This window comes from Gymnogyps californianus, chromosome 7 (assembly GCF_018139145.2).
Source record: "Gymnogyps californianus isolate 813 chromosome 7, ASM1813914v2, whole genome shotgun sequence".
In the NCBI taxonomy this organism is placed as follows: Eukaryota; Metazoa; Chordata; class Aves; order Accipitriformes; family Cathartidae; genus Gymnogyps; species Gymnogyps californianus.
The window spans coordinates 17195261-17339439 of record NC_059477.1 but is presented as its reverse complement, the minus strand read 5'-3'; the positions used below and the strand labels follow the sequence as shown (position 1 = coordinate 17339439).

At 41.0% G+C, this 144179-nt stretch overlaps 1 protein-coding gene across 1 annotated transcript; it reads left to right on the top strand.

Moving 5' to 3' along the window:
* The first annotated feature begins 40868 nt into the window (after positions 1-40868).
* UBE2E3 (ubiquitin conjugating enzyme E2 E3) lies at positions 40869-100805 on the top strand. Its single transcript, XM_050900252.1, has 6 exons — positions 40869-41028; positions 42242-42444; positions 44611-44661; positions 95102-95234; positions 97066-97213; positions 98293-100805. The coding sequence occupies exons 2-6, from the start codon at positions 42251-42253 to the stop codon at positions 98388-98390; spliced, it is 624 nt and encodes a 207-aa protein (XP_050756209.1). The 5' UTR covers positions 40869-41028; positions 42242-42250; the 3' UTR covers positions 98391-100805.
* Positions 100806-144179: the final 43374 nt, after the last annotated feature.

Sequence of the window (144179 nt, the reverse complement as noted above, 5' to 3'; positions counted from 1 at the left end):
TGAGGCACTGTGGTAGAAATAATAATACTTATACGATGGCACAGAGATCTATAGGTTCTAAAAAAATTAAGAATACCAGATGTTACTGTTCTTTCCAGTTGCCATGCAACCACAGCTACCCTGCTATGCTTCACCTTCCTAATCTCCTTAACAGCTAACTCTAAAACAAGTACAATTAACTCCCCAATGAAGAAGACAGGACATCACCCAGTGCTGTGGTTACAGAAGTACTTTGACTGTTGGTATACAAACACTAAACTGATACAGCACCAGCACACCGCGTGGCACAGAGCTGCAGTTTTGTAAGACTAACACGGGTCGTTGTTGCAAACTATGATCTTTCCTGTAGTGCAGGTTTTTACAACAACTCCTAACAGATATTTCTTACGCTGCTTAGGAGACAGTCCTTGCCAGTCCTCTGGTGATCCAGGCAGCCTCTTACCCTAGAAACCCAGATAGAAAGGAGTGTGCTGTCCTTCAGCTAAGCAGCATGTAGAGGCATCAGGACATGTAGAGTATTAACAGTTTACTCACTATGCCCACTGATGCCGTCTGACAATAACTATATGAATAATGATCATATTTTCTCTTTTATGAGCAACGTCTCGGGTCATCTGCTTTGTTGTGGTTTTTAAACAAATAGCTTCTGGACCATACATATAAAAACATGATCGTTATAGCTGTGCTAAATCAGATCACTTCCATTATCAAGAAAATGGATGGTGAACAGTGGCTTTTGCCTCTAACAAATACTTGTATATAATTGTATATTTACAGAAAGTAATAAACACTCAAAAATCCCTTTTATTCTGAAGTGGGTCTCATTTACACCAGGGACAGACCCATGCTACTAACATTTCTACACAGCTTCCCGACCACAGCACAGAGCTGGTGAGCAGCCATAGAAATGATTGGAATTAGCACTGAATATGAAGGTGTTCCCAGATTTTCTGATTCAGCAATGAAGATTTTATTGTAATGACTATAGATTGTACAAGTGACATGCCAGTTTTGTGCAATGCCTTATTTCACAATATGGAAAAAAAATACATGGAAGAGGAAAAAATCTGTTCCATTTAATTTCCTGTGAATTCAAGCTCTGGGGAGCGGCATGTATTTGCATATACGCTGTGTAGGAACAATAACAATGACATTTAGTATTTCGATCATTATGGCTTTCTGATATTTTTACAGGTGTTCTTAAATGATAAATACTTCAGTTAAGCACACGATATATATGCTCTCAAGCATTTACAAACGGTGATAATTCTCCATTCATCTGCTGTAGAAAATACTGCATTGGAAAGGGTGGGCAGACACACTGGGCTGTGAAATAGGGTGGCATTAAAACCTTTCTTTTTCAGACCTCCTGTGACTGCCCTGCTCCCTCTCAAAACTTCTCATGGGTGCATTGCTATTCCTGCCTTCAGCCCCCTGCCAGGAGTCACCACATCCCTCCAACGTAATCAAATTTCCCAGGCTGAGTTGTCCGCTTTTGATATAGTGACCTGGAAAATGCAGTCAAAACCAGGAAAGAGTTAAACAGCTAGGTGTGCCAGGGTCACGTCTTCAGGAGAAGAAAATTATATGTTGGCTATAGCACCAAGAGCAGACCCATGCCTGGGACCCTGCTTCCAAAGCTCTCCTCCAAAGATTTCAGATGCGTGGTTTGGAAATGCAGCACTGTGGCCAGCTGTTCCGGTGGATGAAGATGAGAGTGGGACTGACTGGTTACTCTCAAAAGATACCAATAAGTGGATGGTTAAGTACCCATTCACCTGTCAGTTTGGGGCTTTTAAGGAGGAGGCTGATAGGAAGCAAGTTAGCCTGGGCGTGGGGTGTTAAAAGAATTTTAGCAGTCTGACAGGGAGCAGCGCTTGATCTATGCTGTGTGTAAGTCAAATAGATCTTACCCTTGGCTTCATGGCACAAGTATGTACTTGTCCAAATTATGCTTTCATGAGTTCATCAGGTTTTTAGGATTTGCCAGTCTTCATGCACTGTTACTCAAAGAAAAGTTCACAGAAAAAATCACATGCTGTCTGCATAAAAAGGTTTGTGTAGCCATGCTCTAAAGCCAACTCACGTTTCAAAGTCAGAAATGATCTTGTTAGGCTATAACTTGTCATAGCAGCAAGCACTGGTGCCATGATTTCCCATTTACTGTTTCTCAGGCACATGGAAATGCACAAAAGAATTTTTCAGTGTCATACAAACTAATACACAAATCAGTTAAAATGAGATTTTAACGTTCTGATTATATACTTAGATTATTAATTGCTAGTCCAGCCCTCCTTATATTTTGCCCTTTTCTCATTATCTTGTTTTTGTAGTAGATGATAAGGGAGAAAGACAGACAAACCTGAATGGTATTGTAGCTAGAGGGGCATTTAAAACATTGCTCTGCACCTGGGAAACAGGTTTAATTACTGCCGCTGTCAAAAATGTTTTAATGTAAACAGATTTCCTGATGGATCACATTTCCTTACTGTGAACTATCAGCCCCCAAACACAATCCACTTTATGGTAGGGCTTAAAATGCAGGTATCATAAATTAGAGCAATGAAGCTTTTATGATTAAAGATGCTTCATCTGCTTTTAATGCCTCAAATTATAGAAACTATAACAAGCCTTCACATTAAAATTTAAATAGGATTAAGAGTCTGAAACTCTCCATAAAGTAGGTATCATAGGCCTGATCCATTCTGAGATGGTGTAGAGCTTCGCAGAGACACAGGAGGGAGGCAGCTCCTACTTCCTTCCTTTTGGGCAGCCTGGAATTGGTCTAGCTGTTGGCATCTATTAAAAAGGGACTGAGAGTGCCCTAACCTGTATACCGGAGACAGTCTTTGATGTACCAAGGGAATAATGTGATTGCCTCAGCCGTGCCTTCTCTGTCGTATAATGCTGCTCCCTCTGGAGACCTTCCTAAAAGGCACCACAGAGCCAGAAAGCATGCTGTCTGCCTGCGCTTACTGCACTATTCCTCAGGGGTACTCTGGGTCATTTAAAATAGGCAACGTACCTTCTGTATATCTATTCCAAAAGAGGATTCACCATAAAAATACCTGCACATGAATTGAGAGATGATTCTGATTACTCTCTTGTATTTGATTTATGTAATCATCTTATCCTATTCACATTACTCCTGGTAATAACTTCTGAGAGCATGTTTCATATTAAGCAGTGTTTGTCAAAAGCAGATTTAAAATCTGTAATTAAAACATTTGCTTCCACAACATATTTATATTCTGCTAATCCATTCAAGATACAGAAACATGGATCTTACTTGACCAGGCACCAATACGTAAGGAAGCTCAGCTTTCAGATGTGCATATTACCTCAGAATTTAAAAAAAAAAGAAAAAAGAAAAAAGTAAAATAAATGAAATTATTTCACGTAGGTGGTACATGAAAGAGGAACCTCAATTCATCTTATAAATTATTCATGACGAATTATTCACTTGACTCATACAGAGATAAAGAAGGTGCTTTTTTATACTATAAAATCTACTTAGACTTAAAACCTGTATTAATATGAAGTAATGGGTGATTATAGTTGGAGATGTACTTTTAAATCATCTTTGTGAAATCTGAGTTTGACTGAAGACACTTACTAAGTATGCACTCTATTCGTTGATACGAGTAGTCACATGGAAAGTGTGCAAGGGAAATGCAGAATTCAAGAAAAACCAAAGGACACCCAACTTTGTAGATCACAAGTTCCCTCATTCTTTTGGGGGGTGAAGCAAATAAGACAAGTCCAAAATACTCTAAGGACATTCCTCAAGATTTCTGATTTGTGTTGTGGGACCACAGCCTTCTCTGCACGTATCACAGCAGACTTTTCAAACTGTTTGTATTTTTTCTAATACTTACAAGTTCAGACTCATAAGATCCTTTTGCTAAATTATGGAAAGTCAAAGCCCTGATCCTCCCAGCCTTTAACCACGTTAACAACAGTAACATTCCCACTGATTTATTGCTGTAGTTCAGATGAGTGAAATTACATGTACATCTGCATGTTAGCAGCCTTAGAAACACAGGAAGGAAACTGTTAGTTAATCAAGGCCAGTCTTCCAACACTGAAACACTACTGTAAATAAATGCCCTACAGAAACAGAGTTCCATATTTGAAACAGTCCTTTTATTAGTGGAAAGCTCTTCCAGAATCTCACTACTATAAGAGTTAGGAACATTTTCCCCTAATTTCTGCTCTACATTCATTCATGTTTGTACCATTTTGTCCTGCTTCAGCATGTTAGGATTAGGACCTAACTTGAAGATGCTCCAAGTTTGATTAATACCTCACTTTCTTATCTGAGATCCAACGTAACACATCTCACACCTGACTAAACACCACTGTATCACATGAAAAGTCATCTTCAATAACTAACATTCTTTGTTGATCAAACATAACTGTGCTAAATGAGAGAAACTGAAGTATTCTGCAGATCCAGAAACCTGTTCACACGTAACAGCATGGACTACAGAGCTGTAATAACTGCATGTTACTTCTATACTATACACACTAACTAGTTTCCATGGTGATCTCATATTTCAGAGCAAATATTAACACCAGGCAAACTGGATAGCTGGTGAAGATGTCTAGATGGTGGTATGGTATTGGACATTACAACCATTCTTTGGCGATGACAGCAGTAAACCCCTCCAGACTTACAAGATCAGTATTTGGTCTTTCCCAGGAAGCTCCTGGCCCACCATCTCAGCAGTCGGAAATCAATGTCATACTTTAACTTCCCTCTCTCCAGTGAACACGGATGTCGATGTAATATTGCCGGGCATGTTACGGGCTCCACTTGGTCCAGTTTACTAGAACACCTATAGCTAGTCCTGGCAGCTAACTTCTGATTACACCACACCATGCACAATATTACCCATGGTCTGGTGTCAGACCTTTGTGCTAGCAGATTCCACATTTCCTTCAGAAATAGAAGCTTTAAGTCCAAATTTTTTATGAACGAAGGGGAAAAGAAAAGCAAGTGCAGTTTACCATTTAAAATCAAAGCTGTATATGCAATAAACTTAAAAAAATGGTGGTTAAATTGAGATGCCAGAGTTATCTAAAATCAGTCAGTGACATTCAAATTCGTATGTTTTTTTCTGTATATTTGTTAAGATGGCTGGTTTATTTGTTTTAAGCAGGGTCTTTTGCGTTGTTGCTCCTTTTAACTGGTGAGATTAAGGCCACTATGAACTTTAGCCATTTAAAGTCAGGCTTCATTCCAATAGTAAGATTGTCACTAAAAAGAAGATTGATAAATTGATGCAAAATAAACCTGATATGCACAAAGTTGTGCCTGGACTCCCTCAATAGGATGGCAGATATTTCATTCAGTTCCCTGGATTTTGTTTGCTGATTTACAGTGATACAGATTTTTTTCTGAAAATACTTTTTTACTTCAACTTATGAATAACTGCAAGATATAAAAGTATCTTTTGTATAATTCATTAATATTAATAGGTTTGAATTTCATTCAGAGAATTTAGAGCACTGGTTATTTTCATGAAAACAGTATAAAACAGTAAGATAATAATCATTAAGTTATGATGCTATTGTATTAATTTATTACATCACCCAATACTAGTAGAGACATAGTTCAAAATCAGAAACTCACCAAAGAGTTTCTATTTTGAGCCCTAACCAGATGACCACCTGTCTTTAAACAATACTTTTGCTTAAAAGTATGGTTTTGGATATAGACACGGTAATTAGAATTTTTAATTATAATGCAGATTCTTAGCATCATTTATCTCACCTCACCTGTTGCTTTCTGTCAAGAAATCCCCCTCTTCTTCCCTCTCAGATATATTTCTATGAATTGTATAAGTCTTTTGTGTTTTGCTTTTACCTTTAAACTTTTAATCCCAAGTATTCAATGCATTTGCAAAGGATTCTTCCTTCAATAGGCACATATTAGAGACAGGCCTAGGCTGCAAAGTTTGCATCTGTACCTTCATTTTCTCTACAGATATTAGGAAAATAATCAATAATCTGTGTGATTTTGGACAAAATTTAATGCCGAGTAAGAAGACAATTGAAATCACATTTTTTCCTTCCGGGAAGAGATTTCCTGAAAGTTTCCACTCTGGAAGATCCAAAATGCAGCTGAGATCCACAGCTGACCATCTCTCCGTCCAAACGCGGCAATGCAGCGAGTGGGAAGTTCTGTGTTTCTGCTCCTTCCCTGCAGCTAAGCAGCCACCCTGCTCCTTCTAAAAGCAATCAAAAGGGATTTGGACATTGCTAGCAGACAGGCATAGACCTGTCATCACAAAATTAAAACACAGAAAATAAATGTAAAACAATCTGAGAAAGTCTAGCCTTGAAAAATAAGCTTTTATCCTTCAGTTAATTAATTCTGGGGAAAATTTTTGATCAAATCTCATTTTTAACCTTGCTGTCAGGTGGTGAATCTGCCTGTTTTTCTGAAGCGGGTGTTGGCTGATAGCAATATCTTATCTTAGGTCATACATCTCCAAAGACTTCTATTTTTTAAAAGAAGGCTTACATTAGGAAGGGACAGGAGGTCTTTTGAAATTACTTTACAATGCATACATATATTTAAGTTGATTTGCAAGATTTTGCAAGGCATGTGTGTGCCCAGCAATATGTGCCTCTTATAAAAGGTGTTTTGATTTATCACTGAAGCAAACATTTGAATATCCTTTTCAGAAATATAAAAAACTGCTATAAAGCTTTTTCTAGAACAAATTATTTAATGAATACCAAGCAAAGTCATTCTTTTTGTGCTCTTAAACCAAAACTTCTATTTTTTTGGGGGGGAAATATTGGTTAGCAAGCACTTATTACTTAAGAGAAGGATAATTACTTTTGCTGCTGTGAGAGGGACTGGATACTTATATCTGGAAATAGCTATTGCAACTACTTTCTAAAATGCTTCATAATTACACAGCAGCACTGCACACTGCAGAGTTGTTTCCATGCTAAACATCAGTTTGGACATGCTCAAATTTTACAGGAATGAAAATGAGTACGCATTTCTCTCTAGAGGACTGTGTTGTGGGAACATTCGTGTTACAAATCTGACACATAAATTCATATACTCTGGGTGCCTTCTGGAAACTGACCCTGCATCCTAGGTTTGAAATTTATTTTGTATTAATTACAGCTTTGTGATTACATACAGAATAGCAGGCTATCTGGTACTTAAATTTTAGTGAAGAAAAATCTCCTGGGAATGTGAAACACTGGCTTTGGCTGTTCCTTTACCAGGAGGCAGAAATGCAACAAAACACATGCAAGTTAATCTGCATTTGAGCTCTGTCAGATGTTGGACTGAGTGTTAAGTGTCCATGATGCTTACCCAATTACTATTTTGTGTAAGGGAAGAATAGAACAAGAGTGCAAAAATCCAAAGTTAGCAACTTTTTACAGCTAAAAAGGAGTCTTTGGAAGACCTTCCTACCAATTTTATAGGGAAAATACAGACAACTAAAACAATGTGTGGATCAGTTAGGCCTTTGTGTTATTGCTAAGTGAGAACATTTTCTTCATGGTTCTATAGCCTCTTGTTGAGAACAGAAGCTTTACAAAGGGGTTTCATATTGACAGTTACTTTTGCAGGAAGCAAACCTGGTCAACTCCCACCTTATCAAAGAAAATTTCAGTCCTGGACACAGAAACTATATTAAAGAGTTAAGATCCATCTCCTGTGAGCTAGCTGCAGGTCATCTGCAAATGTCCCCTGAGACGCTGTGCACCTTGGATCATGCTACAGGGGACCAGAAGCTTTAATTCATGTTTTATAATATTGTCAGGGTACCTGTCTTTTCAATCCTTCTCTGTACTCTCTTCCTCTATGAAGCCCCAAGAGTCAAATTTTTCCAATATGTGGGTCAGGGTGGACACAGAACCAGTGCAGAAATGATGGCTGACCACAGTAACTAGATGTGGACCATACTCATGGAGTGAACACAGGCTGAGGACTTCAAGGACTCACAGCCTGTTAGCCGCTGGTCCCTACCATTACTACAACACCCCAGTGCCTTGAAGCCACTAGCTGGCACAGACTCCTCTGGCTGTGACTGCTCAGTAATAGAAACTTAGAGCACCATATACGAATTCCAGAATAGATGTTTTTATAACCTAACTTGGTACAGAAGCCAGATTTCTTGTATTTTTAGTGAGTGCCGAATATGACCCTTTCTATGGTCCTTGCTGTCAAACAGCAGTATGGTTAAAACATCATTTCAAAACCCAGTTATCCATCCCCATCATATTTGTTGCATTACTACCACCTACCTACCCTTCCAGTTAAGCTTAGAAAGTCATTTGCAGAATAAACCTCATAAAAAAATGCCATAAGTTGTATTCTAATAAAAGATTAAAACTTATTTGTTGTTGTAAATAAAATACAGCATCTGAAAGGATATTTCTCTGAGTGACTGCTGAAAATCCATTATCTGTAATGTGTGCAGCAGAAATTTCACATTCATGCTTGTCATACAATTAGGGGCCTGAGAAGAATCTATTCGGTTCAGTAACCTATTATCCATGCCATTTGATTAGATGCAGCCAACGCTTTTTTATTTGGATAAAACTCAGCTTAAAACATTTTTAAGTTTTCTTTACCCTTTTAAGGAAAATATGAAAGATACATTGTACCACAGTTGTTTATCATCCTAAAATGGTATAGTATGAATCATACAAGCTGAATTGCAAAGAAAAAATCTGTTCACTATACTTGAAGGGAATCAGTACTTATGAATTAGAGCTGTGAAATAATGGAACTTGCAAAGTACTTTAACACCTGAAAGGTAAACACTAAGGGCCACAGTTTTGAGACACGGCAGCACCTGAAGATACAGAAAGGCACTTTGTGGAATTTCAAAAGTCCCCAGACATGCATTCAACCCACATTTCTGCCAGTATGAATGTCATGCCGGACACATCTGTCTGCATCTTTAAGTTTTGGTCCCCCTGTTCCTTTGTTTCTGACATAATACATCCGCATAGAAACAGTCAGTATAGAAAACAGGGCAACTTCTTACACCCTCTTACTCCGCAGCTTCTGCAGCCTTTCTTCGTGAAGTCAGTGGTCTGCCTGGATCTGAGCAGGCTCAGCCACGGGCTGCTCTGAAGGAGCAGAGGGCCAGCTGTGTAAAGCACTCTCGGTTTGGCAGCGCTATTTGCTCAGTTGTGTACAGCAGCAGCTCGTCCTCTGACAGCCAGCGGCTCTGCAGGTTTTGTTGACTGTGGCTGCAGGGAAAAAAATCCCCCCAAACAGGGACTGTTTTGGCTGCAGCCAATGTTATCAATGAAGTTGCCTTCACTGCTGATTGCTTTCCATTGCGTAAGATAAGACCATTCACAGTTAAAAGCTGTTTCTTCAGCTGTCTTTGGGGGCCAGAATTATGGAGGCACTTATGCACCCACTAAAATCAAATGAGAATTATGTCTAAAATTTTTTCACAGTCAGGCTATTAATGACTCCAGTGCTCACAAGAAGTATTTTATATTTAGTGCTTTATGGCAGTATATAACAATAAGATAAGATTTGCACCACTCCACTTAGACTCAGTTTTTTAAGGCACAGTCTCCAAACCATACAACCCATAGGTAGATTTGTCAGCGGCTGGGAGCGTACTCAAGGAGAGATTAATAGGGGAAGAGAGAAAAACAGGTTGCAAAGGGATTTAAGGGAGGAGAATCTCAACAGGGATACAGAACCATAGACACTCTTTTAAAATTTCCTTTTAAAATGTTAATAAAGGATATTAAGTACAGAAGTGCTCTAGGGAAACAAGGCAGATGATACAAATATTAAGAACAAAGTAGCAGCTAACCTTCAGGTTTTGGATTAACACGTGTTACAATTCAACAAAGCCTGTAAAAGCCCATCAACTCCAATTTCTATTCCTTGCCTTTCTCCAGGTCCACATAGCATAGGACAATTTAATACTCAGGCTAAGAGGCTTAAGTATTGGCTTTTACACAATGGTACAGCTTTTCTGTCATCAGGGCTACAGCTATGACTATTGCTACTACTGATGAAGAAATACAAGTTCAGGTTTTGCTGAGCGCTTTGAAGTACTTAGGCAGACAATGCAGACAATTAAACAAAAAAAAAATCATCAGTTTCTCCCAGGGAATGTAACAGAAAAATCTAACGAAATTCAGGAAAGGGCAACGTTTTATAAACAGATTAAATAAGATGTGGTGGATATGACAGAAGAATGGACTGATAAAGCAGAAAGTCAGAAATGAGAACTATAGGATATCTTTGTTCAGTTAAAAAACAATTTCTGATGGGAACATAGGCAGTATTGGAATGGAATTATTCTTAATTTTCCCCAAAGAAAAGAATAAACATTTCTAATGAAAAGTAAGTTCAGGCAAGAAAATAGCAAAATTAATTGTCTTTACTGATGGTATTTAATGCTTTTTGTAACCAAATTTCAAAGCACTGTTTAGAGGGAGTTCATCGCTATCATCTTCATTTTATGGACATGGAAATTGAGACGCATGATCAGAACAAGTAGATTACAAAAAAATGTATCCAAGAAATTGCCAACACTGAAGAACAGATTGTGGAACCAGCAGGCAAATGGATATAAAGAAGAGAGATGGTGCACATGTAAGCCATACTAAGCAGGCCACGTGGTTGCTATTCATCTATTATCCTCCATACATATAATGAACTCTCTTAGAGCAAAAAGTTAGCCATACAAATCTGTATCTTTTTCTCTTATTGCACGTAATTATTTTCCTTTATTTGATAAACCAGATTTAAATCACTGCTGCATTGTCAGATCATGATTCTCTGGCCTATTTTATCAAATGCATTGGCTAAATCTGTGTCAGGCGACAATTTTGCCTGCTTGGATTTAATGTAACTGTCAGACATATAGGCTATTTCACCAGTGCATTCATAAGTATGTAACACCATTTCAAATTCCCAAATAGCTGTCAAGTGCACAAAAGAGATATTTTCAGTTCAGCAAACTTGCTACCATCACTTCTGCTTTTTGTTTATTATGCAAACCCAACAGCATTCAGTATTTTTGTACAGTTGATAATTGCTAATTATGGAAGGAAAAGTTATCTGATTGTCAACCATGGAATCAAATGAATTGAAAATATTCCATCAAGCATTTAACGAAAGTGTAGGAAAAAGACCAACTAAAAATAACAATGAACATGTTCTTTGCATTGAAAGATCATTGGCAGAAGTAAATTGCACAAATTTCAGATCCTTATTGCTTAATCATCTCACATTTCATTAGCTGCAGCTGCCAATTGTCTTGTGCAATGTGAATTGCTTTTCATAACAAAAAAAAAGAAAAAAAAGAAAAAATGTTTCTTAGGCTGGAAATAGGTTTCACTAAGATGCAGTGTTGGAATGCAAATATTCATTTCTGAATTAATTCATGAGAGAGGGCTTGGCCAACCTGAGCTAATCACACCCCTGGGGTCCTCTAATCCTCTAAAGCTGATTATCTCATGATTGTCACACCCACTGGGAGTTCCCTTTGTCATCAGCAAATTCAAACTGTAGTTTAAAAAAAAAATACTTGTTTTGATGCTAAGGTTGGGAAGTGAATAGCAGCTCCAGCTCTAATCCTTTGGCTGGCTGACAGGAGGAAATGCACTCTAATATGTCTCATTGCTCCCTCAGAATTATTAGGATTCAGAGAGAACCAACAGCTAGCAAGTCAGGTGGCAAGATTATATACTGATAAGACAGCTTTGTCCCTCCAAACTTAAAGCAGATGCCAGTAATAAATACATGCAATTCTCTTTTTTTCTATTGTTTGTTTAGTGTGCCTGTTTTGATGGCAAATTGGCATCAAGTCATGAAGAAATTTGTGCAACGTAAATTGCAAATATGTTGTGCAACACATGTTTCATGATGTCCTCTTCAAAATCTGTCTTCTACCAAGACTGTAGAAGCTGCAGGAGGAGCAGGCAAGTTCACAGCATGCATGTGAAACAACTGGTAGTGAACAGGTGACAGCCGTCTCCAGCAGGTACTTCTTAATGCTATTTACTAGATTATATCAATAAAGAACTAAAGTTAAAGTTTAAAGCCCACTGCTGGGGCTATTATACATGCAAGTCCTGCAAAACATAGTTTGCACATTCAGCCACATTGTGTAGAAATTCTCCATGTGAGATAATTTTAATTTATTGAATATGAGTTTTGTGTGCTATGAAACTTGCGTTGTACAAACACTATAAAATTTGAATTTGTGTCAAGCTGGAAAATTTTGTGGGAAAGCTTGCACTGAGGGTATGCTTTGAATTATTCATCACAGTTGTTGTTGAATTTGCATTGTTTGTAACCAGCATTTCCAAGCTGCTGGAATTTGTTTGATACGTTAGCTGTCTAACCATTGTATTTAAGTGTACCGTAGTGTCTTTCCACTTCCTAATCCAAACACTACTTGTCTGTCATCTGAACTGTTTAAATTTCTAATAATGACTCTGTATTTGTGGGATTTTTTTTTGGCTCTTTTTTTTTGTTTTGTTTTAAATAAAAAAAATAATTGCAGGTGGGCAGATGTGTGTGTGCACGTGCAGGCATGGGATGTGCAAGAATGTAAAATCTATTAACTTTTGCAGCTGGTAGATGAGAAAATTGCTGATACTTGTGTGATGTTCTTAGAAATACTAGTATGACATACTCTCATGTCATTTATTTTGAATCCATCCATACATTTAAGGTTTCACTCAGCTGTGGAGTGTCCAATCTATATTACAATATGCAGCTTGTCCTGCTCAGTGGAATTCATACTAATCCTCTGAAGTTTGTATTATGATATTTAACACTCCTTCTGCATGAAAGCTTTTAAGATGCAATATAATGCGTATTTTGTGAAAACGTGTAACGTGATGTAGAATGTACATAACCTGGCTCATAACGTTCCAGTAACATAAAGAAGTGTGAGATCTGCTGTAAAAGTTTAATCATGTGTGGTTTGCAATTAATTTTGCATGAAACATGAAACTTATGCTACTAAATTTGTGTTCTTTCTTGAATGGGCTGAGAAATTTTTATCAGGCAAGTCAAAATGTATTACACTTTGCATATTGAAAATCTGTTCCCTGTTTATTGTGAAGTTGGTACTGCATGCATGCTGCTATTCATGTGAATATTTGCACTTCCCTCAGGTGTGCTGTGGGGACTGTATTAAATGCTCCAAATTATATATGCATGCTGAGAAATCACGTAATGAGAAATTTGTGCTGAGTTTACCATGAGCGTACCACTTACCTCTCCCACAAGATATTCACAACATGTGTATTCTATGAAATTCTCGTTGTAAACAGGAGATCAGATTTTACCAAAGCAAAAGAAGGTAGCGCTGTAGCAAAATCATGTGCTCAGTACACAAACACGTAGACACACACACAGTAAGATCTTGAAGATATTACAGACTTTTCCAGAACTCTAACTACTAACAATAGTAGCAAGATTTTTCGTCAAATCTTCATATGATTCTGCATGAAATTACATACGGAAATGTAGTTTCACATAAAAGATTTTAGATACATTTCTGTGAGAAACTTTTTACGGGCTTGACAATCATAATGAAAGATTTATAAATCAAGCTCATTCTGGAAATTTGTACTATGTGCATGCATGGTAAAAATTATAACCTCAAACCCAGTGCTGCCAATCCTCAACATCCATAAGTCTTAATATACATGGTATTTTCATACAGCCCCAGCTCCCTATAGCAAACACTGATGGAAAACTTTAAACTTTAATTTAAACGACTTACTCATGTTAAAATTACAAAGCAAGAATTGAAAATGCAAGGCTTTATGCACATGGACCAAATAAAAATCAGCCACCACTACAGAAAACTAATTTCTTTAAATAGCTTGACAATGACAGTAAAGCTTCTACACTGGAAATGATGGAGAAATCTGAAATACTAAAGCCATTGAGTTAAAAGTCATATATCTCAAGCAAGTTATTCGCCTATTCAAAATAATGATTTTAAGAGGCTGCTTTCCCCATCGAATTTATAGGGTAAGTTAAGTTAAAAAGTTGAAAAATCTAAACTTCTACGATCATGTAAGAAACCGATATCAGAGTGTATGAATAATCAGAATTAGAAATAATGTACATTTTACTTTAAGTACCAGTTTGCTGGTTTTATTTTTTAAAAGTTACACATCGGAAGCAAACTATTTTTTATCATATCAGTTAATACACTGTGAAATTCCCATGGGGAACGATAACATCTAAACTAGTGTCACAAAAGAGCAAAAACAATTGAGCTGAAAGAACTGAATTTACAATTCTATTGGTGAACCCAAGTCTTACTGTGTACTTGCCAGTGTTGTAAGTCTTCAGCTTTTATTGCAAAAATCATTATTTTCCTGATTGCTTTAGAATCTAAATCTTCAAACTGTTTTGATCATTAAAGCTTGTAAATCACTTAGGAACTTTTCAAAATGTTATGATGCAAGCTTAATTTTCTGGAGTATAGATGTGTGTGTGTGTGCGCGCGCGCGCATGCATGTGTGTGAACATATCTTCCTCAATGTGTCACCAACAAAATGAACTGTTTGTCTTATGAAGTACGACTGAGCTTTTTCCAATGTAACTATAGAGTAGAAAAGAAAAACGCTCTCACTTCTTTTGAAAGCTCTGCATAAACCAATAATTTAGCACAGGGGGAGGAAAGAATTTTGATAGATACAACAGATTTGGGCAAAACACTTTTTTTGTACAGATCTTTTGGAAAAACTTTGCTCAGCATCACTGTAGCGCTCAGTGTCACCTGTTTTGTATCCAAAATAACTGACCAGGAATCATCTCCAACCGTTCATGGGTGAGCACGAAGAGATGGATATGATGTTCAGCCACGACATGTCACATTTCCTCACAACATGCCTCATGTAGGGAAAAGTCTTCTGACGAAACTGAAACACGTCAAAACTGTAGCAGGCTGTGTGAGTCAAATGGAAATCAGGTTGTAAAAATGTCTTCTAAACCTGGGAATGCACTAGTCACATTTACTTATATTTATTGTGGTAAAACAGAGGCCTTACCAAAAATCAGGCTCACTCTGTGTAAGGAACATGCTTTTTGACACCAAAAGAGAGGGAGAGCTTGATAGCTTATATTGCATATTCTATAGACAGTTACGTGGACCCTATTGGCTTCTATAATATTTTGAAAATGCATTCACAATAATATTCTATTTCCACGCTAGTAATGTCAGTGGGAGTCCTGGTAGTACACTATTTAGGCACATTGAGAAAATAATAGGATTTACAATAGCTGGCAATTTGTTTTCTACTGCCACAATGTCTGCTTTTGTTACAGTCTTTGTAGCTGTTAGAAATTTCTTTCTGGCTATTCTGTTCATCTTTTCCACAGAAAAATTTCTTCAGTGTGAATCGCTTCAGTATGAATTGGAGTTTTTTTGCTGCCATAAGTTTTCATTATTAGACTTAATATAAATAGTGCAAATGTTTTTCCAGGAATAGTCATTCACATTTTTAATGTTTACTAGTTCTGCTTGTAGGTCTGATGGATGGTCTTACCAGCAGTACTAGCATACTATTTCAGAAGGCAGGGAATATTGCCAAATACTGGTAGCAAGTTGTTGGGTTTTTTTAAATCTAAAAAAAATTAGATTTAAAAATCAGATATTTTTCTTTACTTTTTTGGTTAACACTATCTGCACTAGAATGTTTGTTCTGTGAAGTATGCTTATTCAGTCAGGGAAAGTGATCGTGCAAGGAACTTTGAGGCTCATCAAAACTAACCAACAGAAGTCCATATCAAGCACTGGCAATCACAGGTCAGTTGGTTGCACCATTTGCAGAATTGAATTAAAAAAATACAGAATGATACGATACCAATGATGAACATATTAAAGACAATTAACAAAACCTGACCTGTCAAAGACCTAGCAAATGTTGTCATCCAGTAAAATTGTTCACTCAAATTCAGTATGACACCCCTGAGAAGGACAGCCTGGAGGTCTGGTTTGTCAGTCCAGTGTTTGTTGCATAGTTGTATGTTGTATGCTGCAAAGAAGTGTATTTCCCTGCTGTTCTCAGGTTTGCACATCATCACATAACTATTCATGTTTACTCTAAATGTTAAACTTGCTTTCGATACTCCAAACTCCACTGTAAATACCATCAGATCTGGGAAAATAATATGCTATGTGATACTGTAAGAATCCGTAATAGAAAACCTGTGAATTTGCTGCACAGATGAAAAAGTCCACTTTCAATTATGAAAAGAGATACAGACAAATACTTTAAAGCTGTTATGAACTATGTGTTGCACATTGAGTTAACTTAGATTACACTGGGAGTAGGAAAATTACAACATAATAAACCGCCAAGATAAAAATAATTTCCTTACTTCAGACTTCTGATAGTTAGACAGTAATGTCCCAGCGCAGTGTAAATAACTCATTCATATATAGCTATATGCTTATAAATTTTTATAATATGTTAGTTAGAAATTGGTTATTTTTTAAAAACTTGCCAAGAATAGCATTGCCTAATATTGGCTGTGTACCTGTGATCTAGTTCTTCCACTTGCCACACACTGTCTGCTGCATTGCCTCAGATATGTAAATACAGGAAAATAAGAAGAATGTGACCTATTAAGCTGCAACTTTGCTACTTTAACTTATCCAGTAACCATCTGGCAGATACCAAATGGTGAAGGTCATCTTTTCTTCCTTAACTACTTCAACTATTGGAGGGAGCCTAGCCTCCAGGTCTTCCTTCACCTGTTGCCAGACCATTTTGGGGATCTTTGTCTTTTACATGCGTGTTAAAAGATGGAGGGAGGGGAAGGAAGAAATGGTATTTGTTTGTCACATCTTAAATGGAGAACTATAGTCCTAAACTTCTTTTTCAAAGTCCAAATCCCATAGCGAATTGAGTGTTGCTCTGGTCACCTACCACACAAGTATAATAGTAATTAACTTTTCATTGCTAACCACTTTCTTCAGGTTAGTCAGTCAGAGCTGTGTTCCTACCTAAGTACCCAGCAGAACTTAATCCAATGCTTGGATCCACAGACCTAGTCTCAAACTCAGACCTAGTCTCAAACTCAGACCTATCAAACTCCATCTACTGACCAAAAGACACTTGCAGCTAGTGCCTGACTCCTAAAGGTGTGTTTCATTCTGTGGCCTCATCATTTGACTCACCAGCCAATTTTTCCAGCTGGGTAGGGGTGAGTCCAGAAGAAGCCAAACAACTAAGTGTATGGCTAGATTCAGGGACATTCTAGTTAGATGAATTTTAGAAGTCACCTAACTGAGCTAGCACCACGGGACAGCATTTGGTCCCAAGGCTGGGGTCCAGACAGTGGTCCCAAGGGCACAGTCTCAGTAGTACTCTCTGTGGACTACGGTTAATGCACTTAAATATTCTGTCTTTCTATACTCAAATCAGAAGATACAAACACATTTAGTAAAAGATGATTATTAGCGGTTAATTTGCTGTAATTTTTTCTGCCAAATTACCAATTAATGTAGCTGGAAAGAAATATTTTACAGATCTATAATCAAGCCCAGAAAGAAATTGGAGCTTCAGTTGGAGCCTCTATTAATGTATTAAATTATCCTGATATATCTTCAGCTGATTATATCAAGCACTCTTCCAGAATTTGAGAAAGTAGTAATAAATTAAATGATAAATGACTATTGATTATTTCTAATTTATTACCATCCTCTAGATTTTTATATGGATATTGCCAACTGATGCTGAGACACGGTGAACACAGGCAGTGGTTTCAAACAAATACTTAACTTCTGCATAATAACTGTGTATCAGGGTTGCATTTTTTCTGTATGCTCTATTGCTAGGTAATAGGTGCTCTTTTGCTAGGTAATGATGCACTATGGCTATTCCTTTTAGGCATATATGTATGCTTATGTACATAATAGCAAGTTCCCTTCAGATGCAGAAAGACTGCTACCTGAAATGTTTTTGTTCTTCTGTTAAGGATGTTCAGTGGGAGGTACAGAGGAGGAGGAGTTCAAACTCACAGCTTTTCATGTCTCATGGCCACACCATGCCCCTTTTGAGCACCAGACCCTATGCAGCTATTGCCAGAGGAACCCTTTTAATTTTTTAAGACAATTAATGCTTAAATTAAAATTTTAAAAAAGGGACCGTTTTTCACCTTCTCTTCCCTCCTCTTTGCCTTCTGACACCCACAGAACAAGTGAGTGTAAGAGGCAGCAAGTATGTTCTTTCCCTTAGGTGAGAAGCACTTGCTTCAAAGGGTATGTAGTTTCTAGGTTTGCCTGTTTAATTTAAAAAAAAAGAAAATCACCACATAGAATAAAGATAGTGTTTGTTCAACATGCATGTTAAACAGAGCATGCCCGGGTACAGCATTATAAGCACCACGAAACAATTGCAAGGACTGTGTTTGTCAGCGTTTAAAGATCTGGAAGTCAGAAACACCATTACCAACACTTTTTGTAAAGCGGGATTGCAAAAAAGTCCTGAAAACACTACTATTGGCATACAAGTCATGGTGGTAACATTATCCTACACAAAGAAATATTGTTCTAATTAGCAATTTTCTAGGTGCCAAGTACTTTTGGTTTCAAAGGCATTTTGTTTATCTATGCAAAACTGCTATCGACAGTAGGTTTTCTTTAATACAAAAAAATTACTAGGATAGATAATAGCTTCTATGTTACCTAAAAAGTAATATTCATATTGGTACAGTAATTCTAATAAATATATCATTTCTTATTAATTTGTGGCATAATAAATTCAGTCATTTTACAGCATATAAGAGTATTTTATCGGCCATTACAAAATTCCATTTCCTTCCAGATAGCTCCCTGCAGTTTTGTCTCTCAATTACAGAAATATCCTTGAGTGCGTTTTTAGAGAGTCACAGGCCAAACTACATAAAAAGACAGCTGCAGACCAGCTGAAAACTGACTTTTGAAAGTGGCCAGCTACCTGATTCAGTTTTCCTTAGCAAATCTGTGCTGGAAATGCAATCACAAATTTAGATCCCACAGGTTGGTGGAAAAATATCTTTACATCTTCCTTGTCCCAGGCTGTCCACATAATCAACTTTTAATAGGGAGGCAGAAGCAGATGCAGAACATTACCCTCCCTTGAGAGAGATCTATGTGGGTCCAGGTGGCCACGTGGCATCAGAACACTTTTGTGCTGCAGCGGAGAGCAACTACAGTTGTCACACCAGCAGCAAACAGATACAGGGCCCTCCTACACAGACTTTACGCTATTCCGCTGTCCTTGGCACAGTCCAAGCACACAGTTTTGGCTGCATTAGGTCCTTGCATATAATCAGCTGGAGGACAGAGATGTGTGATGACTGGAAATGAAAATGCAGAGGATTCTGAAATAACAGTGAATGAGTTAATTGTATTAAAGGATAGGAATTACATATACTGTGAGTGAAGAACATGTAGGATGCAGCTGGATAGAGCAGTCATTCAGTTAAAATGGAAACAGTTTATGAAGGTTGAGCTCTAAAATAAAATCCATTTTGCTGTCATTACAGGAAGCTGGAATGTTAAATCTGACAAAAAGGCTAAGCAACATCAACTGAAATTTGGTTTCATGTATATCAGGTCAAATTACACGTTGCAAATAAGATTGACTATAAGTTTAGTGTTCATGAATCATTTGTGAACAGATTTGCTTTATTTGTAGGCATACACCAAATTGCTTCTATGTAAGCATGCCACAATCTTCTGTATTGTTTGCGAATTGCTCATATTGACTATTCATAGCATGTAATTGATCATTTAGCTCACAAGCCAAAATTTCCATTCTTGAAGGATGACTTAGAATGTCCAAATAAAATAGAGATGAAATAACAAAGACGAATACACTTTTGATATGTATGTCCGGATGAATACTTGTATCTTCTGAAAATTGTGACATTTTAGTAAATATTCAGAAACTGTGTAAATATGAAGACTGGACAAAAAAGTAAAAGTGAATACACTACGTGTTCATTGATTAAGTCAATAATTAAGGAGTGTGTTTTAGCTCTAATCCTAAGAATTTCATAGAAAAATCATGTAGAAGTATTAAAATTTCCCCAAAGGAAGGAAAAAATAGTGTTAACTGTAATGAGTAGCCTTTGGATTAAAAAATAACTGAAATATTACTTAATTTCATGGAGAAAACAGCATAATAAAAAAGCTTCATGAAAAAAATTAAAATACACAAGGCTGCAGAATACAACTCTGAAAAACTTAGGCAACTCAAGAGAAAATTAACTTCACTGCAAGCTAAAATAATTTAGGCTCCATAGCCTAAGTGACGTACTTCATAGAAATGAAGATATAACCAGTGTCTTTTATGAAAAAGGCCAGCCTACTACAGAGAAACTACAGAGATTAGAGAAAGAGGTTGCAGAAAAACAACTGAACAATGATCTAAGAAAACATGAAAACAATTCCCTGAGCACAAGGAACTTTATCTGAACCAGAATCTACTGATAATCCAGGAATGTTTATTTTGGAGAAAGCTTTTAAGGCAAATCTAAAGAGTAAGTGTCAAAAATCACCATAAAAGTAGTTTAGTTTTTGCCAAACAGAAATCCTTCCTTCTTCCCCCTGTCAGTCCTCAGTCACAAAGATACATCACCTTAATGATCTTAATCATCAATCAATCTTAATCATCACCCATGATGATTATTTGGAATCTTAACTTGAAAGCCATGAAAATTAAACCAATTCTACATTCTACATACCAGCACTGCTTTTTTTGTAATGTGTGATCATCACCTTCAGAAACTATGTGAGAATGTTCTGGCCAGAAGGGGAAAAAAATTAAGCTAAATGACAAACTGTTAAACAAAAACATTGAGAAAAGTAGTGGAGCGGTTTTACTATAAAATTAAAAGAATGGCAATGTTTAAGAAGTCTGATCAGTCAGAAGGACATTCCTGAAAAGGTGTCCTATTCTACAGAAGAGATTTAACTATCTTCTGGTTAATGTGTAAAACTTGCAAGACAAAATTAAAGACATTTATCTTATTCAGTACTTGTTAACTTTTTTAATAGTAAGTAGACTCAATGGGCCTATCATCAACACTATATTCTGACTGCCTGTTTTCAGTACAGAAAGAAAAAAATGTTTTTCCCTTTACCAAAGAGCTTTATGAATTTGGGTAAATCAGTCATGACATCAACAGTTCTTGTCATTTTTTCCTACCTTTTCTTGTTTGCTTTACTCTCTTACAGGTGAAACACTGAGTATGAAACAGTGGAAGTAATGAAAATCTTGAAAAAGTAGCCTGACTTACAAAATACTATATTCTAATCAAAATATTATATTCTAATCTCCACAACAGCAAAAAACAAGATTGCAATAGATCCTATGAATAAAAGCCTTGTGGATGATGGAGTTAACTCTTTCTAAGGGCTCAGGACAAACTGTTTTTCTGGTCACAGTGGCCTTTTTCATTCCTAAAGGACATGACCTCAAAGCAATGGTAGACATTCAAAAGGTTTTTGTGAAGAGCATGAAAAATGTATTAACTTCTCATGCAGTGTGACACCTTACCTGCTGTTATTCATTATTATATTCAGTAACAGGAATAGGAGATGCTACAGAAAAACCCCCCGAATAGATCCTTCAGCTGAAATTAGTGGAATACTGTTGTGTTCGATGGTTTGGTTCAATTCAATTCCAGAGGTTTATATAGCCGCTAACACACTGGGAGGGATAAGAATCAAAAGAAATAAAAAATGGCACACGGCATAGAGGTAACAGATCATTTTGCAATTGACATTCTAACAGGGGGATGACATAGCCAGGCACCATTTAAAGCAACAAAACTATTTAGGGAACACTGCACAGAAGAGGATGTACAGAGCTGGGTATGTAGCTGGTGCATGTAAATAGGAACTGAAGATAGAACCAGGCTTTTCTGTGATCTACAAAACTTAGATAACCATTTTACTTAGATAAAGCAAAACAGTTAGATAAAACCAGGATGCTCCATTGTCCTGGTTTCGGCTGGGACAGGGTTAACTTTCTTCTTAGTAGCTGGTACAGTGCTGTGTTTTGGATTTAGTGTGAGAATGATGTTGATAACACACTGATGTTTTAGTTGTTGCTAAGTAGTGCTTATCTTAAGCCAAGGACTTTTCAGTTTCCCATGCTCTGCCAGCAAGCAGGTGTGCAAGAAGCTGGGAGGGAGCACAGCCAGGGCAGCTGACCTGAACTAGCCAAAGGGATATTCCATACCATGGAACGTCATGCCCAGTATATAAACAGGGGGGAGCTGGCCGGGAGGGGTGGATCGCGGCTCGGGAACTAACTGGGCATCGGTCAGCGGTTGGTGAGCAATTGCATTGTGCATCACTGGGTTTTTTTCCTTCCCCCCCTTCCTTTTTTTGTTATATTCCTTTTCATTACTATTATTATTATTATATATTTCATTATTACCATTGTTAGTATTATATTTTACTTTAGTTATTAAACTGTTCTTATCTCAACCCACGAGTTTTACTTTTTTTTTTTTCCTTTCCTCCTCCTCACCGCACTGGGAGGGGGAGGGGGAAGCGGCTGCGTGGTGCTGAGTTGCTGGCTGGGGTTAAACCACGACATCCATCCTGGCTTAAAGCAGCCCAAAACAAAGGGGCTAATGTCTTCAGATTCTTAAGCTTGTTACCAGCGCTGACATTAAAAAATTATTGCACAAGTTTGCACAGATTTTTTAAGGCATATTTAGGTAGTTTTCTGTTAATAAGGCACTATTATAACATTGCTATAGCAACCCTGGAGTTATGGTTGAGAAGACATTTTCTAAGCTTTTCTGCCCAGGTGCTTCTAACTTTTAAAGCTTTTGAAAATGCTTTAAAATGCTTACTAGTTCAGCTTAAATATTTCAAGTCTGTTGTTAACTTAATAGCAAACACTTTAGAAAAGTTTTTTGGAGAGGAAATGTAACGCTTGACAAATCAGCGTGTATAAATATTACACTTCTTGCATTAAGAGGCACGTTCCGAAGATGAGGCAGTATTCAATGAAACGGAAATGAAAGGCAAAAGATGTTGATATGATGAGTAAGACTGTAAGTTTATACAAAACTAAGTCAGTAAATTAAAAATCATGATATCCTCAACACCTGTAATGCTGCCCTGAGCAGAGAGATTAACATACTAAGCAGTGCACGCACTAAATGATTAAAGTAAGCAGCATACACAGCAATACAAAGCACTATGTAAGGACAAGTTAAGGTTATTTTGGGAAACAATTTCTCCACTTGTGTGTAAAAAACCTTATGCTAACATAGGACCAGATTTACTCTTTGGCAGAAATGCAGCAAAGATGAGAAGAAAGCCCATAAGCCTGTCATTGGGAAGTTTTCCCTTAAACAGGTTGTTTCCTCTCAAAAGTAACAACAGTTTTCACCTACAGACCTATATGCAGGGCCAATGGATCAGCTCTGTAGCTCTTCTTGGCCACCAAGTGAAGCAGGTCTACGCTGGCTCTCTGCCATTCAAGACCTAGACTGCTCCTGGAGGAAGCCAGACCTGTGCGGAGATTTCTTCTATTCCTCCAACTATGAAAGGACCCTCTAGGTAAGGTGGAGTACTCTAGGAAGCCCACTATTTTTCTTTTCTGTAAATGTTGCCTGAAGACTGTGAAACAAATCGGACATTCTCACAGCTGATGTGTTCATTTCTGGTTAAAAGAGAAAAAATCAAGTTTTCTCACAGAAGGCAAATGCTTCAATTTTTTCATTTTTTGAGCCAATGCTGAATCATGCTGTTCTGGTCACAATGAGACAATCATGACGGGAATCACAGGAATATATCTCCCTACTCCAGAACGGGATTAAGCTATTTCTGATGGATACTTTCCTCTAACACCTTCTCAGAAATCCTCAGTGATTCCACAATCTCACAAGACAACCTGCCCTATTGTTGTATCACACTTAGGGCTAGGACGTTTTTCTTGATGTCTAACATAAATTCAACATAATTGCAGGAAGAGAGATTTATCTCTTGAAGATAAAGTACTACGTTCAGCAGGAGATGATGTGTGAATGATGATGTGGTGACTTGTGAAGCTACATCATCACTCCTCAATGTGCTATTCTTACAGGACAGGCGGTTTATATTTTCACTAGAGATCATTTAGTTGAAAAAGACACATTCACCTGGGGGAAAGAAAAAAGTCCAAATTTTAATGAAATCTAATTTGCTACTACTATTTTTTTTCAGTTTTACACAGGATACAATATACAAAATTGTACACAACACAATACAAATATACAATCTTGTGAAGGGTTTTTTCATGGAATGTTTTCTGTTTGCATATCATATAAATTAGATCTTGAAGGAAAAATTGCAACAGTTTTTATTTTCGCATTTAAAAACTTTTTTCTGTATGTGCTAGACAGCCTACAGAAAAAGTCCCTTATAAGTAGCAGATACGTATTAATAGACATTAAAAACCAGAATAACTTCAAATGCCTCTTCGAAAAATTCACATGGCCCAAGTTCCTTGATTCCTGCAGAACACACCTAGCAAAGACACTGCTTTCATAGCATTTGTTGACAGAAAATGATGATTTCCTATTTTAGGTAAGTTAGAGATTTTACATTTCCTAAGGTTAAAGGTTCCTAATCATAGCTGTTTCTGGCATAATCAGAGAAGAAATATATATGGAAAAGACACCAGCTGAAAGATTATGTTTCTTCCCTGCTAAGTGAGTAGTTCATCAAAACGTCTGACTTTTTTTTCTTCAGGAAGAGATGACCACATTTAATTGGTGAAATGCTTTTTGTACAGCTCTTACTTGCTGTATTTTATACCTTTGGATACTGATTAAACATGACAAACAATGGATGAGAAATGTAGAGAAGAATATACAGGCCAGCACTGCTCAGTTGTGGACCAGAAAAGATTTCAAACGTAGGGGACAGAAGGGGACTCAGACTAAAGTAAGTTTTTACATCAGAAACAGTGAGTTCAATTTGCACCTCAGTCCTCAAAGAAAAGAGTAATGTAGGTTTGGCTGGGATAGAGAGGATGTGATCAAAGACATCATTGTAGGATGAATGTAGGACGCAGTGATCACAGCCTCATTTTTAGTAAGGGTATTGAAGTTGCTGTTGTTGAAGGTCTAAATTCATTCATTGTCTCAGTAGTCCAAAGGGATGATAACAGCATGCAACACTGTGAATATAGTTAAGAAAAATAAAGAAACTGGAACATCCCAGAAACAGAGCTACATTTCTGCATCGAGGCAATCTGGCAATTTAGTGACGCCAAAAGCTGACAACGCAGGAGAGACAGCTGACACACACTGCCGCAGAGAACCCTCGGCAGTACAACAGCCCCTGGCAGGGAACTTGTATCCAGATCCAGACCTGCTGCAGTGTAATTGCAACTCCATGGAAATCAACCCTTTAAACTGTGTAAACTGTGTCTGAATTGCATCTTTTGGGTTTTATACCGGTTTCAAATGAGCCTTCTCATTTTTTCCCACGATAACAACAGTTGGTCTAAGTGCTATCAACAGCATGGGAAGATGACAGGTAGTAACAGCCACTTTGGGATTCTTAACATTTCTTCTGTGTTGCTCATGGAGGTGCTGAATTGGTGACAGCATCATCGTTACTTTTGTTTCCTGGCTAAAATGAAAAGTGCTAGGGATTCAGCTCTCACTGTAGTCTACCAGGAGCTCCATAAAACAGTAATATGCTGTGGGTTAATTTTCCACATGGAACATTTCACACAGCTCTTTCCATAGAAAAGGAATCCTCAAACGAAAAGCAATCTATTGACTGAAGATGGGGGCTGACAAGGTGGTGGGTGTGTATTAACAAGCTGATTGTATTTGTCAACATCTATATTAACCACTTAGTTAACACTGAATCAGAATACATTGTGTTTTCCCCCTCTTAGGATCTAGTCAGGCCTTTTTCCCTGCAAACCTGTCCATGAAATTCTATGGTGTTCAAGAAGTTTTGCAAAGTCAGAGAATAGTTAGCAATTAAATTTGATAACTAGTCAGTTATTGTGAAGAAGGTTATATAGAAATATGTTTTCCGTCAAAAGTGCTCATTTATCACTTATATGACACCTAGGGGACATAAGTATGCTGAAGCATGAAAACGGTGCACTGGAGTTAAAACATTTTTGTTTCTTCCTTTTCTTCACACCTTCAAGTAAGATATATGATGTTGCTATTGAAAACTTATTCATACTTGAAACCAAGTGAGGTCTGAAACATGTTTAACATATTCTAGGTGAGGGAAAAGATAATAAGTAAATAAGGAAAGCCATTTATTTACCAAACCCCTGCAGCTACTGTATTACTTATCCCAGTGCAAAATGTTACCAAATGAGAATTGCGACATTCCACACAGGTGTAAATGATTAATTACACACAGGACACAGAGCGTACAGCAGACTGCACAGGATGCAAAAATTTTCCCATTTTTACTCAGATTCATTTTTAACTGTCACTAAATCCACCTAAGTACAATTTCTAATTTTTTTCATATCCTTGGTTTTAGTTTCGTGTGTGTGTGTGTGTGAAAACATCTCTCTGTACTCATTAGTCTTACATAATTCAGGATAAAATAGGGTGAGTTACACAGGTGCATCAAGATTCCTCCAGGAATAATTGCATAAAATTCTCTTGACAAAAACTAGATTTTTTTACATGTTTTCTGATGTTGTCTGATTACATATTTCTGGCCATGAGTGATTCCCTGCCATTTTTGTAGGACCTGGGCTCTCTCACTGCAAGATGAGTCCATTCTACTGTAGACCACAGTCACTTCTCATCATTATACACTGCACAGCTACTTTACTGTAATTCATCTCTTTTCAAATGATTTAGCTATTTTCTGCTTTGATTTCAACTGGGATACTATTACTTATCTTTGCTCATTATTTCTTACAACATGTTTCACACTTGTAAGTTCTGTATTTCTGAGAAACTCCTGTATTAAGAATTCCACAGTACCAAGTTAAGACTGAAATATTCCAAGCATGTGTTAAGGAAGCTTCAACTTACTACTGTCAAAAGGCAGTGCAACTGAAAGCATGTGTTTTCTTTAATCTTCCTAAAATATATTTAACATACAGAAATGTTTAAAAACTATGGGAACCATTTTTCTAACTATAACCATTGCTTACTATTCCAATACAATATAGCGGTCAAAAAACCAGAGATGATCCCTATCCCAAATATTTATGATCTAAACAATACACAGACAGTAGATTAAGAAACAAGTGTCAGAAAATAGTAGTTCTGTGAATATCAGAATCCATGAGGCCTTCTTTCTGTTGGAGTTGTACATTGTGACTGATTGGTTTTGTTACTGAATAATATTAACGATATACCATAAGTTCACTTGTTACTGGACAGCAAAGAATACACACAGGAGAGAAATAATTTGCAGGCTGCAACTGTGGGAAAAGCCAAAATCAGAGTTTGCATCTGGAGAGTCCACAGAGGAGAGAAACTCAGACTGAAGCTCTAACAATATAATCTCCCATAATGTAATACCTAATACAATGAGAGTCCCACAGTCCTCTGCACGGATTTTCTACTGTCTAGTAAGAATGAGCTCAAACTGCATTCTTTCTTTTCAGAGGAACACGAAATAAACTCCTTTTCTTCTGTGTGGCCATCTTCTTCGATAAAGACACTTTAAATCCCTCTACTCCTCTTTCAGGTTTTGTCAAAGGCTTAATACTTTATTCACAGTAAAGGGTAAATATATGCATTCATACAGTATAATCACAGAAATTTTGTTTCCTCAAGAAACCAGGCCTAAAACCGGATGAAGGAAGCACTAACATGGAGCAGTTGTTTTATTACGGTGAGAGGTGACAAGGTTGGACAAGCAGGCATTCAAATGGGAAGAGCTGATCTAGAATGAAAGGTCAAGTGAGGCAGTGAGGTGGGTGGCCAACCTGCCAAATGAGAACTTAAGGGGATGAAAACAGACAAACGCAAGGAGAGAGAAAGATGAGAGAGAAAATTAGAGAAGAGGGGGAGGAATAAATGGAGAACAGGAAAATGGATGAGAATATGGAGAGTAAAAACTGGCTTGTTGGGGAGAAAAGATTGACACTGCTAAACAACTAGTCCCTCTGGAGGACATTGTCTCAAATTATTTGCAAGCACAAATTCATTCATCTTCATGCAAATTATGCAGGGAAAAAGAGGAGGGCATCTCAGAGGAGATGTTATCCACTCAGTCCTTCCACTTCCCTGAGGACAGCAACTGCTCAGCACTTCCAAGGCAAGGAAGTGAAAACTAGCTTTCTATAACAGCTGCATGATGTAGACTGCCAAAAAGTCAAAGTAGTTCACTGCTCCTTCAAGAGTCTAAAAGTTCACAGCTCCTGTGATCCACTGGAAGCTTGTTGGGGGCTGTAACAAACAGTTTGAAAAACTTCCCTGTGGAGAATATCAGTTGTGGGAGCACAGAGGAATGATGCAAGCAATGCAACCTGCAAAAGGAAAAAAATCTATATATTTCAGGTGACATAAGAGATGGCAGTGATCAGAGGCTCTGGCTGTCATTGATACTCTCCAAGATGGAGCAGAGGGAGCAAAAAAAGAATGTTGCATACTGCAACTGCAAGAATGAGAAGCTGTTCAGCACAGATATTGAATGATGTTTGAAAATAAACTTCAGTAAAAGAAGGCTCATGCTCCAGGATTGCATTGGGAAAGAGGTCATGGTGAGACAAGTTACAGAGCTCTGTGACAGCTAATGAGTAACTAATAATGAGTAATTGTATGTAGCCACTGACACTATAATTGGTTTGGAAATGTTATAAAAATGGGAATAATTTCAAAGATTAAAATTAACCTGATCTGAGGATGAAAAGGTCTTTGGTTTTATTTAGTAATTTATTGTGGGTTTAATGTTAATTTAAAACCCAGAAATGCAACTGGATGATTTCAATCCTTTCCTGACATTGGCTTAATGAGGGCCAGACCATCTCATCAGCTCTGGTACTCTCCTTGCTAATAGGAGCGCTGTGGTGGGTAGTGCTGAAGATGATGTAAAAGGCAATCCCCTCCGTAACTGCCCACGCCCACCATGCTCTTCAAAACCATAACACTGGCACAAATCACGTCCTGCATAACTGTGGAAAGGCAGACATCAAGAGAGGAGCACAAGGGCTACAGTTTTGTTTGCATCACCTACCCCTACAGAGGTGAGATCTCTCCACTTCTCTATTGCACCTTCTCCAGAAGAAGAAATGCCATAGTTTGACCTTCCCTATGACAGCAGCTGCTGAACAGACCTCTTTTTTGGTGGTAAGAAAAGTACACAGTATGGAGGGAAGAGGCAAGGTTGGCATCTTATTTTCAGCTCTTGTAAGGAAATTATCTCTTGCCTTCAAAAGAAAATGTCAATTTTATTTCCAGAGAACAGTCCCAGGAGGAGCCCAAGCAGTCTCTGAGGCTTGGCTGTGCTTGATGGGAACGGGGAGGGGGAGGACAAGCACCATAGCAGACAGGAGAGCACATTAGCAGCACTCCTCTGCTTTAAAATTAGACATGTGTTTCACAACAACCCTTCCTTCTTCTCATTTTTAAAGTTGATTATTTTCCAAGAAACGCTGAACTGACAGTACCTGTTTTTTAAATGAATTTGGCTAGAATATAGAGAGATGGAAAAGACAGCCCAGAAGGCACAGGTTATTCTGTATTTCCAACTGGTGGTCTCAACATAAGCACCGATTAATGCTTCCAAGGACCCTGAAATGTAAGAACAATTCTCATTTTACAGATGAGGAAACTCAGACACAGAACAGTTCTCTGGCTGCTGGGGTCAGAGTGCAGCAATGCTATCTATCTCATCTGTCAATCTCTGCTGCCCTTTCCCACAGTATATGATCTTCTCTCAAGAATTAATAACCAATATTACAACAGGCCACAAGTCCAAATTCGCTCTTTCCTTTCCCTAGACAGGGTTTATCTAACTTATTTCCTCTTCTCACTCTCTATTCTGACCTTTTCTGCTTTCCTCTTTTCTTCATTGCTGCTTTAAGGTGTGTACATGGTGGGGATAGTAGGGCTAAAATAACATGTTATACTTTACCCTGAAGGCTGTGAAAGTTGTGATCATTCTTATCTGTTTCAGCAAGGGGTTTGAAAGTCTTCAATGTCTTCTACTGTCATGAGACTTATCCTTGAGGTTAGGAGAAATGCTGTTCCTAAAGTAGATGTCAGGAGAGAACATTGTCTGAAAATAAGCTGCTCTAGGTAGTGACTTGGAAAACAAAGCTTTTAAATTTAATAATGATATTCTGAAACTGACCCAAATTCTGTGGAGGGCCAGCCTACAGAGGGAAGCAAACCTCTTAGATTCCAGGCAGCAGGGTAACTATTAGTGAACAGGTACACCTGAACACAGAATAGAAATCTCCCCTTTCTACTGCTTGGCGGAAAAAGACTATTTATTTGTTAGTTGGAAGTTCTGTTGTATGTGGAAATGTCAGGAAAAGCGGTCTAACTTGAGCACAGTGCTGAACAAAATACAAGTTTGCTTCTTCAGATAAGATCTTGACAATCTCATAGCTCCTTTGCCAGGTGCTGAAGCATCCTGCAGCAAAGGTGGACAGGCATCACCCATAACCACAAGTAGGCACATTGCACATTTCTAGGGAGTGCCTTTTCCCAGAAACCTGCCAGCGTCTTTGCAGGATATTAAGTCCTGTGCCTGCTGCATGATTACTGCCTGCCAAAGAAGGTTGACCTGTTCTGGTAAGTACGCTCATGTCTCCTTACAGTACAGTCCTTCCACAGTTCACTGCATTCAGCCCAGTGTGAGAAATTAATCCACAGCCTCAAGATACTATAGAGAGCTGAATTCCAGACTGTGGAAACCTCAGTGACAGAGTTTAACTGCAAGTTTATCTGCAAGTATTACATGACCTGCAAACTATGTCACAAATTGCATTTGCTTTATTCCTGTTATATCTGACAACACTGTTTAGAAAATGGAGGAAGAGACTGGAAGAACAGTGAAATATTTTTATAAGTGGTGTTCACCTGCAGGAAGCCCCATATTCTCAGAAAAAAATGGATGATTTTTTCTTTAGTGGATGCTTTAAAGTACCTGAGCTGAAAGATTTTCAGTTTGAGGGCAGACACACCAGGGTAGGTGAGCAACTTTATTTTTCAGGCCACACCTATGTTGGTAATTGAGTTTGTGACGTGACCAACATATGCCAAGGTGGCCACCTGAATGACAATCATGTGACTGATTGGATAGACGATTTGGGAATGTCTGAGTACAGTCTGTGTGAATACCGAAGTGTCTTAGGAAATGAGCTTCACCAGCATGTAAAACCTACAAGAACCAATCTTGGGAACCCTCTCTTGTGGGGAGATCTGAGAGCTGGCTTGAAGGTAGATACGTTAAAATGATACTACTAGCATTTTAGCATTTGTGGCTGTATGGTATAGCATACCTTCTCTCCTTGCTGTTTTGAACAGCCCAGTGGACTGACTTTGGCTAGCTGGCACCATCTGATCTGGTTTTGTTAATGAAGGTCAGGGTGGAGCTGTAGATCAGCTCTGAGGTCGAAATTCAACAGTTCTGCATCTTGCACTCAACAGCATGAGTTTTCTGTTAATAAAGTACAAAAAGAAACAGATATAATCAATTCACCTATAATTATTCAAGAGCATGGTGCATTTATTCACCTCTGTAAGGTTTTTTTTGCATCAATGTGTGGTAAAGGACAATGTTAATGGAGATCTACATATCTGAATACTGTAGAGTGGGAGATAGGTGCTTTCTCCCACTCGTTTCTCATTTTCCTTTTTTTTCTGGGAGCAGAACCACAGCTTATCACCTGTTAGCCCTGAGCCTCAGCACAAAACCTCTTCCTATTCTGCTGGACATTACTTGTATGAACTGTGCTTTTTGATAGTTCAGAATGACCCCATCAATAGCATATTAACTGCTAAGAAAAAATGCAAAGAAAAGTTGATTTGCACTTTTAAAACTCTTTTTTCATGTACACGTCTACTTGTTGGGTAGGATTCTGTGAAAGATAAATTTGGGAACGTAAAGACTGACTTCACTGCTTCTTTGGTACAAGAAACCAATGAAAAATAATGTATCATTAGAAAGATTTTTGTTTGCTTCAGGATTTCACACATTCTGAGTCACTTATCCATGTCACGAAAGTTTAATAGCTATTAATTTGATAAAATTAATCTTAATGTCACTGTATTTCTTCATTGAAAGAGGTATCAAACAAGTGTTTCAGCCAGAATTATATGAGCACCATACTATTTCAAAGTTAAGTTTGAGAAAGATAATTAAATAGGAAAAATGTACTCCGGAGACTTAAAATGCACATTGCAAAATGTCCATTATTAAATGGATATGCTTTAACCAATTCTGACTAACGGAACCATTTTGGTTCTACATCTCCTTTATCCTTGGTTTGATGCTGAGACAGGAAAGTACCACACCAATATGTCGGATATCTATACCGGATATTAGAAGATCTCATATGTAAACTATTGATGGGAGTTACCAGCCTTTTTTAAACAATCTGGCCACCTGCTTATGTGCTGGCATTTAAACACTTAACTTTAAATACCCGTGTCCAAGTTCAACACTAAATTACATTAATTTGATTCCATTGACCAAGACGTTCCCTATCTTAAAATTTCCACTAGTAGGATTAATACACTCTACTAGCAAGAACATTACTATTTAAAATCATGATCAGCCTGACAGCCAAGGCCAAAAGTTCATTCTCACACATAGCTGAAACAGGGACAAAAATAAGCAGACCTCAGGAATTATGATCTCCATTTAGCTAATTAATTAAAACAACGTAAGGTAACTTAGGAATAAGAATACACCTGAGAGATTTCTTCATGGCTTTCAAGATCATGGATACAGTACAAAGTAAAGTAATCTTTTGATGTTATATGCCAGCTTCATTGGCATACTTTTTTCTGCTGTTTTGAAGTTAGCACCTTGTTCTTATTTGTTCTGGCATAGTACAGTCTCCTCTATTTTTATTTAACCAAAAAGCACTCTTAAAAACATAGTACGTTAATATTCACATTAAATATTAGTGAGAACAGAGTAAAGCAGTAGTAAAAGATAACTGTTAGAAATTCGAGTATGAACAGGCAATGCTATAGTTAGACCGATCCAAACAGAGCTGGTGTGAATTAAGCTTACATTTCCCAGTCTTCCTCACCAGTGTTGCGCAGAACACAGGAGCACCATTTCAGCTTAACTCCGGTTGGAAACACTAAAACACTTTAAACTTAGGATTTGACTGACATTTTCATTGTGCTAATTATATTTCAAACTTCCACCTCAAGCTCCTGCCCCTCCACACTGTGCCATCCTCATGAATAGCATATTCAGTGATATACAAGTGCAGTCATACAACCCTCCTACCTGAAGAGATAGAGTAGGTTAATTTACATATTTATTAAACATTGTAAGTAGAAGCACGCACTGCAGTGCCACGTCGCATTGTGAAGGAGGGCTCCAGTAGCAGCTGGGATTACTGCACTGGAAAACACACAACAGTCAGTCTGTTGACATACGTGTGACTAAAGGTAGGGAAATGACACAATGGGTATTTAAGACAAAAGCAACTTGAGAAATAACTGCACTCTCTGCAGGGGCATGGAGAACATCCTTGATCTCTCATTCTCTGCTGGGAGTGCAGTAGAGACAGCACACGTGGCTGGCCAGGAAGGACACTCATCCATCAGCTGCTACCCAGCCAGCCTAGCAGTAATGAGGGACTCCAGAGGGAGCCTGGTTCAGTTCTCACTTGGAAGGAGGATGTTGCTCAAAACTGTAAAATGGAAATGCTCATTATAAAAAGAATCAAAAGCTGAAAGAAGAGTTTATTGTTGAAACCATGGGACAAGACTAAAATCAGACTGGTCTCACACCTGCTAATCATAACTTCTTTCCTGTGCAAAGATTTCTCACTGGTGATACTAAAAGAGCTACTTGAAGAGAGTCACATCTTGACATCACACAGATGGGGGTGATAAAAATGACTGTAACACTAAAAGCAGCTCATTTCTAAGTCTGCACCACTTCACCACTCAAATATTTCAGAGGAACCTTTCAACATGCTCAATGATAAACATAAACTCCCCACCTACCCTGCAGGATTCAATCCATTCTTGCCCTTGAGTTTTTCTAGTGTATCTCCAGGGCCTGACTTTCCATCCCAGATGGCTTTAGCTACAATTATTTAAGATAGCACCACCCAGGCTCTCCGCTTGGATGTGACTGCTCCAGCAGGGGAGGTAACAGAGCAAATATGTGGAAGCTCTTCAGCCAGGGTTGTCCTCCCCTCTCAGCCCTCACCACCACCGTGGAGATCCATTCCTGACACACATTTGCTCCTGCTGCGACTGCTATGGGAACAACTCCCACTGACCAGGGCACAAGAGAGACTGCTGCAAGAGGGAGTTGTAACACCTACTCCTATTGCAGAGGCTGCCCAGCACGCTCAGGAGTCCAGGCTGTGGAAGATCAGCCCTGCCCAGTTATTTGCAGCGGTGATTTATCATGATCGGGCCCTGACCTGTCTTTCCTGTCCCTTTGTGGGAGATTAGGGCTCCTACAGCAGGAAGGGAGTGGATAAATGCAGACAGTAATGTTCCTAGTCAAAAAGCAAGATGCCACAAAGCTACTCCACAGGAGTCTTTGGTAATCCTGATCTTTATACGCTAAAAAAGGTATTGCTTCTTTATTGTAGAACAGGCGATCAGCCAAGCTGGCCTTTTATCCAGTGCAGACATGATAATGGGAAATATGTATGGGCCTTACCCTATAATTAGGGTGCATTCAGAAGTGTCACAGGCTTTCCAGGCAGGCAAATGTAAAGCACCGTGACTCATCACTAAAGGGTGCGACTGCTCTCAGGGATTTGTAAGATTTTCTTTAAATGCTGATTGGTTCCTTCCTCTTGGATGGGATGTCAGAAACCAGAATTTGAAGAGCCTGTCGGGGGTCATGTGTCAAACTGCTGATAAGCCAGATAAAGCTGTTTGTGCCAATTGTCGCCAGCCCTAAAGGTGATGAAGGAAATCTTTTACCCACCTAACCCCAGGGAAATAGGTTAGCCAGACTGAAGCAATAAGGAGCTGTCCAGGATCTTTTTTTTTTTTAATAACACCCTCAGGATGGACCAATTTCGTCATGTAAATTTTAATTATTTTTTTTTTTTAAACATCAATCAGTTTATGAATAATGCCTGCCCCATGTGTATGTTTCCTTCTGACCTCAACTCGGTCAAGTGAGTTTGACTTTGTAATTATCTTGCTGCCTTCTGGCTGGCATGAATGAGGATATTAGCTCTATTACTATCAGCCTATTAACTTTCTGCTTTCACTCAAACTTTGGTCTTTTGGAGCCAAAGGTTTTATGGAGCCAAAGGTTTCCAATATAAGCAGTCTGTAGATAGCACTAAGATATATGGCTTGTGCATATACTTATAGATAATTTAATCTGAAATGGTTTAGGGGTAGAATATCTCTATTTGTAACAGGGAAACGAGAAGTTTACTAGGCCTTCAACATTATTCACTACAACAGCTACTACTTTCATAGCAGAATATCACACACTGAGAATGACAGCATTATTTTACTATGGCCCATGTGCAGAAAAGGGGCAGATTCTCACACTGAAAGTTTTCCGAGAATGCTGGTCTGCCACGGTTGTATCTGCAGAGCCAAGTTCTCCCTAACTTATGATTTACACACTACACTGTCGAATATACACCACAAAATGGTTTTATGGAATTTCTGAAGTTGCTTATAGACCTATCGTTCTCACACTTTGCTACAGGTAAAAGTCTGCCAGTATTTGCATTTTACTCTACTCTAGTCAAACATTCATGATACCGTACTAAAAATTAAGCCTGTGTTAAAGCAAGCTGCAACTACCCACATATATACATCAAGGACATTTTTTCAATTAAAATTTCAAGGAAAAAAAATTCTCTTCATGACTTTGCTTGCAGATGAATACTCACTGAAATAATGCTTATTTATAGAGGGAAATACCCTTACGAAGTACAGATTACTTTGTCCAGTAGACAGACCAATCCCACCAGAATTCTCTCTATTTAATTTTTCTCACTTTTCTTACAGCTTTCCAAGTAAAATGAAAATTATAGAGGTTAAAAGCTGGCTAATACAAGCTGCTTTCAACAAAAGAAGTATGGATTTTTTTAAAGCACTAATACTCATTTGACATGCACAGACACTGGATTCATATGAATGACTACAGGAACTCCAAAGGGGCCATTATGGTTTTTTCTTGCATCAATAATCCACACACAAGGAAAGAATTTACACAATAAAACACAAGCACTCCATGGGAACACTGAAATAAAAACATTTCTACATGACTTTGTGCTTCAAAAACATGGATTTACCTGTTATGTTTTTTAAGTGCTTAACGCTAATCTGCCCATTAAAAACTAGTACTCAACTGACCATTTAGTCTTTTAGTGTGTAAAAAACAACTGTCAAATACAATGTATACCATAGAGCAGAACTTACTATCTACTTCATAGGATTACGATGAAGATTAATTAATACCTGTAGTGCTTTAACATGTTAAGTATTTCTCTACAGATTTAGATACAGCAGTGTTCAACACTATAAAGAACCCTGGCTAACTAGCTAACTCCTGTGTTAAAATACAGTTATGTGCTTTATTCAAGCACATAAGGATCCAGAGAAAGTAAAGATATCCTGAAAACTCCTCTAAGCATCCCGAGTTCCAGGCCTCGTGACAGTGCGCATTAGAGCAGTCTCAGGACTATTGCTGAGCCACAACAGCCTCCAAAAAGTTATTCTTCAAACAAGAACAACTGAAGCACAGTAGTGTTCTGGCTCTTGCCTTCATCCCTTCCCCGCACCCCCTTCCCCATCCTTCCTCCACCATATTCCCATGCCAGGATTTATAAGGTGGCAATACAAAGCCAACAGATGGGCTAAACACAAGCTGACAAAGGGACTGGGAGGTGGTTTCCTAACAGTTGGTTCCTGCCCACTGCCACACTTACTTTACTTCTCGGTTTGAGGACAAAAAAATTGCCTCTGCTTTTCTTGTAAATTCTGGAGGATACAAATTAATTGAAACATAGTAGGAACATTGTTCTTTAGGGGCTTATTTTTCATTCACAAACCCAAATGAACCTATAGCATCACAATGTAAACATAATCTTATTTATGGTAGTGATTTTAAGTTCAAGGCACAACAGGATGAGCTGCAATTACTGACTCTGTAGCAGGCTTCCTGCACTCAGTTCTGTAAGTCACTGCATCTCTTCCTGGCCCAAGGTTTTTGCCTAATCTACTTTCCTATCTCTCTCTGTTAAAATTGTCAGTTATCTTGGGAAAAGACACGCTGGATATTTGTACAGGATCTACCTTACAAGGAGCACTGGTTGCTACTATGACACTAATTACTAATAAAAACACAATCTAAATTTTACCCCATCTACTTTAAAAAAAAAAATTTTGTTCATTTCCTGGTTCTGCAGTTCGTGCCCATCTAGCTGTGGCGTTGTAGTAGAGCTCCAACAGGTGCTTTAACAACACAGTCTGGTATGGGAACACACATGGAACAGAAAGATGCATTGCTAGGTGGAGATATGTTTACTGTCAGGAAACAATGATTTTGTGATAAAGAAGATGGAGTATACGACTGTAAACATTAAGCAGTATTTTCAATTGAGCTGCTCTTAATCACGAAAAATGTATGCTGGCCTTATTTTACCATCTGTACACCCTTAAAATAGTAGGGGCAAGGAGATCAAGCAATGATTTTTCCATCCCTCATAGTTTTCTTGTGAGAAGCGGAAAACGCCTTTCACCCTAGTTCTGGTGCCACGCATTGAGTTGTTGGCTATCACAGAATTTCATGTCAGATGGAGGAGACTGAACTGTGAATTCCTAAACCTAGAAAAGTATTTTCAGATGTCTGTGCAGCCCAAAGCAGCTGTTAAACCCCCGCATGCTGACAGTAACTTCATACCTGTGCTTTGACAGAACAGGGATGGAGACATACCCAAAAAGACACCGGGCTTCTGAAAAAACATCAATCACCTTTGGGAGCAGGGCTTGTAAAAAACCAAAACCAAACAAAACACAAACAACAAAGGCAACTGATTGGGGAAAAAATGCAGGCCTCACCCACTCCTGAGTGCCCAGGACTGTTCAGACAAGTCTGAATGGTCCTTAGGAAGGCTCCGCACTTCACAGTATCAGCTGCACTTCCACAGTTCAAGTACCCAATAAACTGGCAGAGAAAAAGGATTCATGATGGGTACATCAGTTAAAATTACACTGATGTCAAATCACAAGGGATATGAAAAGCCAGAGAGATCATGATATGTAGCTTTGTAACAATGGCTATTAAAATTGGCATTTCTCCCTCTCCTTCAAACTGTACCATACCTCTCAGCACAGTACTTCTTCTATGGCTGACAACATAACAAACATACCCAAGGAAAATACAACCTCGTAAGAAGAAAGTGTCATCCTTTGAGACCTGATGTCAAATGAATGAATATTCATTCAAATAAACATCTGTTATATCCACACGTTGCTGTAGTATATCTGTTTCAATAAGGTACAAAAGGCTGGGAAAAAATAAAATCTAGGCTGGCTTTTCAATTAGTCTCTGTTAAATGGGCTTTCTTTATTTTCACTTTGTATCCTGAAAGCCACAGAAGCCACAGAACGTGTAGTAGCTGACGCAGCGTGCAACCCTTGACCAATCTACTTACTTTCATTTTGTAGATGCACACTCTTCTAGTACTTTTTTTTGGACGCCTGTGTTAATTTTCACCTGAAATAAAATAAAAATTTAAACACTTAATCCTGACTTTCAAAGCTCCAGCAAGCCTCATCTTGAGCATCATCAACAGAATGGGGGGCGGGGGGGGGAAGAAAAAAAAAAAGGCTCTCAGTGCTGACTGATAGATTTTTGATATTGCCATGCTTCCCTTTTACTAATTATGCCCAGATTGCTCATCATGCCAGATACTGTTTATGCTAGGAATTTTCTACAGCGTACCTCAGGGGCAAATTGCCTGTAGTGGTGATCTGGGAATTCTCTATAGCCTATTTTAACAAACAAACCTCCAGTATTCCTCCACATCACATCATTCAACTCTCTCACCAAATCTGCAGCATTCTTTTCAACGGAGCTAACTTCAGCTACCCAGAGAAGGGTATTCCCTGACACACCGATTGTTTATTCCCTCCAGAGCACAATATAGGCTCTCTGACCCCTTGATCCTGCACAAGGTAAGAAAACACAGTAGTTTTAAGTCCTTAGGCTGTTGATAATGAAAGCCCTTGAGGCAAAAGCCATCGAGGTGAAAGCCCTTGTCCTGGACAGCAACGTTAGCCTGAGATTTCATGTAAATTGCACAAACATTTACAGTAGTTGTTAATTCCTTCTCTGCTGAAGCCAGTTATCCACAACCTCATCTACTTTTCACAGATCGAATACATCTTCTTTTACAAGTGGATTTTATTGCCAGTATGATCAGGATCTAAGTTTGGAATATCTACATTATTTCAATTGGTGGATTGCTTTTACCACACGGCGTACTCCAGGCACACGGCATGAAAACCTGGTCAACTACACACCAGAACAGCGCATTCATAACGAGCCAGAAAATAAACTAAATCTCCATCCTATACTATCTTCCTGTGACACCTACTGCAACAGCTATCGATTATCACCTTTGCTCTTTAAAACATTCAGAATTTGGCACGCTGGCTGCTCACAGAACAACTCCTAATTCTGTTTTTAATCCTGAATACTCCTGTTAGGAGTGGTGAGGCTGCAGGGTGGCACTCTTACTGCAGCAGGGGTGCAACAGCAGGTTTACGACGCAGGCTCTCCTGGCACGTTGGGTCTCCTCAGCCCCGTGCAGGGCTTGGCTGGCGGGACAGCCAGGGCCGCCACTCCAGTGCTTGGGCTCCCGCAGAGACATGACGCCAGACGCCAGAGTTTCTCCGGTTCCCATGTGTGAAGATGTGCCAAGAGCGGAGATTTTTTGGAGGGCAATACGTGCGGGAGGTAATGGTGGGGGGAGAAACCACCAACAGTCCCGCTCCTGTGTCAGCGGCCAGCGTCTCTCCCTACCCCGACACCGGGCGCGAGGCGAGGCGTGAGGTGCGAGGCCGGGGCGGCTGAGGAGGCCGGGGGTTGCAGAGGCCCCACGGCCCCCACCGAGGTGCAGCCGTCGGTGGGCACCGGCCTGGCGAAGCCCGCGGTGGCGCCCCGCAGGCGCCGGCGGGCTGGAAGCAGGAGCCCGTCGGGACCCGGGCTGAGCCGGCGGCCGCGGCGGAGGCAGGCCGCGAGCCGGGCCGGGCCGGGCCGGGCCGGGCCGGGCCGGGCCGGGCCGGGCCGGGCCAAGCGGCCGTCGAGGGCCACCCCCCCCCCCGCGCGCCGCCGCTTTGTCCTTGCCCGGCCCGGAGCACGCGCGCCCTCGGCCGCGGCGGGAGAGCGCCTGCGCGCGCTCGGCCCGGAGGGGGGCGCGCTCCGGCGGCCGCCGGGCGGGAGCGAGCGCCCCCTCTCCCCTCCCCCCGCTCGCCGGGAGCTCCGCCGGCGGCGCGGCGGCGGCCGCAGGCGCGGCGGCGGGCGGGGGCGGGAGGCCCGGGGCGGCCGGCGCCCCCTCCCCCGCCCCCGCCCCCGCCGGCGCGCGCCCGCCGCCCCCCGCCCCGGCCCCCCGGCCCGCCGCGGGAGCCCGCGCCGCAGAGCGGGGCCCGCCAGCGCCACCCGCCGGCCGCGGGGCCGCACCGCGCCTCCCCCCGTCCCCCCCTGCTCCGGCTCTCAATGTTCCACACTGCCCGGCCACAGAGCCGCCGCCGCCGCCGTATAGCCCCCCGGCCGCCTCCGTCCCCTCCTCGGGCGCCGCGGGCCCGGCCCGGCCCCCCGCCATCCCGCCCCTCCGACCCAGCAGCGGGACAGGACGCCGGCGAAGGTAAGGGAGAGGCGGGCGAGGCGGCTGCCGCGGCGGCTGGGCGAGCGCGGTGGGGGGAGGCGGGGAGGAGGCGGGGGGGCTGGTAGAGGAGCTTTGTTCTTGTTTTCGGCGCTCGCTGCCTGGCGGCGGCCGGGGGCGCGGAGCCGGCCTGAGTTCACGCCTCACTTGGTGCACACGCACGGTGCGGTGCGGGGCCGGGCGAGCCGCCGCCGCCCGCCGCGCCGAGCCGCGCCGCGCCGAGCCGCGCCGCGCCGGGCTCTCCCCACAAAGCGCGGCCGGGCGGGCGGGCGGCCGCCTCCAGCCCTGCCGCAGCTCCCCGCCGCGCTCCTCCTCGGCCCCCCCCGGCCGCCGGGGCAGCCCCCTCCTCCCCCCCTCCCCGATCGGCGGAAAAATGTCGGTCTGCCTGGTGGAGCTGCGCGGGGAGCGGCGGCGGGGAGAGCTGTGCAGAAGGTGCAGTTTGAATTATGCTTCTTCCCCCTCCGGCAGCTCTGTGGTGGCCAAATGCAGTTCTCGCTGCTGGCCATGTAAATAACCGGGGCTGCTGCTGCCCGAGTTGCTTTAAATGCATCTTGGGGTTTTTCCCTTTCAAAAAAAAAAAAAACAACAAACCACCACCACCACCAAAAAAACCTCTCGTACCCCCGCCCCCCTCCCCCCCCCCCCCCCCCCCAGCCCAGCCCTTTAAATGCACAGAGCAAGTGTACATTTCCATCTGAAATCAACCCAAGTGTTATTGGCAATATATTTTCTCGGAGAGAGGGGGAGAGGGGGGATCTGGCGTTTGGACCCAATAAAATGCTCTGCTCCAGTGTAAATATTTACAGGGTATTAGTGACTTTTTAAAAAAACATTTTCAGTGAGGTCTGTTATTTACAATGTGTCATAAGTTATTAATGTTCATTGCCTAAGTACCCTACTAAATCTGTCTCATGCCTTAGAACAAAGTCGACAATCGGCATATTGTTTAAAGTATGAAAAAAATGCGAGTGGGCTTAAAAATTGGAAATATCTGTATTTTCAGAAGTGTAAATATTGCTTTGTAGCTGTCAAACTGCAGCCCTTGGGGACGAGACAAAGAGGTATATTTTGGTTAATTTCTCAGTGAAACGGATTTGTCACCGATTCAAGTGTTCTCTGGAACTTGGGGAATGGCAAGAGAGAGTCCTGCCTGTTGTGTTAACTCTGCCTCATTTCTTCTCCTTCCCCAAAAAAGTTCCCCACGATGTCCAGCGATAGGCAGAGGTCAGACGATGAAAGTCCAAGTACCAGCAGCGGTAGTTCAGATGCCGATCAGAGGGATCCACCTGCACCTGAACCCGAAGAGCAAGAAGAACGAAAACCCTCTGCCACCCAGCAGAAGAAGAACACCAAACTATCCAGCAAAACTACTGCTAAGCTATCTACTAGTGCTAAAAGGTAAAGGGGACAGTAAAACATTCCCTAGTATTTTTGCACAGTATTTTGAGTCACGGTACTTGCATTGCACTTTTCAAGGCAGAGGGGTTCTTCTTGTAAAGCTATGTGGAAAAGAGTGAAGTACCAACTTTTGTAGTACAGGGGCCTGCCAGGCAGTATCTTCATTAATCCAAGTCTTATTGGGGTAATAATTACACAGACTTGTCATACGTCTTTTGAAGTGTTGTTTGAGAACTTGGTAACTTACAGGCTGGCTGGGGGAGCACCTAAATACGTTTCGTATTTGCAAAAATGCGCGCGAGAGCGTCAGCTTCGGCTATCTTTTTCAGAGTTAGGTTTCCATGCCTGATTGGTATAGGGTGGAGTCCTCCTGGTGTATTTTATTATGGTCTGTAGACTGATGACAAGCAATGCTCTTTTTAATTAAAGAAGACACAAAACCCCAACGGCTTCTCTGGGCCTTATGACTAGCTTTTAATGTCAGTGCACGGGAGAGGCTTACACAGCTTGAAGTAATGGGTTCATTCTGCAGTTCTTTCAGGAGAAACTTAGGTGAGTTTTCTCCCTTAGGACCTGCAGATTCAAACCATGGGATTCTACAGGTAGCCTCTACCTTTAAATATCAAAATCTTCAGAAACCTTGTTTAGTTATATCTGTTGCATTTTTATTTGCATATAAAGTTACTGGCAGTCCAGCTCTCAAGACATGGACTCTGATAATTTTCTGTAAGTTCAGCTGTGTGAAATAAGCAAACTCTAAATCCCTTGATTCCAGCGGTCTTTGGAGATGAAACATAACTTTCCAGTCCTTTCCCTGGGGTTGCTTTTCTTTACAAACATTTACAAATACCCTATAGCAAGAAGAGCTGTAGAGTAGCCATAGTAGCTTCAAGTTTTGCTTATTCAGCGTGAATGCTGTAGTTCTAACTTCTAGGAACACTTTAGTAATTTTGTATTGGACTTAAATTCAGTAAATACTTTTTGAAATGTGTTAAAATTGCTGCAGAGTATGACTGGGTGGCGTTGATGACTTTTGAGCTTGTTAAAGAAACCCTTTGAAATAGGACTGGCTAAAGAAAGAAAAGTTCTGGAACTACTATGTAGGCTTTGTAATTTGTTATTACTTATCTTTTTTGAAAAGCCTGAGATGCAGGCTTTCGAGACTGAGTTTTCCCCTCTTGCCTTTATTTCACTTCATTGTTGCAAGTTTAATTCTGTACATCTCAAATAGTTCAGTAGTCTGACTGAACTTATTGGTACTAATGCAGGGGCGTGCAGAGCAGCTTCTGTTAGCTCATATTTTAACACTTACTATTCACGTGAAATTCACAGTCTTGCTTGTATGGGTCCTCTTCTGAAGGGAAGTCTTATTTGATATTTTTAAGAGGAATTTACCATGCGTGTTTTGAAATTACACCTCTTATGTACCTGAATAAACTATTAAATTGACAAAAAGTTTTTGGTATTCCTCTTCTGGATCTTAACACCTTGGGAATGGTTGTAATAGAGTAAACCTAAGCACAGATTATTTCAAGTTATTATATCACTTTTTATCATGTGAATACAGCTACTGTATAAGGTTGGGGAAGGAAAGGCAGCAGAAGGTGTGGAGAGAAGCAAAGTTGATCCAGAGAGATTATTCCAGTAACAGAGACAGCCTGGCAGATCTGCAAATCCACTTTTTAAACACCCTGCAAAGTAGTAGGTAAAATGTTGTGAAAAGAGCGTGTCTGCTGCCAGCGCGGTTCACTTCTTCAGCCTCAGCCACAGGTCTGTAGCGCTGGTTTAAAGTCATTGTCAAATCTGCCTGTGCAGCCCCCCCTCTGCCTCATTTGCATATTAGCTTGAAAAGAAAATCTCTCTGGTAAAAAGTGCTCGGATGTGAAAAAGAGTTACTTTTCTGAATACTTGTGGGAAATTTCTACCCAACTCAGTTGTAAGTGTTCTATTTACATACAGTGTGGAGCAGGAAAAAAGCTGCAAAGTTTCTCAGCTGTGGGATTTGGGTTATGCCTCTGAGAACAAAGAGGAAGCAGCCATGTTAGCATTACTGAAGGCAAAGCCAATCTTGCATTTAACTGCATGGTGGTAGAGGGCAGTGTAATTCCCTGATTTATTCTATAGACTATCTCAAATGCTTTGTGTCTGTTCTCATTTCACCAACAGAATCCAGAAGGAGCTAGCTGAAATAACCCTTGATCCTCCTCCTAACTGCAGGTATGTAGCGGCTTCTTAAATTGTGAACGGTGATAGGAGATTAATGTACTCAGGCTAACAAATGGGAAACTTAGTGTTTACGACCGGTGACTGTTAGACAAAAATTGCATACAGCAGATTGAACAAGCATAGGGAATGTTTGATATTCAGGTTTGCTATTTTGTCTGCATGTTGGAGGCATAGTCATTAGTGATTGATGTACGTGGTAAAGTGTGTTTAGTTTGTTTTTCGTAGCTGGTCACTGCCTTTGTGAAACATTAATTATATGAACTTCAGAATACACTGAAGCTTTGAACTTAATGTCTGCATGTAGTTTGAACTGGCTTTTTGAGTGCCAGGTTTATAGAGTTATCACTTCATTCTGAAGTAAACGTAAAGAACCATATGTGATTTTTATATGCTTTCTCTTAGTATGTTGCTTAACAGTTAGATAAACTGATTTAAACTGTCCTTTAAATTTATGTGTCTGTTGGTCAAAGTTGTAGTCTCTTGACAGAGAATATTTTTAAGGAAGTTCCCAACTCGGGAGGTACTTTGTTAGGTTTTAGAAAATGAAATTGTAAGCTTGGAAGATTGAGTGATTTAGTCTTAGCTAAAGTGACGGTAACTGGAGCACTTGATCTGTAGGAAAGTTAAATAGTAGCATAGCCAGCTAATTTCTTTAAATCTTTTGCATGTTTTACTTTTGTTTAAAGGATGCATAAAAATTCTCATTAGCTGTGAGCATCCAGTGTTCAGATTTGCAGTAAAGCTATGTTTGAATAATGTTGCTTTCATTTGATGCATCTCAGTAAGATTTCCGACTGCAAGGTATCTTCAGATTAATAGCTCATGTGTAACAGCGAGCCATTTAAAAAATGCTGGAAGTGCTTTCTGATTTTATGTTGGAATTGTTTCGCTTTTTGAATAGTTGGAAAGGTTTGGTGCAGGTCTTGCAAATTCAGTAAAATGTGAGTTGTTCTATCTGACTAGTCTGTGAGAGCAGGGACTAACCAGAACTGTGTTTTGTTGAATTTGTGGTAAAGGTGTCTTACCCTGAGGACTGTGCTGTAGATTGCCTATGGCAGTCTGATGTATTTGCATGCAGAGTCAGTGGCTCTCCCTCTTCAATAGAGGCAAGCTCTGTCGAGAGAGCAAATGTCTGTTGGGTTTGGGGTTTTGGGGGGGGGGGTTGTTTTGTTTTGTTTTTAAATAACTGTTTTAAATAACTTTTAATAAATTACTGGGATCTAGTTCTGTATTGGTCATGCACTTCATACTTGGACCCTCAAAGGGGGCGTGGTAGGAGAGAAAGTATGTAAATGAAATAGAACACCAACACTTTGCCTTATAGTTGCTAAAAAGATAATTGTAGCAGTTTCGGGTACAGGAAGTTACAGCTTGGCTTTTAGAAAGAGAAGCCTCCCCCCTCACACTCTCCCATACCATCTGATATTTAGCTCCTTGGGAAAGCATGTTCCTCTTGTATTAGCACAAGAGTATTGCAGAGAGTTTTTCTTGTGAGCTGGTACTACCAGATGCCCAGGAATGCTGTTGAGAATGATGAAAACCCCCCAGTGTGTCTAAAATTATTCAAGTTTCTCTCCTACATAGCGTAGGGGAAATGATTATTTTTTTGCCAGCAAGGAAGCCAGTGCTTCTGTTCTCATAAGTATTTTTTAAGAGGAATTTAACCCTTTTACTCAATAGCAACTGTATGATGAGTGCATTTTTACCTTTTGCAAAATAAAAAAATATTTACAAGAGATATTGGCTTCTGTAACAGAAATTCTGGGTTTTCAGGATGAACAGTTTGAACAGAGTTTCAGTGCCCGAAGGATTACCGTTACATTGGAATTGACTTGTTAGAAGGAGCCTTTATGGTATCAGGAGGTAAATGCAGCTGTGTGTTATGTGCAGAGCAGTTGAAGCTTGTAACGTGCTTTCTTATAGGGTGTAGCAGCACAGATTAGGCAACAGACTGACACAGCAGGCATATGACACCTCTTCATTGCTCATCATGCAACAAGCAGCAGAATGCTACTTGTTACAGTTCTTGTAAAAGAAAAAGAATTTGTAAAAAAACATTTAAAAGCCTGTGTAATTTGGGCATATTCACATGTGCTTTAAAAATAAAAACCCTTGTGTCATAAGTTCTTCGAAAGAGATTTCTTCATGCAAAGTTGTTTCTCCTCCAGTTCTAGAGCACACCCTTATCATTTGCAGTCCACATGTTGCAGACTTCACAAGAACACAACTTCCAGCCGATGGTCTTGGACGTTGATAGTCCTTCTGGTTACTCAGTTACATAAGTGATAAAAAATTAGCAATTTTTTAAATATGGTAATGGCACATATGAAACGTTAAATGTTACTTTAATAGGATACAGTACAAATACTGAAGAGTATGTTGAACTCTCCCATATCGTGTTAAACACTGATGGATGCTGCCACTTCTCACCTGCCAGTGTAACTGCACATGGAGTCGCTCCATTGGAGTGATCTGAGGCTGATTTAGCTACTTTAAAATGACACTGACTGGTTGCACTGTGATTCTCATGCAAAAGAGGTGTAGGTTTCCTCAGCAGTTAAATTTCCCACAGTCACATCTACTGCTATAACATCTGTTTTATAAAAATGCAGAGCCCCAAGAGAGCACCGTTCCTGGGTGTGCTGAGCAGGTCTGGGCTGCGCATTAACTTCTATTTTAGGCACTGGGTTAGCAGAATGACAGGCACAGTAAAAATGTCTAAATAGCAGTTTTTTGCTTGCTTGTCTCAACAGTAGGGATTGATTTCTGATTCTGTTAATTGGACAATGAACTGTTAGAAAAATCGTGTTGTCATGCATCACGTTGTCATGTTTGTGAACAGTGAATACGAACTGCATCTTGGGGGTACCAAGTATAAAACTTAATAACTTTATGCTGACCGTTTTAATCTTTAACATACAGTATTACTCTAAATTCTTGTGATTTTGGTGTGATTTCCAAGAAAGATAGAACATTGAAAGCAATAAAATTAGATTTGGTCTTAAGACACTAAAGATGTTGGAGGGAAATTAAGTACTGCTTTCTCCTCATGTTTTCTCCTGTCCAACAGAAGAGCCTGAAATGAGTCAGTTACTGTCCCACATACACTGTAGCACTAGGACAGATAGGTAAACCGAGGACACAGGTATCTGATCCTGTTTTTTCGTGCTTTTGCTGGCTTAACTCAAAGCTGTGCTACTTGGTGCAGTGCGCTGTATTTAATTTCTTTTGTGCTTTTAATAGCATAAAGCAAAGCTAAAAAGGTCTTGGCCCTATTGCTCCTAGGCAGCTCAATTTCAAACCATGGCCAAGCGCTTATACATACTTCAAGGTATGGAAGTGTGCCAAACCCCACCGTTATACATTCTCAGGAAAATGCTGCAGAGATCTTGCACGTAATGCATGGTAAATCTGGGCTGCAGAGATGCTCTTAAATAGGTTTGACATATCTGGAATAACTATTTTCAGTTCATGGCATAAAACTGTTTAGATCAGAGGTCACCGCTCTGTAGTTAAGGTTATATCTGAGGCTGCTGTTTGGACCTGCTGAACTTGGAGGCTGCAGCTCAGGTGGAGCAGGGCACAGCCGGCTCCGACGCTCATTTTACTTCCTGGATTTTAGGGCTGGCACGAGCGAGGCCGCTCCCAGGGGTACCGTGATTTATAGCAGCTTCCTTTAGCTGTTCCTGGCTGCCCTGCTGATCCACAATAGCAAAAATATGTACCCCCTGTCTTCTTTCCTCACTCCTCATTTCCATCCCAAAATTAATCATTGTTCATCTTCATGGGAAAGTTTTTGAAGTTCAACCCAGTATTAAGTAAATTTAGTAACACCCATGCCAGCTTAGTTTGTAGTTTACAACCCATTTTACAACAAATCCAGTTTCGTATAAACTTTGTAGGAAATGAAAGCAAACACCAAAATCAGTGTACCCACTCAGAGCTTAATTCATGTGGTTTAAAAACAGGTGAGTTAAGGTAGTGCATCTTTCCCATGCAAGTGGGAGAATTTAAGCATTTTGTAGTCTGTTCTGTCAGTTCACTTTAATCTCTTCTCTTTGTTAAATTAAAGATCAGACATCTGAAAGCAAGTGGTTAAAAACAAAAAAAAAAGAAGAAAGGCCAGACAAAATGCGTGCCTTAGAGCACTGGTCAGAGAGACAACTTTCCTCCTTCGTAGCTGCTGGGAAATGGGAATTCTTACCAAGGGAGAGCTGCTTGGATCATCGCAAAGGCTCCCTGCTCTGTCTCATCCTCCAGCTAGTGAGTGCCTGACCTGATCGGTCTGTTGAAAAGATTTTCCTTAATAGGGATTACTATCTCGATTACTATTTATTTTCAGGCCTTGTATGCTAATATATACTAATGTGATTTCTTGAGCAATACTACAAAAGGTAGCAGTTGAAGATTTTGCTGTTTGTAGCCTCTCTTAGGCTTGCAAGTAGGTTGATAATTTATGAGTAGTTCATTTTAATATTACTTATTTTAAAATAACATTCCAAAGTATGTGTAGTGAGCACAATGGGAGCAAGACATGTAGGGGTTTTGTTTTAATAGAGGATTCTTCTGCTTCCTAAGGACTGCATTTGTCCCTTTCATTACTGCCACATCTTGGGCTAATTCTACACTGCAGAGTGTTGCCAACCCAACCCCACGGTCTGGAGTTTGACACAAAGAAAAATGCCTGCAAACCCCTGGCAGACGAATGCTATTACTGGTTTAGTTATGGACCCATGAATCCAGATGTTTGTAACTGTCTCACTGTGGTTATTACCCCATCAGTGGGGAAGCATTGCAGTATGTATTTAAAGCAATATTGTGAAGGTACTCTTCAGACCAGCAATTTAAGCTCTTTCAATTGAGCTGTCTGAAACAATGAGGAGCAATGAACAATTGTGCTGGTGGTGCAGGCTCTTCCACATGCAGAGGTAGCGCTGGATTTGAGCTAACACAGCCTTATGTTAGCGAGGAAGGTGCCGCAGCTAAGCTGGTAGAAGCCTTCCTTTTGTTAACATACTCTATCTACAGTAAGGTTATAGGCAAATGTTTACTCTGCAAACAGTTGTGCCTGTTGAAGATGTTACTGCACAGCTGTGGTTTGCTCCAGTTCTGCCATGGAGGTGACTACTCCAGTCAGTAAGTGAAGCAGGTTCATGTGATTACTCCATAGTGCTCCCCAGGGAGGGGGAAAAAAAAAAAAGAAAAAAAAATTCATCCAAGTTTGCTTAAACGGTTTAAATAGGTGATTCAAACGAACTCTGCTGGATTTTTCCTCCCTCCCTTCAGAGTAGGCATTGTTCACACAAAGCATTTTGTCAGACACACCAGGATATGAATAAGTCAATCCATTCCTTTGTCTCTCAAATGTAGTAAGTTTCCATCTCTCCTTTGTCAAAGCCAGGTGTTAGTTCTGTTGCTTTTTTGAAATCAGTAGGAGGAAGAATATTCTGAATGCAGTCAAATATCAGGCCCTTATACAGTAGCACAAACGTGCGCCCAAGTCTTCACGTGTACTTTTTTTTTTTTACAGTCAAGCTGTTGACTTTTCAGATCAATGGCAGTCCCCCAGTTTTGTGTTTATTCTGCTAATTTCTTGGGCAAACGTCTTCATATTGCTAAATATTGAGTCTCACTGAGAAAAAAAGATGTCAGTTTTGCTTGTTTTCACCTCTGCAGTGAAAACCCCAACTGTGAACACTAAATAGTTCCCTATAGAAGGAGAAGTTGATTAAGGTATGTAAGAGACAGTATATTAGGAATATGTGCAAAAATGCCTGTGCTGAAGCTGAATAAGCAAAATTTAAAAAACATCACCCAAACTCTACTTGATAATGTATCTTCTGATAGTTACATTATACTTTTTATTGTCTCTCCCTGCCCAGCACTTTCTCACCACCGAGTGCAATAAATGCGTGCTACAAGAAAAGAAAGCTGAAGTTTGCAGAATGGTTCTGAGAACACAAACCCACACGATTATTTCTAACACTTCCTTCCCTATACAGAAGGTTGCAGTTGCAGTTACAAAAATACAATGAAGCGTTCACAACTCCTGTAAGAATATGTTTGAAGTAGCTCTCAAGTGAATATTGAAATACTACTTTTTAGTATTGTCCAGCTCTGAACGTAGTCCTGTGGTTCCTTCTAACTCAATTCCTTCATTGTTAGTTGCTGAACGTAAATCAGTGGCTCACAGTGATTTAAAGATATGTTTATCTAGTGATAGCCTCGATTTATCTAGAATTATTTCTGCTAAGCATTTTCTTCCATTTTCTTTCTTCCCTCCCTCTTTCTTATCAGAAGAGTATAGTCTAGGTCAGAGCAGGAAGGAGTGGTATAATTTAGCACAGCAATCACAAGTCTGGTATTTTTGTATTTCTGTCCATTTGTAGTAACAGCCTGATTCTGCCATCTTTACGTGTGCAGAGTGGCTTTTACCTTATTTGCCAGTAGTCAGTGAAACTGCTTAAGGAGTAGGGATGAAACAAATTTAGAAAGGCATTTCAGTAAAATATTTAAGTGTTAAGTAGAGCTAGAGTGCACTGTTATTTAACATGCTTTTATTAAAAAAAAAGCAATAGTGGAAGATTGTGTAACTCCTGAATGTTTTGAATTGTGAGAATATTTAAATCACTTTCTTTTCAGTTGAGAGTAGATGACAGATCCACTAACTGAAAATGTCTCAAGGTTTTTTTTTTTTCCCCCTGTGCTAGTATCGACCTCTTGCAAGCTGTAAACCAAGGTTTTTTACCAACCCCCACACAGTGAATTTCTCATGCAAGTAATCTCAGTGGCATAATTAAGACAGGGTTATGCAACACAAATCAACATATCTACTCACGGGAGTAAGTTTTCATGCCTGCAGATTTGCAGGTTAGGCACTTGTGTAAGCAGTGTCCACAGTGCTGTCGTACACGCTCTTAAATGTCTGTGTGTTGGTCAAAAGGTCGTATAAATCTTTCACCAGTTGTCATTAGCATTACTGTCAAAATGAAAAAAAAAAAATCATGGCTGTCTATCTACTCTAGAGTTGTAGAAATGGTTCAAACACTTTTCACTCAGCTACTGGAGTTAGAGAACTGACCCTCATTATGTCAAAGTTTTATCTGGAAACAATAGAAGAGCCTGAGCCAGACCAGGTTTTTAAACAATTCTTTAAGCATTGCTGTGCAAAAATTTGGAAAAAACGCAAAGTAATGTGTCCTTAGACTTAAGGACAAATCTGCTTTTCAAATATCCATTTGTGTAACTGTACAAAGGCCCTTCAGGCTCTGTGATAAAACTGATTAAAATACGCCATGTATATATATATATATTTCTTTTTACACTCGAACTGGTGTTGCTCACCACTGCCAGCCTGTCATATTTAGTTTGTGATAAACAGTATGTATGGCAAGGTCCTAGCACACTGAATGCTTCCATCAGACTGATTTGTCTGTGTGTATCAGTTACTCTTCTTTGATTTGATCTTTACTTTTACAGACTTGGGACACCTAATTTTAATTTAAATTAACGAAGTGCAAATATAAGAGAATCAGCTAAGCTACATTAAACACTTTATTTAAAATGAGTTGACTATTTCATATAAAACTGATGTGTGGAGACTTCCTGGAGCTGGTGTAACTAGAATTTGCATAGATGTGGAACATTTTCAAAACAGGTAATACAAACATCATGAAAAATACTTTGAGCATGTTTTCTGAGTTCAGAGCTAAGTAGGCAGGAGCAAGGATATCCAGCTGCCACTAGGATAGGAGCATGCATACCATTAAGCTAGCCAGGAACTATGCTGTAACTTTTAATTGATGCCTTACTTTGAGCCAGTAACTGCTCGTGATAAACGAGTCCTAGCCTGCTTGCATTAATTTGGATTAATTTTCCCTGTGCAGAGGGTGCACTATACTGTTATCTAGTTCAGAACTGTGGCTGAAGCAGTTGTTAATTTTATAGCACTTACTGTAAAACAGACTGGCCAGATCTTTTAGGAACTCAGATACAAATTTAGTTGACAGTGTTGAAACTACTGTTGTAAGCATCACTTTCAGAAACAAATGAGGGGAGAGATTGCCTTGATGAAACACCACAGTGACCTGTAGTTACCAGTGGGTCACTTTTAGGTTGGAAGAATTTGTAGAGAGGGTCTGTAGAGGACCATCCTGCAGTCATTAGTAATTGATGTTTTCATTATTGACATGGATACTGAACTAGACCATATAAATATTGCATTTGCAGGTAACAGCGGGGAGGAAGGGATTGTTGGCACAATGGAGGACAGGACTAGAATGCAAAGTGACGTGGGCAAATATAGGAAGTGACCTTAAAAATAGCATGTAATTTAATAATGAGAACTGCAAGGCACAGCACTTCAGTAGGCATAATCAGCTGCACAAATCCATGGGGGGAAAAAAGACTGGATGAGGAGCAGTTCTTCAGAAAAGGTGTAGCCACTCTGAGGATCATGTGCTTTCCAGGAATCAACGATACGAGGCCACAGCAAGAGAAGTAAATAGAACAGCCGTCACAATAGGGGGATGTATTTAAAAAAAGAAGTGTTGGAGACATGGTATATAAAGCCAACCCATTCAGTTCAGCGCTAGTAAAGGCCGGCTGGAGTATCTTATTCAGTTTTGAGCCCAACACTGCAAAGTGACATGGGCTAGCTGGAAAGAATACAGATTAGAGGAAAGAAAGAAAGAAAGAGAGAAAGAATAATCTTCGCATATAGAAGAAAGTTGCTGAAAGGAAATAAGGCAATTGTTGCTAGTCCTGTCTGGTGGTTGTGGAGAGCAACTTAAATTACCATAACGAAGACCTAATTTAGACATGAGGAGTACCTAGCTATACGGTATGCGTAAGGAGGTGGTGGATCTGCATCACCAGAGGTTTTTAAGAACAAAGTTTAGACAAATGACTGGCAGGAGCAGTTTAGATACAGCTGATTCTATCTTTAAGCAGGAAATGGACTAAGTGACCTCTTGAGGACCAGTTTGACCAAGCTATCTGTGATACGGGATTTAAACGACAATGTTAAAGGAAAGCTCATCAGGAACTGATTTTCCCTTCATTTACAAACTGTATTTTAATCAGGGTTTTGTAGTATAATCATCCTGGAAGGTACACAGGTTCTATGATTTCAAGCAACAACAGTAACAGCAATTATTAAAAAAGTCACTCGAGGTGCACAGGTTTTGTCCTGTTGTCAATTAAAAAAAGCAAATGTCTAGTAATTTTTCTGCTGATTTACTATTCTCCCTGCTGTCCCCCTGCCATTTTGGCTTTGTTTTCATTTTGGGTCCAATCCTACTTCCCTTGCAGAAAGCTGTCACGTTCTGCTAACTAGGAATAAGCTAGGCACATGTCATCAATTCTCCAGAGGTATATCACCTTTGTGAGAAACTAACAGCACTGGTTGTGCAGTAAGTCTTGATTTTTGATACTTCGTGTGCACTGTGCTTGGATTCTCTGCTTTTGTTCCACAGGCATGTAAGTACCTCTAACACTGAGATAAACAAAACCAAGGGACATTTTTCCCTGCTTCGTAGAGGCAGTTTGCAGTAGATATGCAAGCCCTAATGCATCTGTGCACAACACCCCAAATGTATCCAAGCACATCAGAAAACAGTTGTATAGCATACTGCCTCTGACCATGGATCCTATCTCTAAGCACCCTCTGGAGTCAGGGCTCAGAAGATTGCAGTGAAAATGTAAGCAGCCTGGCAGGTTTCCAGCTGATGAGTTAATGCTGCTATAAACTTCAGTAGTTCCTCTCTGAGGCATGCAGAAGGGTGCAGGCACTGGGAAGGTAGCCAACGAAGGCAAAGAGCAGACGGCAAAGCTAAAGGCCAGCCTCAAGGATTCACAACGCGATTGTCTTTGAGGTGGGTTCCTCCCTTGCCAGAAACCCTTCATGTAGCCTCAGTGGCAGGGCTGGAAATCAGTAAGCAAATTAAAGTACGCATTCACTGCGAAGCCAGCCTGACTTGTGGATACTTGATTAGCATCGCCTGAGCAAAGGTAGCTATGCCCAGCACACAAGCCACCCCATGACTGGATTAGCAGTACAGGGTGCTGCAGAAAGCTGGGGGTTCTCAGTCATGTCAGGTCAGTTCATTGAGCTTGAAGCTGCAGTGAGGCGGTTTAGGTTTGAACTCAGGTTATCACTTCATTCTGAAGCCTAGACATGGAAGTCACCAAAATGTTGAAGACACAGTAAATCAGTAGAGCATCAGCAGGTCAGATTCCATGGGACAAATGGAAAACAAACGGCAAGAGAAACATTGGTGTTTTCCTTTCTGTAAGGGAAGGTTAGCAGCAGAAAGCTATTTTTGTTTGCAGTTTAAGTAGAGCATTTAGACTGTAAATGCTTTGAGCAGAGCGAGTTTGGGGGGGGCGGAAGCGAGCATTACAATAGATTAGTAGCTATGTGATAGGAGATATGTTCAGCTGATGGTGATTCTTGCTGTGAAGCCGCAGCTATTGTAGCAGACAATGGACAGCCAGATTCCTCCCTTCACACTGGCACCTTTTCTAACAAACAAAGGACTTGTCTACTGTACAGTCACCACCTGGGGTACGGTCATACTTGAACTAGCTTTTGTCCTTCCCCGTGGTATCTTAACATCAGAAAACTCATCCAGGCTGGAAGATCCACGGGACAAGTGAAGTGGTGCAGGGGTGGTTAGTTGACATGGAGCTCTGTGTTATCATTGTACATCGGTGCTCCTCCTAACTTGTTCATAGATACCTAGGGCATATCTGTATCTACTTCATTAATATCGATGGCAGAAGTTGTAGTGGGACATTACAGCTGTAATGGGACATTACAGATTTAGCGACACCTCCCTCTACAGACACCTTAGGGACCCAGTGAACCAAACCCATTATGCCAAAGCCCAGTTTTGTGTTTAGAGTTTTGGACTTCAGCATCTTGGGGAAAGAAAAATGAGATTTGGTTTAATTTCTAGCCTATAAAGCAAAAGTAAAGAGAGGTCTTAAGAGACTAAAATCAACTTGTAATGAACGCTGTAACTAATGCTATTCCCATGGAAGCAAATTTAAGTGGTCTAAGTTAAACAGCACAACCTACTGCATATTAAGCACAGTCTGAGTGATTAAACAAACTTCTTATGCAAAAGGTAGAAATACTATACAACCTAAAATTCTACAAACGTGATTAAACAGTAATCAAATCTGAGAGAGTGATCTTCAGATGATAAACTAGTTGAAGCACAGTCTATGGCTGCAAAAGTGTTTGCTTGTCTGGAGTAGATATTTTGTGTGATACCCATACAAATTTTATACAGCCAAGTGGTGCCTAGCTCCACATTCTCCTTCCTCCACAGAGTGCTGGGATTGCTGGGGTAGCGTGAAGAGTTGCAATAGCAACCTGGCTACCTCGTTTTTTGAGTTTGGTTTGCTTTTTTTTTTCTTTTTAAAGTAACTGAAAGCCAGAATTACAGCTGGTGTACTTTACTTACAGCAGAGCAAACACACCATAACTTAGTTTTTTAAAAAGAAACAAATTACTAAAGTAAAAGGGACATCACTAAAACAGAGCAGTAAGAGAGCAGTGATTTGTTTGATAATACACAGTACCACACCTTAAATAGATCAATAAGTGGAGAAATCAATTACTTTCTAGATTCTCTGAGAACAAATATGGTGAAAGCATTTTTCTTTCAAGTGTTTTGGTTGGCTATTTATTTTTCATGGTAATACCACAGACTAGCATTATTTTAAGTCTTTATTTTTTGTTAAGCCTGCTTGAGGTTTTTGTCTTAGGAACAGAAGAAACAAAATAATTTCTTATCAGTTAGAAGGCAAGCTAACAGTAGCGGTTGTCGATACTAAAACAACTATCATAGGCTGAGCACTGTGTGGCTCTCCTACATATAAAGGGCATTCTGGGCAAAGTTCCCATACAATGACAAGTGTGCCTTACTAGAAATTAGTGAAGGTGGGGTCAGGGATGAAAGAAATAGAGATGTGAGCTGTACTAATCAGATAAATGTTTTGTTATCACTTTATTTTCTTTCTGTACAGAAAGCAAGCTCTGTAAGAATATGCCTTCAGTTAGACTCTGGTAATTCTGATCTGGGCAGAAGGAACTGGGAACTGTTAATTCCTGTGAATTGCACTTGTTTGTCTTTTGTGTGATTTTTCTATGCTTTACATACAATGTCTAAATAAAGCTAGAAATAATTATTTGCTGAAGGTCTAATAAACTTAATTTGGCCTGGCATTGTGCGATGGTGATCCTTACTGTTCTCTGTAGTGTTTTAATGGAGGTGAAAAGGAGGAGCTGGTTCTGCAAGTTGATGCCAAGTTACAGAAGCACCTGTGAGACATTTTGAGCGTTTTCTGTGGAACCATGAGTTTATAGCACTGAAGCTGTAGTCACCAAATATGTAAAGCTGTTTTCAGTAGTAGATTCTTTAAAAAGATATTAGAAAGTTGAGGGGAAAAAAACTCGAAGTTTGTTTTTTTCTTTTTTAACAGTTAAAAGAGTTGCTTCTTTAGGCACTTTCCATTAGACAGTTGTTGGCTGGAGAGATGGAAGAGGCTTCTTCTGCTTTAGCTAACCTTCTTCACCTTTAGCCTTCTATCCCTTCAGACACAACCAGTGAGAAATCACATTACTGTTGGCTTGTTAATACAGTTATCAGGTGTTTTCAGATTCTCCTTAAAGTTTCTTTCTATCCCTTTCCTAAGGGGAATTGGTGGTTGCAACAAACTATCTCGTTTGGGTTGTGGAGGTTTTCTGGCTTTGTTACAGGTGGTGAGTGCGGAGAGGCCCTGCAGTGAAGCAGTTACATGCTGACATTTTAACTCTCACAGTAAGATTTTATTAGAAAATTTTGAATTCCCTGGGTCCTTATCCCGTTTAAGCATGGGGAGGAGTTCTGTAGTCTGAGGCAGACGAAGCTTTGCTAGCCTAGAAATCATAAGCCAAAATTAATCTGTCCTCGCAAATACCTAAGCTGTATGTAACACTGGAAAAATAAATCTTTGAACTTGGGACCCAGCTTTCTGGATTTCTTGGCTGCTCAGTTCGCATGGCTGTGGGCACGTCGCATTGTTGAGTTCCCTGGTACGGTGCTGCCAAGTGAAATATCCTGAGTCCTAGCAGGGTGGTAGGGTTATGTGCCGGCAGGTTGTTCCCCTCTAACGGGTACCTGTGCCTTCTGCAGGCTGCTTAAGTACAGGATTGTGCCATTCAGTGAATCCTCACCCTGCTGGATGCTATTTAGGCTGTTTGCATCACCTCTGAATTGCTCTGTGTGCCACTCTGTGTTGTTAGCTGAGGAGCAGGCGGTGCTTAATACTTGTGCTGTAAATGGCTACTTTTCACTCAGGCAGGACTGTAAGAGAGGTTTTGGTAACTCTCTGCTTTGTTTTCTGACAAATGCAAATTTGGTGTGCTTAATTTTTCTTTACTCCTGTATTCAGATTCTGACTTTTGAAGAGTAAATGTAAATAAAATCTCTTATCTGGATTGTCAGACTCAGCTGTGCATACACTCTCTTTTTGTTTTTAAACATGGGAGTAAGGAGAGAGGAATGGCAGTGAGCATACCTCTTCCTACACCTGAGATAAGCTGGATACCTCCCCTCTAAAATCCTCCATCCAGGCTGCGCAACTTTCCAGTAAAGATGACACGCATCCACCAATGTGATAGCAGCTAGTTTCAGGAGGTGGGAAGATAAGAGTGCTGTTTGAAAAATACTGCTGCACCAATAGAAATACCACTTTGGTTTTCCGCTTCTTGAAAGTGCCTGAAGAAGAACAGGTAGTTACAAGAGACTGTATTGCTCCAGGTCTTAGTCCAAATCCATTTATGCCCAGAAGCATTCCAGGTTTGTTAACTTTGAAGGAGCCATTGACTTTTGAAGCCTGAAGGAAAAAAAAAAAAAGGCAACACTAAAATGTGCAGTGAGCGGTCCATGCAGTGCACTGAATGTTATTTCTGAAAGTAATTCTGTTGATCTTTTTCTGAAGTCGGTCGCTGTTCACAAAACTGAGGGGTCAGTTCTGGTTAGTTTTGCAGTAGATGTCATTAGCAATGAATGCTTGACGAGCAGTGTCTGTGAGATGCTGTACTGCAACTGCTTGTGCTTTCCATATTCAACATCTCTGTTCGCTACAAAGTCAGCTGGCAGAGTACAAAGCACCATGAGTCATCCTGGCACTGCTGGAGTGTATAACTACAGTCTCAAAGCTAGGTGCAAACCAGACCCTGGCTTTTATCCGGTCTATATGCGGAACAGGACAGAGAAACACACCTTTGCGCTCTTCTGTCCTAGGGTGGGTGTATAAACTGCAGTATCTTGGGTGCTCTTTGAAATTGCACCAGCTGCATGTGGTCCCAAGAGGCTGAAACCTCTGTTAGGAGTGAACGTGGTTCTGGGGCACTCCAGCTCTGCTCCAGAGCCAGCAGTGCGGCGACAGCCAAGGGCACCTCTTTCTCCCGGCAAGGAACAGTGTTGGCCCAGCATGCTAACGGTGTAGCCATGCTCTGCTTGTACCGTGACTCAAAATGACTGCGCTAATGAGTATTGTGCCTCTCAATCTGTCAGTAGTTTCTCTGATTTTTTTTCTAGCCTCTAAACTTTTAGTGTTGGAGTCTGGATCGTCACTGGAATAGGAATTTGGGGAAAGAGATCTTCCTAAGTGAAGTCTGAAAGACAGAAGCTTTACTGTAAAACCTTTCTGTTCTCATTTTTGGTATCTGCAATAAGTTGTTCCTGGTATTATTAATTCTTCTGGCAGGTGGAGTTAATTTATTTGTGTATTAGTCTTCATGCTGCTGGATGAATTATAGATTTAATTATGGTCCAGGTGTTCAGAGCTTTGCTGTTCTTCTAAATGTGAAATATAAAGAAAAAATAAGTCTGAGTAATTTTTTGGCTTGTTGAATAAATGTAAGCATTGGAAAACCATGCCAGAGTATAAATAAAGGGAGGATTTACTTTGCAGAGAATGTTATTGTCTACTCCAGGGTATTCTACTTTGTGGGGAGGATTAGTGCTCTGCATTATACTGGGACATACCTTTTTACAGCTACAACTCTATGCAGCAGAAGATTAAAAACTTTTACCTATAATTCCTTGTATTTTCAGACAAAGTTTCTTTTGCCATTACAGCTGATTACTAGTGGCCAAAGATTGAGTGGAGTTAACATAGTCATAACAAGAAACACTCCCTGATTCCCGGGTAGGTGTAAATAAACTACCTACTTGTAGTATTCCTCTTCATCTGTGTTACTCAGTCTTTCCTTTTCTGCCTGGCACAGTTTTATTCACAGTCCTCGAATGTTCTCATACTGCAAAGCCACTTATTTATGTTTGTTTGTTTCTTGTCCTAAAACAGTTTTCCATCATACTTTCCCTTAATCTGTATGAAAATTTACTTTTTGCATGACATGTAATTCCATGAGAGCTCTTTTCATAACTGGCTGTTCACTGTCAGGCCAGAATACAAAATCCATGGAAAAAAAATTTTTTTTACTGAAATTTCATAGGATATTTGGGCAAGGGGCAAGTGTATGAGCTATGTTAATTAACTGGGACTTACTTCTCTTCATTCCTCTTCTGTTTCTACCTTTTTAATTACTGCCTTTCTGCTTTGTGGCTCTGAGTCAGAAAAAAGCACACCATACCTTTCTCACCTTTTTCAGGAAAACTTGTGTGTGTTTAAATGCTTTTCTGAAGGGAGTGTGAACTGGCCTGGTTTCAGCTGCCACTAAACATCACTTGGCAGGGCCTATGGAATAGTATGTCTGTGTGTCTGCTGCAGTATTGGGGACAAAAAAAATAAAGACTATGCTTCTTTAATATATTTCACTATTATAATATGCTATTTATACGTGCAGTAGTATGAAATTTTCAGATTAAGATCAAATGATTTATTCTTGCAGTTGTCCCCTTATGCTCCTTTTAATTTGAGAGTCAGAAAAATTCGTATCATGATTTCATTTTTCTTTTGGGGGCTGCATAACGGCTACCCTCAGGAGTCTGCTGTTCCTCAGACAGAAATACCACATTTGATGCATCTCCTGAGGAAGCAGCCAAAAGTGCATGTTCTGACCTCATCTTTAAGGTTTTTCATTTCCTTGACTGACACTTAATGAAGTTACTATCACAGCCATTAAAGATAATTTTGTAAAAGTAGATTATGTAATTATTACAGTTTCTTGTACTGTTTTTAGTACGAAGTCAAGTATTGATGCTGATTCTTCATGTTGGCCCAGTATGGCAATGCCAGTTTGCTCTGATTGTTAGATATGAAGTGTGTGTTGGGTGTTTGAGTTTGAGGTGGGTAAGGAGTTTGTTTTGGGGAAATTTGCATGTTTCAGAGCACCTTGATATTTTTATTTGAGATAAGAAATTAGGTTAAATTGAAGGGACTCCTTCTTAATGTCTCTATATTTTCCCCTTTTTCTTTGATGCTCAGTGCAGGGGATCATTTCCAAATGTTTTGCTGGTATCACTGGACGCAGTTCTCTTTCATTGGTATTGATGTTATGAAGAGCTGTGCAACTGTCGTCTTGATATCGCTGGTGCTAGTGGGCCTAAAACTGGATTCTTATAATTTTTTTAAGCTCTCTTGATACACTACAACTTTTGGTTAGGGAAGGTATACATGCAGTTTCTTTATTTGAATACATCTTTGATGTGGTTAAGTTTAGAATAAGATTAGGAAGTAAACTCTTCATAGGGATTTTCCTATTACAGAGCCTAAATTTAGCTTCTCTTTTATGTAAGCATAATTTTAGATCACGAAGTACCTACACTTTGTGGGAGGTTAGTGAATGAATGGACTGGGGGCTGACAGTGTATAGGCTTTCAAGTCCTTTACTTGAGAAGGAAATGCAATTGATGTCAGCATGTTAATTTGATGGAGTGCATTTATAGGACGCTTTATATAGTTGTTGGGTGTTAACTTAAAACTGTGTCTTCATTTGGTACATTTGTTCATTTGTTGTGTCCTTATGTTATTTAATAAAACATGCAGTGAAACACTAGAAAAGCTCCTGGACTTTGTCTTCCAAACGGCTATTGCTGTCAGTTTTAAGGTTCTTCATGTCTTAAACAAAACAGTCATTTTTCTTTACAGCAAAAGTGTGATTCTGAAGAGTTATTTACTCTTCATGTATTACTATATGTTTTTATTTTGAAACTGAATTATATAGATAGGGGCTTTTCCCAGCGTTGGAAGTCAAACCGAGTGCACTGTAATTTCTGGAGATAAGAATGCGACTGTATAAAATCCTTATTAATATAAAAAATATGCAGAGAAACAATTCAAGACAGTGCCACACACTCCTCAGATTCCTGTTGTTTCTAACGCTGACAGCCTTTGTGGGCTTCACACATGTCTTTTTGTGTCTGGTTGTATATAACTGCTTACAGTGGTGCAGTGCATTAAACAAGGTTGGCTTTGCACCACTGAATTGTAATCAGTCCGATCTCATTATTACTCCTAAATCTTGGTTCGCTGTAAGCACACTATAGATGCTCCCTGCTTAGTGCTCAGGAACTCTTTCCTTGGAAATTGTATGCCTTTTTAATGTGTCATGGCTCAATTATCACATTCGGTTTTGGCTGCCAAAATAGCTATATATATTGTCTAGCAAGTGACAGCCTGGGCCTTTATCTCTTCCTGGCTGTTTGCCAGCTGTTTAATTGCAGCCCTGTGTTTGCTGTGTGTCACATCTTATGGTGGTCTATTATACCCAGCTAAAACAATATTTTGAAAATGTTTCAAATGTAAACTAATTCTGTGAGACTTTATGTCCGGTTATTTACATGATCTGCTGAGGATGTAATGTAGGTCATTTTTTCCCCTACAAATACGAACATTTGTACCTCCAATCATCTCATGAATTTCCAGGGCAGAGAGAAGACAAGATGGGGATGCAAAAATGCTATCTCGTCCCCTTGAGAGATGTAATTAAAGCTGTACACTTTTCATTTGTAGTTTCCGAGGCATTTTTAAAGCCAAATATTCTCTTTGTTCTGCCCTTTAGAAAAGAGCAAGCATACAGAAACCAAGCTGAGATCTCAATGGGAGTAGCAAAGCCTACGGGCCATATTTCTGCTCAAACAGATACTTTGGGTGAAGTCAATGTCGGGTTTTGGTGAATGGTGTCTTAGAGAGGCAGAGAATGATGCAGGCGCTGTATGCAGCACGTTCGGTTTGGTAGCTGCCTGCTTTCCATCAGGAAAGACTTAAGACTTGTGTTACTCGTGGCATAGCTGAACTACTGGTTGTCCTACAGCCCCACACCGCCTAGGGGATGGAGCCACGCGGTGTGAAGCCAGGATATTAGAGGGCTAAGCACTCCACAGCGCTTAAGTGTGCGGGGAACCCTTGGACTAAGTATGAATCCAGTTTTCCCTGCTCCTCTTTGTACAGCTATTAATCTCTTGCTCACTCTCTTTCTGAAGAGCGTACGTCCTGGAGAGTTTCAGCTCCTGGGTGAGATTCCTATCTGGTGCAAACTGCTTTAGCCTTGAAAGCAATGAATGTACATTAGCTAACATTCTTGGCTATGTAGATTTTTTGGCAGAAACTTTGCTTTTCCACTGCTTAAAGAAGAAATCAGGATTTGTTTTGTTGCTTGTTTAATGAGAAGAAGAAGTGTTTAACAAGAAATACATGATAAAAGTCTTGCGAAACAGCTTTGCAATTTTAGGTCAGAGGAACGCAGAGCAGAAGAGAGCTTAAGAAAGATCCCATTTTTGTGCAAAACACCAGATTTATAAATAAGTAGTAAGTGTTGGCTTTTTAAAAAGGAAAGAAAAAGATAGCCTGTAGGCAGGATTAGATCTACAGAATTTTTTCTTCTTAATTGGAGGGGAGAAGATCCCATCTAGCTAAAGCCATCTAGCATGCTGGAAGAGGTTTGATATTAAAATGGGCTTTTTTAAAAGGAAGTAAAATTGTTAGAGTGGTTTTAAACCTGCTTTCTGAAAAGTGTAATATTATGTGTGAGTAATATACTCAAACGTGTGCATGCATGTTTTTTCTGATTAATCTGCTAGAAAAGTTCTGGTAAATAACCCCCCCATACACCTTTTTCAGAAGCTGACCTGTTTAAGTAGGATTACAAAGTGAGTATTAAAAGATATTTAGGAGAGAGTTGTGCATATATGGGGCAGCTGGAGTGTGAGTGGTTGTGGCAGTTCTGCTGTGCTGTCACTGCATGTCTTTTCAGGAAATGCATCAAAACAGTCGCTAGCATCACTTTGTTGTAGCAGGATCTACATAATTCCAGTAGTTTACAATGTGACCAGTATCTAGTGTCAAAAAAAGGCCGTGCTTGAGTTTCTGCTTGACTAAACTCTTCCCTGTTCTGTTAAGCTTTCATGTCAGTGCTGTATTTAGTACATTTTGCATGTGAGTTTCTTATACGTCTCAAATCGTGTTACTTTCTGGTGAGTCTGAAGACATCATCAACTAAGATTTGTTGTATACAGATAAAGTGGGTGCTGAAAGGTGGCCTGACAGAAATCCTTATTGTGTACGTGTCGCCGGGTTTGATAAGGCAGGTGTGCATGCGTGCCGTTGACATGGAGACTTTAGGCAGCTCCCTGATGTAGACGTTTACATGATTTGTTAAGTTGTTATTTCTGAAGAGTAGTTACAACACCCAGTTACAGATATCATCTCATTGAAAACGATTGCTTACGTGTTAGACATGTTCATTGTAAATTAATGGTGGCCTTGGGGAAGTGTTTCTTTACCATTTGAGGTCTTCAGGTAGCCCTAGGAGTTAGATACAAGGAAGTTAAATCCCAGCAAGGCTTACACAAAGCCCAGCGCTGGCAAAGCAGTGATGCCACTTACTCATCATGGTTGAACGTTCAGTATCTGCTTGACAAAGTTTATATGAAGGAGGTCAAGATCAGGACAGGTCACAAGAATGCACAGCCCGTACACCGCAACAGGCTGTTGAAGCCCTGAATGTTGAAATAATGAAATATTGATCAAGCGCAGAAAACCGGGGGGAAGCAGGGTGTGCAGCAGGGCAGGGTGAGAGCAGGTACCTGTGCCGCAGTTGCTGTGGTACTGTTGAAAGGTGCAATATGGTGCAGCCAAAATGCAGAACTGTCGTGAGCCCATGGCATTTGGGGTGAGCGTGAACCAGCTGCAGTACTAGTGCTTGAGGGTTTTGCTTGGCTTTCCACGCACCGGGCTCTCCTTCCTCTTGCAAGTCCTGTTTCACGTACTGCCTTTATTCTCAGTTTCTGACTTTTTGCATCTTGTCCCTCCCTCTGCCATCTTCACAGCTGTGACATGAAAACAATTGCGGCTGAACACTGGCTTTTTTCAGTGGAATATTTATTGTATATTTGTAGTTACTTTCTTTGGAGATTCAAAAAAAAAAGAAAAAATGAGACATCCTCTCCAGGAACATGCAGCGTGTTCAGGGTTAAAGCAGGCCATGAAAAGGGACACTTCCCTTTCTTGTCAAATTGGCTTTGGTTTCTTAGATCCATCATGCTGGAATGCAGCCCTGAAATGCCAATTTTCTTGTAAGGAGGAAGCAGAGCCAATTGATTTAAACTTCTAGTTGCGTCTGCTGGCAATTTCCACCAGAAGCTAATTACAGCTATCAGCTATTGCCAGCAGATGACTGAGTGGTTCCACCTCTTAAAGAAGAGAGTTTAAACCTGCACAGGGTTTCTTTTCCCTTGAGATTGTAAGGCTGGGGTAAAATTTTTCAAGCAGATATTTTACACGCACCAACAGAAATCTTCAAAAATTAGGGAAATTATTTTATCATACAAATACTATCTGTAGCTATTCCCCAAACTGGAAGGTAATTTATTGGGCTTTGCACTGTGTCCCTGTATCATTTCAGGACTACATGGTGTGCATGTTTAAATTCTGATGTGATTAACCCAGCTCTTTTTCTATGTTGTCAGTTTTGTAAATTACTTCAGGGTAAATAAAATGGTTCAGATCTTTTTGCTAAATCAGTGCTGTAGGTTTGAAAATGCTCATAGGTACTGAAAATTTTGCATCTCTTGAAACTGTAGTTCCACTAACAAGAATTTTGCAAGAGAACCTTTTTAATAAAGGATGGAGCATGATTTTTTTCAACTAGCATCACTAGGTGGCGTTGCCTAGTAGTCTAACAGTTGAGTGTTAGTTTGAAAATAGCTGAAATTAATGTAAATCGATAGAGTAATTAAAAAATATTTAAATCTTCCAGTGTGTCTGTCTTGGTTTTTTTTTTTTTTTTTATTTTGAATCATGCTTCTAATTGTTCAAGAGAGGATGTCTCATTTAAGTGTTACTTCTGCTTATATAGTTCTTAGGCAAGCAGTCTGCTGTAGTTTCTACTGTGGTTCTGCTCTTTTCCTTGGCTTGCTTGAAAAATTCTTGAAGTCACTTGCTGAGGGACTGAGGCTCAGCCAGACCCCATGCCACTGTTTCATGTGTGGTTCTCTCTATAAACAATTAGCCTTTTAATTGTATGCTGAAATATTAGCAAAAGGACTGCTTGGAGGATGCTAGATCAGACACACACCAAGAAAAAGCCATGCCAGTATTACTTTATGGAAAGCTCCTGGGATGGCATATTCTTCTAACGTGTGATGTCCACTGTTATTACAGGCAATGTGAAATCAACAAAAGTGTTGTTTGGGGGTTTCATGCTGTTTGTTTATTTTGTGTTTTAGACACCATGCATTTTTTTTTTTTCTGGCTGGTTTCCTCTGTTTTGTTAGTGGTCAATCATGCTCCTGGCTGCAGCACTGGCATGACACCACCATGCCTGCGCGTGGGGCGTGACCATGCCTGCACCCTGTTCTCTGGCATGCTTTTTCCCAGGCAAGGCAAGAGGAAACCTGCCTTTCATGTCAGCAGCATATTTAGCTGAAAGCAGAAAGACATCAGGTAGGTGGGTTTATTCAGGGAGGATGGTAAGGAGAAATTATGAACTCAAGCAGCTTTTGTTCAGTGCTTTCAGTTCAGCTCCATCATCTGCCTCTTCTAAAATGTAAGTGCGAATTTGACATAACCTACTCCTTTTTCTTGGTTCACTAACACTTTTAATTTAAAAGATCTCCTGCTTAAAATTATAGTTATTTTTAAATTCTTTCTTAACCCATTGCAGATGTCTTTATCAGTCTACTAAAAACTAAAGAATTGTTGTTAGCAGGAATTGGTATAACTCGCTTGTTTGGTTTCTAGTTTCAATAATGGTTCTTGTTAATGCCAATCGATTTGCCTGAAATTCTACATTTAGATGTAGAGAGTGTGCACACCTCTGGTTGCTCTAACACTTGTATTTACAAAACAGTATTTTTAAAGTTTTTATAGTAGAGTTTTAGTTGTAGGATAATGTTGCTGATTTACATTAACAGCTTGGACACCTATAAAGCAGTATTGGATTTTGCAAAAGAATGAGAAATAAAAAAGCCAAATTAAAGAAACTAACAGTAAGCATGTACCGGAATGTATTTTGATGACAGTAGGTCACCAAAGCTACTGTTTACTTAAGAGATTTGAAACTAGGTGCTAGACCTTATTTGAACAACTTTCTGAACACCACTGCAGTGTATTTCTGTAGGTTAATGTATTTTTTTGTGAAGCCTCACTTTAGAGAAATGGCAAATAAGAATTGGGGGGAGAGCAAGGTTGTTTGAGAACTGGAGCATGATGCCTAATAGCCTCCTCTTGTGTTCCAGGGGAGTGGTATAAGAATACCATGACAGAAAAACCCTTAATCTTCTTTTACATGTCCATATGTTTTTAAGTCAGAATGAATGGCAGTAGCTATAAAGTAATCAAATCACTTATGGGCTAATTTTTCATCACTTTATACAGGGTAATTAATAATGAAGGTACAAAATTTGGTACAAAAGAGCACTGGTGGGAGAGGTCTACATTCATTTAAACACCCCAGTCAGTAAAGTACTGAAGCATGTGCTTATCTCCCGTTGAAGTTGGTGGGTTTTAAGCACATGCAGAAACACTTTCCTGAGCTGGGTCCGAGGGAGGGGAGTCAGTTAAGTGGGGCCAAACACAGAAGAAAGAGGGGAAAGCAGTGTGGTGATTGCAAGTCGGAAATAGCTGTTGCATTCAATATTTTACAGGAGAAAGCTCTACCTGTAGCTGTGCAATGCACTGCTAATGTTTTTAACAGATCTCAAAGCCTCATCTTCAAAGACGTCTGATCCACCAGTGGCTCCACATGGGATTTAGCCCAGTGTCAGGTCAGTGCATTTGGAAAGCATAGCCTTTGGTGCCCGAGCAGGGTGAGGAGAGAGAAAGTGGGGGAAGTGGGACCTGCCTGCTGTCCCCTTGCCTTTGCCAGCTTTCTTGTGGCGGTTTCAGGAATATGCCATTCAAAGGAATAATATTTCTGCCACACCTCCATCCCAGTATGCTGTCTGCAAGCAGCAAGAGGCAGAAATGTGAAGCCAGTAGTTGTCAGGAACTGCTCACCACATTGCTGTTAGGAAGGACTCTGTTTCATGAGCGTAAAATCAAAGTACACATTCAGTGCCAGTTTTTTCGCCTAATTTTTACATGAGGGCTGAATGCTCATCTAATCCTGTTTATTTGGGGGCATTCAGCACATAATACTAAATGTGCTTGATTTTTTTTTTTTATTTGCAGGTCACCTTTTAATGGAGCTGTAAAAGTAAGTGTAAACTGCACCTTCTTTTGTCATCAGTAAGTGCTGAAGGGCGTAATGCTCAAGGCAGGAGTGTCTCTGAGCTCACATGTGGGAGAAGGGTGGGCAATCCCTAGCGCTACCCAGTAGGTAAGAGGGTTGAAAGGTAACATGGGCTCTTGTTCATTTGCACTGTCTGTTTGTACAGGCCTCCTCAACACTGCAAATACCGCCTTGTTTTTTTTCTTGGGATGCTTCTCAGGAGACCCTGTTGTGCTAATCCTAACACAAACACGTTCAGAAGGACAGTTTTTGCTCTGAAGAGTATACCTGCTATAGCTAATGGTTCTCCTGCTTGGTTGAAAAAGAGGGCTGGATGGCTTGTCTTGATGACCTCCAGGTCAGACATAGTTAGGAAATAGAGCTCAGGCTGTTACCCCGTGTAGGGAGGTAGTGCTTACCCCTTTCAGAGTGTCTTACAGAGGATCTTGGTCCTTGGTAGAAGTCGATTAAGTACATTTTTGACACAATGCGGGCAATTCCTGTGGTCCCTGTCTATGGTGAAGAAAGTGTGTTCTGGATGCACTTTGCACGTATGCCAGAAATGCAGGTGTAAGCCAGATGAAGCATAGATCTCAAAATCCCTTTTCCCCTGCCTGAATTGCAGCTGTTGAATTAGTTAGCAGTGCACATCAATGGGCAATGACCCAAATAGGGGGGAGCAGTACCCTGCGAAGGCTTTGGGCTGTAATCTGGGTGGATGGTGGAATAAAAAGTCAGATCCGGAGTTAGAGTGTCTTTCTGAGCTGTCCTCTTCTGTCACAAGAGCAATTTATAACCCCTAGCAACTGCTGCTGCAGATTCTCCTCATGCACTTCCTTCCTTGGCAGCTCCTGTTTGAATAGGCGATGTCTGCATATCCATGGTGATGGGAGGAGATGAGCCTTAGGGTGCTTCACCCCAGAAGATCGGTCCCTTTCAGGGACCAGGCAGGAATGGGCAGTGTCTGGAGGTGGCTGCCCAGCTGCCAGTGCTCTGTGTGTCTGTCTCCTTGTCCATGGCTGAGACGCCTGGCCTGGGTGCTGAGCAGCACTATTCCTCTAGCAGTTGTGTGATTGCTGAAGTTGGGATTAAGTTCTCATTTTCAAAAAAAACTTTGTGTGTTTATTTTAAGTCACAACTTTTTGGGAAAAAACCCAACTGTTTAACCATGGCATTTCCAGGAGAGTGGGAAAAATGCCAAATGGAAGCAAATGTAGTTTTTAGTGGTTGTAAGAAGCAGGTTTGAGGATCTGTGTTACAAGTGGCTGCCATCACTGCAGAAGTTGTCTTCCTCTGGGCAGAGCTGAGCTGCCCAGTGTAATGTCAGCATTGCAGGAGATCATCTAAAGCGGATCTGATGTCCAGGCATGTGAATTTCTGTGTTTGCTTTGAATCAGTTACAATAAAAAAACCCCTTTGGCTTGCCCTCAGAGCCTGAAATACACCTTTATGAGATTGCAGGTGATTTCATCCCACTTCTGTTGTTTCAGAGCAAAACAGCTTGGATGACATTTGTTGGGTTTGTTCTGTGAACATGGAAGAAAGTTGTGTTAAGTGCCGGAAGCTGGGAGCTCAGAAAGGCCTCAGCCCTTGTGCGGGCAGGGCTGTTGTGAGGGGCAACGTGGCGTCAGCGAGCTCTTACATGGAGTCATGTGCATATTTAAAAAGTGTAGACCAGGCTTGCAGGCAGCGGGCAGCTGCCAGAGGGTCTGTCTCGATTTGCTGTCTCCTCTGGGAGCTGCTCTTCGTGTGAACTGGGGTGCATGGCTGCCAGCATTAGGAAATGCAGAGCGGGCTGAGGCGACAGCGGCAGCGGTGAGCTCCCCTTCCCGTGCTGCTGGGAGGATGGCGAGGAGTGTGAAGTGCAGGTGAGCTGCCAGGCCTGACAATACATGCTGCAGAGACTGCCAAAAGGCAGAGCTTCACAGGGGGATGAATACTGTAAGGGACAGCCAGCTGGCCTAACTTCATCTCGAAGGCTGCCTGCTCAGTACGGAAACGTCACTGGATCCTGCGAGGAGCTGTATGAGTACACCAGAGACCAGCACAACCGAGGCAAGATGGCCGATGCCCCAGAGAGAGACCCCCTCTACATCCTGCACTTGCGTGAAGACAACAGGAGCAGTCTGGGGTGGGAAGACTGGCAGAGCGTTTCTCAGGAGAAGCTCTTCCCTTGCCTTATATCTTCTAGTGCTCCAGGAAAACGGTGATGCTGAAGTAAAAAGAAAAATGCTTTTTTTTTTTTGCATAAAAACAAAGCGTTGGAGAAAACAGAAGGTTCGACTGAGCTTGCTGGGAGGAAACACTCATGATTCGTGTGGGGACAGAATGGTTGATGTGGGATGTTTTGTGTGTAGGGCTGCATAATGAGGCTTGTGTGAGAGGCTCTCCTCTGCCTGTCCCCCAGCTCAGAGGCACTGTGGCAAAGCTTTATTTTTTTTCAGACATTGCGTGAATCAACTCAGGAGCAGGAGGTTGAAGCAGCAAGACAGCTGTTATCCTCTCCTTGGAGACTGCGAAGTATCAGCATGCCACCAGACCTGCTTATATTACATGTACTAAACACATTCGGTTCCTTTCTTCTGTCTGTTTTTCATCAAAAGGTTAGAGCACAGGCTGAAAGAAGAGGGACTTTGAAGGGCAGGGCCCCTTGCCTAATTATGCATTGGGCACCTTATAATAAACAAATGAGCTGGAGGCTGTCTCTTCAGTGGTCTAACTCCTGTTGTACAAACCCACAAAGGAGAAGTGGTGTTCAGTTCCTGCTTTCTCTTGATGTTCACGGGTGCTCTGCTCCTGAGCACCTTCTCTGCCTGGAAGCCTACTCTCTGGCCAGGGGGACACACTCTCACCCTGTTGGATGTGAGACAAGGAGGGAGAGGATTGCTGTTTCCAGGAAAAGTACATCTCCTTGGCAGTGAACGTTTACCTGGGAGAGCCAGGAACAAGCTTGGGTGCCTGCCCAGTCCATTCCAAAGCTGTGATCTGGCAAACATGGGGCAGCAGGAGGGAAGGCACCCAGCAAGAGTGTGGAGAAGCACACCTAAAAGACCAGTTTGTCCAGCTGTGTCCCGTGCTTGTCCCTTGGGCTAGCTGGGGCCCAAGCGCTTCTTTTCACCTGCTAACCATGCTACGAGAGCAGCAGTCTACTGCAGAAGGGAAGAGCAGATTTGCAGCCTTCTCCCTGTTTGGTCCCTGGCAAGATGTGTGCTTTCAGGAGTGAGCTTGGAGAAGTGCTTCCTTAGCAGTAGGCTTGACAGCTATTTCAACGGCCGATCACGACCAAATGAGCATGCTTTTGCTTCCAGCTTTGTATGGTGAAAGGCAGTCCACCTCTCCAACAGTCTCATCTTCTACACGTTCTTTCTGGCAGCTTCCACCGTGGTACCTCTTTGCCTTGAAATGCGTCTTGCGATCCTGCTTTTGGCTGGGCGGTGGTAAAAGCAGGCTGGTGCGGGCGGCATGGCTCTGCTCTGCGGTTAGCTGCAATAGCTGTCCGTGTCTGAGAATAGCCTGTGCTTCAACTTGTTTCCTGACCCATTCTCCAGACAACTCGCTTTTCTGCATCATCCCAGGGTTTCTGGGATCACTCTTATAACCCCTGGCTTTTAGCTGGAGGCTTCAGGATTATTTTTTCTTTTATAGCTTTTCAAATTGTCCAGAGGTATTGCTGGCATTCTTGGCTGGCTTCCAGGTCAGGCATGAAAATGAGCTGAAATCTCCACTCTCTTCCTTTTGCTGCTGGACAGTCAGGTTGTTGCCTGCCTGAAACTCTCACTTCCCCGGAGAGACCCCGGGGATGCAGGGAAAGGGCTGAGCAAGGACCTCTGTGTAAGTAGAGTAGGAGACAGAAGCGTCCACCCAGCTAATAACAGTGACAAATGCTGTGGGAGAAGCACCGTCTGTATTTGTTTGAATTAGGAGGACAAGGAAATGTTGCAAGCTAAGGGGTTTGTGATGGCTTTGTTGACGGAGGATGGACTTCGATGAGGCTATTACAGTATTGACTCGAAGAGGATGGATTTGCTAACAGGGCGGGTGATCCTGTCTGGTCGCAGACAAGGGGGAAAAAAAAAAAGGAAATGAGGGAAGTTAAGAAACTAGTGCCAGCTTGTGGCATTGGGTGAGTAATCTCAAACAGCCATACTAATATTGTAGCTTTAAAGTTATATAAATATATGAGGGTGGAAAGGAAGATTTCATTCAGTAGACAGGATAGTGGCAGCCAAGAGAATTATTTTACATTTTTATTAGGCATTCTCATTAAGGGAATGGGAGAGCGGGATTTATATTCTTCCCGTCTCATAAGGCTTATATGGGACGTTTCAGTACTGAGATGCTTAAGCATCTCAAACTAATGAAAATATCATTTCAGGGCTCTTGAACTGCTTTATAGCTTGTGATAACGGAAAAGATGTGTTTATTTCGGGAAAGATTGTTTAACTGGTAGAGAAATGTGTTCTTGAGCACTGCTAGAGCAATATGCCAGCGGTTGTCACATGCATATGTAACTGCACATGCACATGCAGTAGCTGCATCTCTGGATCTAATCTGTTTACCAAGAAAGCCAAATAATAAGACTGTGGGTTTTGCCTTTGCTCAAAAGAACAGTGAATTAACCTGAAGAGATTTTGCATTTTATGCTAAGAGATTGTATCTTATTCTAAGAGATTTTGTGTCTTATTCGGAGAGATTGTAGAGGTTCTGAGAGAGAGATTTTTCTGTAAAACAAATACTAAATCTGAAGAAATTATAAATCCATTTTTATCTAAAGAACTGGAGATCTGTTTCATTTTCAGTTTTATTGCCTCTTTTTATGCTGTTTATTAATTCATTAGCTATACATTATTAATGTTGATTATTTTTAATTGTTAAATGTTAATTATTAATGTTAATTCATTAGCTATACATTAAAGTATTCTTTATACTTTTACTATATGTTTATAGATAAAAGCACAAGTTGCTGTCTTTTTATGAATTTTGAATTAGGTAAATTAATTCTTACTAGCATTTCTTAGTGTCTAAAATATAATATTGTGTTGGTATAAAGCAACTTCATTAACTTCAGTGACATTAGTCAAGCCTCAGATGAGACTGAGAACAGAATTTGGTCAAAGGGACTGAGTATACTTGTTCATTTTAGTAATGCTCTGCGTAGCTAATGCCAGCAAAATATTTCCTATACCAACTAAATATACTAACCAGTATATACCCTGCATACGTCCTGTGAAAAGATACAGATTAAAATAGCTTTGCTGAAATCTTTTCTACCTCCATTAAATTTGGAGGGAGCATCTATCCAGAAAGCATTTAAATAGAAAAATGTCCTGAGTTTTGGATCTTCATTGGTCTTCATTGCCTCCCTCTCTCCTGCCCTGGTGCACGTTTCTTGGATTTGCAACTAAAAGCCATTAACAGCTCAGGAGCTAAACCTGCTCATCAGACTGACAAAGGCAGTGGCTAGTTGTGAGAAGCCAGCTCTTCCCACAAGATCCCCCCAGTTCCCTGACAGCTAGTCAAAGTCTGGTAAATCTTCAGGAAAGGGGAGAATAAAATATCCTCCTGTAATATGTTCTGCATGGGATGTTTCTAAAATTATTCCAGCCAACATAAACTCTGTCTCTTTAGGAACAGAAGGTAATACTGTGTATTATGCTGATCTCATTTATCATTTTAAGGCTCCTTTTAGTTGACCCCTCACTGCTGACATTTGTAACATTTGCCAGATAATAAAACTGAGCCGCTGTCTGACTTTCCGTAACCACCGGGAAAGTGGCCTCTTCTCTCCGTTCCTCTCCACCAGTTCCCACAGACCCACCGCTGACAGCTCCTCAGCAGTCATGTGAATTCCCCCTCTGAGTTCGGACCTGAGCACGCGGCTTTTAATTCATTTTTGGACATGCTTTTGAACGCTGCTCTCCTAAGTAACAATCAAGATTGCATCCAGCTGCTCCAGACTATTTAAATTTTTCTGAATGTGTGTTTGTTCTGGAACAGCCCCACTGAAACGAACAGAGGAGTGGGACGTGCCAAGTGTATCCTTGGCGGCTCTGAACAAATCCCTGCCTGATAACATGTTTCAGTTTGTTGTTCAACAGTGGAGTGAGTTTATTGAAATTTCAATGATTATAATTAGGCTTCAAAAGTTAATGTTGCATCAGCATGCAGAAAAGAAGTTGAATGTTGTCTTGGAGTCAGATTTCAGACTTGGTATCGCTTGTTGCTGTGTGTGCATCTGTAACCTCTCCTCTAACAGGTATTCCCATCTAAGACCAGTAACGGGTCTAGTATAGGGCACCTTGCCCATCCTTTTGGTGCGGGACATACAGGGGGCAGGCCCCCAGGGCTGAGGGAACAGTACCGACCCCTTTCCAGCCAGATTTATCTTTCTTTAAAATCGTGCGAGCACCTTCATTTGGTTACAATTCCTTGGGATGCAGTGAGTCTGCTGACATAGTCTGGTTTACTTCGTCAAGTAAGCAAATTACTCCATACCTCAGCAGAGTTTATTTTTGGTGTTCTGAGGAAAGCAGGATTAAAAAAACCAACCACACAGAGTGTAGGGGTTTAGTTTTTGGAGGCTGGGTCTTTCTGGTTTGTTGTTCTTGGGTTTTTGTTGTTACAACACCCATGGGATCCGTTGAAGTCTGGAGGTGGCATTTGACACTGAAAACTCCTCTTGGTTACAGAGTAGGGCACTGTCCAGCTGGTAGAGGCCTGAATCAATAAACGCCGTATAGATGGCTTTAACTTCTCCTCAGCATTACCTGTCTTATGCCACGCGGGGAAATGGATTGATGCTGCACTCAGATGTGAGCTGGCTTGTTTCCAGACTTCATTCACGGAGTCACCACAGACAAGGCCAGCTCGTGCCTCCCTCAGCCTCTTGGTGTGACATATATTCCCAGAGCAGAGCAGTGTGGTGGCACTGAGGTGAGTTTTGGGAAAAGCAACTTGAATATTCATTCGTATTATTTATGTGCACCACACAGTGATGGAGTTTTTCTGCTGCTCTTGCTTCTTACCAGTTGTTCGTTTCTACTGCTGGAGCCTGATCGTTCTTGAAGGATTCAGTCATGATTCGGTAGCTGTGCAGAAATCTCTGGGAATGTTTTTGTAGATTTTAACTGGGTTTTGGGTGCTTTTGCCAATGTGTCTTCTGTGGGTGTTTCTGTGCTGAGAGACTGGGATATCCAGCCTCAGGCTAATGAACTTTCTTTGTCCAACAGGGAGAGCTGGTTTAGGGTTAGACACGCTGCTGCTGGGATCATTTTTTGTCTTCTTCAGTAATGCAGATTTATTTTGAATCTGGGTCCTCAGCTAAAGTAAAAATAAAGTGTTTGAGAAAACTAAATCCAAAGAAAGTAAATGTTTCTGCTGTTTACGTGTTCCAAATTAAAAAATAAAGGACAGTTTTATTTATTGAGATAGAGGGAAGATGAGATGATTTCTTTACAGATGAAAGTCATTCTCACTCTTGGGGGTCTGCAGAATAAATTATTCAATCTTATGTCTCTGTGGATATTTGAATATTGACATGTAATGTCTCAAGCTCTGATTTAGCTACAAGTTGCACAAAAGTGACAGCAGTGTCATGTAGCTGAAAGAAAGGAGGAGGCAGGGAAACAGTCTTTTGCTTGACGAGTGTATAAAATGTAATGGTCAGGGGACTGAGAGCAAGCAAGCAAGCAAACTCTTAGAGTGTTTGGCTGAGAATTTACTGTGAAGAAGTCAGAGGTTTTTTTATGCCTTACCATTTTTTGACTTTCTTACAAAAAATGAGAATTCAGAGTGCTAAGCTCAGAAGGAATGTAGCTGCTGGTGCTTGCGTAACTTTACAAATGCCCAAGTGTAAAACAATTGCAAATCTGACTGTTTATACATACGCATTTTTTACATTAAGCAGACTTCTTGCACTATCCCTGAAATTTTACGTACAACTGTATTGTACAGTCCCTTTAAATTATTGTTTGTTTTTCAAATTGATGGTGCTATTTTTGCTTATGTTTTCATACACACTTAATGCAACCTGTAATATTTTCTTTCTTGTATATTTGCATCATTCTTATGTTATAACACTGGCACTAGTTTGATGTCTTTTCTAGAAAAAAACACTATTCTCCAAGACTTTTTCTTTCCTATCAAGGTTAATAATCATATAACATGTAATGCACTCTAGCAGTGGAACTGTATTCCTCGTAGTTGTTCCAGGCGATATGTTAGTGGTGAACTTGGCTCAGCGTACGAGCCGTAGGTGTTCTCTGGTATTTTGGTATTTTTGACTGGCGGGAAGCTGGGTATAGACAATTTGCTCTATAGGTTATAGATACAAAATATTTGTCTTACTAAGAGGTGGTGTCTCTAAAGTTGTGAAAAATTATTTAAGATAGAGTGTATAGTCAGGTAGTTAAAGGGAACTTCAGGAACTTGTAGGAGAGTTTAGAATTAAGGTCACCGTGTGTAACTTCAAATTTAGCGTTTCCTAGTTTATGAATATTTAATCAATCTCCTCTAATATTTCCTTGTCATTTTCCTTTTCTATTTCAGTTCTTCACTATTGAAATATTTCTAGATTAAAAAGAAAGATTTTTAAGGAGAAATAAATGTTGACAGTAGAAATATAAGCACTGTTAACAGGTCAAAGTATTTCAGGTAACTACAGCAGATTTGCATCAATATAGTTGTTTGAGATTAACATGCAAACAGCTAGAGGCAGTGTATCATCCTCTTTAGACTTAGTTTATAGTAAAAACATGAGAGATTATTTCTATATTATTATGCAGCAGGCATAAACTAATTAAGAAATGTTTTACCATGCACAAAGAGTATCATTGCATTCATTTGACTAGAAATCCAGGAAGAAAAAATACTCTAGTTTTCAGTAGTTTCTGGTTGTTACGTAGGTATCTCAGGCATGCTCAGAAGAAAAGTTTTATAAACAAAACTTCTCCAGTTTGAATATGTGTCTAAGGTGAATAATTCAATCTGTGTTGGAATCAGTGATGGTGAAAGATACTTAGGTATTGCTGTCTATCTGATGAATATTTTCAATAGATATGAAGCAAATAACTTGTCATTTATAATTAATATTTCTTCCTTGAGTTTGTTAGATTGTCAAGGAAAAGGAATTTTGTCTTCATGAGATGAAGATTGTCTTCATTGTAAGAAGAGTAACAGTTTGAAGGAGTACTAGGGGCATATTCAAGAGAAGAGGAAGAAGATCTCTTTGAGACTGGATGGGAGGCATTCGGCTGAGCCAGATGGAGGGAGAGAGGTAGAGCAAATGTAGGCACATTCTGGGAGAACCGTGGTCGGTCTCTGCTGGCTGAGATTTTAGCAGAAGACATATACTTTCCTTGCATTTCTGAAGGGAGGTTGAGAAGGCTGTGAATGGAGTGGGAAGGTGTAGAAGAGCTTGAAAATCAGAACTATGAGGAGGCTGGAAACGTACAGTCTGCAGAAGTAGTACATTGGTGTTGTGGACCTAACTTGTCAAAATTAAACAGCACATAGATAAAGGTGGGGGGAAGTCAGTGTTTGAAAGTTGGGATTTATTTTTCTGTTGGATGCTTTCTGATGCCAAAGAGACAGCTATGTTTAGTTTATTTGTACCTGGCACATTGAGTGTACCATGTTGTTCTGAATGCAGCCCTTATCCGTACCTGCTTCACCTTGTGCCTTGACTCCATGGTACACTGCTTGGAGCTGCGCCTAGAGACCGTTCAGAAGCTAAAATCCAGCCTGTGTCTTTGTTAGGCAGCACCTTGTTGGGAGTGCCAACAAAATTGCCTCCTGGCTTTTAGGTGGATTTAAGATGGATCTTGAACTTCAGAGAGCAGAAATTCTCAAGGCCCAGGTATTAGAGAGATGGCTCCTCTCTGCTCCATACCTGTTGTCTGGGGAGGATGCTCAGGTTTCCGAGGTGCGTCCCAATGGCACCCGCTCCCCAGAGCCCAGCGAGTTCACCCTTTTCTGTGCTCCACAAAGTTCTCCCCCCATATGACTGCAGGTCTGGTCAGGATTTGTAACTGCAGTATAATTGAGCTGAGTGGATTAGTTTATGACTGTGTAGGCAGTTGATGTTTAAGTGACTAATGTAATTCTTGTTTGTAGGAAGGCTTGGCATAGCCACTTAGTTGATCCGAGAAGCACAGAAATGCCAGTCTGCAGAGTATATATATAAAGCTTTAAAAATGGAAAGAAGAAAGCTAAGAAGCATCGTCAAGAATGTATCATCACGATATGTTCCACTTCGTATTGCTAATCACTGTCTTTATACCTTCAGTGGTTTAGTGCCTTGTATTAAAGGTGGACTGCTGCTTCCATGGCTCAGATGAGTCAGTGGTTAATGAGGTCGTGCTGGGTGCTGGAGGTCTCTCCGGGGCAGATCTTTAAAGGGAGGTGCCTGCTCTGAAGTGTTTCAGAGGCGCATGGAAGTGTTGTAGATTCACTGTTTCAGGGCATGTTAGGAGATTTATCTTTTCACAAAGCCACTCTCGTTGAATTGCTGTAATAATGACTGAAATTTGTTAACATTTAAAGAAAAGAAGCATTCATAAGAGTTTAAGGCATTCAGGATAGCATGGGGAGCCAAGTGCCCTGGAGGAAAACAGTGTAAATCTTTTTTTTTATCTTTAATACACAAAAACTTAGGGTGGGCTCCTTATAGCTGACAAGAGTGACTGTTCCCATTGAATGCAAGAAAAGCATATGGAAAAAGTCGGAAATTACTGGTGTCATCACTTCAGCATCGACTCTCAGCAGGAGAATAGTGCCAGATTTTGCAGTACTTCTCTTCCTAGAATATATTTTAAACAGTGTATTGCTTTTAGTCTGATTGGAAAAAAACACTCTTGCTGCCTTAGCATGACGCTTTTGGCTCCCGTATGGCATACCCATGTGGGCCTCAAGTTCATCGTGGTCATGTAGTTCAGGAGCGGCACTGTCTTTCAGGTACTGCAGTTGCACTTCTGTAAATGGGGGCAACTCTTCTACCCTGTTGTCCTGAATTCTTTTGAATGAATGAGGCCTCTTGCTTCCTTTCTTCCAAAGGCACAAGGGATGTAACATGGTAGAAGGGTCCAGTCCTCTCTTACTGAGTTTTGCTGCTTGGGAGCTGTGGCTGTACTGGTGGTGATGGAGGGATCATGTCATTCTGCACCTGCCAAAATGGGAGCTTCATGTAACCATAGTCTTCTTGAATAGTTGTCCACGTGTGAACACAGCCACTAATGCTATGTTTGCCACTTTTCTTTTTAGCAAGAGAGGTTTTGTAGTTAATACTGGTGTTTGCTTGCAACAGCAGCTCAAATGAAGGTTGTGATTTAAGTGTCATTTGATTTGGGGCATAGCTGCTCCTTCTATAGTAGCAGTTCCTATAAACTTGATGTTTCCTGAATGCTCTTGTGAAAATAATCTGCTGAGAACAATATTTCAGGTACTTAAGTTAGTATTTTAGAGGGGGGAAGGATGCTACTTGTAACAGATGATCTTCAGCTACCAAGAAGTGCAGTGTATTTTAGGCTTATTATCCAAAATGCATGCATCTAAATACATTTAATACTGAGTGCTGAAAAAGATTATTTATTTTTACACCACATAATCTGCAGCATCCACAGGGTAGAATTTGTACAAAATAAAAGCGAAGGTACTGCTTCCAGTTTTAGTCATGACAGAGTCTTTCCAGAGCAGGTGGCATCCAGCAGCCTGGGTGTTTTGCCCGAGGTGAAAGTTCTTGCTTTGTTTCTTTTGGCCAAAGAGGTTTAAATAAAGCAACTTTGATGTTAAACAGGACATTCCTGCTATACAACTAGCAAAAAGCTATATGTCACCCATTCGTCTTGGCCTTGGGCATAGGACACGTTTCCTAGGTAGTTCAGAGTCATCTTTCCTTCCGTAGCACAGTCAGAGCATGGTCAGGCATTCGCTTTGCAATCAGCTGCATGTATGGACATATTATGAGCCTTCTTCAGCCTGTGGTGGTTCAAACCCCTCCCAAGTCTGCCAGCTGGAGGATTCATGTGAGTGGGGGTCTATATTCCTGCTTCATGCTAGATCCATACGGGTACTTGGTGTGGATCCCGCTGAAGTAGGTTAGGGAGAACTGACAGTCTCCTGTGTCAGCAGTACTGCAGGAGCAGCAATACTCAAGCGAGTAACTCTTCACTCTTCCTCTTTCTCACTATATCCCCCAAGAGGAGGCAATTGAAAATCATTTCCATTCATGTAAATTGTAGACTTGAATGCTCAACGCTCTGCAGAATATCTCTGCATTGCCACTAGCAGTTATTCGGAGTAAAATTTTGTGGACCCAACAGTTGCATCAGCGCAAACATCTGACTTTGTTCACTTCTCTTTTCAGCCCCCTTTAAGATTTTCATTTAAGTTGTCCTCAGTAAGCGCAGCATTTGAGTGGCCATATGTTTGGCAAAACACAAAAATAATTTACAACTGTTGTTTGTATTCATTTTTGTAGTTCTAAAGTTATTTTAAAGAAACAGCCCAAAGCACTTTTTCCAGAATTAATAAATTTTCACATAAATCTGGAAATGCCTGTACTTCTGCTCAGATCTCCAGAAAAGTGCATTTAGTTCATTAGTTTCATGCTGAACTGTTAACATTTTAGGTTGTTTTATTAGGAGAGAACAAAGAACTCCTGGCTTGTCGAAAATTTGTTACACAAAAATAAGGATGAAAAGGTTCCAAAAGAGCTGATGTTAAGCATTGCAAACTGGATGAAGTTGTGCAGATTGGAAAGATTTACAAGACATCTGGTAATTAGCTTCCAGCTCCTATGGAGTCCTGCCCCATGAAAGCTGCTGCTGCTTGCACTGGAGGGGGAGCAGGAGGGAGATGAAGCGTAACCCTGAAAAGCTAGATCTTTGTGTTCACAAATTATCAGCGGCTATTGAAGATTCTCCGGGTACCTCTTTGGAAAACTGCCTCCTACAAAAAAAATGCCCGGCACCTCTCCCTTTGCAGGATTGTCTCCTCTGCTGGCATTTGCTTGGTGCGGTGGGGGAGGGGGAACAAGCTATCAAAGAGCTGTTTATGACTTTCCCAGCCTGAGCCAATCTGCCAGTCTACCCCACGCCAGCTTGCTGCGCTCCCTGGGGACTGCGCGGCAGCTGGGAATTGCTGGAGTGCGACCAGCTGAAGTTACCTCCCTCTGCCCGGCCCAAAATGCCAGTGATGCTTGGGACTGCTGTTAGAGCTGGGCACCTGGTGAGTAACCTTCTCCAGGGAGGTACGGCAGCACGCTCGGGTGCAAGGGACCCAGACCAGGCCACAGAGTTTGATCCTTTCATTATTATTATCATTATTGTTGTTATTATTATTATTACTACTATTACTACTACTGTTATTTTCCAGCGGTATTTTTTAAATTTCATTAAGGAAGATTTAAACAAGAAAGAAAACTTTCCATTTGGATTTGTTTTGTAAGTTGTCTCTTGGGAGCACCTATCCACACCCTGGTTATAGGATAAGGTGTGTTTGTGTGGTTTCTGAAGTTCAGGCGTATGAACTTTCAAGCATTGAATGGGAATCACTGAGACCTGGTGCTTTAGTTACTTGTCAGGGACTTGGGAGACTTTCCTTCTGTACCCTGTTCTGCCCCTTACCTATACAGTCACTTTTAGCAAGTCATTGCCCTGTCACATTTATTATTCTGTCTGTAAAACAGAGTATTTATCTTGTCTTAAACACCTGCAGTAAAAATGGTTAAGATCAAAATGTTATATTTACTACCACTATTTTTTTTCTTTTGTTATGAATATTTAATCATCTAAACATCGGTAATCAATCCCAGCAGGCTAACTGCTAGTAAAAATGTTTATCCTTTCAGCTCTGAATCTGTTAAGTACAATGAGCAAGCAGCCTGTCTTAAGCTAATTTTTCTAGCAGTGCTGTACTTTAAAATTAGGCATATGCAGCAAAGAAAGAGCTTTATTGAGATCAGTTATCAGAAAGAACATTATTTTTCCTAGATTGCAAATGTAAGCAAATGTGTGGTTAATGGCTTTCACTAAATTATGACTGACTGAGAATATGAAAGAAGTAGAGTTATGTATCAATATATAATATTAGGACATGTTGGAAAAGATTATACTTAATTTGTATATAACCCGATGAATTTTGCAACGGTAGTCGTTAAGCGTATTCTTTCCACTGATAAATCATGCTTGTAGTCTCAAATAAAACCCATACACAGTCTGAGCCTTTTCTTCTTGAGATTACAGCCATTCTGTGTCTGTGTTGTAGCGGTATCTAATTCCTGAATGCAGTGCAACTGGTGCTGCAACCTGATCTGTTGGAAAGAAGGATTTAGCACCCAGGAAGAGGTTGGTGCTGTCCATGTGCTTTTGCTTTGCCCAAGGTCTGAGTTGCTGTATCTTACTGCAGGCAGTAAACTGCCACTTTCCTTGAATCTGGGCTGTGGGGGAAAATTACAGTTCTTTTTAATCATAGTTCTGAACCGACAGATGTGTAAAAAGGTAGAATGAAGTTGCAGCCGATCTTAGTCCACTGGTACCAGTGGTCCGAGCTCTACGGCAAAGCTCTTTGCGAGTCACAAATTTCTTAGCTCATCCTGAGCAGTGGCAGCTGTCTTAGAGGAGGGGTACAAAGCCCTGCTCCCAGGGCTAACCCAAACAGCTTCTGCTCCATACGCTACAGCTGTCTCCACAGAGAATGTTCGTTTAGAAGAATTACTCATTAAATTAATATTGTTAGAGGGAGCAATAGTTGGGCTGGAGCTGGCTTTTCAATAGGCAGATTTTACTGAGAGAGAATTGTTTCACTTAGATGTTTATTGACTTTTTTTTTCCCTGGAATGATTATTATTTTCACATTTTTCTTTAGTGTAGTACACTTTTGTGGAGTAAAAAGAACTCATATCAGACATTGATTTCTGTGTATTTGTATGCATGATGCTTTCTCCATTCCTTTGAATTGCTGTGCTTTTGGAACTAAAGCTGGTATTCACAGGGTTTTTTAATGCTTTTAATACACAAGTTACATTTATATCTACTCTGTACCAAGTGTTGCTTCAGCTGTCTCCAGTTCTGCATTACACAGAACAGATTCCTATCCTCAGCTGCTTTTGTTTTGAAACTCTCCAAATATGCATATTCAACTAGTGAAATGTACATTGTTGGGCTAATGTTTTAGCACCTGAATCAAGTCTGCCTTACACTCGGTACAGGACGGTTACTGCTCATAATGCTGGGTCACTCTACACTATACCGTACTAAATGGACAGAGTAGAATGGTGAAGAGACAGAGAGAGGATCCTGAGCCTCTACTTTGATAAACAGGACACTGCAGATCCAGAATTGCACTCCCAGAGTATAATTCCAGCATGTTTTAAGCCAATTCAGGTTGAGCTGCTGCAGCCCCCCACTTCTGCCCTACATCCCGCTGCAGCTTCCTGCTCCCATTCTTGCGCTGATGCTGGCATCCCTGCCAGTCTGCAGCCAGCTCCTGCCTCCAGGAGCCCAGGCAGCCTGACAGCAATCCTTGCTTACTTCTCAAGCCACTCAGCACCACAGAGCTGTTCAGTATGGGATTTCACAAGCACCACTACAGGTGTCAAGGGAGGGGAAGGAGTAAGAGGAGGCACGGGGCTGGTTTCGCTGGGGTTAATTTGTTGTGGGACAGCACCAGTCACTTTGCACTCAGGTCTCCTGGAATGTGTTATACCCTAGAGGTTTGCTTTATATATTCAGATTAGCAAAAGCTTATTTGCAAAATTGTTTTGTTAAAAGTACAGTGGTAAAAAATCTGATATCAAATAATAGATTAAATATGTAAAAATTGTCAACAATGATAAACTCATGCCCTGCACTGGATGTGAAGCTTGTCATCATTTTGCTTTAAGCAGAGTTTAAAGCCTGTAGCCAGAGTTCTGATGATCATTTCAGACCATTAATCTTGTGAAAAAAGTGAAAATCTCATTTAATCAATCCTCAGTGTAGAAGATTTTGTTAACCAGTGTGGGAACAGGACTAAAGACAGCCTTTCTGAGCATTGGACTGTTGCATTGAACAGGGTTCTTGTTTTTTTGCGTAACCAGATTCACGGCCCTTCAAAACAGCTAACTTCTTTCAGTTCAGAAGAAGCAGCTAGTGACAAAAGCCACGTAGTGACCGCAGCCATGTTCAGAAAGGAGCCAGACTTGAGAAGTCATCCTTATTGTGCTGGAGGTGGGGAAGGTCTTTGTGTATGAACTGGGAAAGGTCAATTTTATTTTTGAGAAATAAGCCTTATACTAATTAGAGAGATTTGCATCAGACTTTTATGGCTTCAGGTTAGGCATCCGACACAGGGAGCTGTGGCACGGCATTTTCTGTTTTGTTAGGCTGTACAGTGTGATGTAGAAATGGATGGAGGCAAGAGGAAGTATTTAAAAGTAATAATAGAATTACGTTTGGAAGAAAGCCTATGGTAGAAGGTTAGGAAGACTGAACCGAGAACTGACTTAGATGATGACAACACAGACATTTTTTGAGGGGAAATATTCAGTGCTTGCTACAGGGCAACATTCAGGAAGTTAGTATGAAACAACTAGAAGTATGAAACTAATATCCAGTATTAAAGATCATTAAATCTCTAAGTAGGTGCTTCTTACTCAGAATATTAATGTGTTTTAATGGAGGCAGGCTGTCCAACTGACTGGTTTTGTCTTTTCTCCATCTCTGTGTGGGAAAGCTGTAACTTTGTTGCCAAAGTTGAAAGCTGATTTTTTAGAGGGAGGGGAAAAGGCAACTTTTAGCTATATTGGTGTGAAGTGGTAGAGAAGCCCAATCCTGGACATCCTGGAAGAGGAGGAGGAGGTTCCACTGTGGAAGCACCAGGCACGTTGGGTGTTCATCTTCTTGACAGGTGGATACACCCGCATTTCAGTGAAGGTGACTTCCCAGCAATTCTCCCTTTCTTGGTCCTTCATGAAGTCCCTGAATAAATCGTGTTCACTAAATTACACTTTCTCCTTTTACGATATTAGAAAAAAGTTTTTCCGCAACATTAACACCATTCACAAGTTTTATCTTGGAGTCTGCCTTTAGGCCTGAATAGTCAGACTGGGGTGATTCTCTAATTCACTAATGTGCTTTCAGTCTTGAAAAGCACTGTTCATAGGTGGAGTTCCTTTCAATTTTTGCCCAAAGATATGTTCCTTAAAAAACAAAACATAATCCACAGAGCAGTGGAAAATTTTTCAATACATCAGTCACTATGCCTAATGTTTAGGTATTTGGGATAGATTGATAGCTGGGGGCTTCATTTGAACAGCTCTAGTTGACTTGCAGGCTTAGTCTGTTGAAAATTGCCCAGTTATTGCTCCTAGGCATGAATCTTTATATGTTTACTACAGCTTTACAGCCAGGTGTATTTTTAGATTAATTAGATCCTTTAGTGGAATTAATTGTTTTAACTGTTCTTTCTTCCTCCGTCTGAAGTGTGTACGTTTAAGGGTGTTGGGAATAACAGGTTTTCTTTGTTGATATTAAAAATGTCATTGCAAATATTGGTAGGAAATGCTAAACTGGATTTCTCAGTGTCACTTAGCTTTTTGACATGAAGATTTTGCAGTGAATGTTGGAGGTGACTGGTGGCTAAAACACGTGGATGTCACAGAACTATTGAATGAGCTACTAATAGTGTAATCTCAGGCCAGTGGGTAAGGTGATGGCCTGGGATTTGGGAGATTTACGTTGCAGTCATACTCCACAGCACACGTTTTCTGGATGACATTAGGCAAACGATGCTGTGTCTGAGTGCCTCCATTTTGTGTATTTGTGGGCAGACGCCTTAAACTAAGGCTGCACAATTTCTCAGATACCATGTGATTCTTTCAGTATGGATTGCTAGCATCAGTATGGAGGCTATAACATATTAAAGAATAAAATATGCGTGTATCCCAAATGAGTTTTGTTTCTGTTAGGGAGTTGAGAAGGATCCTTTCTCATGGAAGAAAAGCAAAATTTGCCATGTTTGCTAAATACAGGTTCATCAGTAATTTTGAGTGGAAGGAAAATGTGAACTATATACCTGGTAGACAAATTTCTTTGACAAAGTGATTTGGCCTTAGTACAAATTGAGCTTTATACCAACAGGAAGAAAATAGCATGCGTTTTGCCACTAGTACGATCAGTGTTTCAACACTGATGACAGGGAGCTGGTCTTTTATTTTATCCTAAATTACGGCTTTGTTATTATGAACACATGGCAAAGTAGCAGGAAATTTTTCTCTTTACTGACTGTCTCTGTGTTTTAATAGGGAATATGGATAATTTCTCTAGTGTAGGCATGTGAGAGGGACTTCTATGCAGATTTCAAGATATTTAAAATAAATCAAACATTCAGCACGAACTTTCTTCATGCCTGCGAGTCCTGTGATTTCTCTGTTTTCAAAAACAACTCATGTTTGGTAAACTTTTTATGTATTGCCTTGGTAGTACATATTTACAACTTCTCTGTCAAGATCATAGACAGAAACAATCTGATATGTTTTGTTACCTGGTTTAAATTCAGTATTTCTGTTGTAATTTAGCGAACTATGTTCTGGGGTTAGTTATTTTTCAAAAGAAAAATTACAAGAATTCTGCCTCCATAATTGGCTACGGTTGTTCTGGAAGATGGAGAGAACCTGACCAGACTTCTAACAGCAGCAAGAAAGGTCCTAGGAACTAGCAGGAATACAAAGAGGAAAGTAAAGTTGAGCTATTGTAGCAATGAACTAATTTAATGGGGCTTTTGGCAGTGGAAAAACTATCAGCTTTCCAAAATACATTACTTGGATTATCTACATATTACAGCTTTGATGGAATTATCAAATGATTTGTTACCCGGCTTCCTTTAGTAACAACAGTGTATATTCTTCTACTAATGGCAAGTTTAGCGCTGGAGGTTTTAATCGTCTAAAACACTGCAATCTGGCATCTTTCTCTTTAGGGTGATTAATAGCAGATCTGCACTCGGTTAGATTCCCCTAATGGTAGAATTTGACGTGAACCAAATACAGCCACATGATTACATTTCTAAGCCGGACCATGCAATCTAAAGTTTATGCCCCCTTTATGCTGGCTGCAGGAGGACAAATGATACCTAATTAAGCATAAAGCCTGGTGTTACAAAGCTAAGCCATTGACGTTTTTGGAACATATATGGTTTGGCCAAGTTAGTTTATGTTGGATCAGCACTTTGCTTTGAGTAGCTACACTGCTTTTGATCTGGTAGGAGGAGTGCTCAAGTTGGATTTACTGTTGCATCGAACCATGGCCTCAGGCACAAGTCCTGCACTGCTTTACAACCAGCTGAATTAGAAGGGGATCCATGAGTTAAAAATAGGCACTTTTTTTCAGCAGTAATTTCTAGATTTCAGTCTTAAGGGCATGATAGACTTTAAGGAAGTGACAGAAGCAAAGGTTTGTACAGTGAACTAGACTCCATGTATCCTCAGTTATACAGAGCCTCTGTGGATCTGCTAGAAGCAGTAAATAACCTTTTTCAGCAAACAGATGTAGGAGATAGTTCAGTGGCAGGTAAAATAACAACAGTTGTAGCTATATAAAGAACACAATAGACTGAAACTTTTTCTTTGTAAGAAATTGCACATAACCTGGAAACCTTAATAATAGTGAGTACCTTATCAAAAAGCATTTTCAACATGGATTTGTTGAATGAGGAGTGGGGACAACCCACATGTGTCCAATCCTAGAAAAATGCTGTAATCCAAAAATTAGGGCTATACTTGAGGCTCTTGTGAATGAAACCAGTATGCTTTCTGTGTATAGAGGATGTACTACCCAGATTCTGTAAGTAGAGTTGCTTAGGCACTGGCACTGATAATATGAACGCTGAGAATAAGTACTCCAGAAAGCCCTATAAACGAGGCATTGAAAAATAAAGAAAATGGGAATTGCTGTCCACGCTTGTTAGTTTTTAAAGGTCACAGGACTGAAAGGCACAAACGTATGTCCTTTAATTAATGTTCATTTCCTTTCTTGTGCTCTATAACCAAAAATACAAGAGCGCCTCCACAACTGGGAAAAGAGAATTAAGAAAAAAGGTAATGAATAAATTTTCTTCAAAACGTTGAAAATACCAAAGCAGGAAAATAATCTGAGCATCTTTCCATTCCTGTGTTTAACATTAAAATACAACTACTGGTAAGTGATTTGTGCTCTCTCCAGGCTTCACAGTAACACTGAACTAACTCTCAGACAGCTTGCAGTAGAAGCTCTGTCTAGATAAAAAGCTAGTGTGCTACAAGGTAGCTTGTGAATACACAGCTAGACAACCCTTTCTCCCTGCACAGAGGGTGAGAAGGATTTTCTGAAGTACTGAGCTTAGAGGCTTGAGTTGGGAGCCAAGCTCCCCATGCAGTCAGTGAAAAGTGGGTGTCACCAGAGGGGAGATGGAGAACCTTGGTATTAGGGAGTATTTAGATGCTTCTTGTGCCTCAGAGAGTCACTGATCTCTCTACCCTGATTGTCTGGGAAGTCTGAGGTGCAAACATCAGCATCTGCACTAGATAGCCTACATGGTAGATGTGGGTCCCCACCTCTGCAATAACTTGAAGTTACCTGAGCCTGCGGCTTTCTCCTTCCACTGGAGATGAGTTCATCAAGCTCAGAAGCTTAGATGTTGAGGCAGGCAGACTCACTACAGATGGGATCTGTGTATTTGCCTGAATTGTATATGCTGATAGGATCTGTTACAGCCCCATTAGCCCCTAGTGACACGGTACTGAACTAGAACATCATCAGCTTTAGCTGAGACGTTGCCTGTCCAAAACAAAGCCTTTCATGCTGGTAACATGCTAAGTGCCTTCCTTACAGCAGGATTTGTAAAACTCAATTTCTGAAGCTGTGTTGTGGATTTTCAAAACTTACTATGTAGCTTTATGAGGTGGATTTTTCAAGCATGAGGTTGTGGAACATACTTAATGGCATTCATTCTTCCTTTCCTTAGTACCTTCAGTTGAATTAAGAAAAATCAAAAAAGATAGCTTGCTCCTTTCTTAAAGCACTGTCTTCACTTACATTGCTGTAAAAATTATAATTATACCATTGTGACAGAGTCGCTGTGGTTGAGCAGTCTGTGAAGAGCTTCGGGAGTTTTACTGAATCTCATCTTGAGAGAAAAGTTTGGGGAGGATGGAGGGGCCTCTTTCCTTACCTAACTCTCACTCCAGGTACCCCATTTGGTTTGTTAGCTGCTGCCTTTGTGATTCCTGGCTGGGTATCAGACCCGAGGGGGGGGCCTTTGAAAGGAGAATGTAAGAAAATATTCCACCACTTAAATCTGTGCTATGTAGGCACCCCTGATGGGCATCTTGGGATATAGACCAGTACCTTTAGTTTTATAGTACCAATGACATTTCTCATAAGACTGTTACAGAGTCTGACAGGCTTCACTGTTGGGAAGCTTCCTGAAAAACAGATTCCCCCCCCTCCCCAGTTGTATCCTATTACAGACCCAAATTGTTTCTCATAATAAAGCATAACACAGAGTTAACATCAAATCTAGCTAAATTACATTTTCCTTCACCCTTTTTGTTCTTAATTATCACAGTCTCAGTACTATGAAGTTGCATTCTGTCACCAAATTTAGAGCCCCGTGTTTCAGAGGAGTGCTGTTGACAGGAGAAGCGCATTTAGCAAGTGCAGAAAGCAGCATGCTACTAGCATCATGTAGACTGGAAATTTCTTGTCCTAGTTTCTCATCCTGCAGCTAGTTCCATATGGGCAGCTTTAATACATTTTGATTTAGTGAATTGTAACAAATGCTGAATCCTGATTTCTGTAACCACTGCATCAGTAGTCTAGCAGACTTCTTGCTGGTGTGAATGCCGCTGCATCCGTGTGAATGCTCATAACACTGTGCTGGAAAAGCTGTTCTTCATCTTCGTGAAACCTGAGAGCCAGGGTTCAGCAGAGTTAGGTTTAAAGGACCTGGTGTGACCCCATGGGCCCCTAGGGTTTAACCTCATGTCTTCTCAAATTCACCATCTGAAGTCACACTTGTAAATTAAATCTGTTCAGCAGACTAGCCTGGATAGAGTGTAGTTATAAATCCTTTGTCTTATCTGGATCAGGTATATATCCCTCAGTGAAGAGGCATAATGAGTATTTACTTAGGAAGCAGATGTAGCCAGTTAACTTTATTCTGTCAATTTGTGTAATTTATTTAAAAAAATCAATCCAGCTTTTATGTATGAAGTGAAAACCCCTTAATTTTGCAAAGACTATTTTGTCATTTCAATTAATTTGCTTTGTTATTTTGTCTGAGATTTTTTTAGCCCATATTTTAAAAAATTGATCAAGTGGTTCTTTTATTGGGAATATACTGGTGGTGCCTTTACTGAATTTGTGATGTTCTGTAAGCTAATTTAGGAGGGCAGCAGGCTGGTAGCAATGAACTGCACATGTATGCTGTGTAGCCAAAACACTGCAGCTGTCATCAGATCCGTTGCTCCACCAAGATTTTGTGTTTTAAAGGACAGAATAGAGGAGGATTTTGTGTCCATATGGATTCCATGGGGGAAATCAGAAGGAGCTGGGTCTTTCAGTGATGAAAAAAGGAAAGGGAAGAAAACCATGGAAATTCCCCATTGTAGCGCTCTGCCTGGGGTATTCTGTCCAGTGTGGCAGACAGCGAGAAAGATTCCTAGGCTGTCACTCCCCGCAGTTCTCAAGGTTTAAGGTGAGATGCTTGAAGCCTATGCTTGCAATAGGAGAGTGAGTCTCTTGAATAGCAGGAGAACTTCTGGGAATAAAGAGCTCAAGCACAGCCGCTAGAAGCACGTCCCATGCCAGCCTCTTTAGTGCCCAACAGAAGGAGGGGAGTATTTCTTCTGGGTGTATCAATGAAATAGAAAATTGCGGACAGAGTAAAGCTTCCTTATTCCCAGTTTTCAGCCTGGGTTTTTTGCTGTCCTCTGTGGGAACGGAGAAGTTAGATTTGCACCATGGAGTGGCAGTTCCCTCCTTGTGGCTTTCTGCAGCACCGAGATGATGCTCTGCGGTGACGGAGAGTCGAAGGCAGTGACTCCAGCGGGGCTTCGGCACTCACTCGCAGCTCGGTACACAACCGAGGTGTTGCCTGAGGCAGGACTGCGCTTTCTGCTCTTCTCTGCAGTCATCCAAGTGGGTGTAACCCCAGTGTCCTGTCCTTGTGGAAATCATTGCAGAGGCCGAGACTGCTGTGAATAAGTCTGGTATGTTTTGCTGAGCCTTAGAGAGTGTGGGTTTGTTTACTTCCAAAAAAAGGTTACCTTGGTATGTATACAGAAGACAAAGTAGGGTTTGGCTGGCTGAGGATGATCCGCAGTGGAAATATACAGGTGGTAGAAGCCACTTACGATGTCTTGTCTCTGCTCTTTAATCTTGTGTCTCCTCACGCCAATAATGCAGTAATTGCGGGAATTTTCAGGTTGCTAATGAAGCAGGGGTATCTTTTACACCACTGGAAGTGAGACACCACTTCAGCTGTTAAATAGAAATTTCACAAACCTCAATCAGGTGTAATGAAATTGTTCGATTTAACAATTTCCCCCTTTATCTGAGTGCGGTTATTGTTACAGCTTTGTGTTACTTTTGACATTGCAGCAATCTTTTCTCAGCAGTAGGAGGGGTTTCAAACACAGCGTTTTCTTCCTCTTGCAAGGTTAGGAATTCCCCTTCTCACATTATAGCCCGATCCTTTTATATATTGCTAGCAGTAGCGTAGAAGAGGATAGCAGATAGTAATAGGCAGAGACTTATTGCTCTTAGCTTCTGGCTACTAGCTGATAGATGCCCTTGCTCTGACTTGGTGAGTGATTACCAGATAGTTTGGCACCAGACTGGTGCTGCACTTAATTGTGACTGATTCATTGGGCTGAAATATGTCACTAATTTAATGCAGCTATTTCATTAATCTGATGGAATTGCATCCAGCTGTTAGAGGTGTATGAAAGAAAGGTACCTGACACACGAGGCAAGAGCACTAACCTCTGCATTAAACTATAAAACAGTCATTAGGACATCTAATGCTGAAATTGAATTGCTCCATAGAAATTTGGTTTCCAAGCACAATACTAATTAGCTGTAAGCTTGATGAATGTCAAGAATTAATTAAAACATTTCAGTGGCCTATGTGGGTTTTAAATATTGTCATTATTGCCCCAATATTTTCAGTTCTTACACTAATTGCTTTTTAGAGAGCATGAATGGAATTATCTTCTGGAGTGACTGACGGTATGAATGGTTCATTACATCATCGAAAATCGACCTCCTTGCCTCTGGATTTCCCTTTTTTTCCATAAAATTTATCTATTGTTTTTCTTCCACTTTTGTGCATGCATTGCAAATAGTAAGGTAGGATCAGTGATTTTAGACCCAAACTTTATTTTGACAGCACTTCTAGTTTTTCTTTCTTAGCTGTACTCTGGAGGCCAGCATGCCGTTGTTACCTACTTTCATTTTGGCAACGGGAAAATAGCTACAGCTCCATCAAATAATTTTTTGTTTTTGATTAAATAGGATGTCAGCCAAAACCCATGATTATTTTGTCCTGTTAATGAAAGGCCTGCAACAGTTTAAACATTTGGTACATGAAACATCAGCAAGATAAAAAACATGTTGGGAAATTATGAATTGAAAGGGAATTCATAATCAAAATCAGCTTTTGGTTGTTTCTCAAATATGATCTTAATGTAAAAATAGCTAAATTTTTGGTGCGGGAATTGCAGATGCATAGTGCAGACTGCTCATATTCCTTGTCTCTGATGAGTGTCTCTACATGTTTGGCTACATAGTAAGGATGAATGTCCAACATGCCATGTTATAGACTGCGGACATATGCATGACAAATACATGAGGTTACATGACATGGAAAGAGCCGTAACACTTGAAGGGCTTGTAGGGAGGGTCCTCTGAGTGTCGAGCAGTGCCAGAAACCACAAACTCCCAAGCTACAGCTTGGTGCCATGCCCTGTCACTTGCTTCATGTGCAATCACATATGACAGTCCTCAGTGCCTGTTCCTTGGAACCACAAAGGGAGAAGGATGGGGACACTTCACCATGTGTCTGCGAGATGTAGGTGGTGCCTGGGAGGCTGCCGATGTGGGGAGAATTGAAAGGATCTTTTCTGGTGCCGCGTTATTGACTGGTCTGCATAGATGTGATGAGTCCACCGTGCCTGCGCAAGCTCAGTGGTGGTGTTTTCCATAGCAGTCAGTTTGGATCTCAGCGGTTCGGATTCAGAACCTTTGTGGAAGATTAGGTTAGTTTTTACCCTGAGACTTGCTTACAGAAATAAGATTGTGCTTTGATTTTTTTTGTTAGGAGATTAGATGGTTACTGTGTGATAATAGCATCAAGTATGATGACTCAGAAGTTGAGAAAATGCTTGTTCATTATCCCTTCTTTCAAAGCTTTACTTTAATAATTAGTTATGCAATAACCCTTCCCCTAGTGAGAAATGTGTTCAGTATTGTACTTCTTAAGATAAACTATTTTTGGCTAGTAGTCTCAATGCTGATTGCCTGGAGGCATAACACAAATATATCCTGAAGAAAACAGTTCTTTGAATTGACAGTGCTGTAAGAGGCTCAATTCCAGGTTACTTGATTCTGTCTCTCCCATCCCCAGTTTTCCTGCCCAAGGGTGTAACATTTCACTCTAGCCTGTGAAACCAGTGGCAATAAATGTGTATCAATATATGTGTAAGTCACATTTTTTATGAAGGTATGATCCTGTCGTGGTTTAACCCCAGCCAGCAACTAAGCACCAGGCAGCCGCTCACCCCTCCCCCCACCCAGTAGGATGGGGAGGAGGATTGGGGGGAAAAAAAGTAAAACTCATGGCTTGAGATAAGAACAGTTTAATAACTAAAGTAAAATAAAATATAATACTAACTGAGAATAATAAAAAATATAATAATAGTAATAATAATAATAGTAATGAAAAGGAATATAACAACAACAACAACAAAAAAAGATAAATAAAACCCAGGAAAAGACAAGTGATGCACAATGCAGTTGTTCACCACCCACTGACTGATGCCCCAGCAGCGATCCACCCCTCCCGGCCAACTTCTCCCAGTTTATATACTGAGCATGATGTTCTATGGTATGGAATACCCCTTTGGCTAGTTTGGTTCAGCTGCCCCGGCTCTGCTCCCTCCCAGCTTCTTGCACACCTGCTTGCTGGCAGAGCATGGGAAACTGAAAAGTCCTTAACTTAGGATAAGCGCTACTTAGCAACAACTAAAACATCAGAGTGTTATCAACATTATTCTCACACTAAATCCAAAACACAGCACTGTACCAGCTACTAGGAAGAACATAAGCTCTATCCCAGCTGAAACCAGGACAGATCCATTTAATGTGTGGAGAAGATGAATGTGGTCAAGATATACAACTCCTTTTGTGTGTGGATATTATGTCATTGGAAGGGCATCATGTAGAAGTTCACAGTAACCACATACTCGAGAAAGCAGATCTGGGGGTATGTTTCAGATGGTGACATTCCAGTAGTTCATGGTCAATCTGTTTCATTGCTGTGTCTCCAAAGGGACAGCAGAGTGCCCAGTTTTTATGCCTGTTTAAAATACTGAGCCCACTGAAATCAGTTGGAAATTAGGCAGATGTTAAAGATAGGCAAGTGGTTTGTATTAAACAAAATGAATGTAGAAGGAAATCCATAAAATGCCTCTTTCAAAGATACACCTGACTCTTTCTATCTCTCTCCTCTTTTTTTATACAGTGCCGGTCCTAAAGGAGATAACATTTATGAATGGAGATCTACTATACTTGGACCTCCAGGTTCTGTATACGAAGGAGGCGTTTTTTTCCTGGATATCACATTTTCATCTGACTATCCATTCAAGCCACCAAAGGTAAGGGTAAGGTTTTTATTGTGTTTATCATTTTTTCACATGTGAGAAGAATGTAACTTGCAGCGAGTGAGTGCTCATCGCTTCCTGAATATCAAATTTGTTTATGGTCTCTTGAACACTACAAGGTCCAAAACCTTGGCTTGCAATTTCAGAAAAATCCTGTGTCTAATTTATTTCCTGATTACCACAGTCAATACTGATTTCCAGGCTTTACCAAGTGATAAATGAGGTGATGATTCTGATCAAGAGTTAAGATTCAAGAAACTTTAATTTTAATAGAAGACAGCAGAAGACCTTCTTATGCTTCCTTCTTCTCATTCCAGCTACTCAAATATATGTATAATAAACTCTTTTCTGTTATGAACCAGATTCTCTATTATATATTTTCACGTAATTTTTAGCAAAATAACAGAAAGCTAAAATAAGTTTAGATAGACAACTAGAGTGTTATATTGTGACTTCAAGTTGGGTAAATTACTGTGATGATTTCCGTTATTGTAAAATGTCAATCTATTTACTACTGTTAAGATCAGCAACCTTGTTCGATAATATTTTTAAGCAAAAACTCTTTTTATTAAATGAACTAATCTTAACTTAAACTAAAATCTCATTTCCTTGCTCAGAAATGATATGGACACTTAAGAAATTATAATTTACTAATGGATATCAAAGAAGTTAAAGGTTGTTCCCTTCTCCCCTCCCTTAATGCCAAATTACAGCTCTTGACCAAGTCACCAGAAAGGACACTGCTGACATTCGCAAAGACTAAATACATTCTATGTATTTAGAAATGTAGAAATGTCTATGTAGAAACACAATGTTTCTACAACTCATGGCTCTTGTGGCTATAACATTGTTATTATAAATCAAATACCTTGTTTCATTCCCAGAAGGATTACAGCATAAAGAATAATATACTCTTTATGTATTTCACACTTCTCTGAAATACACAAAATTTAATATTCTCTGAGTTAAGATTGTTATAATGAAGTGATGCAGAGTTTTAGACAAATTCCTCATGAAAATCTTGTAGATTTTTTTTTTTAGAGCATGATCATTTTTAGATTTTCAGTAGTTTCAGAAAACATCACGTATTTTTCCTGCATCAGTATGAAAAAGAAAATTTTCCTCATCTTCTTGTCCTTTATGTAATTAAAACACTTAAATATTTCTAACTTCTTATTTGTGCAGAATAATGCTTACATGCTCTACCAATATTAGTCTGAAATAATTTAAAAACAAGGATGGTGTTAGTTAGTGTGATAGCATTGTTTTGGCTGTATATTATGTCCTGCCTAATGAAGAGTAAGGCAAAGATTTCATTGCTAATTTGAACAAGAATAATACAATGCTCCAATTTTAAATAGTAATTTTCATGGTCTATATTTAGGTTTTTGAAAGAAAGGAAAAGGTCAACTAATACTGCACATGCAGCCAAATTCTGTCTACTTCTTCACCTTCAGAAACCACAGTAAAGTTACATTTGTGATTACATTATTCTTGATATGCAATATGTTCATTAAATAGCATACAGTACTACAAAGTAGGTCCTAATTTTTGTGGGTACCAGACAGGGGGCCTGTGTGAAAGCAGTTTATGCACCAAAGATCTCCATGGTAGGTTTCTTAGAGGTAGCCATGACTACAGTAAATATGCGCTCTTCTGTTAAATAATTGTGTTTTAGAAAATGAGCGGAGAGGAGCTGCCTCCACAGAAGCTCTACAGAACTGGGAGCGCCCCAGGTGCTGCTGCTGCTGCTCAGAGACAAGGGGCAGCATCCCTGGGCAACATGGAGTGACTCCTCTTTCCGTCTCTTATGCTGTGATTCTAGGTTACTTTCCGTACCAGAATTTATCACTGCAACATCAACAGTCAGGGAGTCATCTGTCTGGATATCCTGAAAGACAACTGGAGCCCTGCTTTGACTATTTCAAAGGTTCTGCTGTCTATTTGTTCTCTTCTGACAGACTGCAACCCAGGTAAGAAGCTGATAGTTTACTGACCGTCCACTCTTAGTCGCTTGACTTAGTTGCCACGGAATGTAATTTGTATATTTGATTGTATGCAGATTAAATAAAAATTAATATTTTTAAAATTGGGGATGAAACACTCCTGCTTGGATGTGGTCCCACATTTAATGGCGCTTTTCACTCCTGTGGCACAACAGAAAGTAAATAGCATTAAACCCTTTTTTTCCCAAGGTATGGTGGAGAAAATAAGGTAAGGTCATTGAAGGTCTGTATTGCAGGAGCTCCAACAAGTGAGTGGTTGATCCAGGAAAGCCACAAAGTTCTCTTGAGTTATAAACTCATAAATCCTGCGGGTCGGAAGGGGCCGCAGGAAGTCCCTTCTCTTAAGACAGCAATTGGAACATTGAATCTTGCAAATGTGAGGGGGATGGTGTTCAGAGAGATTTTTCCCTTTTTCAGAGGGAGTTCCTTGTTCCGGTTGGGAGGTGAGGAACTCCACTGGAAGCAGTACAGTTTCTCAGCAACAGCTGTGTGACCAGTGTCATTAGGCAATGAATGCTAATTGCCTGCGGTCAGGGCAGGAACTGAGCAGTAGTGCTAAGATGACAGTTCATTTACAGGAGACTGGTAATGATCAGGGAGAAATGGATTAGCCTCTTTGATACAAAAGTTTGATGGCTCTTGAAGCAAACTGGATCCCCTCGGTGTGTGTCCTACGGTCCTGATACCCTAACATACACTAGTCTTGTCCAGCACTGTGACAGGAGTGTGCCAGGCTGTGCTTGCTGAATGTCCCCTGTGCCCAGCGGTCCTTCCAAAGGGGTGAAAAGCAGGGCACCTGGCTGGGGCAGCGTGCATTCATATGCAGATAACCACAACAGATTTTTCTGTTTTCTTTTTCTGTTCATTGTGCCTTGCATGCTTTCTCTTGGAAATGTCTTGTGTAAGAGCCTCACTATATCTCACAGCATTTTCTGGCCTAACAAAGACTATGTTTTGGAATAGATTCTGTATTTTAAATCATGTGTTTGGTGGTGGTTTTTTTATTGTGAAATGGTTTCTAATGCATCTTCTCCTGCCTTTTGCAGCTGACCCTCTGGTTGGAAGCATAGCCACTCAGTACCTGACCAACAGAGCAGAACATGACAGGATAGCCAGACAGTGGACCAAGAGATATGCAACATAAATGACAAACTACTTGTGCAGTGTGAAGCTGCAGAAGGCAACTTTGCAGTGTGCAACAAATCTTTATAGCCTTTACAATACGGACTTCTGTGTATATGTTATACTGATTCTACTCTGCTTTTATCCTTTTGAAGACTGGGATACTGCCCCCCAAAAAGGTAAATGCTATCAAGAGTAGAAATTTGTAGCTGTAGATTAGTTATGTTTAAAATGCCTACTTGCAAGTCTTGCTTCTTTGGGATATCAAAATGTATTTTGTGATGTACTAAGGATACTGTTCCTGAAGTCAACCAAATATTATAGTGCATTTTAGCCTAATTCATTATCTGTATGAAGTTATTAAAGGTAGCTGTAGATTACTAGGAATTATGTCATTTGTATTAAACCCAGATCTATTTCCAATATGTGGTACATGCTGTTGTGAAAACTGTTTTAACTTTTACCTTTGTCAGTTTGTAATGAAAGGATTTCCTTTTTCCCTTTGTAGCTCAGAGAGCACCCAGTGTATCATCTCAAACACAATAAACATGTTCCCCAAGGAGTAGTTTCTTTGTTTTCCTATTTTAAATTAATATTTGAATAAATTTATAGTAACAAGGCAGGGCCAATGTATCACAGATCCCTGTGGATAATCTTTAAATTAATATACATAAGCAAAGGCTTGCTATTAAATGTTTAATGCACACCTGTGGATTGTTTTAAGTTTTCCTTGTTTTGTTTTTAACAGAACAAATGTCATTTCTACAATTTCCTTAAATTTAATACTGTTCAGCTCTTTCTCAAGTTGGAATGAGAGCATTGCATATGCTTACTCCAGAAGTTAATGTAGCTGGTTGCTTCAGGGCCAGTCCTGCTCTTATAACAGACTGCCTGAGTCTTGATACAAATTTTTTTTTGCAGGACGAGGGCTAAGTTAGAGATAGTCTGGTGCTTTTGTTTCCGAGTAAAGCAAGTCAGACTTGCTGATCTAGAGAACTACAGTTATCCATTGAAAATGGTCTTCCAAAGCATGATTGAACACTGTATCATCTGTCCAGAAAAGAGAGGAGTAGAATTTAATCAGATTTTTATGATGTAAAAACAGTTGTGGGGGAAATGAACCTTTGTTAGTGAAAATGAAATCTGTAAAACTTTTAGACTACATTTCCTCGTGCCCCCCCCTTCACTTTCTGGCTTGGAAATTTTGTAACATCTGTAAGTAACAAAGATATACAGCTTTATAGTACATACAGTTTAAAAAGTAGAGTCCCTAATAGTTTTATAATTTAAGCTTTTATAGGTTGCCAGTCACCATATTGATTATAAAAAAAAGATACTTGATCCCTTTAAGTGATTTTTTAAATTACACTTAATTTTAAACTTTACAGTCTCCCTTACTACCTGGTGTTTTTGGAGATAATGTAGCACTTCCATCAATAAGATGCTCTGCTCATTTAATATATGAAAACTGAATGTTAAGTTTAAATATTAAAGCAATAGAAAAAATGTTAAAGATTTAGATCTAAAGTTAGCCATTACTATATAGGTCCCCGTTTTTTGTATCACATAACCTTTGACCATGAATTGTCCACCCTACTTTAAATATTTCTACAGATTCCTGAAGGTGGCTTGAAGAACTGTGTATCCCAAATATCTCAACCTAGAAGCCAGTCTCTCTTGGTAGCTACAAGATAGCTTTAGAGTTCAGGTTATAAAGTGCAAAAGGGAATGAGAAACAGGGGATCTGGCAGGTGAATATGCCTAAGTCAGGTAACAGACTAATGCCAGGAGATGAAGTGCTGGAAATCACTGCTGAAGGTGACCAGAGTTTCTCATTATGTCATTGGATGTGTGAGAAATAGCACAGATTGGCAAAGAAACAAGGGGCTATCACATCCGGGCTGGACGTCTAAAGTCTGCTCGCTGCTGACCATTGGCGTGCTCGTGGGTGACACGGTGCTCGTACACCACTCCAGTGACTTTCCAGTGAAGAGCAAACTATGTATTTCACACATTAACTGTGTTGCCTACAGAATTTACAGATATTTATATCATAAAATATTATGGTATAAAAGTACAGGTTTTAATTCTAATTTTAATGTATTTTGGTTTTGTATTGTACCTACAACTTCAGATACCTAGGTGTACAAGTGGGATGCCTTGTTAGTGTTGCCCCATCTTGCCTTCCTTGCAATTGGATCCTTTACACTGAATTCCCATCCTTTTTTTTTTTTTTGTTGGTTTGTCATGATTCTGTTCTTTTTTAATGTAGTTTTTTTGTGTGTAAATTTTATATTTACTGAAGTAAAGGTTGTTTTTGTGTAAACATTTAAACTTTAAAAAAAGAAAAGAAGCTAATTTTGTTTCTCAAGTTCTCTCTGCTAAACCATGCAGTAGAAAGAAATTTGTATTGTTAAATAAATCAATTAGTTGTTAAATGAGAATGTGTGTCTGTTTTCATGGGGAGGGGAGAAATCCCTGCTGGAAATATATACAAAATGCCAGTTGCAAACAGCATCTGGTGTTTTCAAACTATTTCCTTCCTGGCTGTGCTGGGGTGAATACCGGACCACTACCAAAGCACAGCACTGATCCTATTTTACAGTTTTAGTTTTCAGTTCCATCTTCTTATCACCAGTCACTGGGCTCTGTATTTGAGAAAAAGTGAACTGAAATGACATCTTTGTGAGTATCGCACATCCCCTCTTCCTCTCCATTTTGGATGGGCTTTTCTTGTGCCCGAACTGGGCTCCATGATCTCCCAGCACAAGGAGCACTTGCATGGGAACTGGCTGTCCCAGCCTTTGAGCTGCGACACTGCTGAGGAACAGAGAGGGCCAAACCACAATCACATCTCCCTGCTTTTCAGCTGAGGTGGTGGCTAGATTCACAGCAAATACTTCGTCCTATCAAATGAGAAGGGATGGGTGAATATAAATGTCTTAAATATAAATATATTAAATACAATGGAAAGGCAAATATATATCAGCCTTGTTATTTCTGTACTAACATGGTCTTGGTGAGCTGCTTCATGTTCTGTGATGTCTTAGCAATGTGTGGGGTGCCTTAAGTGGAGACAGTCTTGCTTACTGATCAACGTTGACTAGTGATCGTTTGAAGTCTATAGCCGGGAAGGGAAGGGAGTCATATGGAGCTAGAAAGCCAGACTGCAGGGTAGCCTGAGCCATGGGCCAGGCTTGCACAGCCTCGTAAGGAAAGCAGGAACTGAACCAGGTCTGGTTCGTGCTCTGCTCCCTCCCTGCCTCTTAGGGGAAAAGGAAACTCTGCCACGCTTTGCTGCACACTGGTTCCTGCCCTGTACCAGCTTATTTGTGGGCATGGGTGTTGCAGGAAGTGAGACCAAGCTTCTCTCTTTCCTCACCTTCCTGCAGGAACCAGATTTGTGGCCTCACAGCAGTGTCCCCACTTGCCTGCACCACGACGGGAGCGCTGCAGGGCTCGGGCCGAGGGGCTTCGTGCCAGCTGGGTGCAGCTCTGAGCCGCAGGGCAGCCCCAGCTGCCTCTTTGCCGCTCCTGCCACGACTTCCCTGGGGCCCTGCCCGGGTCACCACAGCGCTGTAGGGGAGGAAGCTGGAGACCACAGCAGCTTCCACATTGATCTTGCGGTCTTCTGCCCCTGGGGTTTCATCTGCGTGGGCGCAGGCGGCAAAGGAAGGACTCCTGACTCCAGGCTGAAGAGTGAATTTCATCTTTCTTGCATTTTCTTCAGCAAAACTCAGCACTGGATATTTATGTGAAAGAAGGAAGCCCTGTGCAGGCATCCTGAACTAAAACAGCTTCAAAGGACAGTGACAGTAGCGTGACTAAAATGAGATTTGATTCAGCCATAAACCAGCATTGTGTTTCTGCAGCCCGTGCTATAGCCAGGGAAACAGATGCATTTGAGAACTCGGCGCTGCTTCGTGTACAGTATCCCTTCAGCCTCTGCACGGAGGCACCGCTTGCGTTTGTATTGCATGGTAACTTCCAAGGCTGAACTGCCGCTCCCTTCCCCTCACTAACCACCCTGACTGAAAGTGGCTGGAGAGGATCCCAAGACAACAGGAGAGAGAGTGTAATAGAGCACATGTTTTAAAGGGAGAAGAAGTGAGACAACAGCATGGCTGCTTGTACTGCTGCCTGACCTTGCTGATGTCGACGATAGACACGTTCAACTGTAGCTTAGGTGGAAGAGCAGATAATGCACTTGGAAGATAATTGCTGGAACGTTTGCAGTACATAGGGGCTTTTGCCTTTTTAGCCTTGAAGAGGGAAACCTGCTTCAGCTTGTCTTCCCCCACCTCTCTGTGTGCATGTCTCTCTGGAGTGCAGTTATGACTACCTGTGTTCCTGGGTAGAACAGAAAGCATCCAACATACTAGCAACAATTTGGGGGATCCTTAAAAATAAACACTGCCAGGAATAGATAGAATAAGAGGCATAGTATGAAAAATATACGTATCTCATCCCCTGATGGTGACTACGTCTTGAGCACAGGCTCTGCATCTATAGGGATGTAAGATGTGGTGGGACCACGTGCATGGATAACAAATGCATATAGTTGTCTCTCTCATTGTTGTTGCTACTGCTCTTCTGCAGGTAACGTGTGGACAGCCCTATCTGTTTATGTAGTGTTTCAAAGTATTGGGAAGCTTTTCATAACTTTGTTGTCCAAGATAAACATCTCTTTGACCCATCCTAAATTACTTTGTTTAAGTACATCCAAAAATTAATTTTACTTTGTTAAATTACATCCAAAAATAATTTGTTTGTTATGTGATTATTTCATGTAACCTGCTATGTGAACATTTTATGTCTCCTAGTGTTGTACTGTGAGAAATAATGAATAATTGCATCTGTTCTCCTCATTGATCCCATTTATGATTTTATGTACCATCATTATTATCAGCCCCTAGTAACTTCTTTTTCCAGGCTGGAAAGTCCTCATTTATTTAGTCTCTCCCTGTATGGAAGACACTCTGATTATCCTGGTCACCCTTGTCTGTACGTTTTGTAATTCTGCTCCAACTAATTTAAAGGAATGAGAGCTGCATGCTGTACACAAAAGGTGAACTCACAATTCATCTGGAATAATGTTTTCTGGTTTGGTCTGCTTGCCTACTAATTCGTAGTACTCTGCCTTTTTGACCATTGCTTATTGCTTGTCTTCATTAAGCTGTGTTCAGAGATGCTGGAATCTCTTTTCTGAGCAATAGCTAATTTAATCTTTTATGTAGGTCTAACAAATTTGTCTTTCCCAATATCCGCCACTTTGTATTTATCATCACCAAATCCATCTGTGATCTTATCTCCCAGTTCTCAGTATCATGAAATCCTTTATGACTCTTGGCAGTCGGTTTTAGTTTAGTCTGCCTTGAATATTGACTCTGTGTGTGTGCCACGTGCACCAGGGGTGGGAGGTAACAGCAAAAGTAATAGCAAAGTGCACTGGACAGGTCTGTCTGCCAAGAAGTGATGGGTCCCCGAGGACAAATTATCATCTGGCTTCTGAATGGCACAAATGAAAGCAGCTGCCAACTGTTTTCATCAGTCTGGGCTTTGTCTCCCTCTACAGAACAAATGTCAGGTCATTATTTAAAGAGGAGCTCAGCGTGAGTAAATTTTCCGGAGTGCTGAATGAGCTGTCATGCCGGAGATTAGTTTTCTGGGATATCATATAGGTAGACAGGGGTGAATCGCAAATCCTGTGGGAGACCATTCCTCTGAACATAGCAATTGGATGTATCTCTGAAGGATACGGTTGGGTTGGAACTCTGCAGTCTAGCATTCATTCACGGAGCCAGGCAGCAATAGTGGGGCTGGAAATGCAGAGGCGATAAATGGAAACGGAATGAAGCTGTTGAAGTACAGCGGTGCAGGATGGCATTTCTTGCACCAAGGAAGGCAGCTTCTTGGAAGCGTAGAAGTCTATGGTTGTGCTTGTGTATTCCAGCATTTTAAATCTGCGTACATTTGTGAAAATTTAAACCAAGCTGGGACTCTCTTGACTGCATGCTAAATAAAGAGGTTACCAGTTCCTAATTTATAGGCAGTAGAATTAGTGACAAATTATTTTAAACTTGTTGTCAGTTTCTGAAGGGAAATATTAATATGCTCTATGCTTTTCTGCCATTGCCTGGGTTTTCCTGTTAGCTGGGAAGCTAATGTGCTGTCTTTTTACTGCTGGAATGATTAGTTATTACATACAAGCAATACTTTTCATTCTATTCATTTCTGAGTGTTGCTGTTCCCAGCTGATTTTTTTCATAAGTATGGATTTAATGAAGAACTAAAAACATTAAGGTCTCATTTAAGCTTCATTCATTGATTTAGTTGATATTTTACTGTAAAATTACCTGAATTATCTTTCTTAAATGAAGAGAGTAAGAACTAAATTACACAGTAGTTCTGGAAGATTGTGCTGTTTATTAGCAGGATGTTACCTAGGTCAGTACATTATATAGGTAAATCATGGACTTTACTACAATTTTCCTTTGCCTACTGCATAATATTTGATCCAAGCATTTATAAACTAGCAGATGGAATAAATGAAAAAGATGAAGTACTGTGGAGTTTTGTTGGAGTAAGGGAGAAAATAGAAGGAAATAGAGAGGAAAAATAGAGGGAAATAGAAACTGTCACGTATATAAAAAATATTAAATGTCTGAACTTTGCATTAAAGAAATACTAAACTTAGGATAAATCAAACCAAGCGTTGGCCTTTCTGGCTCAGCTAATTTCCATGAGGAAATGCAGGAAGTAAAATAAAATAAATAGCTAAATAAATACCAAGCCAAGGAAATAGCCAAATAAAACATTTGAGAAGTTTTCACTTGAGCGGGCTTTTTTAAATCCAGCTGTAGCGGCAGGGGTTCCTGCTGAGCCACGCATACCTATCTGCAGGTGCCTGCTTTTTGGCAGAGCGCAGCATCTCAGGCTTAGCTGCTTCTGCAGCTCCTCTAAAGCCTCCCTAGCAGAGCGGGGTGGGTGGCCGTGCTCCTCCAGCCAGGCGGAGGAGCTGGGCGCCCGGTGCCAGCAGCTCTCCCGCGGTGGGGCCCCCTGCTCCCACCACAGTCAGGTCACGAGTGGCCCGCCCTGTTTCTCAGCGTTTTCCTCCGCTAAGCGCGTCCTGGCTTGCGCCGGCGAGTTGCCGACGGACGACAGAGGAATTTAAAACGAGCCGAGCCACCGAGTTTCAGCAGCGCGGCGGAGCTGCCCGGAGCGCCGGGCGGTGCCGCGGTCCCCTCAGCTGCGGGGTGGGCTGAGCCCCGCTAGGTGTCGCTGCCGCACCGGGTACGGCCGCGGTCCGTCCCCGGCGAGGGCCGCGCTCGGGGCGGGGGGGGCGGGGCGGGGCAGGACACCGGGCGTTACGGGGGGGCGGGGCAGGACACCGGGCGTTACGGAGGGGCGGGGCAGGACACCGGGCGTTGCGGGGAGGGCGGGGCAGGACACCGGGCGTCACGGGGGGCTTGCGGCCACCAGCTGCAGCGCAGCCACAGCCGGCAAGCCTGCAGCTAGCAATTCACACAACCCGTGGTTGTCCTCCCGAGGTGGGTGACTCCAGCCTTGAAAATCCCGGAGCTGCGGCGCTCGGCAGCGTAGCGTGGGCGGGAGCTGGGGGCGGGTGTGCCGGCCCCGGCACCGTCCCCTCACCCGGCAGAGCAACGGGGCTGCAGCGAGCGTACACCGGCAGCGAGCGGGAGGGGAGGGCGCGATCCTGTGGCCTGGGGCTTCCCCTGCTCGCGGGGACGCCAGCAGGATGACTGACTTGTGCTACTCAACAGCCACTACGTTGCACTCTAAGGACAGGCAATTCGCTTTAAAGTATATTTTTACCCCAAAATTGTTAAAAATAAGAAACTGCAACAGGTCATCTGAAAGAGCTGCTGCCAGCCCAGTGCTCAGTCTCTCCCAAGTTCATTAAGCTATCTGAAGCTCCACAAAATTAAATATCACTTACATAAGCCCAAGAGCCCGAGAGGGACATGAAGCGTTGGTGTACTGGTCAGTGCCTCTCAGCCTACTTGTTCATCCTCTCTGAGCGTCTCTTTTTTCCTCAGAAAGAGAGACCATATATTTAGAACAGTGGTGCTGCACTTAAGATGCCACTGCTTCCAAAGAAGAGGCAGTTAAAGAAAACAAATATGCAAGTTAAAAAGAGAGATTTTCAACTATCTTTCAAAGTTAAATCTTTGCAGATGGGTAGATTTAGTCCAGATGGACTGAAATATCATGTTCAGTTTCTATTTTCTTTATTAGATTAAATACTAGGCTCCTGGCATCAGAAATTTCTTTTTCCTCTTCTTATAAGCCATATTCATTCATAAGTCCCACTCTGAAAACTGGCCCCGCAGACAGCTGGTTTCCTTTCAGTAACAAAGGATTCTAACAGCACTGCTTCCTTTTCTCCTTCGCACAGTCTGTTCTGCTGTTCAGGACTCGGAGGAGTTTATCCAAGCCCGTGGCAGCTGTGGGGGACTACTGCTCTGTAAGCCAGCGAGACTCTTCCTGGCCCTTGGCTTGTATTTTGCCACTTGAAGGGTGACCTCAGCTAAACATTATAAATGAGGTAAAGCTGACAGAGGTGACTTGTGACTTTCTCAGCCTTTCAGCTCCAGTGATACACTTGCCTACTCAGCCACAGTGCACTAATGCTGCTCCTTTTACCCCTCCAGCAGCAATTCCCCCGTGTAACAAATGGAGTTGTGCTGGTCTGGCACTGTCTGCTTAAAAATAATGTATGGATAAATATTTTAAATTTACCAAATTGCTAATGATTTTCAAAGGCTTTAACTGAGTTATTAAAGAAGCCATTGATTTTTCAGGCCTCAACCTACGCTGTAATTCAGACACTCTGCAAAGGAAGTCACACACAATCGGATTCAGCCATCATTCAAAGCGAGGCCTCTGCAATTATCGTTGCAAACGTCAGGTATTGTGTTTGCCTTATTAACTTACATTAGGAACCTGTAGTGAAGCTGTGAAACAGCAGTTGTCTTAAGATGCTTCCTGTGGTAGGGTTTTTATTAAAGACATTTACAGAGCCATAAACTGCAAAAGGGGATGGTTCATGCAAATTGCTGAGATTTATGCTTTGAACGTGTTGTAGGTCTGCAAATGTGCTGGAAATCCTACAAAACTACTGCCAAGTCCCACAGACTGCATTGGGAGGAACCAATACTTCCTGGCTGTGGACTTTTTAAACAATTAACAATTTAAACAGTCAGCAGTGGTGCTTGGAAAGCTGCTTAAAAATGACCAGGCTTTTTCCAATCAGGTCAGGATTCAGGTTGGGAGTTTGGCACAGGGCAGCATCATGGGGAGCTCCTGTGACACTAAGCCTCCACCTCAGGCACTTCATGACCCATCTGCCCCGTCCATCACAGTGATGCTCCCTATAGGCAGTTGCTACTTCATGAGGGACCTTCTTGCTCACTCCCTCGGGGTGGTGGACCTTCTAGCTGCTGTTCAGTCTGGTTGGCCTCTGAGAACCTTCAAACTTCCATTTAGAGGGGGAACTACAAAGAGAGGAGGTACATTTTGTGACCCAACCCAATTTATTTGTATAAGCAGTCATTTGTGACAGCAGTCATCCAGCGCTGAGGAATATTTGCCACACAGTAAAATAAAAACGCTCACTAAACAAGAATCAACCAAGAAGCTTATTTGAGAGCAATCTGGAAGTGTAGCAACAAGCTAGTCCTTGGTATTCAACCCCCAGCTCTTCAGAAGAAGGGAGTGGATGAGGTCTTTGCAGTGCCCTGAGCCTCAAGCATTTGGGAAACATGAAGCTCCGGAGAAGGGAAGGTTTAAAAGTCCCCACAGACACTACCTGCTCTGACCTGCTAGAGCTGACTTTTACTGTGAGGATCCAACTGTCTCTTGGAATCTAAGATTTAAGATTTTTTTGTTTTCATTGCAGATAACTGAGGGAGCTGACTTAGCTCTTTTCAGGTCTTGTCCCCATTTTATTTTTCTGCCTTAAGTTTACAGTAGTTCTTGCTTTCCTGCTTTTGTTGCCATACAACTGACTCTGCCATTCCTGGCCATTGTTAGGGACACATTGGGAAAGTGGCTTTGGGAGCTGCTTCTGCTGGTTTAAGAACAACCAAGTTACTGTAGCGAGTGCCAAGCAGGCTGCAAGCACCAGATGAGTACACCTTCCTCGTGGTGTTTATACTGTGCACCAGTACAAAAGATTTTTCTCCCAAGACCATCCTTCCGAACCTTGCTACTGCTTTCTTTCCCTTCCACTTTAAGGGTTTTGAAAGAAGAGGTAATTTCCTTCAATTTGTTATTATGAAAAACTGACTAATGTGAATCTAGGGGTTCAGTCTTGAATTAATATAAGGTTAACACTCATGGCAGCTGAGTGATGGGGAAGCAGAAGCGGCTCTGGCTTACGCTGGCTTGCAGAAGGTCCCTGGAGGCCATCACACTGGCAAGAATTATTGCCTGAAGGGCAATTACATTGGCAAGCATCAGCTGGAGCACCGTGCACCCTACTTTCTCACCTCATCATGCCAATTCATGCCGCCAGCTTTGTTCTGACACCCATCCTCTATCACAGGAGCAGGTGGCAAGGAGCCAGCTACGCTCAGTGTGGGGTCTCTGCTCTTCGGAGAGCCAGTAACCAAGGGCCAGCTCAGCCTGCCACTGTGGCTGCAAAAATCCAACACAATGCAAAGGGCAGAAATAAAGCCTGACTGAATAAAACCCAAAAGGTTGGATCGGCCTAAAGGACTTCTCTGGTAAACAAGAGGAGCAAGACAGTGGGAGTGAAGAAAACAAAACTGATGTGCTGGACCTAGGCCTGACTGGTGGCAAATGAACAGATGGACGGCTCTACTCATCCTCCTCCTAGGGAGAGGGATGGTAATTCAACTGTGAGACAAAAGACGTGGACAGGAAGGTGCAGATTTCCCCATCCCGACTGCTGTGTCTGCTGCCTTCTGAGATGGCTGTGATCCCACTGGGCCTTCATTGCTCTTATCCTGTTAGGGTTAGGGATGGGGTTGGGAGACAGACAAACCCTGGCACTGGGTTGGAGTGCTGCTGGATGGAGGCCACTGAGGGAGAGGCCATGCTGCCCAAAGACTGGTCCCCAGATGAGTTTATCCTCTGGGCCATGGCTGGAGGTCCCAGGCTCAGCCTCAGCCCCAGACAAGGACTAGGGTTAGGGATGAAGCTGGTTCTGGAACTATAGGACTACTGCACTTTTTATTTAATAAAATAATAAATGATGGGAAGACTGGAAGCCCAAGATTGAGCAGCTACAGAAAGCACCCATAAATGAAAAAGAGAAGCACCACAGCCCTACTCATTGCAGACAAAATGCTACTTTTGCAGAGCTACCCTGTAATAGGGCCCAAAATATACTTCTGTTCAGCATCCATACTGGAGCTCCAGAAACCAAGACATATTTGGAAAAAGAAAATTAAAAAAGAACTACATGAAAATGTAGAAGCCTACTAACAGTACACTAGGAGTACATTCAAAGCAGTAAAATCATTATAAGCAGACTGGAACATGTCTAAAGAAACCTGTTTCTGTTGCGAAAGCATATAGGTCTCAGAGCAAAGCTCTTATCAGGAAAGATTTTTAAAAATATGAAAAAAGAAGCTAGCTACAGAATAAGGGAAGCTATTAAAAGCAAGGAAGCAATAGAGGGCTGAATACTAAGGGGACAAAGTTTGCTGCTGATTTATAGTTATTCAAAGTGGTTAAGAGGAAAGCCATCTGTGAAGAGCTATCAAAATAACTTACAGTGAGCAGGATTTAATACAGCAAATAAAATTCAATATAGTTAAATGTAAAGTGATAAGCAGGAGGAAGAGAGTCTGACTTTACGTACACGATGGGATCTGAGCTGCTGCTTGCCATGCAAGAGTGGTGCCTGGGACTGATTGCTCACTGTCTCTTCCAATGCCAGGATGAAGCAAGGACAGCCCAGTTTTAAAACAAACTAAAGACAATAAATGTTCCTCAAAGCACTGAGGAAGCATGTTAGGGAACTCCTTTCCTCAAGGATGTTGTTGGGAATGCTGGAAGTCTACGTTAGATTAGAAAAGGTAAAAGAACAACAGTAACAAAATATTCCCTGAGACCTATCTTCAGTTATGCCAGCTTTGAACCAGAGATTGTTTTTTTCCCAGCAAAAGTATTCATGTGAGTTGTGACTACATACCTGACATTTCCTTGTAGTTAAGGCTGGGCAGCTGCCATCGACTGCTGCCATATGCCCCCAGTTTAACTCAGCACAAAACTTACAGGTGAAGCAGTGGCAGATTGGATCCAAGACCTGAGATTCACATCACTTAGGCTTTTATCGCAAATCTAGGAATTACAGTTTTTTGTTTATCTGTCTGACTTCCTCAAAAGGTGCAACAGAGAGAGAAGGATTTTTAATTCTATTAATTTTCTCCTGTCTATCAAAGGTAAGGGTAGGCCATAGCCTGTACATTAACATCAACAAGAGGGCCTTTGAAATCAAGTCATATGCCGATAATGGATTGACATCATAAACTTTTGGAATATAAACTTGGAAATTTTGGCTTAAATATTCTCCTTCATATTCTTCCAAGAATCCTGTAGGTGGATCAGTATTGTTATGTGTCGTGGTTTAACCCCAGCCAGCAACTAAGCACCACGCAGCCGCTTCCCCCTTCCCCCTCCCAGTGGGGTGGGGAGGAGGAAAGAAAAAAAAGTAAAACTTGTGGGTTGAGATAAGAACAGTTTAATAACTAAAGTAAAAATAAAAATACTCTACTAACTAAGAATAATAATAATTGTAATGAAAAAGAATACAACAAAAAAAAGAAATAACACCCAAGAAAAGACAAGTGATGCACAATGCAGTTGCTCACCACCCGCTGACCGATGCCAGAGCCGCGATCCGCCCCTCCCAGCCAGCTCCCCCCTGTTTATATACTGGGCATGACGTTCCATGGTACGGAATATCCCTTTGGCTAGTTCAGGTCAGCTGCCCCAGCTATGCTCCCTCCCAGCCTCCTGCACACCTGCTTGCTGGCAGAGCATGGGAAACTGAAAAGTCCTTGGCTTAAGATAAGCACGACTTAGCAAAAACTGAAACATCAGCGTGTTATCAACATTATTCCCACACTAAATCCAAAACACAGCACTGTACCAGCTACTAAGAAGCGAGTTAACTCTGTCCCAGCTGAAACCAGGATATTATGTTATGCTAACCTCAATCAGTCCCTTATTTTCATCTTCTACACAGTCATAATTACATTCAACCCACTTACAAATCTGTGCCAAGGGTCTGGGATACCTCAGGCTATATTGAGACGAGTGCTCCAAGGTACTGATCTGTATATCCTCCACTTCAGTATTTCTCAGCAGTTTCAGAAAAAAGACACAGTGAAGAACAAGAAATAGATTACATGCTGGGCTGATTTAAATGGCGGCTCAGGTGTTTCGGGACAGGAGCTGTTGCATAGGTGGGAATGACACTAACAAAGAAATCGAGTTAATACATGGTGTTCCTCAACACCAGAGACTCTCACTGTCCATGCAGAGAGCGCTCTTGGCTCTCTACAAAATTAGGGACAGCAGTGTGTTACTTCTCTGTCTTACGGTGAAACACAGCTCCTGTCTTTTGCCTGAATTCAGTTACACACTCCTTCTGCTCCTTCTTTCCATGCTGGAGAGCATCCTGCACTGTGACTCAAGTTACACACTGCCATGTGTCAAAAACACACAAAACCAAGGCACCCCATCCCTCGTAAGTTGACAGGTAAGTCCTTGTGCTAATTTGAGCTGCTGGTGCTTCCAGGAACGACTTATGTCAAGTACTACTTATCGTTTCCTGTTCTTCTCTTCTGACTGCAACAGCTGACAATGACTGGCATGAAAAGCAGAGAAAAGAGTATTTCCTGGGAGAAGAGCTGCTGGTGGAGAAAAAGGTCTCCTGAAACCTGAGGATTTCCAGAACGTGCCTCAAGACTCTTTCTAGTAGCTGAAATCAGGGGGTTGCAATAGCAATTAAAAATGAACAAACAAGACCATTAGCCAAATCTGTGGAGTCTCAAATCAGCAAAGAAACACTCCTTTTAATGAACACACAATGCATAGTTTCATAGTGAATCTAAAAACTGACGAATATGGCGATATCATTTGGAATTGGAGGGATGTGTATTTCTGAAGTTGTATGTGGTACGGGTGTAAATCAGAAACATCTGCTGCAAGGCAAGAAAAGTAAAGACAATGGCCTTAATAAAGAGCATCTTTCCAAATGCCAAGTCAGGATGACAGATGTGAAGTCTTGATTCCTGACACCCAGCTCCAGGCAGGGCTGTTTTGCCCTGCCTCTGAATAGGGAAATGAAAAAAACAGAAAAGATCTTCCAGTGGGGGAAGTTGCCAGCAGCTGCAGGCTGATGCAAAGAGTGACTCAGAGGCAGCAGTTGCAGCAAGCAGGCTCTGGTTCCCAAAAAAACGAGTTCCCAGGAGACTGAGAGCTGAAAAGTATGTCACGGCTTCAGTGGCCCCGTGGGAAACATGAAGACCAGAGCAGCACACAGCTTAAGTGTTTCTCGTCTCTGCACGAGAGAGTGCAGACAGCCCAACCTCACTGCCCCTGGTCTCGGGACCAGCTGGAGCTCACCAGCCCCAGCACAGGCGCCACATGACAAGGTGGGCTCGCTCAGAGACGGGTAGGGACGAACAAGCCCTGCCGAGGGACTGACAGCACAAAGTGGAGCCGCTCTGTGGCCCTGGACAGTTTCTCATTGCGCTCTGCAGCCTGGCAATATCCTTGGTTCAGGTTTCTTTCTTTCTTCCTTTCTTCCTTTCTTTCTTTCAATTTAGGGACCCTGTGTTTTTAAGTAACAAGGATATGTGTTTTTCAAGTTTTCCATCCAATCTGTGTTCTCCCCATGGCTGTCATCAAATCATCCCATGCTTTATTTCCCTCTCATCATCTTTTACTTCTGAACTGCCCTTTATCCTTCCAGGCAGGAGTACTTTGCAGTGCCAGTATCAGGCTTCGTCTGAAGAAAATAGTTATTACAGTATGTGATAGGAGGTGAGAAATGTTTCAGGAAACTAATTTTACACTTCACTTCTTGACAGAAAAGTGAATGCCACAATTTTAACCAAGTTTGAAATCCTTTATGTGGGCAAAACTTCTGTCAACATCAGGAGGAGCTCTGCTCAAGTCATATTCCCCAAATAAGGCTCTTTTTTATGGTGATTTATCAATACCACAGTTTAGTCTGCATCCCTAAATGTTGACACGCCACTTACTGGCAATTTGCTTGCTCTCTACATCTTTTCTAAATGCTTTCAGCATTAAGAAATGAATGCTCTTTTTTGGAAGAACTCCATCTTTGCTGGAATTACAGAGAAAAAAAAAAGTGGCAAGAACAGAAAAAGAGAGGGTTTTGATTTTACACATATGTAAAGTGAATAGCCCAGATGTCTTCCACGAATGATTCAAACATTACCAGCCTAATTTTTCTGTTGGCCCTACACCAGCTGCACTGAAACCAACAGATACTGCACTGGTGCAGATGTGGGGAATCGGACCCTACACTAAATAAAAAAAAAATCATTCAAAACATGTCAGGAATCACATTGTTAAATCACTATAAGAAGCCCCGCCAGCCCTGCTCTGCCCCATACATCCAGATGGCTAGTACCGTGCGCTGACGACTAAGGACTGTACCTACCAGGAGCTGTAATTTCCAGCCCTTTAACAGCTGAGAAATGAACTACAGGCCAACCCAGCTAATTAAACCAGCAGACAAGGAATACAGGGGAAAAAAGATCCAGTTTTGTGCAGCTGCATTACGCTACATCAGCTCAGTTTGAGGTCAAACAGGTGCCAGAGCTCATGCACAGGCGTGGGTGAGACTGCATAGCCATGAGCAGGGACACAGATGCAGGGACAGGGAGGATGGGAAGATGTCTGCCCTTCTCAGTGGCAGCAAAATGAGTGGCTGCAAAGTGCTTAGCTACTTGCTTAAATCTAAATGGGTCCTAAATTGGGGCCTGTAAGCTCTTTGGGATGGAGACTCTGGCTTCACGCTTGAAGGTGCTCTGCACTTAACAATAAATTGCAGGAGACGTCTTTCCCTTTTACAGTGCTTTCTAGTGATATTCAGTTGCATTCAATTACAAATAACCTTGGAAATCTGGCACAGATAGATCTTCCTGACTAGTTATCAGGAATGTCATATTAAATATTACATTATCTCCACTTCCTTAACAGATAAGTCCATTATCTCCTGTCAGTGGCTGGTCAATTTTCCTCTCTATTGAATGTTTCCGTTTCATGATAGAGCAACACATGCCAGACTGGGCATTTCTAGGGCTTTATTTATTACCTGTCTGCGGTGCTTGAACTCTCTCATCTTTTAGACTACATTACTCATAAATGCACTCAAGATACATACTGAAAGAAGTTATTTTTCTCTCCAAATACCAATCCTGTTATATTTCATTATTTCCATATTCATAATGTTTAGTGTTTATTCTTATTCAGACACAGAGTGATGCCAGCAGTGCTTACTACTGACTACAGAAATCACGTGCATTTTTCTTTCCGGTCTTTAGCAGACTTATATGAAAACACAGCCACATTTTTTCCTTATTGCATATTCTTTGACAGCATCAAACATTACCCTGTGTTATACCTATAGCCTAGAGAATGACTACCAGCACTGTCTCCCATCTATTTTAAGTTCATTTATGTCTCTATTACTTAAAAATGGATTTGAACATGTACCTGCAGTACATGCACAGGCATGATTTCTCACTCTTGTTGACTTGCCGGTGGAAAGTATTTTCAGTGCCCATTTCCCTCATCACTTCTAGGTATGGGGTAGCAGGTCCCAGTGGACGGAGATCAGTGGTACACACTACAGCTACCTTTGGTTCACCTGTTCACTTTTTTTTTCCTATTTGCCTGGGGACCACAGTGCCAGGCACTCCGGCCTCCAGTACACACTGCCAGGTACTGTAGTGACACACACAGAGATGCTCAACACCGGGATATGAGGGAGAATGTTTCCTCTGAACACGTTATTACAATTTAGTTAGGCTTTCCACAAAAAATTCACACTCAGGTCCTGTGTGTTCAACTCGGGAAGGATAGTGCTATAGGAGCTGAGGAGACGGGAATGGGCGCACACGGAAATTAGCAGCCATTAAGGACTGTGCGCATAGAAGTCAATGCAGTTTCAGATTCTGGGAGGACTTGAAGACAAAGTCATATGGATAAGAAACGTCAAATAATAAAGTACCATCTGGGCCCTTGCCTAGGATTTTGAGTACAGGCTTTCCCAAAGTTCACATTAACATGTATTTTTTTCTCAGTTCTGCATAATCTAGCTCCAAACGATCGATCTTACGTGAGGTCCTGCTCCAGCCTATTTTTTCAGGTCCATTCACACCAGCTAATTTGGGGAATGCTCTGGTCAGTTTGGGGTTTTGAAATCAAACCTCTGAAAATCCTCCTGAGCATGTCTTCTACCCCAGAGCCAACTCATTGCTAATTAGCACGAATCACAGGGACATAACCTTTGGAAAATAATGCTGATGCACAGCGCATTTCAAAACAGTATTCAGCATTACAATGTGATTTGTAGAGAACATTGTTATAAATATTCTTCTGCACAAGAGAAGCATGGCTAAGCAGAAAACCTTATCTAATCCTGTTTTATGCCACATGCCACATTAAATGTATCAACTGCTATCATACAGGATCCAGATGTAAACATGCTGTCGGCTTTAACCATATACTAATTTTATATATAAATATAAATGCTATGGCTGAAATGTCTTTTCAGTTCTCTCTTCCCCATGCTGGATTAACACATCAACAGCTGTGAAAGAATGTTTTCAACCATGCCACAGAATCTTATTATTAAAAAACTGTCCAGACATAATGTCCAACAGAAGAGAATTTTAAGCCTTGATTGCTTCTCTGCCTCTGCTGCACCAATGTGAACAAACAACAGGCTTAACATTTCAGAATTTCCTTTCATCCCAAGACAGAATAAGGAGCTGAAATTTTGAAAGTCATGGAATGGAAAAAACCATGCACTTTGGGAATACCAGAGGGAATTTATTCAGGCATTATGCTGAGATAAGATCAGAGCTCTTCGTTTTGATGTTACCATTTGCATGTGTGCCTTCCAGAGCACCACTATCAGCATCCAAATGAGCAGCCAGAACAAAGCGGCTTCACCTGACCAAAAATACAGAGGGGATTTTCAAGAATTTCCATGAAAGATGATATTGATGAACATCACGTGTTCTTGCAAAACTTGATTACATCAAACCTATATTTCCTCGATGAGGAAACAAGAATTAAGTTTTCTTCAGAAAGGTAAGACAGGTGTCAGTTCATTGTGCAGGGATGGTTAGAGGCAAAAGGTTTTGCAGATCTTGCAAACAATGCAAAATTAGACCCATAAACCCCATAGCCCTACTAATTTTTTCAGTAAATGCATATGTCACCTTGTAGGGCGTTTCCCTTCACCACTGTTTAGTTCTCATCCACACCTACGTGAAACTAGAGTCACTTCCCCCAAGCTGTTCTGCTTTAGATATTTTCATTTTTCTGTGTGTGAATTTCTGATTTCCGCTCTTTACATTTTGCATTTATCTACTTCTTTAATCCCATTTATAGAGTCCTCCTTTCAGTCCTGCTTCAATTGCCCTGGAGATTTTCACATCCTGCTTTTTCAATGAAAAAAAAAAAAAAAGCCCTTCTCTTATTCTATTGCACTATTAATGTTGCATTTATAGCTACACTTTGGAGTAAGTTGCTCTTCATGGTTCTTTTTAGCCAAGAGGGAGAATATAATTTCAAACAGTAAGCAGTGGCAGGCCCTGGTCTGCTGCTCAATTGAGGGAGCATTGAACTTTGCTGAGGGAAAAAGACTCTCCCCATCTCTACCAAACCAAACATGCAAAAAAGTTTTCTTCTCTTCATAGGCTTTTCATGTCCAACCCACATCTTCACTCATCAGATGATGGCTTGCACTGCGGTGACCTGTCAGTCACGGTCTCTGCTCTGCTGTTCCTTACTGGGTAGAGCACAGCCCCAGCAAACAGCTCCAGGCCATCTTCTGAGCTCTGCCTGTGCATGAAGCTCCCTGGGGAGATCCACGAGCACCCCTCATACTTCAGCTGAGCAGTTACCAACATGCTGCTGCCTACAAGGCACTAATGACCGCCTGTAGAGTTAATAGCTGTCTCTTACCTACTTGGATCCTGTTTTCATGGTGCAGCTCCCATTTTCAATATAAGCTCTTTCAGCTTTTGGGAACAGCTTTTTGGGAGAGGTGCATTTTTTTTAAACTGTATGTATGAATAAAATCTGGGACAGCTGCATTCTGGGCCCTGGAGAAGACAAATCCTGTAATTATAAGACAATCTCCTCCCTCATCTTTGCTCTCTTTGGCTGTCTGAACAAATGGGACTCTGAAGCAGTGAAAATTCTGTCACATCTCCCTGCAGATTCAAGTTTTCAGTATCTCTAGATATGCCATTGATGGTGATTCTCAAAGTATCCTATTCCCCCTGGATTCCACAGGAAATAAAGGTGCACAGCCCTTTGCAGGTAAGGCCTTGTGCCATTCAGTGACCTACTTCTTTAACTCCTCGCTTTCCATGATGGCAGCACTGTGGCTGTCGCAGCTGTTTGTACCTATGCAAAACTCCTGTCCTAATCTAGAAGAAAAAGGATGCAGCATGCAAAGACAAACTATTGACAGCAACATCTTTGAAAATAAAGCCATTTTTGGCTCTGTGCGTAGGCATATATATCACCATTCCTCTCCATTCTAGTAAGCAGAGATATTTCTTACCTACTAAATATTTAGAGCTGAGGCACATCGGCATTTATGACAGTCATTAGTGTACTGTCAAGAGAGTCTATGTACTGTCTTAACCAGTATGGATACACAGACTTTGGAAAACAAACATCCTAAAGTACATGAAGCAAGAGCAGTGCGGTTTGATGAATAGACGCTAGTCAGAAATTGCTGTCTCTGAATTTGCTGTTTGGACTAGGCTGAAAAAAAAGCACAGAAATGCCCCTCCTGAAGACCTGTCTGGAGATTTGCTTCTGGGCGACACAATCCAGATTTCTCTGTAGCCCTCCAAGCCTTTTTCCCTTGTCATCCTTAGTTTTACAACTAGTTCCCCCAAAGGAAAAATGTAACTCCACTTAGTCATGTGTAGGGTCTCCCTCCTACCCCCACCTCACACAGCTTCAGTATCACCGGGCCTTTTTAAAGCCAGAAAGAGGGAAAAGCCCCCTCTCTGCCTCTGCCTCTGCCTCTGCCTCTGCCTCTGCCTCTGCCTCTGCCTCCGCCTCCCCCTCCCCTTCCCCAGCAGTGCCCCGGTGAGAGCTAGGCAGGAAGGCCGCCCCGGTGCCCCGCTCGGCCGTGGCTGCTGCAACCCCCGTGGGAAGGGCTGCCCCCACGTCCCGGACAGCGAGCAGCGGGCAGCGCCACAGAGCATCCAGGCGGGGGGCAGCATGGAAGTGCCAAATAAAGGGTGCGGGTTTGCAATAAAACCGGCTGCTGGGGGCTCGGTGAGGCGCTGCCGAGCACACGCAGGCTGAGCCGGGCGCCTCTGCGCGGGGAAGTTTTCGGGGTATTTTTTCCCCCCTTGGGTGGGAAAGATACGAATCAGCCGGACGCTCAGACGTGGCGGAAGAAGCGCGCAGGGCTCCGCCATGCGCGGCGGCCCCCCCCCCCCGCCCGGCCGGGCGCTGCCCGCTAGGTGGGGCTGCCGCGACGGCGGGGGCGCGCTATGCCGGGCGGCGGCGGCGGCGGCTCAGCGAGGGCCGGGGGCGCTCGGGGGAGCTGGGGGGGCGCCGGCGCGGGGAGGCCCCGGCGCTGGCGTGGCCCAGGCCGGGCTGCCGGCGGCGGCGGGACTGAGCCCTCTCTGTGCATGCACGCACAGCGCTCGGCGTCCCTACGGGAAGATGCAGGCGGCCAAAGCCGTGTGTGGCTGCTGCGGTGCCGGCCTGTGCGCCGGCAGAAGTCAGCTCCCTTTCTGTGCTGGTGGGGCTGTTCGGGTAGTTTTGTTTTAGTTAGAAATCAGGGAATCGCAAATAATCCTGCTGTTTTATGTTTTGATATTGCTTGCCTGTATTTACATATTTTCCTATGTGTTAAAAGTACATCCCTCTAATCAGATAGAGAATGTGACTTTCTTTTAAAATTTATTTTGGCTTTCTTTTTAAATGGCTTTGTCGATGGATGATAATTTTTAGTGGATGATAATTTGAATAGACTCATAGAAACCCAGAATGGTTGGGGCTGAAGGGGCCTCCAGAGCTGGTCCGGTCCCGCACCTGGCCCGAGCTGGGTCAGCTGGAGCTGGCTGCTCACTGCCCAGCCTGGTCAGGCTTCGAGCATCTCCAGGAATGGCAACTCCACAACCTCTCTGGGCAACCTGTACTAGTGTTTGACCACCCTCACAGGATGAAGATTTTCTCTTATGCTTAAAGGGAATGTCTTGTGTTGAAGTATTTCAAATAAAGTTCCTGAAACATGTTGCTTTCAAATGTCAGAAGAGCATCAGATGGAAGAGGACACTCACACCCTGAAAAGCACAGTTGTGATTCCCTCAGTGATACTGAGTGATATATAAAAGCTATACTACTGAGAGCTTTTAAAATTGGATGTGGTACATTCATTCAGCAGTTCTTTACATACATGGATCAAGTGGAGGAGAGTTTCTTTACTGTATTTTCTAGCCTTTATACAATTCCCGATGCTTCCCAGCAGCTCAAAATGATCTTTAGGGGAGATGCTGTTTCTGCTGGTTATCACGCCATTAACCTGTCATTCTGTCACTGTGGCTACTGAATAACTTCAGCATGCCTGGCACAGCACTATAAGTATGAAGATAATATTTCAGAACATCAGTGTCAAATCCTGTAAGCTCACCACTTGCATAACATTCTGTTTCTTTTTTCCACTAAAGATTTCATAAAAATTTGAGAAAGTAAATACATTATTTCCCTCAACCAAACTGGCAGAAGTTACCTGGTCTACCACTAAATAAAAGTAAGTGAACAACTCTCAGCTGGTTCAAAGGTCCTTATTTTTCCTTTTTGATCCATCTTACGCCATTTTATCTCAGGGGCATCTGTTCCTGATTTACACCAACAGCCCAGCAGGAGGATCAGACCCACTAATTCCACAAGAGCGGCTGTGGCACGGCTGTGTCCAGCCGCAGCTGCCCTAACGCACAGAGTCAAGTGCATCTGATTTCTTTGTTTTACTGGGCAGGATAATAAAGCTTTCCTGAACAGCAGTATTTAAAGCAAGTGAACTATGCGAAATCTCTCCCCTCAACTGCTATTACACAGCTTGCAACCTTTCGTTCAGGAGATTAAGTTTGCATCTCTTCGCATTATCTCTTTGTAATTGGAAAACTTTCGTTTTGACAGAGACAATGTGGCAGCCTCCCTGCGAGCCTCGCTACAAGCCAGTGCTGAGTGCCATCTGGAGAACTGATGCTGAAGTCAAGCAACAACATCCTGTCATATTTTATCTGGAACTTTGCAACAGAACAACTAATAACATCTTAAGCTTCATTTGTCTGGCGCTCTCATGCTCTTGGCAGAGGTCATAACCAGTAGTGGCTTTGCTGATTTGCTGCATCAAAACTAATTATGTTACAATGCTCACTGACAGCCTCTCATAATGGCAGAAAAGCCTCCGGCTTTAACTTTACTCATTATGTCAAAGTAAAATTTAAAACTCATAAAACTTGCACCTGTATCAGCTTCCCAGTCGTAAACTTTAACATCTATTAATGGTGCTTATTCAGCTTGACGGAGCTATCAGCCCCTTTTAACTTCATTTTTCCCTTCCTTCTTTAAAAGTGCTGCTGGTGAGAAGTGGGGCTCATGGCATGAAAATGTGTGCTTGACGTTGCAGATGCAGATTTCCAAGTCCAGCCTCTTTGCTTTTTGCATTCTTTACAGCAACAAGAATGCCCTGCACTCACTCGATGTGGTTTGTAAGTAAATGTACTGAAGCTGCCTCCCGCTTGCCTCTGAAGAAAACTTGGCATAGGTGACCTTTTCACCGTGCTTATTGGAAATCTATTCTTTTACCAGACAGTGTCACAAGTTTGTCTTGCTGAATGAGTCAGTTTTAAAAATCTGAGTAAAATTAAGATAACCGTTGCACAAGGTTAAAATTAGGGCAATGCTCAGGGTAAAAGCCAGGGCACATCTTAACGGCTCTTAATTCAAGTGAGAAACCAGCAGGAAAGAAGATTTCTGTCTGCACAGAGGGAAAAAAGAGAAGTAAGGTTTAACAGTTTCCTGCTTAAATGTTGTAAAACATGTCAGCAGGGGGCTGTGGCAGTAAGAAGAATTGTGTTTTCTCACAGCAGGGAAGTGGCACTTCACTAGACTGGCTACATTGATTATCAAGATGAGGCCGTCTTAAAGAGCAAGCACAGCACTTAAATGTATTATAATGTGTTGAAGAATCACGATTAAAAAAGACAACACTGTATTTGCTCTAAGACTTTCCACCTGCTATTGCTTGCAGGGGCTACAGTGGTGGTGAGAGTTCATGCAACTTTCTTTTTTGCTCTTGTCCAATGAAAATATCAGCTGAATCCTAGGGATGGCTGTCAATTTTGCACTGCACTTTGTAGAGAGCCTGGATTTTGTTGGACATTAATGTCAGATCATCTGTGTTTGAGAAAGATATTAGGAGTGTGTGAGAATGAGGGTTAAATAAGGTTTTATTTGTTTATTTAATTCTTCCTGTGCTCAAAGTGATTACCCTGCTCTTATTTAATATTCTTGCACTTCCTATTTATTTATTTATTCCTTACGCTTTTTTTGCATAAGGAAAACATCACAAAATTCTGGAACTTCTAGTGCTCTTATTTGAGAGAAAGGCTTTAAGTTGCATAAAAGTATGAAAAATTTTTGAGCAATGCACATCCATTCCAGTGTCATAAAATGGAACATATGCTGTTCACCGCCAGGAGCATTTCCAGTTGGGAGCTGTATCTTTCTGAACATGCATGTACATCAATGGTTGTGACAAACCGTGTGAATGAGTCTTATATGATAATGGACAGATGTGAAGAAATCAGACCTAGAATATCGTGTTCATATTCTGATACTTAATTAACTGAAAAGACTGGATATTTAACAGGGAAAAGTTACTACATGATTAATGATCTGGATGGACTGCTTTCAGAAAGGAGACTAACCTAGGCAAAATATGTAGGTTGACAATGCAGTCTTTAAGGACATTATAGCTGTCTGAGTCAACAGATATTTCAGGAGGTTCAGATCCCCAACACACTATGCATGTATACACATTTATTGCTTTACCACCTTCATTTCAGATTCCTTGTGATAACAAAGTTAATCATGTGTATAAATATGTGCAGGACTACAGCCGAATGACGGAGAGAAATTAGTTAGCATGTCATACACTACTCCAATTAAGAAGTAGAAATTAAAGGAAAGAAAATTAAGACTGAAAATCAAGAGAGCCCTTGTCACAGAAGATGTCAGGCTATGAACTGGTTTCCATGGCTGATGGGTGAAGTTTCATTGTTTGGGTCTTAAAACCAAAACAAAGCAACCAAATTATTATTAAAAACAGAACAGAAACCAACACGCCCTAACTGGGATAGGCATTCGCCGACTGTAACCTCTGCATCCATGTGCGTGTCTCCAGACCGACGTTTTACATCAATCAGAACAAAAGCGATATCTTACTGTATAAGCTTGATAGGAGCTACAGGTACAGATCATTTAGTGTTTTAGGAATATACACACGGTGTTATGTGGCCACAGGGCAGTACAGCAGCTAGCACTTCTGATTTGGGAACTTAGCATGAGCTAGTAATCCTTACTGTCCCTAGCTTGAAGTATTTTTTTATTATTATTTGATTTAGAAAACTTAAAATTCTGAGACTGCTCTCTTGAGACAGAAAAATGTGCTGAGAGAGAGCACCATGGACAAATAAATATACCCTTATTTGCATACACGCAGCAATATCACTGAGGAGTCAGCAAAAAAACCCCAAATTTGGCTGTTGTATACTTATTCTGTGGATTTTTTAAAACAGAGTTTTAAACAGGAATGATGCAACACAAACCAAAACTGTGCATACAGCTCAAATTTTGAAAATACGCTTTCAGAAGAAGTGCATATTTCATTTCCTATTTTTCTTACACCGCTCGGCTGAAATACGAGCTTTAAAACTGCTTACCTCAGGGAAAAGGGTGTTGCCTAAATTTTCTTACCACATTAGAGGGGTTTGTTGTGACAAAACATAACGGAGGCTGGGTGAGACTACTGCCCATCGCTCACGCCTGCTTCCAGTGCGGGAGTGCTATGAGGACCATGTGTTACAGCTGCTTTGTCCTATGAGGTAGCTTAAAGAGGGACATAATCCAGCCATAAATTCACAACAAAGAATCCCCTGCCGTAGAGGAACGCTGCTGGATATAAATGTGCCACAGTCAATCTGTGCAGAGACATAAAAGCGTGTTGGAAAAGAGGGAGCGGGACTGAGGCGCAGTGGGATTACGCTGCGTCTCGTCTCCGCTGCTGTGTGGGCACCAGGGTGCTCCTGCTGCTGGTGCATGTGGGACTGCGCCCTAACAGAGCTGCCCTCTGCTCTCCAGTGAGGACAAAAATGACTGTGTGAGGGAACGGCCTTCTGAAAGACTAAAGGTCTGGAAACTGAGAGGCTCCTACTCCACCTGCCTTTTCCTTTGAGTTCTTGTGTTACACAGGAACTAGTCTTCCCATCATTTGTGCAGCATACACCAATGATGTGTGCCAAAACTTGCCTCTTTCATTAATGTCTTTGTAACTCCCAGGTTTTCAGTAGCATGAACAAGGAAATTGATTTAAGCCCTGTAAATTTGTAGCAAAGCTGAGTTCTTCAGATCATTGTCCTTCATGGTGGAGGGTTAGATATTGAGTCAGTTGTAACATACAAGTTTAGATAAAAAAATAATACAAACATTAAGAAGCTGACAGTGGTTACAATTTGGATGCCACAAAGCAGATGCAGAGAGTAGTAGCTGTTACTGATCGAATAGCACAGGGCGATCAAAATGGAACTGAGAAGCGGAGCTGTGATTTACACTTCAGGGTTTGGGGATGGAGATCATCAGGTTCCCTCCAAGACAGTTGTAGCCACCTTCTGTTTCTTGTTTTGCTATGTTGCTTCTCCACGGTTGGAGATGGGTGCTGAAGAGACATCGCCAGTAGCCAGCCTCTCTGTCAAAAGTGGAGCTGTTGCCAGTGTTGCGCAAACTTGATTTGGCCTCCGAGCATGCTAAATCATGTTTGTTCTATGTTGATAATTTTCAGTGTATTTATCTGCCTTCTAAAGTCTATGTGGATTGCATTTTGCTGAAAGATATCTCTGAAAGTGGGCGTGACAGGGAATTACTGGAAAATACAGGGTTCAGTGCTGGAGCAAGAGAGGCCCTTGTGGTTCCCCCTGAGTTCATGGCATGCTCATACAAGCTAGATTAATATTGGAGTTTCACGCTTCTTGTAGGACTTAGTTCTGACTGCAGTGTTTTCTAAGCCCACTCAGCTGACACCATTATACACTGAAGAACATATTAACAATCTATTTAAATGCAGTACATTTTGTTTGCAAAGGTATTTGTTCCATAGTCTGTTGACATGGTTTAGCATCTTGTCAGCAGTATTCAGAGTTCAGTGTTTTCCCACGCTCAGTGAGCACAAGCTTTTCCTTTAGCTAACGTGTTGCAGAGGTACGCTCTGCTAAAAAAAGGACAATGCTCCCACAGCCTGAGTAAGGAGAGGCAGTTCAGACTGCTAACAGTGCCAGAAATATAGAGATATATCTGCTGCATATCTTCTCCTGTAGGATTTTAAAGAGATCTGAAATAAGCATCAGCTAAGCCAGCCTATCTCTGTTGCTTTGAGGGAATGTGATGTCTCCATCTGTTTTATGTTCCAAACAGAGAGTGCTGCAGCCCGTAAGACTTATCTGACTCAGGTCCTGTGGCTTAAATAGGAGAGCCAGGCGCTTGGTGAAGGAAGGCATTTTATAGCTCCTGCCATTTCTAATAAAGACCCAATCGTTTCAAAACCTCTTGCAGAGGCTTTGTCTGTGGAGGTGAATTTTTCTTTACCTCTGCTGTAGATTAGCTGCCAGCCAGCTTCTAGACCTGTGCAGAGGCAGAGTTCTGTTGATCTGTTCATAATACGGAAAGTCATCGGCAAGGTAGTGGCACCAAGGATTCTGTTGGGAGCTGGAGCACAGCACCCCTCTCTGCCCGTATAACCAACTGTCACTCTTATCAGGTGCAAGCATTAGTTCCTATATTTTACAATGCAATGTGCTACATTCATAAAGGCCTTCCTCTGAGCAGCTGGAGGGCAAAGGAAAGGGCTTTTTCTCTTTGTTTCTGCCTCCTGAGTAATATAAAAAGTAACTTGCATCCTTTTTTAACCTTCAGTTCCTTTTAGCTGCTCTCCCTCTCTGGAATTAGTTGACAAGTCCTAGAAGTAAAGGCCATTGTGAATTTTGCTGGTGGTCTTTCTGCCTGCATGAGAGGAGGCAGGAGAGAGAGGCAGGTCTGAAGTTTTCACTGTTTCTCCTTTAATTTTCTCTTGCACTGAGGAAGAAGATTCAGAAGACTAAACTGACTGAATCTGTCTTAGGGGTACACTGAGGAATTATATCATAGGTAAATATGTGCTAGACCCACTTAAATGCCCTTTAAGTTGAGAAATAGAGTTGCAGCCTGCTGCTTAAAGCTTTATCTGCGATTGCCTTCATTCCCCTGTGTGTCCCTCTAACACAAGAGCATGCTGACAAAAATATGGAAGGAAGCCGCATATTTTGCCTTCAAAAGGCAAGTGTAAATGTTGTCATAGCAACACAGGAAAGCAGAATGCTACTTTATAAAGGTGGTGGTGGGGAAATGAGGGAAGGAGGGAGGGAGGGAATTAGGGGTTTACAGAACATGCAAAAAATGACAGTTCTAGGATGAGTAGATGAACAGAAATTTGCCATGTGACATCTCCAGCTAGTTGCAGGAAAGTTTGTTTGTGTCTGAAACACAAGCAATTCCAGTGAACTAGGTAACATATCTAAACAAATCAGAATCTTTTCATCTCCTGTGTCTTATATGACAGAAAACCTGGTAAACCAGGGGTCAGACAGACCCTGAGCTCACCCAGGTCTATTACTGGAAAAAGAGACTGATGACTCACAGCTTGTGACATCGCACAGCATCGTCAAGATTTGAAAGATTCCACTGAAACTGCTAGATATTAGCTAATACAAAGAGAGAGATCTAGGAGGGCAGATGTTAGCATATCTATCTCACACTAGACACTTTGGTTGTGAAGCCCTTTCTTTTGCTTGTGTCTTCTCTGGTGATGTAAGAGATGGCCCATTCTGGTGTCCCAAAGGCTGAGTTTTTAGTAGTTTCACCAGGGAACTGAATAAAAATGGTTTCAGTAAGAAAAAGGAAAACCAGGAAGGAATAATTAAATAAATATACTTGTAACAACATTTAAAATATTCCTTGACAATTTTGTTCTCATCCAGTAAGGAAAAGCTTATTTGTGTTTATTTCCAAAACACAGTTCAAATTATCTTACTACTTTAAATGTTTTGTGTACATCTGTTTGTGTAGGTGGTGCATCAGGGCACTGCGAACTTGAGAAGCTGCTGTCGACAAGCCCAAGGAGACAAGAAAGAGCCCACGGCCCTTTGGTGATTGACAGAGTCAGTAACTTAAATGCTGAGCCCAAAGCTGAAGCCTGAGCAGGGTCTGCTTCACAGAACTATGTGAATGCCATCAGAAACTTTTTTCATTTTAGCTTGTAATTTAAAAATATCATCCATCTGAAGACGATTCATTCCCAGGACTTTATATAACATGCAAAGTACTGTGAAGGGAGTATTTTTAATGTATCTATCTGCAGTTTGCTTTAGTATCATAGAGTGAGAAGAAAGTCTTAATTAGCTTGCTTTCCCCCATTCCTGTAGCCTGTACTATAGATACAGATAATATTATTCAAGAGGGAACAGAAGGTTGCATTTTCATTTGGAGTTGGCAAGTGGCACATCATTTCCAGATTTATGAAGGTGAAAAGCTGTATGAAAATAGAAAAATTTCCATCTACCTGCCATATTTACAAGAATAAAATGCTGTTGCTAAATGCCTTGAAAACAAAGAGAAAGAAATGTCTATGTAAAGAAATCTTTCAGGCAGCTTTTGCATCTGCCTGTATTTCGGTCTTTCTGATGGATTTCTGCAGGTCATAGATCCTTTTAAAACAACAGCTGTAAAAGGATCTGAAAGACCCACAAGAATCTCTCTAGACCCTCCTCTTCTTGTCCTCTGCAAAGGCTAGTCTCGCTCTAAGTAACAGATGATAATCATAAAAGTAGGGAAACGAAGTTGCCAGCAGCCAGGGTGCTGCAGGTTTTTTGACTAGAACAACTCGCCATTTCCTCTCTCACTCTGCAAGTATTGGCTTAAGGTGGTGATGGCTGGAGATCAAAAAAGTAATACTGAAGCAAAACTAACACAATGAAAGTCAAGTACAAAAAGTAATAGCACAGTGGTCTTCTCAGTCCCTTTCATAAACATGATGATGATGGTTGTAAAACTCCACATCGTGTGAGAAGTCAGGAGCTCTGTTCACCTAGCAGGAAAGAACTGTTACCAGGTTCCCTACAAAGTCAAGAATTTACTGTCTCTCCCTTTTTTTCCTATATAAACAAATCCATTTTTCACTAGCAGTAAAGTAGATTGAAGGAATTAGTTTTTACTTAGTTGTCGTCTAGTGTGGCCAGATGCCAGTTTGTAAGCCTGTCCTGGATCATAAACACAAAATAGGCATTACTATCACATCCACCCGCCGTGAGTCTAGCCACAGCACCCTTCAGAGTGCCTTATTTGCCACGTTCAGTGGTACTAGATGCAAACAAGCTGTTGTTTCCTGGGGAGCATGCAGACCTAGTGACCGGACAGGCGCTGCAGCTCTAAGGCTTGGAAAGCCTTTCTCTCCTAAGTTACCCTATCACAACAATGTTGGTGGGTTCCCAGGTCAATCCCAATTGAATTCCTGTACACATAAATAAGCTGTAACCAGTGCTCGCTCTCTCACCAGGACATTCCTGTTCTGACCTCCTGATTTGTAGTTATTTCTAACGAGAAACCTTGCTTGCATTTTAAACGCTTGCCAGCCCCTTTGGGTAAGTGCAGATCTGGAGCATCTTGGGTTGGTCACTGCTCAAGGAAGTTAGAAATGATGCCTCATGGCCACGGGGGGGGCTTTCTGACACTTTCACAGGTAGAAAACACAAAAAAATAAAACAAGGAGAAGTGAAAAACAAAACAACCCTCTGCTGCTCCCTCTGCTCTAGCCTCAGATTGTCCCACTTGGTTTCCATTTAAACATTGAGCAAGGCTGTGGGGAAGTTGTTTAATATGAACTATTTAGTTCCCCAGATTTTACAGTATTGAACTTTGCAATTATAAATTTCAACCAGGGTTTCTATCGTTTTATTCTTAATTCTGAATCTTGTGCAGGGAAGTAGATTATTTTAAAAGGCCTTTAAAACAAAGAAGGAGTTTCTTTTAAGAGCACTGGAAATGGAATCACACCAATGTAAGTTTTTTTTCTGAGAAAGTCGCCTTGGGTTCCCAACCTACAACCACGCACAGGCAGGTCTCTGTAGCAGGTAGGTAAGGGCTGCTGTCAGAAAACATAGCTGTATGCATGTGTGTTTACGACTTTGGAGACATGATCACGTAGAGGGAATGTGTCTCTTCAAGAAACTCAGTTTAAAAATGTTTCTAAAATTGCTGAGAAAGCTAATCTTAGAACCAAAATTGTGAGGCTGAAGCAGAGAAAGAAAAGCAAGATTGTTATATACAGCCCTTTATGGAGGGGGAAATTCCCAGGCAATGTAAAGCAAACATTTTAACGCTGCTTGTTGCTTGTGGCAACTGAGTGCTCTGGCCACGCGAGCAGACCGTGCTGTCTGTACTGCTGTACTCCTAGTTGCCATGTGGTCCCACAGTTCATCTGGAGTACCAGTGCAGCACAGAGTGGCACAAAACAATTGGGAGCCTTGTATGAAGCGGAGGGACAGAGCATGGGAGGAACTACAGCAGTGTTTGCAGCTCAGCAGCTCCTGCAGCTCCCAGCCAGCCTCGCTGGGCAGAACGAGAGAGCAAATCCACTCCTGCCCCATTAGCTACACGAGTCTTAATTGCTTTCTCTTGTAGAGATACCAAATATCTTTGTAAACAGTGTGTTCAGATTGTTACATGCAAACGTACGTGTGATACCTTTATGAAATATGCAAAATATGATGTGCTGGGCTATGGTCTGATCTGCGTGTGTATTTGAAAGCCTTTTCCTTGCTTTGGTTTGGGTACGGAACATTTCTGACAGTTTGTTTGAGGTAAACAGAGCCAATCTGTCGGCATGATTCACTACTAGCACATCTGATAAGTATGACTTAGCTTGCAGTAGGCTTGTATGTTTTTAAAGCACTTGCCTGCTTTGCAGTTAGCAAATTACTGTGGGGCAAAGCAAACACAAAAGGAGATAACAAAAGGAATGATGGATTTGATCACATTACAGAGGAAGTGGGATGATGAAGAGATTGCTTTACCTAGCTCAGACACCTGGAAAGCAGAGTGTGTGTGTCAGCTGCGTCAGAAGAAGTGTGACCCAGAAGCCCCATGCTGTGCACAGGCACTGTAACAAGAGGCTGTCATCACATACTGTCCCACGCTCCCTTGTAGATGGATTTCCTTGATTAAGTTTCTGTTTGGACAGCTTTTGAACAGTAACACCTTTCTCTTTTTGCCTCTGAATTTCCTCCCTCGAAAGGTGCAAATTATGGTTTTACTGTGGCCTGTTAGAGGTGCAAATAAGCACAACATAGCCAGACTGGGACAGTCTTGAAGTAGTAAAATACTGAGGCTGAATCCTGTTGAAAGGTAATATGCATATATTGATGAACTGGGGTTAAATGGTGGGAAATATATGTGTGAATTTTTTCGGGTAGTGTGAAGTTCTGCATTTGCACAGCCTGGGAACTTGGTAATGCCAAGGACGGGGAAGGCATGAGCAACCTAAGGATGGTTAAATTCTGGGAATGAAACAGCTTTTGGTGGCAATTGCTACAAGCGAATAATGTTCATGTCCTTGCTTCACTTGGCTAGGGCCAAGTAAATGCCTCACAGTGTAAAAGATGTAACTCTCATTACTTGCTTCTGAACTTACTTTGACTTCTCATTCTTAGTATTATAGAAATTCTGTGCCTGATTCAAGCAGCACCACTTGTACATGCTGTTATACGGAACAGAAAACCACTTCCTTGACCACAACTTATCACTAGCTGTTTATCACAAGCACGCATAAAACTATCATTACTATATTGCAACTTCTTGGTGCTAAAGGCAGAAAAAGAGAAGCAGAACCACATTTTCTTCTGTATTTTCTTTAAAGACTATCATGGAAATAGGCTAAAAGAAATTTATGAGTTTGTGCAGCTTTGTTTCTATATCTTCACATTATCAAAACTAAGTCAATACTGGTTAGAATTCAGTAAGAACCCCTATATTCTGATCTGCACTAATTTAGAGACAAACAGTCCAATACAACACATTCAGTTATATGCTATACATGCTATTTTCACTTGCATGGAGACAGAAAAAAATCACCTTTCAGGGTAAAACTCTTGATGTTTAGCTGCAAGTGAAAGGGAACAGTTGTTTTGGACTGAAAGGAACACCTTCTCCTCCATTTCCACAGCAAGAACAGCAAGAGTTTCTTTTGTTACAGACTTAAAAAGGGCTGTTTCACCCGCACCTTGAAAAAGTAGAGCCTTTCTGTAATGTGCCTGCTGACAGAGCTGAAGGGAGCCTGGTTGAAAAGGAAAGTTAATCAACCAATTTTTTTATGTTTTTCAAATCACTGGAGCATGCACTTTACCTTGATTTTTATCGGAAAGTTTAACATCTTATTAGAACACCTGAAAGAATTGTAAAAACTGTATGACAATGGACAAAATTGGAGGCACATGAACCCTTCTTTTGGTTCAGTTCAACCTCATGCTTGTGTGCTTGAACACAGGTCCATTTTACCTTGCTATTTTTGGTTGGTCTAACAAAAGATACTGGTTCTGCCTGCAAACAAACGCTGCTTCTTCTGAATTAGCAGACTATCATGGCTGATTGTAACACCATTACTACTATACGAATTTTATTACAGGCCTATAAAGTCCTTTCTGTAGCATCAGGGTGTCCTTTTTCCCTACTCAGAGCGGGAAGCCCACAGGGCTGAGGCTGAGCTAATTGTATGCTGGAGCCTGTTAAGCTTCCAGCGTAACCACGCAGGAGAGTCTTTGCAAGCAAAAGCTGCTGCTTGAAGCTTAGCAAAATAAAGCTGTGAGTGGAAAAAAAAAATCCACATCATGTATTTTAAGAGTTCCTTCCCATTTCTAGTACATACATGATAGACAAGGCTTTCTTTTAAAAGAAAAGTGTGTTTTTACCATTTACAGTCACAAATATAACCCAGCCACAATATATTACTATTTACTTCCGTCATTTAATTCAGCCTTTTGCAACAGTTCTGGGTGCTCCCATATCCCGTTATTTCAGTGAGATATGAGCTTCAGTGGTTAACTGGGATCCTTTAGGTATTTTTAAGATTCACACTTCTTTTTCTCTTCAAAATGCTGAATGGAAAAACAAGCACCAGGCTATGTTCAAAATTCAAGTTTTAAAATCCAAATAATGTAAAGTAAAGGAAATTAAAAGTTAGCATTTTAACACTGTATATTTGATTGTATCAATTTAACATGACTGTAGCAGAAGTGAAGTACGAAGGAATAACTCCCTCTGCAGAAACATGCATTCATACATATGTGATGCAGCCAAATGAACAGTTTGCAGCAGAAAGCTTCAAATATCCCAAATCTTTTGAATTAACAAAGGATTACTTCTGTTTGATTGTTTTTCTTTTCCCTCCCTTGCTTAATAAAGTTCAGCTCATCACTTTGTAGAGATTAGATACAAGTGGGGCAAAATAGTTGGTGGTTTTGCTAAGGGCACATTTCTGTGAGCAGAGATGTCCCAGCTGACACGCTTTCATAGCCAAGAGAGCAAATTCTGCTGGGTTTCCTGGCTTGGAAACTGTTATTTAATTTTCTCTTTTGTTCATTTTAAGTCTGTCTTGAGTAAGCTACTTCTGCAGCCTGACACACACTTTCAGTGCCACCAGGTTACAGAGCATCACGTGACATAATACATTTTGACACATCCAGATGTAACGTGATGCACATGTCACAAGGAATAAAGCAAAGCAGAGGCCTTTAATTTTTCTTCTCCTTGATGGACTTGTAAATATCCACAGGTGGTTGAGTCTTTCCTCATATATGCCCCTATTCTCGCTAAGGGAATAGAGTAGCTGAGGGTAGCCATGAGCAACGGCAGGCTGTAGGACATCCTGTGTGACCTGCTGTGTTTTTACAGTAATAACATTTGTACAGCCCAGCAAGCCCTGTCACGCGTATTTAACTGGGTGCCACACAGCTGTATGCGTTGCGTTAGACCAAAGCTCCCCTCTGTAGACAGCCATGACTGCAGTAAGGCCAAGCAGGCACTGCTACAGCCGGCACCCGGCAGACAAGTTGCTGCTGCCCTTGCTGGATGTAGCAACGCCTTTGGGCATGTCTGTGGCTCTGTCGGAGGTGTCCTGCGGGTTGCTGGGATGGGGGGAGGGAGGGAGGCACGGGGCAGGCACAATTTAGCTGCTCTCTGGTCTGTGCTGCCTCAAGCAATAAAGGTGTAGCCTCAGCACTATGCGTCGCTTCCTGACGTGTAGCAAAAGCAACAGAAATATGTTAAGATGCAAAAACCTCTAAGCATTTTTTCCCTTCAGGTACCAAGCATCACTTAAAGCTGAGAGCCAGAGGTGACAAGTGCCTGATAGGTGCACTGCAGTATTATTCTCTTCAGTACAAAAAGTGAGGCAAAATAAACCTTTGTCAGCATTTGAAACTGGTTACTGACTTTACAAGTGCTGGCAATATAAAAGAAATCATACTGTAAAGGGTGAATTTGCTATATTTGTTTCATACTGAACACACCAACATTTTGGGGGGAGGGAGGAGCTTTTTCTTCAGCTTTGAAGGCAGATAGCACAACTAACAGCATGACCGGTAGCCAAATGATTTACTCCACTTTCCTTTCCCCATCTGGGTATTGAGATACAAAGTTGAATTTATCAGCAAGTGAAGCTGACAATTTTTGTTCTTAGTCAGACAGCTGCGCCGAAGCAGAACACAGTGGGAAAGCAGTCCCTGCCATAGCTCTGTGCCTCCTCCAGTCCTCTCCAGTAATCTCAATAGTCCCCTTCCATGCAAGCCGACAATTGTCACGTTTTCAACTTAAATATGTATAGGTGCAATAATAAAGACTGTTGCTTTTTTCAGACTGAAGGTTTGCCTGCTAACGCTGCCTAAGCAATGTCATCCTACAGCTTCCTGCTGCCGGTGCAAGCAGGCAGTGCTGCGTGGACAGACACCAAGACAGTTTCATTCATGAGATTGATACCATGCCTGAATCATACGGAAATTATTTTTTTAGGTGGTGGTTTTGTTGTTTGCTTTGTTTTAAAGGCAGAAAAAGGGAAACATATTAGTTGCTACACAATGAATGACATCTGCTCAACTGTGCAAATGTCGGGGATTTTTTATCGCAATAAGTGATACTTCAGCATTGTAACCCAGATCCATTTATCATTAAATTTTACAGCTTATCCTTCAGCAGTAAGTCAATCACTTAAACTGGAGAGAAGGGGTAAGATTTTCCCTGTGACTGAGATGCCGAGTTGTTGTAATTCCAGGTTGAGAGCTGAGGGTTGTAAATTACTTCACGTCAAATAGCTCAGGGATTGTGAAAGTTTTTTGAAGTCTTTTCTTCTCTCTTTTATTCCATATAGAAAATCTTATTATTTGTTTGAATGATTTTTTTAAAGCTCTATTTTCCTGGGAGCTGCCTGGGTGGCTGATTTTCAGGTAAATTTGCTTTTAAGCCAGATTTTTAATCAACTACTGTAGAGATGTTAAACCACAGTCATTCAGAACAGAAGATAGCTAGCTGCCCTAACCACTTCTCTCAAACAGGTTTCGATATTTTTCTTGGAAACATGAATCACTTGATCTGGTTGGTCTTTGTAAATTTTGGGGAAAAAAAGAGTTCACGTGCATATATACATGTATTGGCGTAAGCAAACACTGCACAGTGTGTGTTTGCCTGTTCCTAAACAAAGGACATTGTCCTGAGGTCAATGGACTCTGAGTCCTTCCCTCAGATGTTATCAGCTCCACTACGGGTACTTGAATTGCAGGGAAGAGATGTGATGCTCTTTTCTTGAGAGCTTGGATAGCAGATCTGCTTGCTCACCACTCCTGCTGGTTTGTGGTGCCAAGCTTATCTGTACATGTAAACTCATCTGTATGGGCACAGTGAGGCTATGAAACAGCCACGTTTGGATTTCTTGGTGTTGGTAGGTTTGCATAAACACATATGTATGTGCTCACAAAATAAGCCCTAATGTGGTTAGGATAACCTTTAATGAGAGGCATAGGAAATCTTCGTCAGTCATTTCCGTATTGTCCTGCCTCTAGTCTGCTGTTGATTTGAGCTAGGTAAAGAGTTTTGTTCTACATGATTAAATATGTCAAAGATACTGCAGGGGAAGGAATAAAAAAATTATATGCTTCGAAGATAGTTTTCGTAATAAATTCAAACCAGCCCAACTAATTCCACTGAAGAAAGAAAACTAGTCAATAGAAATGCTATAATCAGTATGAAAGCCTGATGAACAACCAGTAGGCAAAGGAAAACTTACCCAACTAAATATAAAACTTTGGGAACAAAGTTTTGGAAACACCCAGGACAACGATAATTACTGTAGAAAGGATTTTCTTTTTACAGAGGAAGTAACATCAGCCTGTAAAACTCTGCTCTGCTCTCAGAGATGTTTCCCATATGGATCTGAAGACATTTTAATTTCCATATGTCCTGAGATAATTCCTCAGCCTCTGATCCTGCAGCAATCCAGGATATCAGATACAACACAGCCAAATGTTCGATGGGATGTTTATATATTTCTGTCTTGTGAAATGTTTCAAGGGAACTTTCATCTAACAATTCAAATGTATTCCTTTGCTCCCAAAGCATTTCCATTTAGTTTAGCATACTGACTTCTTCCTGGATTAAAGTCTTTTCTACATTACTCAAGGAAACATTTCAAAGCTCGTAAATGAAATTTTATGAAATTTGTGCTTTCGAAAGTATATCAGTCTTTGGGATTTTGGCAGGAAATTTATTAGCTTAAATAATCTTAGAACATTTTTGTAGAAAACCATGTTTTGAATGACGAAACGTGAACACCAATGTTACAATCTTCAGCCATAAGGAAGATGATCTTCACAAGGTTTTAAAAGAAATCAATGTCTGTCAAATTTTAAATGAAACAATAATTCACTGTGCTTGATCTATAGATCTAATATGAATTGGTAAATTATTTTGAACAAACCTGCAAAAATGCTCATAAAAAAATGTAAACACAAAAAGATGTGCAGATGCAGTTCATAAAATGAACAAGACATTCTCTTCTTTCTAAAAGAGGTTCTGGGCTGATATCACATTTGCTAATTTGGTAACAGATCTGAGCTATTCCTGGGACTGTAATTTAGGAAAAGAGTTTTTTATTTTGATGGACAGTGTCACAGCTGTTGAGATAAAAAATTAAAAATCTTCCAGACCCAGCTTTGGCAGTTTGTCCAATGGGAATCAGAAAGATGGGATGGAGGTCAAACAATCTTAGGATATGTGCCATCATCATAATCTAAGACCTCTTGATAGTCATATGAGAGAATGAGTTAGCAGAGGATACTGGGGAAAAGGTGGCATTTAAACAAATGGAGATGAACGATTGCTGCGATGGTAGTTTCCCATTAGGCAGCTGTAGAAGTCTAGTGGCTGGCACATGGTGTAAAAAGATGAATTTGAATTTTGAACATCCAAAATCAAAGCAAACTCAAAGATAAGAATTAACATTAGACAACTATACAGCATAGGTGTTTTTCAACACTGAAATCTGAAGCAAGCTCTTACTTTCACCAGAGCTCTTTTCAAGAATGTAAGAATCATCCTCATGCAATGAGACATTCACAGCCATAAAGAAATCAGCACAAAACCTAATATTTAAACGGACGTAATTCATACATTGAAACCAAATGGTGATAAAATTCTCCACTAAAGAAGAAGTGACCTTCTCATCAATCTGTGCTCTTTTAGAAGGAATCAGAGCATGTCCAAATGTTTCCTGGAACCTTTGCCTGCTTGATATGCTGCTTCATAGTTTGAGAGGAGCCTGTCATCTCCATTGCCTTTTTATTTAGCTAGTCATTGAGAAAATGAGAGCAGTAACTCCAAAAACAATGATTTCATTTTTCAGTCATTGATCCGTCTTGAACTTAAGATGTCTTTTAATAATATGTGTTTTTTAAAAGAGGAATGCTGCGGGTGTGTTGGCCCCTGTGCAGATTCCTCTCCAAGCACAGAGAAGCCTCAGGGGTGTAAATGGCAAAGACTCCTCCTGTATATGGAAGCATCTGGTTTCTCCACAGATTCCTGAGGCAGTTCTGTTGGTGGCCCTGGAGCTGCCCTTGGGCCTGTTGTGTGATTAAGCTGCAGATGGTTGTCTGGGCTCCTTTAGCCTCCCAGTTACAATTTCTGTTAGTGTATCCCAGATGCTGAGAAATTGGAACACTTTGGAAAAGGAGATATGGTTCAATTTGCTTTCAAGATATCTATTTTGTTAAAATAAATAAACTAAAGGCTGCAGGTATATTCTTCTTAACAGGATTTCAGGAGCTGACCCACTGAGGCCAAAGGAGGTACAGTCACATTTAGCACATGGAAGAGATGACATCAACAGGGAAAGTTAAGCCATGTTCATATTCAAGTTCTGCGTGTTTCCCTTTGGGTCAGATATGCCCTGTCCAAACTGCACTGTGCAGAAGAGTTAGAGTACTTGTGGCTCACACATAGTAGCTAGTGGTAGCTCTGCAATTCCAGGGTCTTAGTCTTCATCAAAACTGTGGTAAAGGCTGAAGAAAAGGAGCAGTTCAACTTTATAAAAGACAGCTGGACTTTTTCAAAACCTCAGGAAATGTTTGTTTGAGTTTTTTGTCATGCTTCAAGTTGCAACACTCGGGTTGCTGTTCAAAAAGAAGCTCAACACATTCATTATACCATTGTGCACTCTGCTGATAAATATGCAGAGAAATACTATCTGTTTAATCTGTGTGGGCATTCAAACCTTGTGTAATACTTGGTACAAATAACTGGGCTGAATAAAGATTAATTATTTGTATTGCAGGAAAATAAAGCAATCCTCACAGCAGCTGTTGTAATCTTGGTAGTAAAAGCAGGAGAGTTTGTGCAGATGCTCCAGTCTTGGGAGCCATAGAGACAGATGTATCAAAGGAAATACCTATACATGGTTTTGCATATTTTCTTCTCACTAATCACAGCTGCGATAGCACCTAATTTTCTGTCCATCACCCTTTTCTTTCACCACTGTTTCCTGTAGTGCATCAACACTGCCCAGCTTCTCCCTTCTATTAGCTGACAACACTGTACAGTAATGTAGCAGTGCTGACATACATCCACATCTTCCCAAAAAGTGAATTTTGCTATTGAATCTTTCTTCCTGTGAATAGGACACCAGCAGTTCCACGATCTTCTGTACTGGGTTCATATCCCAGCTAAAGAAATAGGTTGGGGGTGCTTGTTGCAGTTTGCCAGAGCAAGCAGGACAGAAGCAGCTTGTTCTTGCTGAAACAGAAACAAAAAAAATCTCCTCTGAATTATACAGATTGCATTTGTTTCACAGGTCTCGGTAGAGGTATCAATATAATGAACCTCCAAATGGTGGCGTGTGTTGGTATGGAAATGTATGTATGAATGACTATTGATTTCTTTAACATAGGAAGTTAATAGGTGTATTATTATCTTCCTGTAAGCAGACAGGGGGCAATTAAATAATCAGCAAAATATAATTCCCTATTGGAGCAAGACTCAATTAATTCTTATTTTGTTATCTATAGTAACTGATAACTCATGAAAATTATCTGTCGTCAGACATATTTGGCCCTCTTATGCTGATACAACTTCTCATGATTTCCCATTTGAAAGCATCTCAGAAAAAGTCTATTTCAAGAGAAGATACTTGAAGATGATGATCTAAGTTAACTCCAATCTCCAGGAGAGGGAGGAATTGTTAAAACAAGAAGCATATGGAAGAATTCACAACAAGAGAACAGTAGGAGAGTAGGAAGTGGGGTAGGAAGAGCCGAAGGAGGAAGATTAGGAGGAGGGAGGACAGCTGATCCTTGCCAGTGGGTAGAAATGGTTGCCATGCTCTCATCTTGGTCCAAGTTCCCATTTCACTCCTGTGATCGCTTCTCACACACTCTGTGTTTTATTCGCACATTTTGTAAATAGAAACAGCATTTAACTCACTTATGGAAAAATGTTAAATAAAAAATGCCTGATCCCCACTTTCTTTTTTGAGGTGAATTTTCAAAACAGATTATAAAAGTTTTAACACCAATGCCTGCCACCACAGTATATAGAAAAGTCAGACTAAGTAGTGTACTAAGTAACATGACTAATATCTACCACATGCTGTTCATTTTTTTTCATTCTCTCCCTAATGGAAAAAATGAGTACTTGGGAGTTTTTGTTTTCTTTTTTCTTTTTAAATAAAACAGGTCTGTCGTACTGCAACTGTATGAGAGGAGACAGGTCACAGGGCTGCACTTTTCACTTGAGAGGAGGGAAGGGATGTCTGCAGTGGCTGTTCTGTTTGGCGCGGATTTGTTCTGTAATCTGGGATTACTCCAGAGCAGCTTTGTCTTCTGCGTAGGTGAACTTTTGCCCTATGGGAGGGATTTCTGCTGTCAACCTCAAACCTCTTCCTGAGTTTTACAGAGAGGAAGAGAAGGTGGAGAGAGGGGGAAGGGCTCACTGGGAGATGAGTGGTTAGGGGACCACACTCCTCTGCTTTTTATCAATGTTTCCTAAAGACTCAGTTTCATGGCCAGATGTGTTGCTATTTTCCATGTAGCTAGGCAAGACACATATCCAAGATGAGGCCACCATCTGTCAGGGTGGGACACGTTCCCCTACTAGGCAGAGACAGCAGAAAGTTTTACCCGAATGACTTCTACAATGATGGATTTAACCACTTACTCATACACGTGTACCATTAAAAGAAGAGAACTGCACCATGTCTGCAAATTCTTCAAGTATTTCCTTCACAGATCAGCATCATGTCTCTTTCTGAGGTTCATTTTCAAGCAGCCATTTTTTTGTTCATTGTCTGATCTTGTCCAAACACTGAAACTAACTGGGATTGTTGGTATATGAGTATATGATAACTTTTTGTCAAATTGTGTTTACAGGAATATTGCCAGTGCTTGTTGTCATGGCACCTCATGAGCTGTCTTAGGGGCTGCTTGAAGATGTTGATTCGGACTGGAGAGCACACTGATCATTGTAAAACTTTGTAAAAATACTGATGCCACTGGAGTTAGTGGTGGGTGAGCAGTATACTGAACAAAGCAACGCCAAAGTCACCTGCAATCACCTAAAATTGGTTTGCTTATTGCCTAGATTTAATTAAAGGATTATTGAGAGCAAAATGGAGCGTAGAACATAGCCTTGGAAAACTATTAACTGTGAAGTTTTTTAGAAACTTCAATACTACTAAGTCAAAGGCAGTTACATTTCTGAAAATGTAACTTTAGTTTTCCTTGTAATCTAAGGATCAGCTATATCAATGGCTTTGAAAATCAAATTAATGAAAAAAAATTTTTAGTTAATTCGGATTCTAACACCTTTGCATGTTGACCCATGTTGACTCCAAAGTGCTACTGAGATAATCTGTAGTGTTGACAGTTGCTGTCTTTCAAGCAAGACGAGTATTAGTCTCCCTTAGTTTGCAAAAATTGCATTTTTGCTGTGGTGTCCTGGATAGTTCTTGCTTACTCTCTGCCTAATTTAGAAACACCACAGGGCTCTCAGCAAAGATTCAGCTGGCACCCTCTTCTAGCCTAGTGCCTTTCACTGATGAGTCTTCATGTTGTGGGTTATAGAAACACACATATGTCTTCATGCTTGTCATTTAGCCAAATCGCTTCTCTTTACTTAGTAAAGGGTTCAGGTGATAACTAGGAAGTGGGAGAGTTCTGAGGGCTCTTCCATATCTTTGAAATGGCTTCTCACATGGTTTTGGTGAGTGGGAAGATTTTCTCAGCAAAAGGAAGGTTTTCAGGTTTCGCCTGAGACCTATGACATTCTGTGCAGAAGGCTCTTACGCTCACTCCGAGTCAGGCTGCCACGGTCAGATTAGCCCAGAGCAAGACTCTAGCAATCGTCTCTATTTGCAAGTTTTTACAGGAAAGTTAACAAATTCCAAGCTGGGTTAACCTTGCCTAAAATTTTCTGCTGGTTTCATGGGGAAAATAATTTCATTCTCCTTGATCCCACTCCTGGCTCATACCCTTTTCACTTGGGAGATACCCAGATCTCCCACACAGGGAAGCAGTAATGCAGCAGAAGTGGAAGGGTTGGAAAGCACTCTTTCCATGTATGTCTCCACTGGATAAACTTGCCCGATACCACTATTTCCCCATAAGAATGCATGAACCTCTTCTATTCACCATGTTGAAATTAGCTCTTAAACAAAATTACTCATAATAAGTAAATCCTAGATTTTTTTTAATATATATTATTGTACTGCTCAGTGCTAAATCTACAGGAGAGAGCACAGGCCACACCTGAACTGCTACATTATTACATGAAATGACTTCCAGAAATCAGTGCTTCCAGGAAAAAGATTGCCAGTTTTTCAGCTGTTTGGATCCATGCATGTTGTTTGTGATGTGTTGGCTGGTCAACAAGTGAAGAGTAGTACTACAAAAACTATATGCCTTTGGAAGATAACCCATTAAAAAGGTGTTTTAATTTATCAGGAAAGATTGTGCTTTTTCTTCTGTTCTTTTCAAATGCTTTTTTAAATAAGGATCCTGTAATTAGGTAAGTTAATGTAATGCAATGTAGTGGAATAAAAACCCTTAAATGATGGTCTCAGGCTCATAGCCAAAGTCCAAAGTCATAGACTATATCTATTTTTATTTCAGAAATGACTAACAGCTCAGTTCATGTCTTTCCCAGCTGTAGTTGTGTAGCTGAATGGGGAAAAAACAGATGTTCACAATATGAAAACTTCCTCTGATAGTTCATGAACTCACAAATGTGTATGGTAGGAGAATAGCCTGTTTCTATCACAAATGGGAAACACCGCTGTCAAATACAGCTTGAGATCCAGGCCAGAAATTGTTTTACTGCAGAACAGCTCTGGGAGCACTTCCCAGGACAAAGGCAAATTCCAAGATATAGGATCATATATGTTCATTGACATTGAAGTTGGTATGATTTTGGTTTACAAAAATACGTGTGTAAATGCCAGTTTCTCATACACGCATCACTAAAACGTCTATGACAGGTTTTTTTAAAAAGTCAGTTGGATTATACAATTATTATACTTGTTATAATTATTATGGTTCAGGTGCAGAAAAGGAAGTTGGAATTAAAGTAACTTCCCTTCCAAATCTTTACATACATTGCCTTTTGGATACTGTGGTCACTTGTGTGTAATATTCAGTGACCGGAGACTTCACAAAAGTGGGCTGTTAACAGTGACACGGTGTCTAACTAAGATCAGCTCAGACGCAGGTATATGCTTTGTAAGCATTGGATGATTACTCTTCCCACAGATTTTGCTTACTCTTCTAATTTGAAAGTAAAAAAAAATAACAGAGATGATCTCTGTTCTAGTAAAGTGTATTTGCACAGAAACTTTTCCAACAGTAAAATTTGGGTGATTCCACCACAGCTATATCGGAGACTTGCTTGGGCAGGAGCTGTGGCACTCCTGCCCCAGCTGCCCATGCCCAGCCATCTTTTCCCTGTTGCTTCCAGCACCGTCAGCATTAGGTATCCCCAGCTCCGTCATCACAGGGAGACCACAGGTACGCAGTCTGAACAGAAGTGCAGCTGTCTTGCTTTCGCTGGGGTGGAGATGTTCCCCAAGACCTTGCACCCTCTTCAGGGCATGCTAGCCTCTAGCTCATGCAGCTATTCCCCTGCTGGACTCTCCGAACAAGCCTCGTGCTACTTTAGGTTTCATGCCACAGATATCAGACCCTAAAACAGAGTCTCCTATGTTCGAGTTAACCCTTTCCACTTTCTGTGGGTATGGCCTTGCTTCCCTGTTTCCTTTAACACATTTACCTTGGTTCCAATTTTGGATCATTTCTTCCTTCAGTTCTCCTGTTACTACAGCCCAGTTATTTCCCCCCTATATGATACTTATAATGCTTTACTTAAATGTTTCCCCACACTAAGAGGGTCTGATTTTATTTCCAACTTCCAACTTTCTAACTTTCCTGTCTTGAAGGCTTTACTGTGGGTTACAATCACATGATGCTAGTAACTGCATGTCCAACAAATCCTTGACTGAAGAAAGACTGAAGAATATAAACACAGTTAAGCTCCCATTGGACCCAAAAGATGATTCAAATTCTTTCTGTACTTCTCCTGTGAGTTTAGATTTTCAGGAAAGTTGAGTGAAACTTGTTGGCTTTTTTTTTTTTTTTTTTTGACTGTTATACTTTTTCCAGGTTTGTTCTAAGTGGGTTGGAATCTCTTTGCTTTTGCAGAAATTACCTCTGGTTACTTCAACCTCAAAACTTTGTGTATGATGGAGGAGGTTCATGTGTTTAAGGCACTGAGCCAGGGTCTATCCAGTTCTCCAGTCTCCCCTCACCTGTCTATTGCTTCTTGTCATGGGAAAGGCAGGGCAGAATTGCTCAAAGTATGTCCAACCTACTGGATGTTTTTCAATCAAGCATATGAAACTTCCTGCTCATTTGTGTCTCTCTAATTATTATTCATCACATCTACCATCCTCACTGGTTTCAGCATTATAACACTTTAATGATCTCTCTCTAACAGGGAATGTTCTTGCTACAGTGAAACTGATATTTTTATAGCTTTAGATTGTATAACATGGAAATGTGTATAGTATGGAAAAAGGATCAACATGTTAATAACGTTCTTGCATACTCAGTTCAAGAACCACATTCTGGGAAGATTACTCTGACCTCACACAGCAATAAGTCATCTACAAAGCCTGGATACATTTCCATCCCTCCAGATGAGTTGGGTTAAAATTGGCATTTTACAATGACATCAACTGGTAAGACAGATATAAGTTAGCGTAAAACTAGAATGAACTTAAAAATAAATGGACAAAATAAGAAAACAATTGTCAACCCAAACTAACATCTGCTACTGTTTAATGTTATTAAAGGAAACTGAGATGTCAGGTTTTAAACTTATGTTTTGCATATGCACAAAGCACTGCTTTTAGATAAACTTTGATTAGGAACAGCATGAGTTCTGGTTCCATAATTGCATGGCTGACCAGACTTGTGGTCTATTGTATACTTAATATTGGACTCCAAAATTTTTCTAATCAGGTAATTGCTAGTTTATCATGTAGACAATGTAGCCTTAAGAGGACTGTAATTACATCATTATCATCCACAGTGGGCTATAAAAGAGCTATTATGGA

Excerpts from the sequence above, each read along its gene's own strand:
- UBE2E3 (XM_050900252.1), top strand. The coding sequence starts at position 42,251 with ATGTCCAGCGATAGGCAGAGGTCAGACGATGAAAGTCCAAGTACCAGC. Across the intron at positions 42,445-44,610 it reads CTATCTACTAGTGCTAAAAG|AATCCAGAAGGAGCTAGCTG; the intron begins GTAAAGGGGACA and ends TTTCACCAACAG. Across the intron at positions 97,214-98,292 it reads TCTGACAGACTGCAACCCAG|CTGACCCTCTGGTTGGAAGC; the intron begins GTAAGAAGCTGA and ends TGCCTTTTGCAG.